Below are 144,179 nucleotides of genomic sequence, written 5' to 3' on the forward strand. Positions count from 1 at the left end.
GAGGGTAACTAGAGGGCAATTGGAAGAGAAACAGGAGAGACAAAAGAGGAGGAATCGGAGAGGCAACGCAAAGGGAAACAGGTGAGGCAATAGTAGGGGGAAAACACAGATGATACAGGAGGTACAACAGGTCTGACAAGCAGGGGTAACAAAAGAGATGTTACCACTGGAGAGGTAACTACAGAGAGAGGAGAGGCAATTGAGCAGGAGGGAAACAGGAAAAGTAACAGTTGGGGCAGGAGGAAGGGACAGGAGTAACAGGGATGTGGAGGAATAGGCAGCTAGAGGGGTGTGTGGTATAGGAAATCTTGTGTGGTCACTGTGGAAGTGGGGTGGGAAGAGGGAATGTAAGTGCAGAGGGGTAGAGCTAAATGGAGGGTAGTGGGGTAATTGACTACAGAACCACAGGTGTTAGTGGTTAGTGCCACACTTACAACTCAGAGTTCAATTCATTTTCTTGCGGGCATACTCAATAAATCTATAGATTAATAATCATAACAGAATCAATGAAAGGCCACTCAACTTGGGTGCTCATCCAGAGAGCAAGAACAGAAAACAGTGAGTTATGGTGAGAAGATTTTCATACCTAGAAGATATTAAAAGTGGGTTCTGTAGGGATCAGTTTTGGGGCTGCTGCTGTTTATAATTTATATAAATGATTTGGATAAGCACATAACAAATAAACTAGTAAAGTTTGCTCTTGGCACAAAATTAGGGGGTCGAGCTGATAACATTCAGGCAGCTGAATCAATACAGTTTGATCTAAATAAAATTCAGATGTGGGCAGATAAATAGCAAATGAAATTTAATATATATAAATGTAAAGTATTACATATAGGAGGTAGAAATATTAGATATAAATATGCAGTGGGGGTATTGAGTTAGCAAGTGCATGAGAAGGATTTCAACATTCAGGAAGACTCATCACTATCACCACCTAGACCATGCAGAGTAGCGATTAGGAAGGCTAATAGAATATTGAGCTATATAATGCAATCAGTGGAGTTCAAGTCTAGAGACATTCTCCTTAAGCTGTATGATGTGCTTATGAGGTCACACCTTGAATACTGTGTACAATTTTGGTCTTCATATTGTGTGAGAGAGGTGAAGGCACTGGAGAGAGTCCAGCACATTCCAGGTCTACAGGGTATGAGCTATGAAGAAAGATTGGGAAAGAATTACATCTTTTTAACCTATGTACATGTAGAATGAGGAGACATGATAGAGGTGTTCAAAATCATTAAGGGTATAAGTACGGTGGATGCCAGCCGCTACTTCACAATTAATCCATCATCAGTGGAGACTGGTTAAAGGGAGATTTCAGACTAACACCAGGAAGCGTTTCTTTACACAGCAAGTTGTGAACACTTGGAACAAACTACCAGGTTGTGTAGTGGAGAGTAGTACCTTAGGGACTTTCAAATCTAAATGATAGTTATTTCAACACCATGTGAATAGGAATTTAGCAAGCTTTGTTGGGCTGAATGGCCTGTTCTCTTCAAAAAACTTTCTAGTGTTCAAATATTCTAAAAACTGTGCAAACACAAAACTAAATGAATATATAAGCAATGAATATACGTTGTATTTTCATGTTCTCCCCATGACCACGCGGGTTTTCTGTGGGCGCTCCGGATTCCTCCCACATTCCAAAGACGTACTGTTCGGTAGGTGAATTGGTCTTTGAAAATTATCCAACGCTAAGGGTTAAACCTAAGAAATTATTCAGTGCTAAGGAAAATTATCCAGTACTAAGGGTTAAACCTTTGAATTTTGCTGGGTGGTGCAGCTGGAAGCACTGGAGGGCCTGTTCTGAGCTGTAATTAATCAATCAATCAATCAATCAATCAATCAATCACCAATGCATATGGAGATCATGAGATGAAGAGTCCCTGAAAGTGAGTCCATAGGTTGTGGGGACATTTCAGTGATGGGGCAAGTGATGTTATCCCCTTTGGTTCAGAGCCTGATGGTTGAGGGGTACTAACTGGAATCAAATGGTGTGAGTCCTGAGGCTGTTTTACTTTCTTCCTGACGAAGGGTTTTGGCCCGAAACATTGACTGCGCATTTCAACAGATGCTGCCCGACCTGCTGAGTTCATCCAGCTTTTGCACGTGTTGATTTGACTAAACACAGCATCTGCAGTGTACTTTGTGTTTACTTTCATCCTGATGGCAGCAGTGAGAAGAGAGCACGTTCTGGGTGGTGGGGGTCACTGACGATGGATGCTGCTTTCTGTGACAATGCTCCATGTAGACGTGCTCAATGGTTGGGAGGGCTTTGCCCAGGATGGACTGGGCTGTATCCATTACTGTTTTAGGATTTTCTGTTCAAGGGGATTGGTGTTCCATACCTTGCTGTGATGCAGCCAGGCGCAAAAGGTGCATTTCACTGTATGTTTTGATGTCCCGTACGTGTGAGAAATAAAGCCAATATTTACCTTTACAAAGCTAATCTTTACATTTATCTCTTCACATGGTTTCCTGAATGTAGAGTCAGAGACAGGCAGGGTGCTGCAGAAGGTTCTTAGCCTGCTGTCCTCCTTCAGTCAGATTAATAAGTGCAGGAGTTGGGTTGATAGGTTGTGGTTGTACAAGATGTTAATAAGACCACATTTGGACTCAAGTCAGTTCCATCATGGGCATTATCCTATGTAGTGTTCAGAACATCTTCAAGGAGCAATGCCTCAAAAAGGCGGCATCCATCATTAAGAACCCCCATCACGCAGGACATGCTCTCTTCTCATCATTACCATCAGGGAGGAGGTACAGCAGCTTGAAGGCACACACTCAGCAATTCAGGGACCGCTTCTACCCCTCTGCCATCTGATTTCTGAATGGACATTGAACCCATTAACACCACCTCACTACTTTTTGTGCACTACTTATTGAAATAAACTTTTAATATATATTTACTGTAATTCACAGTTATTGTTACTATGTTTGCAATGTACTGCTGCTGCATAGGAACACATTTCCTGACACATGCCGGTGAGATCAAATCTGATTCTAACAATGAATATTGGGTACAGTTTTCCTCTGTTCTAGGAACCACATTATTAAGGTGGAAAGAGTGCAGAGGAGATTTACGAGAATGTTGCAAAGCCTCAAGGGCCTGAGTTATAGGGAGAGGTCGGACAGGCTAGGAATATATTCCTTGGAGTGTAGGAGTGGCAATCTTATATAGGGGTAACAAATCATGAGGGGCAAAGAAAGGGTGAATGTACTCATGAGTTCGATGGCACAGGTTTAATGTGAGGGGGGATTCAGATTAATTTACTTACCAGATGTACATTGTAACATACAGTGAAATGTGTCATTTGCTTTAACAGCCAATACAGCCAAGGATGTGCTGGGGGCAGCCCGCCAAATTTAAAACTTTAATTTGGAAAGGCAGCTGAGGGCCAACGTTTCTTTTCTCACCCGCAGAGTGGTGAGTGTGTGGACCGATCTGCCAGAGGAAGTGGCTGAGGTGGGCACTTTAACAGCGTTTAAAAGACACTTGGACAGGAAAGGTTTAGATGGATTTGGTCTAAGTGTGGACAAATGGGACCAGACTGGCAGGCGCCATGAGTGAATTGGGCTGCAAGGGCCTGTGTTCGTGTTGTGTAACTGTATGACTCTTTTAGAAACATAGAAACATAGAAAATAGGTGCAGGAGTAGGCCATTCGGCCCTTCGAGCCTGCACCGCCATTCAGTATGATCATGGCTGATCATCCAACTCAGAACCCTGTACCTGCTTTCTCTCCATACCCCCACAAGGGTATGCCACAAGGGCCAAATCTAACTCCCTCTTAAATATAGCCAATGAACTGCCTCAACTGTTTCCTGTGGCAGAGAATTCCACAGATTCACTACTCTCTGTGTGAAGAAGTTTTTCCTTATCTCGGTCCTAAAAGGCTTCCCCTTTATCCTTAAACTGTGACCCCTCGTTCTGGACTTCCCCAACATCGGAAACAACCTTCCTGCATCCAGCCTGTCCAATCCCTTTAGAATTTTATATGTTTCAATAAGATTCCCCCTCAATCTTCTAAATTCCAGTGAGTATAAGCCTAGTCGATCCAGTCTTTCTTCATATGAAAGTCCTGCCATCCCAGGAATCAATCTGGTGAACCTTCAGGGATAACCTCAGGAATTATGGACTAATGAGCCTTACTTGACCATGCTTGATTTTATTAATACAGTTATGCTGTTCGGAATTTTTGGGATCTCCTCAAAATGCAAAGCTATATACATTTACAAAAGAATATTTCAGTTAGGCTTGTTGAATTCGCCAATAGAACACTTCGGTCAATCGGATGCTGCCGGAGGAAAAAAACAGCGGGAAGGGGTAGGCATTTTCCAGATAGACAGATAGAGAGAAAGAAAAGGGTTTTCAGGAGAGAAGGACAGTAAATATCGCGGAAGAACTCGGTGAAGCGCCCACAGAGCCCATTTGGAAGCTCAGATACCGATGTCAGAAACTATACGGACTATAGCCTCACAGAGCACGTGCAGGTAAATTACAGTCGGTCTGCTAGCGCACACCATTGGAGAAAGTTTTGCTGCCTTTTTCCTTGGGATTTGCGTGGAAGTGGTTTAGCTGGGCCTGGTCTTTCAGGCAGAGCCATGTCGGTACTATGAGTGAACGAAGTTACTACACGGGAATGAGCTCCAATGACCTTATATAGTATTATTGTGTTGGCTATAGTTTAAAATATTGTGTCAATAAATTTTCGATCCAAGTTTATATTGGCGTGAGTTAAATTGTTGCCCATGGCGAACGGTAAATTTGCAAGGGTGTGTCAGTATTCATAAAAGTAATTCTCTTATTTTCCTTGATAGAAACATTCAAACTTTTACGTTTTGTATTTACCGGAATCATATCCATCCCATGTATTGCTGTGGTCACAGTTACAGATAACTCATTTCAAGCCTACGGTGAGAGGGTTGTAGTTTTTAAACATGATTCACAAAGCATTGCATAACGGGAGTGGTTCCGTCTCCCTCTCCATATTATACCTTAACTCCCCCACTCCCACTCGATTTTCTCCCGTCGGTCTCGAGAGATCATCCTTTCCTGAAAAATTCCGTGTGCTTTCCCGCTGTCTGACCGGGATCTTCCTGCTTTCCCTAGAACAAGCTGTCGATTATTGCAATTCTTAATGACTTTCTCTGATGTCGGAGGGAGATTTCACCGGCCTCGTGAGTCAACGTTCTAATTCCGGTTCTAATTTTGAATGTCCTGTTTAAAAAACCCCATGGGATAACAGGACTGAGAAGAAGCCAGAGCATTCGGGATATATGGGAACGGGTAATTGATGTTTTTATTGACACGTACCGAGATGGCAGTGAAAAGCTAGTCTTGCATTGTGTTGGACATGATGAGTCCTCAGGAAGGGTCTCGGCCCAAAACCACTCTATAGATGCTCCCTGACCTGCTGTTCCTACAGCGCTTTGAGGGAGTTGATAGATATGGACCCCATTCAGACCGATGGGATTTGTTTAAATTGGGTTCATGTTCAGCACATACATTGTGGGGCAAAGGGCTTTTCCTGTGCAGTACCGTCTGTGTGGGATGTCCAGGGAGTGGTAATACCTCTGGTGAGGGGGCCTGTCGTGTCAATCCTGGGGCAGCTCGCTCACCTTCTGTCCCCACTCGGCTCTAACCTGTGGCTCTAAGTAGCTGTCTGTATGTGACAGCGGTCACACCCCGGTACATCGCTTCGACAGGTGGGCCAAACCAGTTGAGGGTCGCCAGTAGGCCTCATACCCCAGTGAGAAAGGGGACATGCCTGTCTGAGCTTGCGAACTCAGCCCCAGTGGACTGGGCGAATGAGATCTACTGCGAGATCCAACAGCCAGGAAGGTGGTACTGCAACGCTACGTGGAGAGTGAAGGATGTGATGAGGCACGTGGTCATTCCCTACAACCAAGGAAGACCCCAGTTTGTGACACTTGTTCATACCACTGGGCCCAGACTTCTGAGCTCAAGAGTGGAATGGCTTTTCCACTCCTAAACTCTCCTGCGCGGGTTTCTTGTTGTCAGACATGATGGATAAATGGCTGTTGTTCTGTATTCTGATAAAGCATACACATTATTAATAAAACACAGAGGAGCATTTTTACTGTGTCTTTGTGGACAGATTCAGTCAATCACAAAGTTATTCAGAGGAAGGACACTTTGTGACAAGTATCTGTCTCAAGGCAAAACTTTATGACTATCGGTTCTGTCTTCAGCTACTTCATCAATCCACTTCCTTTTATTTAAAGGTCAGAAGTGGAGCATGTTAGCTGAAGCTTGTATGATGTTCAGTTCCATTCAGAGTGAGGCAGACCCAGATACATGCACTGGCACTGGCTGGCAAGTGCCATTGACACAGGGTAGTTAGACCATTGCTTCCACCACACTTGGAAGATTGTGTTCAGATCTGGTGGCCTCAATGTCAGGAAGCTTGTGGAAGCTTTAGACCTGCCTGGATGCTGAGGACATGCCTGGATCGGAGAGCATGTCTTATGAAAATAGGTTGAGTGAGCTAGGGCTGACTGAAGGAGGATGAGGGGTAATGATAGAGGTGCACAAGATTATAAGAGGACAGCCAACCATTTCTCCCCCAGGGATGAAATAGCTAATGCAAGGGTGCATCATTTTAAAATAGAGGGAAGTATAGAGGGGAACGCCAGAGGTGTGTGGAATGCCCTGCCAGGGGTAGTAGTAGAGGCAGATACAATTAGGGGCACTTCAGAAACTTTTAGATAGCCACATCATAAACACTATGTGCCGTGTCGTATGACATGGGCGATCGTGGTCTTTCCATGACCTTGGTTGTTCTTGGAAAACTTTTCTACAGAAGTGGTTTGGCATTGTCACCTTCAGGACAGTGTCTTTACAGGATGGATGACCCCACCCATTATCAGTACATCTTCAGAGATTGTCTGCCTGGCGATGGTGGCCAGATAACCAGGAATTGTGATGTGCACTGGCTGCTCACATGGCCATCTAACCTGCTAGATTGGAACACGCAAAACAGAAAAATGGAGGGTTACGTAGGAGGAAAGGGTTAGATCGGTTGTAGAGTAGGTTAAGATGTCGGCACAACTCCGAGGGCTGAAAGACCTGACTGTGTTCTATACTGTATAGTCCAGGCAGTGCCATCATCCCAAAGGGAATCAAGTCAAGTTTATTGTCATTTAACTGTATACATGGATATAATGTATATGGAGATGAGACAATGTTGCTGTGAACCAGGGTATAGAGCACAGCAGTACTCATAACTTATGAAAGTAAGGATAAAATCTACAGATGAATCGCGCATAAATGACAAAGTGAAGTGTAGAAATTAAATATTGTAAGGTATGGAGCAGATTAACCAGTGACATTTTGAATACAGAACAGCAGGGAGTACAGAACCCTAATGGTCTTGGGGAAGAAGCTGTTTTTCATCCTGACCACAACCCACCCCACACCAATGACCCCTTCTCCCATTTTCAATCCTCCTCTTCCTGGATACTCCACTCTGCTCTGGACCTTTTCACTGCCAACTGCCGACGGGACATTAACTGTCTAGATTTCAGCAATCCTCTCTCCAATTCCAACCTCACCCTTCCGAACATTCTGCTCTTCACTCCCTCCACACCAATCCTAACCTCATCATCAATCCCTCAGATGGGGGGGGGGGGGGTGCCGTAATAGTGTGGCAGACTGACCTCTACTTTGCTGAGGCCCAGTGACAACTGCCTGACGCTTCCTGTTCCTTACCCCTCATAAAGGACCCCATTAAGGAGCACCTGGCCATGGTCTCCCACACCATCACCAACCTTATTAACTCTGGGGATCTCCCATCTTCTGCACCAGCCTCATAGTTCCCACACCCTGCACCTCCCATTTCTACCTCCTACCCAAGATCCCCAAACCTGCTTGTCCAGGTAGACCCATTCTTTCAGCTTGTTCCTGCCCCAGTAAACTCATAACTCAGTTTTATCCACCCTGGTTCAGTCCCTTCCTACCTACATCTGTGACATGTCAGACGCTCCTCAATCTCCTCAGGAAGTGGAGGCACCGCTGTGCCGCCTTGCTTAGGTGATATTGAGGTGAGGTCATCCGTGACGTGAACTCCCAGGAACTTTGTGTACTGAATTCTCTCTCTCAATGGAGGAGCCATGAATTCGCAGAGCGACAGGGTTCATCTGCACCTTCCTGAAGTCAACAATGATTTCCTTAGTCCTTCACCCATCTTTGACACGGTCAAAGTCAAAGGTTATTGTCACGTAAGCAAGTGCAGGTATGCACGGGTGCTTTGGAGAACTGAATTACCATATAACCATATAACAATCACAGCACGGAAACAGGCCATCTCGGCCCTCCTAGTCCATGCCGAACTCTTAATCTCACCTGGTCCCACCTACCTGCACTCAGCCCATAACCCTCCACTCCTTTCCTGTCCATATACCTATCCAATTTTACCTTAAATGACACAACTGAACTGGCCTCTACTACTTCTACAGGAAGCTCATTCCACACAGCTATCACTCTTTGAGTAAAGAAATACCCCCTCGTGTTTCCCTTAAACTTCTGCCCCCTAACTCTCAAATCATGTCCTCTCATTTAAATCTCCCCTACTCTCAATGGAAACAGCCTGTTCACATCAACTCTATCTATCCCCCTCAAAATTTTAAATACCTCAATCAAATCCCCCCTCAACCTTCTACGCTCCAATGAATAGAGACCTAACTTGTTCAACCTTTCTCTGTAACTTAAGTGCTGAAACCCAGGTAACGTCCTAGTAAATCGTCTCTGCACTCTCTCTAATTTATTGATATCTTTCCTATAATTCGGTGACCAGAACTGTACACAATATTCCAAATTTGGCCTTACCAATGCCTTGTACAATTTTAACATTACATCCCAACTTCTGTACTCAGTGCTTTGATTTATAAAGGCCAGCGTTCCAAAAGCCTTCTTCACCACCCTATCTACATGAGACTCCACCTTCAGGGAACTATGCACTGTTATTGCTAGATCTCTCTGTTCCTCTGCATTCCTCAATGCCCTACCATTTACCCTGTATGTTCTATTTGGATTATTCCTGCCAAAATGTAGAACCTCACACTTCTCAGCATTAAACTCCATCTGCCAACGTTCAGCCCATTCTTCTAACCGGCATAAATCTCCCTGCAAGCTTTGAAAACCCACCTCATTATCCACAACACCTCCTACCTTAGTATCATCGGCATACTTACTAATCCAATTTACCACCCCATCATCCAGATCATTTATGTATATTACAAACAATATTGGGCCCAAAACAGATCCCTGAGGCACCCCGCTAGTCACCGACCTCCATCCCGATAAACAATTATCCACCATTACTCTCTGGCATCTCCCATCTAGCCACTGTTGAATGCATTTTATTACTCCAGCATTAATACCTAACGACTGAACCTTCTTAACTAACCTTCCATGTGGAACTTTGCCAAAGGCTTTGCTGAAGTCCATATAGACTACATCCACTGCCTTACCCTCATCAACATTCCTCGTAACTTCTTCAAAAAATTCAATAAGGTTTGTCAAACATGACCTTCCATGCACAAATCCATGCTGGCTACTCCTAATCAGATCCTGTCTATCCAGATAATTATTAATACTATCTCTAAGAATACTTTCCATTAATTTACCCACTACTGATGTCAAACTGACAGGTCTATAATTGCTAGGCTTACTTCTAGAACCCTTTTTAAACAATGGAACCACATGAGCAATACGCCAATCCTCCGGCACAATCCCCGTTTCTAATGACATCTTAAAGATCTCCGTCAGAGCTCCTGCTATTTCTACACAAACTTCTCTCAAGGTCCAGGGGAATATCCTGTCAGGACATGGAGACTTATCCACTTTTAAATTTCTTAAAAGTGCCAGAACTTCCACCTCTTTAATTGTCATAGGTTCCATAACTTCCTTACTTGTTTCCCACACCTTACACAATTCAATATCCTTCTCCTGAGTGAATACCGAAGAGAAGAAATCGTTCAAAATATCTCCCATCTCCCTCGGCTCCACACATAGCTGACCACTCTGATTCTCTAAGGGGCCAATTTTATCCCTCACTATCCTCTTGCTTTTAATATAACTGTAGAAACCTTTCGGATTTACTTTCACCTTATTTGCCAAACCAACCTCGTATCTTCTTTTAGCTTTTCTAATCTCTTTCTTAAGATTCCTTTTACATTCTTTATATTCCTTGAGCAATTCCTTTACTCCATGCTGCCTATATCTATTGTAGACATCCCTCTTTTTCTGAACCAAATTTCTAATATCCCTTGAAAACCATGGTGCTTTCAAACCTTTAACCTTTCCTTTCAACCTAACAGGAACATAAAGATTCTGTACCCTCATAATTTCACCCTTAAATGACCTCCATTTCTCTATTACATCCTTCCCATAAAACAACTTGACCCAATCCACTCTCTCTAAATCCCTTCTCTTCTCCTCAAAGTTAGCCTTTCTCCAATCAAAAATCTCAACTCTAGGTCCTGTCCTGTCCTTCTCCATAATTATATTGAAGCTAATGCTATTGTGATCACTGAACCTGAAGTGCTCCCCAACACATACATCTGTCAGCTGACCTATCGCATTCCCTAACAGGAGATCCAACACTGCCCCATCTCTAGTCGGTACTTCTATGTATTGTTGCAAAAAACTATCCTGCACACATTTCACAAACTCTAAACCATCCAGCCCTTTTACAGAATGAGCTTCCCAGTCTACGTGTGGAAAATTAAAATCTCCCACAATCACCACCTTGTGTTTACTACAAATATCTGCTGTCTCCTTACACATTTGCTCTTCCAACTCACACTCCCCATTAGGTGGCCTATAATACACTCCTATCAGTGTTACTGCACCTTTCCCATTCTTCAATTCCACCCAAATGGCCTCCCTAGAGGAGCTCTCTAATCTATCCTTCCAAAGCACCGCCATAAGATTTTCTCGGACAAGCAATGCAACACCTCCTCCTCTGGCCCCTCCTACTCTATCACACCCGAAGCAACTAAATCCAGGAATATTTAGTTGCCAATCACACCCTTCCTGCAACCATGTTTCACTAATAGCTACAACATCATAATTCCAGGTATCAATCCACGCTTTAAGCTCATCCACCTTTCTTACAATGCTCCTAGCATTAAAATAGATACATTTAAGATACTCTCCACCTCCTCCTCTCTTTTCATCCCTAACAATGCATTCAAATTTATTATCCTTTTCTTTCTTCTCCCCTACATCTTCGGGCTGAGCGCATCCCTTCTCCATCACCTGCCTTTCCTCCCTCACACACTGTCTACTTACTTGCTCTACTGGTGAACTAACCTCCTCTCCCATAGTTTCCTCAAATTGATTCCTGCCCCCCCATCTTACTAGTTTAAAGTCTGCCCTGTAGCCCTAGCAAACCTCCCCGCTAGGATATTGGTCCCCCCACGATTCAAGTGTAACCCGTCCTTCTTGAACAGGTCACGCCTGCCCCAGAAGAGGTCCCAATGATCCAGAAACTTGAATCCCTGCCCCCTGCTCCAATCCCACAGCCACGCATTCATCCTCCACCTAATTCCATTCCTACTCTCACTGTCGTGTGGCACAGGTAGTAATCCCGAGATTACTACCTATGCGGTCCTTCTTCATAACTGCCTTCCTAACTCCCTATACTCTTGTTTCAGGACCTCTTTCCCCTTTCCTACCTATGTCATTGGTACCTACATGTACCACGACCTCTGGCTCCTCACCCTCCCACTTCAGGATATCTTGGACGCGATCAGAAACGTCCCGAACCCTGGCACCAGGGAGGCAAATTACCATCCGGGACTCCCAATCACCTCCACAGAACCGCCTGTCTGAACCCCTGACTATCGAGTCCCCTATTACTATGGTCTTCTTTCTTCTATCCCTACCCTTCTGAGCTACAGGGCCGTCCTCTGTGCCGGAGGCCCGGCCACTGTCACTTCCACCAGGTAGGCTGCCCCCCCCCCCCCCCAACAGTACTGAATTGCAGCAGCATTTCAGGCACAGAGCATCAGGTAAGCAACATTCACAAGGAAAATATAAATCAAGTACTATTTAATATTTGCTACAGAAATACAACTACAATAAAAGTCTTTTGCAAAGTAATCAAATCAGTAACGGTGTTCCAGTACTGAGGTAGAGAATAAGGCTTGTTCAGGAACTGAATGGTTGAAGGGAAGTAGCTGTCCTTGAACCTGGTGTTGTGAGACTTCAGGCTTCTGTACCTTCTTCCTGGTGGTAGTTTGGAGGTGATGACATGGCCCAGATGGAGGGGATCTTTTCAGAACCTAGAACAATACCGTGCAGGAACAGGCCCTTCGGCCCACAGAGTCTCTGCTGAGCATGATGCAAAATTTAAGTATTTCCTGCCTGTATGGAATCCAGCTCCTTCCATCCCTAGCAGCCCGTTCCAGGTACTTCCGGCTTGTTTTGTAAAAGACTTGCCCCACCGCCAGAGATGGAGGACCTTCATTGCTGTCCTAAACACCAACAGCATAGGAAGCAAAAACAGACGATGGTGCAATCAGTCGGGTTACTTTCAGCAGTAAAAGCTTGTTAGAGAGTTCAGAGACAAGCCAAACCTCTTTAATCTCCTCAGAAAGTAAAGATGTTGGCATGCGTTTGCATTTGTATCTGCGTGCTGAGCCAAAGCTGGTGACTCTCCCCAGTAAAGGGTGATGCATGTTCACCCTCCCTCCCCTTCCTGAAATCAACAATCATATCTTTAGTTTTGCTGAAGTTGAGTGAGAGTTTGTCGTTGTGACCCTGTACACCGCCTCTCGCCAGCTGTGATTCATCCAACAAAAGTGAGGTGCTCAGAGTTCAATGGTGCTGAATTCACTGAGCTCCTGAAGGGAGTGACTCACCTCCTAGCACCCCGAGGCCTTTCTTCCATCAACAAGGCACTAGCCAGGAGTGTGACACAGTTGTTTTCACTTGCCTGAGTAAGTAACAACTTTTGAGAAGATCGATACCATCCATGACAAATTGGACACCTCGATTGGCAGCACATCCACCTGGGGTGCGCTTTCCATCCCTCCACCACAGTGACTGCAGTCTGCACTGGTCTACAAAATCCTCGCCCAGAGAGACCCTCCCAAACTCTCTCCTCTCCCCTCAGGAGCAACAAGAGCTGGGCATGCAGGGAGCACCATCACCTGCGGGTTCCCCTCCACTGTCCCAAATAGGAATGGAATTCCTCCTCACTGCCCCTCCCACAGTGCAGCGTTCCCTCCTTAATGTCACAGGGCAGATTACCTTTTCACCCTCCCTCAGCATGGCATTCCTTCCTCACCCCAGTTGCCCTCCCTCTCTCCCTCCCTCCGAGCATCGTGCCCCACTTGCCCTCCTCCCTCAGAGCCTGTGGCTTGCCCTCCACACACTCCCCCCATCCCCACAGTGGGGCATTCCAGAAGGTTGGCACTTGCCCCATCTCCACAAGGGTCAAGGAGGAATGGGCAATAAATGCTGCCCTTTGCCACGAACCCAAAAGACAAAATGGAAATAAAGATGCCCGGTCTCAAAATAGCAGATGACATTTTCCTGTGTTTGATATTTGCTCGGATGTTCGATGACAACATCTTCCTGTTCCTCTGTGAATTTTTATCATTTTCAAAGCAATTAGTCATTTGGAAATTCCAAAAAATAATAGCAAGCAATTTGAAATCTGAGTCAATTATGTACTTTGTCAAATATCAACAGATTATGTTGAAATGCTTCCAACTTCATCTGGGCCCAGAGAGGGTTGGGGCTGCAGGACAGTGACAGAGCCCAGGGGGAGTAGCCACTGTGTTAGGGGGCACCACAGGAGGGGCAGTGAGGAGGGAATGCCTCGCTGGGGTGAGGAGGGAGCGGTCAGTGAAGAGCAGCCCTGTGCCGTGCGGGAGGAGTGAGTGCTGAGACGTGGAGGGAACACTGTGCTGTTGGAGGGGGTGCGAGTAGGAGCAGTGGGCTGGTGGGAGAGGGGGGTGGCAGTGAGGAGGCATGCAACACCATGGGAAAGGGGCTAATTCCGTCTACCTGATGACCTGGCTATTTCAAATTCCAGCAGTCTGCAGCAGAAGGTCACTCAGACCTGGCATTTTGTGTGTGCCTTAAACTTGCTGTTGCAGGAAGAGAGAGAGGAAAAGCAGAGCGGGTGGGAGAGAGATAGAAAGGGAAAGAGAGCAGGAGAGAAAGTGAAAAGTTGGGGGAGAGAGGAAAACGAAGCAAATAACAGAATGGGAGAGGTTGAGGAGAGGAAGAGGGACGGTAGAGTAGTCAGTGGGAGAGATATGGACCCAGACCAAAAATGACAAGTGTCGACTGTCCAAACTCTTGATAGCCACCACCAGTGCCCCACACCCACTTCCCACGCTCTTCGGAACAGGTCTGTCAGATGGTTGTGGCTTCTGTAACAGATCTCATCTCGAAAAAGGAATTAGGTCTGATATGTTTTTAAAGGATGTACGTTGCCTGCATAAGTCATCGGGATGGGGGGTTTCTGTTCCATTGTGGGGCTGTGGCGAGCACAGCAAGGCCCCGATCCCCGAGAGAGTTTGTGAGATGGGGGGGTGGAGAAAAGAGTAAACACAAAAAAGTATAAATAGGGGCAAAACATGTGGAACAGAAGCCATTCAGCCCTTTGTGCCTGCTGCCTCATTTCAGTGACATTGTGGTTGAGTGTTGACCTTGGACACACTCTCCCTCACCGATCCCTCAATTCCTTTGTAATCCTGATCAGTTTAATATTGTCATCTCTGCTGAGGCATGGTGAAAGGCTTTGGTTTTGCCTGACGTCCGTACAGATCAGTTCATTGTGTCAGTACATTAAGGTAGTACGAGGGAGAAACAATAACAGAATGCAGAGTAGAGTGTAACAGTTACTAAGTGCAGTGCAGGCAGACAATAATGTGCCAGGCCTTAATGAGATAGGTTGGGAATTCAAGAGTCCATGAGACTGTAAGACGTAGGGGTAGAATTGGGCCATTCAGCCTCCTCCCCCATCTGTTCCGCCATTTCATCATGGCTGATTTATTACCCCTCTCAACCCTATTTCCTGCCTTTGGCCCCTCACTGATGGTGAACCTATTAACCACTGCTTTGAATATACCCAGTGACGACATCCACAGCCACCTGTGGCAATAAATTCCAAATATTCACCACCCTCTGGCTCAAGAAGTTCCTCCTCATCTTTGTTCCAAAGGGATGTCCTTCTGTATGAGGCTGGGCTCTCTGGCCCTAGACTCCCCCACTATAGGAAACATCCCTTCCACGTCCACTCTATCTAGGCCAGGGGTTCTCACCCTGGGGTCCACAGACCCCTTGTTTAATGGTATTGGTCCACGGCATTTTAAAAAGGTTGGGAACCCCTGCACTCAGAAACATCCTCTCCATGTCCACTCTTTCCATGTCTTTCAATATTTGATGGGTTTCAATGAGATCTATCTTCTCCCCTTCCCCCCATACCCCCCATCTCACCCCCAGTTCTTCCAAACTCCATAAGACATAGGAGCAGCATTAGGCCATTTGGCCCATCGAGTCTGCTCTGCCATTCAATCATGGCTGATCCTTTTTTTAACCTCCTCCTCAACCCCAGTTCCTGGCCTTCTCTGCAAAACCTTTGATACCATTTCCAATCAAGAACCTGTTGTCTGCCTTACATACACCCAATCACCTGGCCTCCACAGCTGCATGTGGCCACAAATTCACCACCCTTTGGCTAAAGATATTTCTCTGCATCTGTTTTGAAAGGGCACCCCTCTATCCTGAGGCTGTGCCTTCTTGTCCTAGACTCTCCCACCATGGGAAACATCCTTTCCACATCTACTCTGTCTAGGCCTTATAACATTCGAAAGGTTTCAATGAGATTCCCCCCTCCTCCTCCTGAATTCCAGCAAGTACAGACCCAGAGCCAGCAAATGTTCCTCATATCATAACCCTTTCATTCCTGACTGATTGGGCACATACAGGCTCAGCAAGTACAGACCCAGAGCCATCAAATGTTCTTTGTATGATAACCCTTTCATTCCTGACTGATTGGGCACATACAGGCTCAGCAAGTACAGGCCCAGAGCCAGCAAATGTTCTTTGTATGATAACCCTTTCATTCCTGACTGATTGGGCACATACAGGCTCAGCAAGTACAGACCCAGAGCCAGCAAATGTTCTTTGTATGATAACCCTTTCATTCCTGACTGATTGGGCACATACAGGCTCAGCAAGTACAGACCCAGAGCCAGCAAATGTTCTTTGTATGATAACCCTTTCATTCCTGACTGATTGGGCACATACAGGCTCAGCAAGTAGAGACCCAGAGCCAGCAAATGTTCTTTGTATGATAACCCTTTCATTCCTGACTGATTGGGCACATACAGGCTCAGCAAATACAGACCCAGAGCCAGCAAATGTTCTTTGTATGATAACCCTTTCATTCCTGACTGATTGGCCACATACAGGCTCAGCAAGTACAGGCCCAGAGCCAGCAAACGCTCCACATGTTAATCTTTGCATTTGGGTGAACGTCCTCTGGACACTCTCCAATGAAAATGCATTCTTTCTTAGATAATTAGCCCAAAATTACTCTCACTACTCCCAAATGCAGTCTGACTAACGGCTTATAAAGTTCCAGCATTACAGTCTTGCTCTTGTGTCAAATGAATGTTAACATTGCAGGTCGAGTTGGTGGCAAGGAAGGCAAATGCAAGTTAGCCTTCAGGGAATCCTGTAAAAGGACGCCCAAGTCCTTTTGCACTTCTGATTTCTAGATTTGCTCTCTGTTTAGAAAATTGTTCATGACTTTATTCCTACTACTGAAAGTGCATTACCATACACTTCCCTGCACTGGATTCCATTTGCTACTCTTTTACCCATTTTCCTGTCTGAGTCGTTCTGCTTGCTCACTGCTTCCTCAACATTGCCCCCCCCCAACAGCTCCCCCTGTTAGAGACCTAGAAAATTATAAGGCTAACAGGAAGGAGCTTAAGAAGGAAATTAGGAGAGCCTGAAGGGGCCATGAGAAGGATTAAAACAGGATTAAGACATGGCAGACAGGATTAAGGAAAACCCCAAGGCATTCTACAAGTATGTGAAGAACAAGAGGATAAGACATGAGAGAATAGGACCAATCAAGTGTGACAGTGGGAAAGTGTGTATGGAACCGGAGGAAAAGCAGAGGCACTTAATGAATACTTTACTTCAGTATTTACTACGGAAAAGGATCTTGGTGATTGTAGTGCAGACTTGCAGTGGACTGAAAAGCTTGAGCATGTAGATATTAAGAAAGAGGATGTGCTGGAGCTTTTGGAAAGCATCAAGTTGGATGAGTCACCAGGACCGGATGAGATGTACCCCAGGATACTGTGGGAGGCGAGGGAGGAGTTTGCTGAGCATGTGGAAATGATCTTTGCATTTGGAGAGGTTCCAGTGTTGTGGATGTTGTTCCTTTATTCAAGAAAGGGAGTAGGGATAGCCCAGGAAATTATAGACCAGTGAGTCTTAGTTCAGTGGTTGGTAAGTTGATGGAGAAGATCCTGAGAGGCAGGATTTATGAACACTTGGAGAGGTATATGATTAGGAATAGTCAGCATGGCTTTGTCAAGGGCAGGTCATGCCTTACGAGCCTGATTGAATTTTTTTGAGGATGTGACTAAACACATTGATGAAGGTAGAGCAGTAGATGTAGTGTATATGGATTTCAGCAAGGCATTTGATAAGGTACCTCATGAAAGGCTTATTGAGAAAGTAAGGAGGCATGGGATCCAAGGGGACATTGCTTCGTGGATCCAGAACTGGCTTGCTCACAGAAGGCAGAGAGTGGTTGTAGACGGGTCATATTCTGCATGGAGGTCGGTGACCAGTGGAGTGCCTCATTAAGAGTAAGAGACACTTACTCTTCATGATTTTTATAAATGACCTGGATGAGGAATTGGAGGGATGTGTTAGTAAATTTGCTGATGACACAAAGGCTGGGGGTGTTGTGGATAGTGTGGAGGGCTGTCAGAGGTTACAGCGGGACATTGATAGGATGCAAAACTGGGCTGAGAAGTGGGAGATGGAGTTTAACCCAGATAAGTGTGAAGTGGTTCATTTTGGTAGGTCAAATATGATGGCAGAATATAGTATTAATGGTAAGACTCTTGACAGTGTGGAGGATCAGAGGGATCTTAGGGTCCAAGTCCATAGGACACTCAAATATGCTACGCAGGTTGACTCTGTGGTTAAGAAGGCATACAGTGCATTGGCCTTCATCAATCATGGATTGAGTTTAGTAGCCGAGTGGTAATGTTGCAGCTACATAGGACCCTGGTCAGACCCCACTTGGAGTACTGTGCTCAGTTCTGGTCGCCTCACTATAGGAAGGATGTAGAAACCATAGAAAGGGTGCAGAGGAGATTTACAAAGATGTTGCCTGGATTGGGGAGCATGCCTTATGAGCATAGGTTGAGTGAACTTGGCCTTTTCTCCTCGGAGCGACGGAGGATGAGAGGTGACCTGATAGAGGTGTACAAGATGATAAGATGCATTGATCATGTGGATAGTCAGAGACTTTTTTCAGGGCTGAAATGGTTGTCAGAAGAGGACACAGGTTTAAGGTGCTGGGAGCTGTCAGAGGTAAGTTTTTACTCAGAAAGTGAGTGTGTGGAATGGACTGCCAGCAACGGTGGTGTCTTTTAAGAGAATTTTGGATAGGTAGACGGAGCTTAGAAAAATAGAGGGCTGTGGGTAACCCTAGGAATTTCTAAGGTAGAGACATATTCGGCACAACTTTGTGGGCTGAAGGGCCTGTATTGTGCTGTAGCTTTCCTATGTTTCACCTTTTTCCATATCATCCGCAAACTTGGCCACAAAGCCATCAATTGTGTTATCCATATTATTGACATATAATGTGAAAAGAAGCGATTTCTGCAACACCGACTCCTATAGAACACCATTAATCACCGGGTGCAGCTTCCAGTTGTCTTCATGATTTTATTTTTCTTTAAATGGGTTCTTTTGGCTTTCCTACTCTGTGACTACCTGCGAGCAAGGTAGAATGATTTTTATATTCTTTGATTGTAAATGAATCTTGAATCTTAGCAGCCTCATGTGCAGCATGTTGTCAAAAGCCTTCTGAAAATCCAAGTAAACAACATCTACTGACTCTCCTTTGTCTACCCTGCCTCAAAGATTTCCAACAGATTTGTTAGGCAAGATTCCCCTTAAAGAATACATGCTGACTGGGGCCTATTTCATCATGTGCCTCCAAGTATCCTGAAAACTCATCCTTAATAATGGACTCCACGATCTTCCCAGCTACTGATGTCAGGCTAACTAGCTTATAATTTTCTGTCTTTTGCCTCCCTCGCTGTTAAAGAGTGGAGTGATATTTGTACCGTTCAGCATTCTTCTAACAGCGGGGTAGAAGCTGTCCTTGAGCCTGGTGGTACGTGCTTTCAGGCTTTTGTATCTTCTGCCCAATGGGAGGAGGGAGAAGAGAGAAAGTGTGGGGTGGGTGGGGGCTTTGATTATGCTGGCTGCAGTCAGATCTCTTGCCTCCCTCAGATGCTGCTCAATGTGCTTGAGTTCTTCTAGCACATTGTTCGTTAATAAGAGCGACATCCACCAATCTGGTAATCCCTCTCCACCAAAAGCTGGAGGAAACCAGATTATTGGGATTTTATTGATCTAACCTTGCTGGAGATGTGTCTCTATCTAAGGAGGTGCAAGGTGCTTCTTCCCTCCACTACCCTGCAGGTTGCTCTTGGATAAGGTGTAGCACCTGCTTTGTCCCAATCAGGGTCATGTGAAGCCACGGAAGCGGGTGGTGGATGGTCGTACGAGCAGCTGGTACAGATCACAAGTCCTGGTTGTGCGACCACTGACGCCAGGCAGACAATCTCTGAAGAGTATTGATAATGGCTGGGGTCACCCGTCTTGTAAAGACACTGCCCAGAGGAAGGCAACGTAGAAAGGTTTCCCTAAAACAATCATGGTCATGGAAAGACCTTAATCCCTTGCTCTGAAAACCATCAAACGTGACACTTCCATGCATTCAGCAAACCTAATTCACATTTCCTCTCCCAGAGGTTTGGAAAACCACTTTCAGTCTGAGCTGTGCACACACAAAATGCTGGAGGAACTCAGCTGGCCAGGCAGCAACCATGGAAAAAAGTACACTCCACGTTTTGGACTGAGGCCTTTCGGCAGGACAGGAGAAAAAGGATGAGGAGTTGAGTTAAAAGGTGTGGGGAGGAGAGGAGAGAGAAACACCAGGTGAGAGGTGAAACAGAAGGGGAGGGATGAAGTGAAGAGCTGGGAAGTTGATTGGCGAAAGAGAAAAAAGGGGGGTGAGCACCAGAGGGAGGCAATGGGTGGATAAGGAAATAAAGAGAGGGAGGGAAAATGGGAAGGGAAATAGTGAGAGGGTATTAGGAGGCATTACTTGAAGTTTGAGAAATTGATTGTCATGCCATCAAGTTGGAGGCTACCCAAATGGAATATAAGGTGTTGTTTCTCCAACCTAAGTGTGGCCCTTATCCCGGCAGTGGATGGACATATTGGAAAAGGAAATGGAATTAAAATGGGTGGCCACTGGGAGATCTCGCCTTTTCAGGCAGATGGAGTGTAGATGGCCCCAACACAGGTGAAGTGTCGCCTCACCTGGAAGGACTGTTTACAGCCCTGAATGGTAGTGACAGAGGAAATGTAGGGGCAGGTGAAGCACTTGTTCCACTTGCAAGGAGAATTGCCAGGAGGCAGATTAGTGGGGAGGGATGAATGGACAAGGGAGTCGCATAGGGAGTGATCCCTGCAGAAAGTGGAGAGGAGGGAAAAATGTGCTACGGGATCCCGTTGGAGGTGGTGGAAGTTTTGGAGGCTGGTGGGGTGATGGGTGAACCCTATCCCTAGTAGGATGGCGGGAAGATGGGGTAAGAGCAGATGTGTGTGAAATGAAAGAGGTGCAGTTGAGAGTAGCATTGATGGTGGAGGAAGAGAAGCCCTTTTCTTCGAAGTAGCACATCTCCTTCACTCTAGAATGAAAAGCCTCATCCCAACCCCAGATTTGGTGGAGACGGAGGAATTGAGAGAAGGGGATGGCGTTTTTACAAGTAGTAGGGTGGGATAAGGTGTAATTTGGGTAGCTGTGAAAGCCTTTGGATTTGTTGTAGGCATCAATGGTTAAGCTGTCTCTGGAGATAGAAATAGTGAGATTGAGAAAGGGAAGGGAGGTGTCGGAAATGGACCAAGTGAATTTGAGGGCTGGGTGGAAGTTGGAGGCAAAGTGGATGAAGTTGATGAGTTTAGCACGGGTGCAGGAAGCAGCACCGATCCGGTTGTCAATGTAGTCGAAGATTTTCAACCTGAAAAAAAGACTGTATCCTGCCAAAGGATTTTGGCCAGAAATGTCGAATGTACTTTTTTTAGATGCTGCTTGGCCATGGAAAGACCACGGTTACCCACGTCGTATGACACAGCACATAACGAATGAACAAACCTTGCTCTCTTCCTCTGAAAGCCATCAAGTGTGACACTTTCAGGGAGCTCACGTTCACATTTCCTCTCCCAGAGGTGTGAAAAACCATTTTTAGTCTCTGGTGTGAGTGAGTGGTGCATCTACCCAGGGGTTGCATCTCTAAACACAAGCATTTAATGTCGCTTCATTCACTCGAACCACTTGAGTTTCAGACGGTCAGGACAATGGTCTGGGATTTTACGGACATACAAAACTATGGACAGTAAAACTCCAACATTAACCTGTCTGCTTCTACCAGACCAGACTGAAGGACTCAGTCAGCAAATTACTGTCAACATCAGTGCTAGTTAAGACATAACCTCAATCCAACAGCTTCCTCTTAGGCTTCCTGTCTGGTTTTTACAAAACAGAAAATGCAGAACTGTACAGCATAGAAAGAGTCCCTTCGATCCTCCATATGGTACTGAACTAACTAGTCACCAAGTGATGAACTAAACTAATCCCTTTTGCCTACACTGTGTTTAATATTTCAGTAATATTGTAAATACATTTGTTTGTTTACATAATGCACTGTGGGTTATGTGTAAAAGTACGTCAATGGCATACGTCATCACGCCACTGCGTCATAAGTGTGCGCCTCACTAAAGAGTACACAAGGATCCCTGGCTCCATGTCTTCCTTTCGATTAGTTTTTTGGAAATATAAAAAAAAACAGCGATGAGGCAGTTTTGAGACAAACTTGAGATGAGTACCTATCTGCTGATGTGCAGCATGTTTTTTTACTTCAGAAAGGGAGAGAAATGGTCAAGTAGAAAAACTGCTGCATGTGATTTCTTTGGAAAAGGGGATAGTTGAGTTTTTTTAAAAAGGCAGAAAATGGACAAAATTCACAAACAGTGAGTACCAGATGATAATAAGTAATTAATGAAAAAAATCAGAATTGGCTGGGTACATCAGAAAGATAGATGCATCCAACCACACAACAAAACTGGAATATGTATACTGAGTGAATTGAGTGGTATTTTGAAGCACATGGAATAGCCAAATCAAAGTGAGTACTAGTGTTATTGAGTGGATACAGTCTGCTGAAAAGTTTAACTGCTCCAGCCAAACCAGCTTTGCTGATATTGTGAAAGTAGTCCAAGAACAATTGGAACTGAAATCTTTGTTGATTGCAGAACACTTTAGGCTGGCTGAGCGAGTGTTGTTCAGCAGCAATCTTGCCATTTTGTATTTCTCTGTTTCTTATGAGGTCGAGTTGCTAGCCCGATGTTCGAGCCAGCACATTTGGAAAGCGTGAAAGGAGCTGGCCGGATTCGAACATTGGGCCCCTTGGTTCAAATTCCAGTGTTGATGCTGTTACACTACTGTCCAGCAAGCTGACTGGGCAGCCTTGAGATTTACAATGTGTAAGCTTACAATAGACAACAGGTTTCTTTTGTGCAGGCAACATTTAAGAAAACTTCTGATATGTTAATCAGACAGTTACTTGTGAAATGTGGCTTGGTTTTAAACTGGAAGACAGTTCAAGGAGATTCAGGAAAGATTTGGCTTTTGTGAGTATAAAGAACGAGAATCTACTCTGTGTGCATTAAGGTTATTTCACGAACTTCAAGTGGGAGACAAAAAGTTGTTTGTCAAAGTAGGTACAAAGACCAAAGCCCAGCTGGAATGGAAGGCTAAAAGAAAAGAGTCAATGGCGATACGAAGACAGAGGATTCATTGGATGACGTCGGCATGAGGAAACCATGATAAAGGGAGCATTAGAATTGTTAATAAGAGAATACTCCAGTGAACTAAATGCACCTTCCCAAGATCAAGAAATGAGAAGAAGAAGAAAGGTGTTCAGAGCTGTCTGATCCACTTCCTGCAGTCTCAGTCAACTCGTACAACCACGGTGGAGGAGGCCCCACAGCCCGAATTGTTTTCACAGCCACAAGTCTCACCTGTCAAGCAGAGCGATCCCTCTCATCAGGAAAGACTTCATTCCGCAAGAGTAAGGAAGCCTCCGCAGTGAAGAAATCTTTAACCTGAAATGGGACTTTTTAATATTTTACTATGCTGTGGAAGTCTATGGAGATACTTTATTGATCCCAAAGGAAATTAGCGTCACAGTAGCATTACAAGTGCACAGAAATAAATATTAGAAGTAGAAAGAATAAAAACAAAAAAATTACCTCAAACTGTCTAACAGGAGGAGGTTATCATTTCCCTGGCTATTGGTTGACTCATGGCTGAGGGGGTGGATGACCTCATTTGGTAGTTGTATTAAATCATATACTGTGTATATAGGTGAGATGCATTCTATATTGAGTTGGATTTCATTGCTGAGCGGGGAGACATGTTGTGTATTTAGTATTTCAGTAATATTTGAGGAATGTGGATGAGGTCTGGCCCTGTGCACATAGCACACATTCCCCCTGGTGTGTGGACACAGCTTGGTGCTTGCGAACCAGATCCCCAGCTGCAGGTAACTGGCCCCACGTCCTTGTGAACAGCCTCGAGAGAGACGAGGGCTTCGGGAGTAAACCCAGACGGCAGATCCGGAGTGGAGCCCCTGTGGCAGCTGGACGTCATTGAACATCCTTCCGGCAGCTCCTGCAGCCAAGTTGGTGTCAAACGTACTGCTTCATAAGCTTTCCTTTGGACCACACTGGCGAGGCCGAGAGGGGGATCTTGACAGCTGGGCATCTCAGGATCTCTGTACCTTCCACCCAGACAGACAGAGCGACCATTTGGAAAGTATTGTATATTGTTTGATAAAACACTCTTTGTTTAAATAACTCATTATGGTTACATGTACGAAATCCATGAATGAAGTACGCTTCATGTAAAAATGAAGTTGGCCTCACATTCTGGACTCTAGGTCTTTTCCTTTCTGTTAATTTTGTGTTTTGGAGTCACAAAACTTAAAAACTTCATCCCGGTCAGCTGTGTAACAGAGGACTACCTGACTGTGGGTTGTTCTGAGCAACAGGGACACAGACACACAGATATATTATACCCACGCACACACACGTGTCATCGGGGAGGCCGGAAAATCTATCGCTGTGGGCCTGAAGACCTGAGATCTTTGTGATCTTCGGGCACAGAGCTCGTAAAAAGCGATGAAACGGACTTATTAACATTGTAAACCAGCGGGTTGTTGTTATGTCTCCTGCTCGCTGTGAAAATGGGGGACACCTCCCTCTCCCTTATTAGGGAGAGAGGGAACTTGGGGGTTGCTGAAAGCCGGATGAATTATGATAGTCTTTGGGGTAACTGCAAGGTCTGTGTCCTTGCTGTCGCCCGGCTCACGCTTGTGCTTGGTAGCAGGTGCGATTTTTGTTTTGCTGCTGGAGGGAGGGGGGATTGTTGCTTGCCGCCGCTTACACTTGGGAGGGGGGAGCCTTTGGGGTTCTCACGTTTAACTGCCGTTCATTCTTTGGGGCACTTCTCTGTTTTCGTGGATGTTTGCGAAGAAGTCGTTTCACGATGTATATTGTATACGTTTCTCTGTCATTAAATTGAGCCTTTGACAGGCTTCGAATGGTGCTGGAAGATCACCATCTTGGTGAAGGAAACCCTTTGCTCTGTCTGAAAACCAGTCAGGCACCCAGTGAGACGTCCACAAGGGAATGTTACCAACGGGAAAGTTACTTCTGTTGTTATTGTTGCTTGTGTTGTTCTGCTGAACATGGGGCATGTTATATTGGCTCCAGAATGCCCCCAGTATGTGGGTTGTTAGTGTAAATGAAGCATCTGACTGTGTTTTGATGTACATGTGATGAATAAAATTTGAATCTAAATCTAGGGTCCTGCAGCCACTGGACACCGTGGGGCTGGGTTTGTGTAACCACCTGTGGGGAACAGGAGTGGTGTGAATGCATCGTGAGAAAATGGTTTGAGTAGATTTTAAGATAGACGTCACTGGCTGTACCTATTATGAATAAAATTCAAAGTTCAAAATGAAGTTACGTATGTCACCATGTACAAACCCTGAGGTTCATTTTCTTGTGGGCATTCACAGTAAATACAAAGAAACACAATGCAGTCAAGGTAAGCTGCACACTGCAAGATGGACAAACAACCAGTGCGCAGGAGATACCTAACTCTGCAAATATACACAAAGGGAAAAAAGGTAATAAATATCGAGTACATGGGATGAAGAGTCCTTGATGGTGAGTCCATAGGCTGTGTATTGTTAAGTGTATTTCTGGAATGATTAAAGGAAACTGATAAAAAGGAAAAGGGTCCTGTCCACTTTGCCCACCTTGCCTGTCCTTGACAAACCTTCCCTGTGCACACCAACCACCCTACCTGTCACCCACCTTCCCTGTGCACACCAACCACCCTACCTGTCACCCACATTCCCTGTGCACACCAACCACCCTACCTGTCACCCACATTCCCTGTGCACACCAACCACCCTACCTGTCACCCACATTCCCTGTGCACACCAACCACCCTACCTGTCACCCACATTCCCTGTGCACACCAACCACCCTACCTGTCACCCACATTCCCTGTGCACACCAACCACCCTACCTGTCACCCACATTCCCTGTGCACCTATAGGCCTTGAGGCCCTGAGGGCTTGCACTGCACACCCCCCTCTTCATTCTGTCCCCTGGCAATCCCAGGCCACACCATGCCTGCTCCTCCACCATCCAAGAAGCCAAATGGAATTTCCAGGTGAGCCGGTGATTTACTGGCATCGTCCCCACCCTTGTGAATGGCATTCAGTGTTCACACTGCGTGGCCTCCTTTCCACTGGTGAAACCAGGAACTGACTGGGTGACCAGTTTGCAATTATCCATGATTAATGTCCCTCTCAACCCCATTCTCCTGCCTTTTCTCCATAACCTTCGACATCCTGACAGATCAAGAAAATATCGACCTCTGCTTTAAATATACCCAATATTAGCCCTCACAGCATCTCTGGCAACAAATTCCACAGATTCACCACTCTTTGGCTGAAGAAATCCTCCTCATCTCCGTTCTAAATGGACATCCCTCTATTCTGAGGCTGTGTCCTCTGGTCCAAGAGTCGGTCACTTCAGCAAACACCCTCTCCATATCCACTGTGTCTAGGCCTTTCAATATTTGATAGGTTTCAGTGAGAGTCCCCCCTCATTCTTCTAAACTCCAGTGAGTACAGGCCCAGAGCCATCAAACACCCCTCACATGTTAACCCTTTCATCCCCGGGATCATTCTTGTACACCTCCTCTGGACCGGCTCCAGTATCAGCACATCTTTTCATAGATATAGGGCCTAAAACTGCTCACAATACTCCAAATGCAGTTTAACCGATTATGCTATAAAGCCTCAACATCTCAGCTTGCTTCCATATTCTCGTCTCTGGCTTTGGGCAGCTCACTCACTCTCCCTCCCTTATTCAGCCTGTAACCATTACTTCTGTTTTCCCTTGTTCCCTCAGCATCACCATTAACAACGTGTTCACCCACTTGGTCTTACCCTATCACAGGTACTCTTTCTGTTCCTCTCATCCCTCCCTCCAACTTCTCTCTGATTGCCTCCATGACCTGCCCTCTGGTTCCCCATCTCCTCTCCTTTCTTCAGTCCTTTATGCCTCCCACTAATCACCCCCCCGCCTGTACCCACCCAACAACCAGCTTGCAATCCTCCCCCCCCCCACCTTATTCTAGCTTCCTCCTCCTTCCTTTCCAATCCTGATGAAGGGTCTTGGCTCAAATCATCAACTGTTTATTCTTCTCTGTAGACACTGGCTGACCTGCTGAGTTCTTCCAGCATATTCTATGTATTGTTGGGGTTTCCAATCTCCTTTTTATGCCATGGACCCCTACCAGTAACCGAGAGGTCTGTGGACCCCAGGTTGAAAACAGACACAAATGATTCTGCAGATGAAAACCTGGAGCACCAAGTGCTGGAGGAACTCAGGAGGTCTATGAAGGGGATCCCAGAGAGGGAGCATTGACAGAGGGTTTCACTGAACTCGTGTTGAAGAGAAGATGGAAACTTGTTTGGGGTAGACATCCCTTGAAGAGAATTCGCAGTGGATTCAATCTCAAACACGAGGAAGAAACTGTTCCCCCGCTGCCCTCTGTCTCTTCGACCGCGTGCTCAACCCTGGTCAGCTCCGACCCGCCTGATTTCACCTGTCAGCCAGCCTCATTCTCCCTCCCCCACCTTTTTATTCTGGTGTCTTCCCCCTTCCTTCTCAGTCTTGATGAAGGGTCTCGGCCGAAAACGTCAACTGTTTATTTATCTCCATAGATGCAGCCTGACCCGCTGAGTTCCTCTGGCGTTTTATGTGCATTGCCTAGGATTTCCGGCATCTGCAGAATACCTTGTGTTTGAGAACACTCTGCTGTAAATGAAGTAGTTTTCTGTCTTGGGGACAAAAGACGTGGCAAATGCTGGAACTTGGAACAACTAGCAAAAAGATGTTGTTCCCAAATAACTTAAATTGACCTTCTCCTTCCTGTAATGGGGTGACTCCAAGTAAATGCAAAGCTCCAGATGTGGCTAACCAGTCTTATAAAGCTGTTGGCAAATGCAGTTTTAACACAGAGACCTGAGCCAGAAAAGGCTTTATTCTTTTTTGAACGTGCCAAATGCAAAGCTGTGAGGAGACTTTTCTACAGCAGTTGGCCCTCGTACCACTGGCTCTAACAGCTGACTGGATTACATTCAAGAGTTACACCCGGATGGGATGTGGAGGTCGCTCAGCCCTCTGAGTTCCTGCAACAAACCAGGAACACGTGATAAATTATCTGACTCCCAATCGTCACGTGCACATGCTGTTGTCACGTGGACCAAGTTACCAGTAGTTATGGAGCAGAATCTCTACCAGGGAAAAATGAGACTCAGCAGTCTTCATTCAGAGCCCCTTTCGAGGGAAGGAGGTGTGCTTGACTTTACATGACACCACCTTTTAAATGCTGAAGATCAAAGGTCAATGCTTCCTTCGAACTACACACCACCCTCCCACCTCCCTCTTTGCACCCACAGAACAGACACCCAAATAACAAATTTAATCAGAATTGTCTGGTCTTTCAGTTAACTGTGGTTCACAGTCTTAGGAACACCTTCTCCAGAGCTGCATTTTAAACTTAATCCGCAGTTCATATTCACATCTGAAGCCTAGTGGCTGAGGTCATTTGCTGAAGTTATTTGCTATATGTGCTTAAAAAAAACTCTTTAATACTCACTTTGAGGAATGCAGCTTGAAGTTTTTAAAAAGATACTTTTTTGGGTTGATTTTTTTACCACCTCTTGCGTATTTAATATTTCAGTAATAGTTGAGTAATTTTGTTTCAAGCATCTTTGTTTAATTATTTACAAGTTTTATGTAAAAATATGAGTTGCATAAGTCATGTCGCCACCATCTGATATGTTGGCACCTCACTTAAAATAATCACAAAGTTAGGCTCGGAATTTGGACTCCTGTGCCTTTACTTGACTGAGTTTAACATTCTGAAGTTACAAAACAAAGTAATCTCTTTTAAAGCAATTCCATAAGAGAGAATTTCACTCCACATCTCAGAGTCTTGGACTTGGATTTGGAAGTTTGCACAGGAAGCGTAACACGGCGGGGTGGGAGGGAGGTGTTCATCTATACTCACGACCACCGTCACTTCTGGGGATCTTGCTCTGTAAAAACAGGGCCTCCTCGTTTGCCCGGACTTTCAGGATGCGCCCACCCACGGCTGGGGTCACATCAGGTACAGTAAAGTTCTAATAAGAGGTTCTGTAGATGCTGGACAGATGAGGCAGCGTCTATGGAGGGTGATAAATAGCCAAACTGGGACCAAGGCCCTTCATCAGGATATAATCTAGTATTTCCCAACCATTCCAGGATGTGGAAGTTTTAGACAATGTGTGGAGATTTACCAGGATGGTGCCCTATCTAAGAGATTTGAAACTCCACGAGTTTGGGATGAAGATTTCAGTGTTCTGAATTAAAGAAAGGACAGGTGATGGAAATGTTCTGGAAGAGGAGACTGTTGCCCCCTCTGAGGGCAGAGGTCCCTCAAATCAGCCCCTTCCCCCTCCCTCAGGAGGCTACAGGGTGTACAGGCCAACTCTGAACGTCACCCCTCAAAGGGTGTTGAACGTGTCACCACTAGCAGGGAGGCCGAGGTTAGCTTTGGGAGGGTGCGTAACGCTTTGATGGAGCGAGGCTCTCAAAGTGGGGGGGCCTCATTGAATCCCATTGATTAATAAAGGGCCTGGATTCCGTGGGTGTGGAGAGGATGTTTCCTGTAGTGGGGAGAGTCTAGGACCTGCAGACGCAGCCTCAGATGTCCATTTGGAGTAGAGATGAGAAATTCCTTTATAACCATATAAACCATATAACAATCACAGCACGGAAACAGGCCATCTTGGCCCTCCTAGTCCGTGCCGAACCCTTAATCTCACCTAGTCCCACCTACCTGCACTCAGCCCATAACCCTCCACTCCTTTCCTGTCCATATACCTATCCAATTTTACCTTAAATGACACAACTGAACTGGCCTCTACTACTTCTACAGGAAGCTCATTCCACACAGCTATCACTCTTTGAGTAAAGAAATACCCCCTCGTGTTTTCCTTAAACTTCTGCCCCCTAACTCTCAAATCATGTCCCCTAGTTTGAATCTCCCCTACTCTCAATGGAAACAGCCTGTTCACGTCAACTCTATCTATCCCTCTCAAAATTTTAAATACCTCGATCAAATCCCCCCTCAACCTTCTATGCTCCAATGAATAGAGACCTAACTTGTTCAACCTTTCTCTGTAACTTAATTGCTGAAACCCAGGTAACATCCTAGTAAATTGTCTCTGCACTCTCTCTAATTTATTGATATCTTTCCTATAATTCGGTGACAGAACTGCACACAATATTCCAAATTTGGCCTTACCAATGCCTTGTACAACTTTAGTATTACATGCCAACTTCTGTACTCAATGCTTTGATTTATAAAGGCCAGCGTTCCAAAAGCCCTCTTCACCACCCTATCTACATGAGACTCCACTTTCAGGGAACTATGCACAGTTATTCCTAGATCTCTCTGTTCCTCTGCATTCCTCAATGCCCTACCATTTACTCTGTATGTTCTATTTGGATTATTCCTGCCAAAATGTAGAACCTCACACTTCTCAGCATTAAACTCCATCTGCCAACGTTCAGCCCATTCTTCTAACTGGCATAAATCTCCCTGCAAGCTTTGAAAATCCACCTCATTATCCGCAACACCTCCTACCTTAGTATCATCGGCATACTTACTAATCCAATTTACCACCCCATCATCCAGATCATTTATGTATATTACAAACAATATTGGGCCCAAAACAGATCCCTGAGGCACCCCGCTAGTCACCGGCCTCCATCCCGATAAACAATTATCCACCACTACTCTCTGGCATCTCCCATCTAGCCACTGTTGAATCCATTTTATTACTCCAGCATTAATACCTAACGACTGAACCTTCTTAACTAACCTTCCATGTGGAACTTTGTCAAAGGCTTTGCTGAAGTCCATATAGACTACATCCACTGCCTTACCCTCGTCAACATTCCTCGTAACTTCTTCAAAAAGTTCAATAAGGTTTGTCAAACATGACCTTCCACGCACAAATCCATGCTGGCTACTTCTAATCAGATCCCGTCTATCCAGATAATTATAAATACTATCTCTAAGAATACTTTCCATTAATTTACCCACCACTGATGTCAAACTGACAGGTCTATAATTGCTAGGCTTCCTTCTAGAACCCTTTTTAAACAATGGAACCACATGAGCAATATGCCAATCCTCCGGCACAATCCCCGTTTCTAATGACATATTAAAGATCTCCATCAGAGCTCCTGCTATTTCTACACAAACTTCCCTCAAGGTCCTGGGGAATATCCTGTCAGGACCCCGAGATTTATCCACTTTTAAGTTTCTTAAAAGCGCCAGTACCTCCACCTCTTTAATTGTCATAGGTTCCATAACTTCCTTACTTGTTTCCCACACCTTAGACAATTTAATATCCTTCTCCTTAGTGAATACCGAAGAGAAGAAATCATTCAAAATCTCTCCCATCTCCTTCGGTTCCACACATAGCTGACCACTCTGATTCTCTAAGGGGCCAATTTTATCCCTCACTATCCTCTTGCTTTTAATATAACTGTAGAAACCTTTCGGATTTACTTTCACCTTATTTGCCAAACCAACCTCGTATCTTCTTTTAGCTTTTCTAATCTCTTTCTTAAGATTCCTTTTACATTCTTTATATTCCTCGAGCAATTCCTTTACTCCATGCTGCCTATATCTATTGTAGACATCCCTCTTTTTCTGAACCAAATTTCTAATATCCCTTGAAAACCATGGTGCTCTCAAACCTTTAACCTTTCCTTTCACCCTAACAGGAACATAAAGATTCTGTACTCTCATAATTTCACCCTTAAATGACCTCCATTTCTCTATTACATCCTTCCCATAAAACAACTTGACCCAATCCACTCTCTCTAAATCTCTTCGCATCCCCTCAAAGTTAGCCTTTCTCCAATCAAAAATCTCAACTCTAGGTCCAGTCCTGTCCTTCTCCATAATTATATTGAAGCTAATGCTATTGTGATCACTGGACCAGAAGTGCTCCCCAACACATACATCTGTCAGCTGACCTATCGCATTCCCTAACAGGAGATCCAACACTGCCCCATCTCTAGTCGGTACTTCTATGTATTGTTGCAAAAAACTATCCTGAACACATTTCACAAACTCTAAACCATCCAGCCCTTTTACAGAATGAGCTTCCCAATCTACGTGTGGAAAATTAAAATCTCCCACAATCACCACCTTGTGTTTACTACAAATATCTGCTATCTCCTTACACACTTGCTCTTCCAACTCACGCGCCCCATTAGGTGGCCTATAATACACTCCTATCAGTGTTACTGCACCTTTCCCATTCTTCAATTCCACCCAAATGGCCTCCCTAGAGGAGCTCTCTAATCTATCCTTCCAAAGCACCGCCATAAGATTTTCTCGGACAAGCAATGCAACACCTCCTCCTCTGGCCCCTCCTACTCTATCACACCTGAAGCAACTAAATCCAGGAATATTTAGTTGCCAATCACACCCTTCCTGCAACCGTGTTTCACTAATAGCTACAACATCATAATTCCAGGTATCAATCCACGCTTTAAGCTCATCCACCTTTCTTACAATGCTCCTAGCATTAAAATAGATACATTTAAGATACTCTCCGTCTCCTCCTCTCTTTCCATCCCTAACAATGCATTCAAATTTATTATCCTTTTCTTTCTTCTCCCCTACATCTTCGGGCTGAGCGCATCCCTTCTCCATCACCTGCCTTTCCTCCCTCACACACTGTCTACTTACTTGCTCTACTGGTGAACTAACCTCCTCTCCCATAGTTTCCTCAAATAGTCTCCCGCCCCCCCATCTTACTAGTTTAAAGTCCGCCCTGTAGCCCTAGCAAACCTCCCCGCTAGGATATTGGTCCCCCCGCGATTCAGTGTAACCCGTCCTTCTTGAACAGGTCACTCCTGCCCCAGAAGAGGTCCCAATGATCCAGAAACTTGAATCCCTGCCCCCTGCTCCAATCCCACAGCCACGCATTCATCCTCCACCTAATTCTATTCCTACTTTCACTGTCGCGTGGCACAGGCAGTAATCCCGAGATTACTATCTTTGCGGTCCTTCTTCTTAACTGCCTTCCTAACTCCCTATACTCTTGTTTCAGGACCTCTTCCCCTTTCCTTCCTATGTCATTGGTACCTACATGTACCATGACCTCTGGCTCTTCACCCTCCCACTTCAGGATATCTTGGACGCGATCAGAAACGTCCCGAACCCTGGCACATGGGAGGCAAATTACCATCCGGGACTCCCTGTCACCTCCACAGAAACGCCTGTCTGAGCCCCTGACTATTGAGTCCCCTATTACTATGGACCTCTTTCTTCTAACCCTACCTTCTGAGCTACAGGGCCGTCCTCTGTGCCGGAGGCTCGGCCACTGTCACTCCCACCAGGTTGGCTGTCCCCCCCAACAGTACTCAAACATGAGTACTTACTGTCAAGGGGTACAGCCACTGGGGTACTCTCTAGTACCTGCCTCTTCCCCTTCCTGACTGTAACCCACCTATCTGCCTCCCGTGGTCCCACCTGCCTGTAACTCCTCTCTATCACCTCCTCACTCTCCCTGACCAGGCGAAGGTCATCGAGCTGCAGCTCCAGTTCCCTAACTCGGTCCCTCAGGAGCTGCAGTTCGGCGCACCTGGCGCAGATGTGGACGTCCGGGAGGCTCGGAGACTCCAGGACCTCCCAAATCCGACACCGAGAACAACAAGCTGCCCTCACACTCATACCCTCCAAATAACTGAAAATACAAGAACTAAAAGATAAGCCTACTGTGCCCTCTTCTGCCTAAGCCCTCTTAGCCCAAGCCCTACACTCTGCTCCCGGCTCACTCCGCTGCCCGCAAACGAAGCTGCCCGCTTCTTAAGGCGGCGTTCTTTATATATCTTCCCTCCTTCCCGGGCCTCCTTCACGCGCCTGCGCAGTCCTGCCTCTCAGAACTCCGATCTGAGAAGCAATTGGACAATTTGAAAATGGCCGCCGCCGCACTTCCTCTCAAGCCTCGCTGTCCTCTTCCAAAAGAGAACTTTAGCCAGAGGGTGGTGAATCTGTGGAATTCATTGCCGCAGATGGCTGTAGAGGCCAAATCATCGGGTGTATTTAAGGCAGAGGTTGATAGATTTACTGCTCTGTCGGTGACCTCACGAAACAGCAGAGTTGTGGATACTGCTCAGCACATCAGGGAAACCAGTCGAACCCCACCCCCCATGGACTCTGTCTACACCTCTCACTACCTCAGTAAAGCAGCCAGCATAATCAAAGACCCCACCCACCCTGGACATTTTCTCTTCTCCCTTCTCCCACGGGGAGGAAGATACAAAAGCCTGAAAGCTCGTACCACCAGGGTCATGGACAGCTTCTACCCCACTGCTCCCAGACTCTTGAATGGACTTCTCATTCGTTAAAAAAACTATTGGTATCTGAATTTGGCTGGTGGGGTGGAGATTCGCCTCCACCAAAGGGGGTGTAAAGTGCTCCTTCCCTCTGCTACCCTGCAGGTCACCCTTGGGCGAGGTGTAGCACCTGCTTAGCCTCCAATCAGGGTCACGTGAAGCCACGGGAGCAGGTGGTGGATGGTCGTACGAGCAGCCGGTGCAGATGACAAGTCCTGGTAATGTGACCCCTGACACCAGGCAGACAATCGCTGAAGAGTATTGATAATGGCTGGGGTCACCTATCCTGTAAAGACACTGTCCAGAAGAAGGCAATGGAAAACCATTTCTGTGGAAAAATTTGCCAAGAACAATCATGCTCAAAGACCATGATCACCCACGTCATATGGCACGTAATAATGAGGCTGATGTCTGAATCTACCACTGAACCATCATTGAACAGTCCCGTGGTACGACAAGACAGAGCTTTGACCTCACAGTACTTTGTCATGGCTTTTCACCTTGTGGTCTGCCTGTACTTTCTCTGCAGTTGTAACTGTGTATTCTACATTCTGTTACTGGTTTCGATATGGTGAAGTGATCTACCTGGATGGGCGGCTTACAAAACAAAGTTTTCACTGTACATGTGACAATAATGAACCAATTTCCAATTCAGGCCATGAGATTGTTGACAGTCCCATGGAGTCCGTCCCGTGTGACGCCGTGACAAGACCCAGGCCACCAGACACAGTTGCGTCTCGGGTACAGGAGATCACGTGCGGAGAAGTCAGATGGCTGTGAGTTCGTCGCTGGAGGAGATCTCGACCAGCAGAGAGCCTGGCTGGTGCCGGGGCTCTGAGGGGTTCTCGAGACGCTGCACGTGGCTGGAGCCACTCTCGTTCTCCGCAGCCAGCATGGTGGCCTGCCCCAGCAATGTGTCCCTCAGGAAACCCTTTGACCAGACCTGCGGGTAAGTGGGAGAGGAGGGGTGGTTAAACACGGGGTGGGGAGGGGAAGAGGAGAGAGAATGAGGTACACTGAGAGCGCCGAATATGCAGACACTGGGAATACTGTGACCCCTGACCCCTGAACCCACGACAGTCAGCATTTTGACCTCTGACCTGCCATGACCCCTGTGAACCCAATCCCAACTGGTTTGGCACTGTGAACTTTGACCCATGGACTGGCACCATGACCCCTCGGCCACACGTGAGCAGTGCCGCGACCCGACCCATCCCCCCCCTCGGATGGACCCCAGTACCTGGATCTTGATGGGATTCTGGGGCTTCCTCCTATAGAAGAGCCCCTTGAGGTCAAAGTCGGGGCTGGAGGTTCCCTTGTGGATGGCCGATTTCAGCCTCGTGCCCTCACAGCTGATCAGCACATAAGAATCCGGAGCTGGTGGGGGTGGGGGGGGAGATGGGGATCAGGTTAAAAAAAAATTCAGGGGTTTAGGCAGTGACATGTATGTACTCAGATTTCAAATTTTACTTTGAACTAAACACAGAGGCCCTCAATGGATCTAATCCCTCCCCCTCTCCCTCCCTCAACCCCTCTCATCCCGTCTCAGGCCCACGCCAACCATCGTATCTCTGTCTCGCTCCCAGCTTTCCCCACAGCACGTTCTTCATCCCCTCTCCTCTCCTCTCCCAAATCCGTCACTCTCCTCCTCCTGAACCAGCTGCTCATCTCCATCCCTCATCAGCACACAGAACACAGAATGGTACAACTCAGGAATAGGCCCTTTGCCCACAACGTGATGCCTAGTCAGCCTAAACCTCCTTTGAATGCACATGTGACCATAGGTTAGAGGAGAATCAGGCCATTTGTCCCATCGAGTCTGCTCTGCAATTTCATCATGACTGATCCCTCCCAGCCCCAATCACCTACCTCCTCCCTGTATCCCTTCATGCCCTAACTAATCAACAACTTAATCAACCTCTTCCTTAAATAGATGACCATTCCCTGGTGTGTCTCTTGTAGGATCTTGTATACCATTCAGAACGTAGAAGAGTACAGCGCAGGAAAAGGCCATTCAGCCCACAATGTTGTGTTGTACCAGCTAAAAAGCAAATCAGATACACCCAAACATTAATCCCTCCTACCTGCACCATGTCCATATCCCTCCATCTTCCTCACATCTCACCTTAAAAGCCTCCATACTGGCAGTGCGTTCCACCACTCTGAGTAAAAACCTGATCACTCATCCCCCTTGAACTTACTCCCTCTCACCTTCAATGCTGCCCTCGAGTATTAGACCATGGAAAACATATACTGTCTATCTATGCCTCTCATAATCGTGTAAACCTCTATCAGATCTCCCCACCCCACCCTCAGCCTCTGCTGCTCCAGAGAAAACAACCCGAGTTTGTCCAGCCTCTCGTGATAGCACATGCCCTCTAAACCAGGCAGTAAACCTGGTAAACCTCTTCTGCACCCTTTCCAAAACCTCAACGGCCTTCCTATAGTGGGGCAATCAGAACTGTATGCAGAGTATTCCAGGTGCGGCCTAACTAAGTTTTATGAAGTTGCAGCGTAAGACTATAAGACATAAGAGCAGAATTAGGCTATTGTTCCTTTTACCAAAATGCATTATCATACATTTCCCAACACTGTATTCCATCTGCCACCTTTTTGCCATTCTTCCAATATGTCTAAGTCCTCCTACAATTGCATTGCTTCCTCAGCACTACCTACCCCTCCACCTATCTTCATATCATCCACAAACTTTGCCACAGAGCTATCAATTCCATTATCCAAATCACTGACAATGTGAAAGAAACGGTCCCAATACTGACCCCTGAGGAACACCACTAGTCACTGACAGGCAGCCAACCAGAAAAGGCCCCCTTTATTCCCACTCGCTGCCTCCTGCCTACCAGCCATTCCTCTGTCCATGCCAGCATCTTGCCTGTAACACCATAGGATTTTATCTTGTTAAGCAGCCTCATATGTGGCACCATATCAAAAGCCTTCTGAAAATCCAAGTAAATGACATCCGTTGCCTCTCCTTTGTCCTTCCTGCTTGTTATTTCCTCAAAGAGCTCTGTTAGGCAAGAATTCCCCTTACAAAAACCATGCTGACTTTGAGCTATTTTATCATTAGTCTCCAAGTACCTCAATCTCATCCTTAATATAGACTCCAACACTTCCCCAACCACTGAGGTTAGGCTAACTGGCCTGTAATTTCCTTTATTTTGCCTTCCTCCCTTCTTAAAGAGTGGAATGATATCTACAATCTTCCAGTCCTCCGGGACCATGCCAGAATCAAGTGATTGTTGAAAGATCGTTGTCAAATTATTGTTATCTCTTCAGCAACCTCTCTCAGGTCTCTGGGATGTAGTCCATCTGGCCCAGGTGACTGATCGACCTTATGACCTTTGTATTTGCCTAGTACTTTTTCTTTTGTAATAACAATGGCGCTCGTTCTCACTCCATGACACTCTCACAGACCTCTGGCACACTGCTAGTGTCCTCCATAGTGAAGCCAGATGCAACATACCTATTAAGTTCTGCCATTTCTTTGTCCCCATTACTACCTCACCAGCATCATTTTCCAGTGGTCTAATATCAACTCTCTCCTCCCTTTCATTCTTTATATAACCGGAAAACAACTTTTAGTGTCCCGCTTTATATTATTGGCTAGTTTGCCTTCAAATTTCATCCTTTCCCTTCTTGTAGCTCTTTTAGTTGCCTTCTGTTGGATTTTAAAAGCTTCCCAACCATCCAAATTCCCACTCATTTTTGCTCCCTTATACAACCTTTCCTTGGCTTTTATGCAGTCCTTAACTTTCCTTGTCAGCTCATGGTTGCCTACCCCCGCCATGTGAGAACAACTTCTGTGGGACATATCCTGCGCCTTGTGAACTATTCCCAGAAACTTCAGCTGTCTCTGTTCTACCATCATCCCCACCAGTATCCTCCAGTCCACTTGGGCAAGCTTCTCTCTCATGTCTCTGTAATTCCCTTTATTCCATTGCGATAGTGATACACGTGACTTATGCTTCTTCCTCTCAATTTGCACAATGAATTCAATCATATTATGATCACAGCCTCTCTAGGGTTCCTTTACCTTAAGCTCCTTAATAAGATCTGGGTTAATACACAGTACCCAATCGAAGATTGCCTTTCTCCAAGTAAGCTCAAGCACAAGCTGCTCTAAAAGCTATCTCATAGGCATTCAACAAATTCCCTCTTGTGATCCAACACCAACCTAACTTTCTGAATCCCCTTGCATATTGAAGTCCCTCATTACAATTATAACATTACCCTTGCTACAGCTCCCTTTGTAACCTCAACCCCTCATCTTGGCTACTATTTGGAGGCCTATATATGGTCCCCATCATGGTTTTCTCACCCTTGCAATTTCTTAATTCAACCCACAAAGATTCAACATTCTCTGACCATTCGTCACCTCTTTCCAAAGATGTAATTCTATCTCTTACCGGCAGAGCCACACCACTGCCTAAGCCTTTCTGCCTGTCCTTTTGATACAAAGCATATCCTTCGATGTTAAGCTCCCAACTATGGCCTTCTTTCAGCCATGACTCAGTGATGCCCAACAGCATACTGACCAACCTGTAATTGCATCACAAGTTCGACCACCTTATTCCAAATGTTATGCACACTTAAATACAGCACCTTCAGTCTTACTTTCTTCACCCTTTTGAATTTTGCCTCTGTGGTGCAATTTAACTGTTTACTCTGTCTGCATTTGTACCCAATCATTGGCTTTTCCTTCCTTACAGTCATGTTACAGCTGTCATCACTTGTAAACCTGCTGGCTCATCATACTGGTTTGCCATCTTCCTGCCATATTAGTTTAAACCACTCTCAACAGCTCCAGTAGACCTGCCTGCAAAAATATTGGTTCTCCTCAGATTCAAATGCAACCCATCCCTTTTGTACGGGTCACACCTGTCCTAGAAGATGCCTCAATGATCTAGAAATCTGCCCCCTGCTCCAATTCTTCAGCCACACATTTATCTGCCACCTCATTCCTAACCTCACTGTCACATAGCACAGGCAGCAATCCCAAGATTACCACCCTTGAGGTCCTTTCTCTCAGCTTCCTTCCTAACTCCCTATATTTTTTTTCAGGACCTCTTCCCTTTTCCTACCAATGTCATTGGTACCAATGTGTGCCACAACTTCTGATATAACCTCCTGACTTTCAAACTCAATGCCTCGCCTTATATAAGTGGGCAATTACTAAGGTATCAAACAATTGGCTGAAAGAACTCAGCAGGTGGAGCAGCAGCTGTGGTGTCAACGTTTTGTGTTGTAATCCTGCATCAGGACTACTCAAACACTTACTAGGATATTACAAACATGAGAAAATAAGCAGATGCTGGAAATTCAAAGCAACACACACAAAATGCTGGAGGAAGTTAGGCCAGGCAGCATCTATGGAAAAGAGTAGTGTGGATCCTCAAGGGGAAGAGGACAGAGTGGGGGAATGGTTGCTTTGGGAAGAGGTGGGGTGGTGGCCCATCGGAGAGGGAGAAGGGAATGATAGTGGGAGGAGCAGAAGGGAGGGTAAGTAGATGGTGTATATGGAGGGGTGGTGTATATAGAGAAGGAATGGAGGTCTGCAGGCAGGGATAAAGTAGCAAATCCCCTACAAAATGCCAAGAATCAGGTTCTACCGAACCATCTCTTCCAGCTTTGTAAAGACAAACCAGGGCTGTGGCCCCTCCCTCCTCCCTCCCCAGATTGCGATTATACTCACGGCTGGATGATCCCGGGAGCAGCAGGCCAGCCCCGCTGTGGACGTGGATGGAGGTGACCCGACTGGGGTAACCAAAGCAACATCTCCAGAAGGAAGGCCGGGGTTGGTCCAGTGTCAGCTCCCTGCATAGACGAGGGGGTGGTGGGGGTAACAGGCTTGTCAGTGTGCAGGGCAAGAGGATGGATACTCAGGGGTCCTGGGCACAACGCCCTCCTGTGCCCTAGCAGGACCCCTCGTCTCCAAAATTCCCAGTTTTCAGCTGGTCTGAGAACACATTCTCCCCTATGCTTCAGCCTCTACAGAGGCTGTTCAGCCTATTCGGTATTGAGGTTCACAGGGTCTAAATGTCAACAGAGAGAATGTCAAACCTTGGGTCAAATGTCAGTCAGAAACCAGTTCAAAGGGTAAAGGTAGAGGTCAAAAGATCATGAGGCCAATGGATCCAGACAATAAACAAAGGTCAGGAGGTCATAGAGTCCACAGTTGATCTTCTTTCTGCGAAGGCTGAGAAAAGTCCATCTCCCACCCCCCCCACCCCCCATCCTCACCACATTCTACAGAGAATGTATCGAGAGCATCCTGAACAGCTGCATTATTGCCTGGTTCAGAAAGTGCACCATCTCAGATCGTAAGACCCTGTAGCGGATAGTGAGGTCAGCTGAAGGGATCATTGAGGTCTCTCTTCCCGCCATTACGGACGTTTACACCATTCACTGCATCCGCAAAGCTAACAGCATTGTGAAGGACCCCATGCGCCCCTCATACAAACTCTTCTCCCTCCTGCCGTCTGGGAAAAGGCTCCGAAGCATTTGGGCTCTCACGACCAGACTATGTAACAGTTTCTTCCCCCAAGCTATCAGACTCCTCAATACCCAGAGTCTAGTCTGACACCAACTTTTTCTCTCTCTCTCTCTCTCTCTCTCTCTCCCTCTCCCTCTCCCTCTCCCTCTCCCTCTCCCTCTCTCTCCCTCTCTCCCTCTCTCCCTCTCTCCCTCTCTCCCTCTCTCCCTCTTTCCCTCTCTCCTCTCTCTCTCTCTCCTGAACACCACTCCACTCCCACTGCAACTTTTGCTCATGTGTTTCTCAATTCTTGCTAAAACATTGTTTACATTTACATCATTTATTATTATGTTGTAATTTGCCCTTTACTGTGCCTATTGTCTTGTTTATTAATTACTGTACTGTCTTGCACTATTTTGTGCACTTTATGTAGTCACGTTTAGGTCTGAAGTCTAATGTCGTTTTAGTGTTGTTTCAGGTAGTCCAGAGTAGTTTTGTGTTGTTTCATGTAGCACCAGGGTCCTGGAGGAACATTGTCTCATTTTTACTGTGTACTGTACCAGCAGTTATGGTTGAAATAACAATAAAAGCGACTTGACTGGACTTGAAAAAGCAAGAGGTCAAATGTTCAAAGGGCAACATAAAAGTTTCTCTAAAAGCAGGATTTCAAAGGTTAAAATGGTCATCCAAATGTTAAAGGTGAAAAGTTCAATGCAAAGGTCAAATAGTCTATGGTTTGTCAAAAAGTGAGAGATCAAAGTTGAAAGGGTTAATGCTGGTCAAACAAATGAGGGATGAAATGTTAAAAGGTCAGTGCAGTGAAAGGGAAGGTTAATTCTCAGAGCGTGAGTCGAAGAAGGAAGAAGACAGCATCTGCAGTTGTATTTTTGTGTTTTTTGTATTTTTGTGTAGAGATCAAAGCTCAAAGGGCAGAAACAAAGGCTGGATGTTCACAGAGCCAATGTGTTGAGGAAAAGTTTATAGGTGGGGGAGGGGGTTCAAAGAGCCAATGACTGAATTTTAAAAAAGACAGAGGGTCAATAATGGGAAGTGGGAAGTCAGAGGACGATTCAAAAACCAAATGGCAGAAATTGAACGGAAGGTGAAGGGGTGAGGGGTGGTTGGCCTACCTGAGGCCTACCGGCCTGTCGGTGAAGAACTGAAGCAGGAATCGGCCCTCCAGTCCAGCTTCATAGGTGCTGGTCACCAGCACATAGCGGCCTGGGCCCAGCTCGGCGCGGAGAGAGATGCTCCGCGAATTGGCGTAGGTGGCGCCGGTCACCTTCTGCTGCAGGGCGTGTAGGCGGTACTCCCGGTTGATCTCCACCTGCAGGGTACAGGGATGGGAGAGGGTCACCCCACACCCTCTTGGGGGATCCACTCACCCCACCTACGCTCTTGCATCTCTGTACAGTCGCCTCTTGCTCTCCCATGCTCAAGGGTAACCTCTCTCTGTAACTCAGTCCCTTGAGTCCTAGCAACATCCTCCTAAATCTCCTCTGCACTCTTTCCAGTTCAATGGCATCTTCCCTATAAAAGGGCAACCTTTGGATTATCTTTCTGCAAGAGAATGTAGAACTGCAGCATAGTACAAGCCCTTCAGCCCACAATATTGTGCCAACATTTTAAGCAACACCATGATCAATCCAACCCTTCCCTCCCACATACACCTCCATTTTTCCACCGGCCACGTCCTTATCTAAGAGTCTCCTAAATGCCCCTAATGTATCTGCCTCTACCAGCACCCTTGACCTGGATCCATGCACCCACCAATCTGTGTAAAAAAAAAAATACCTCTACCATTCCCACCCTATTCGTCAAATCTCCTTAAAACTGTCCTCTTGTATTAGCCATTTCCAGCCCGGGAAAACCTCATCACCCACTCTGTCTATGCCTCTTATCAACTGACACATGTCTATCACATTGCCTCTCATCCTCCTTTGCTCCAAAGAGAAAAGCCTGAGTTTGCTCAGCCTTTCTTCATTAGACATGCTGCCCAATCCAGACGGCATTCTGATAAATCTCATAATTCACCAAATTCACCAACATCTTGCCCAACCGCACCACAACGTCCCAATTTCTACAGAGCCTATATAAAATATTGACCTCCTTTGGAAGTTTTCATGTTTTATTGTTTTACAACATTGAATTACAGTGGATTTAATTTGGCTTTTTTGATACTCATCAACAGAAAAGATTGTTTTGTGTCAAAGTGATAACAAATTTCTAAAATTGGTCTAAATTTATTACAATTATTAAACACAAAATAATTGACTGCATAATTACTCACCCCCTTCAAGTAGATGCACCTTTGGCAGTAATTACAGCCTCGAGTCTGTGTGGATAGATTTCTATCATCTGGACACTACAATTTTTCCCTATTCTTCTTTACAAAACTGCTCAACTTCTGTCAGATTGCATGGGGATCATGAGTAAACAGCCCTTTTTAAGTCCAGCTACAAATTCTCAGTTGGATGAGTTCTGGACTCTGACCTGACCACTCCAGGACATTATCTTTGTAGTTTTAAGCCATTCCTGTGTACCTTTGGCTTTATGAGGCCATTGTATTGCTGGAAAAGAAATCTTTCAAGTTACTGTTCTTGTGCAAACTGCATCAGGTTTTCCTCCAGGATTTCCCAGTATTTCGCCACATCAGCGGGTGGTGAAAACCGCCCAGTGGATTATCAGCACCCAATTGCCCAACACTGAGAACATCTACCATAAACGTTGCCTGGGCAGGGGAAAAAGCATTATGAAGGATGCATCTCACCCTAACCATGGACTTTTTACTCTCCTCCCATCCGGTAGGCGCTACAGGAGCCTCCGCTCCCGCACCAGCAGGCTCAGTAAGAGCTTCTTCCCTGAGGCTGTGACCCTGCTGAACCTCACATCACAGCGTCAAGCAGTATTGCACCCATATTGTACTGTCTCAGTACTTTTATATTTGTGTGCTGTAGCACTTCCTTTTTATTCACAGTTATTTTGTAAATAACACTATTCTTTGCATTTCTGGTTAGATGCTAACTTCATTTCATTGGCTTTGTATCAGTACTCAGCACAATGACAATAAAGTTGAATCTAATCTAATCCAATTTTGTTGCATTCCTTTTACCCTCTGTCATTACTTTGATGGCCAAAAAGCTCAATTTTGGTTTTATCAGATCACAAAATCTTCTTCCAGCTGACTTCAGAGTCTTCCACATACTTCCTGTCAAACTCGAGCCAAGATTTCATGTTTTTTTTCAACAGTGGCTTTCACTTTGCCATTCTCCCATCTCAGCCACTAACTCCTCCAGAGTTGTCATGGATATCTTGGTGGCCTCCCTCACTTAAAGCTGTGCCATATTCTTTCCATTTCTTGATGATTGTCTTAATTGTGCTCCCAGGGATATTCAGTGACTTGGAAATTTCTTTTATCATCTCCTGACTTGGGCTTTTCACTAACCTTTTCGCAGAGTTGCCTGGAATGTTCTTTTGTCTTCGTGGTGTATTTTTTGCCAGGATACTGACTCACCAGCAGCTGGGCCTTCCAGATACAGGGGTATTTTTAAGACAATTGAAACACCTTGAGTGCAACACAGGTCTCCATTTATTTAATTACGTGACTTTTAAAACCAGTTGGCTGGACTGGTGATGATTTGCTGAGTCATATTAAAGGGTACATACTTAAACAGTACAATCAATTATTTTGTGTTTTATATTTGTAATTAATTTAGATCACTTTGTAGAGATCTGTTTTCACTTTGACACAAAAGAGTCTTTCCGTTGATCAGTGTCAAAAAAGCCAAATTAAATCCACTGTGTTTCAGTGTTGTAAAACAATAAAACAGGAAAACTTTCAGGGAAGGTGAATACTTTTTATAGGCACTGGACAGTCATTGTCCTGACTGATGATGTAAGGCAGTGTGCCAAATACATTCTTTGGGATTGAGTCATTAACATCACATGTAGCAAAACACACTAAGAGAAGCTTGTCTTTTGTACCGTTTATACAGATCAAATTACATTGTACTGAGGTGGAACAGTAACATAGAAACCTTACAGCGCAATGCAGGCCCTTCGGCCCACAAAGTTGTGCTGAACATGTCCCTACCTTAGAAATTACTAGGCTTACTTATAACCCTCTATTTTTCTAAGCTCCATGTACCTATCTAAAAGTCTCTTAAATGACCCTATCGTATCCACCTCCACCACCGTTGCCAGCAGCCCATTCCATGCACTCACCACTCTATGCATTAACTTACCCCTGACATCTCCTCTGTACCTACTCCCCAGCACCTTAAACCTGTGTCCTCTTGTGGCAACCATTTCAGCCCTGGGAAAAAGCCTCTGACTATCCACATGATCAATGCCTCTCATCATCTTAATGCGGAACAAAGTGAAATAAACGATTGGTAGCTCGGGCTGGCTGCTTGTCTGTTGGGTTGTCCACCGATCCTGGAGGCTCGTTTGCGAACATTTTGTCACCGATCAAGGTGACATCATAGAGCGCTGTTTCTGCCGAGTGCTCGCGTTTATATTGGTCCAACTTGTTCTGATCGGTTGGCTGTTGCACTGGCCGCTAGTCTCCGCTGAGGCCCAGCCAACAATGGCTGAGTGATCTCGGCTGGCCCCTATACCTGGTTATCTGTCGCTGTGCGCGTTGTTTCTGCAGGTGTCCACAGCTCACCCCTCGGCCCCGACGCATCGGTCAGTAAATTGCATCCAGTTTAGTTTGCTCGTTACAGAGAAAGTGCAATCCAAGTGGACAATAAGGTAGATTGTGAGGTCTATAGTCCAACTTAAAGTACAAGAGGTCCATTCAATAGAGTGATAACAGCGGGCTAGACGCTGCCTGTGAGCCTGATGGGTTATGTCTTCAGGTTTGTGTGTTTTCACCAGTACGTCTGTCTGTGACACCACTTTCAGGGAACTGTGACTTGCTGAGTTCCTCCACATTTCCATAGGTGCTACCTGGAGGGAGGGGAGCTAAAGATGACACCAGAGGGTGACTTCTTCCAGTCTCTCTGTGAAACAGTTTAAAATTCTTCTCTGTAATGTCTCTTCTTTCCTTTTCAAGGTGGCTGGGGTCCTGTTGGAGTCCGTGATCTCCAGCTGCACTCAAACTGTGGTTCTTCGCGACGGTGGGGCCCTGCTCGCCGAGCACGTCCGGCAGCCGAGCATTTTTGATAGCTGCAGGAGCAGCTGGGGAGCCGGACCCGCAGATGAACTGATTCCTCATTGGTGACGCCGATTGGAACATCGAGACAGCAGTGTATGTTGATGTTTTGCTGAGGCGGTGGGGGGGAGGGTTGATGTCTGCTGCTGCTTGTGTGTGGGAGGGGGGAGGTTTTGGAGTTCCAATGTTTTCCTGTCATTCAGTCTTTGGGGGGGGGGGTTTCTTCTGTTTCTTGGGTGTCTGTGGAGAGTAAGAGTTTCAGGTTGTATGTTGTACACATCCTCTGATATTAAATGGAACCTTTGAACTTGTTGAGTTTCTCCAGCTTTGTATCAACAGCAGACATTCTTGTGTCTATGTAATTGTACTGCAACAATCACCAGGGCCCTGCTGTTCACTGTGCAACAGTCCTAGTTTGACCTCACAAAACCCAACACTTAACTCTGAATTTAGACTCTATCCACCCTTCCTTAACTCACTGGGTAGGCTGTTCTGCACCCTCCTGGCAGGGTTTCTTCACTGTCAGTGATATCCTCTGCAACCTTACTAATGGTGGCCTGTACATTCTTGACCAGTCACCCCTCCACACTCTGTCTACGCTTCTCGCTGCCTCAGTAAAGCAGCCAGCGTAATCAGAGACCCTCACCTACCCCAGATCTTCCCTCTTCCCCCCCCCTCCCATCAGGCAGGAGATACAAAAGCCTGAAAGGACATATCACCAGGCTCAAGGAAGGCTTCTATCCCATTGTTATCAGACTCTTGTAGGAAAAATTTGTCCCTTGGCCTCAAAACCTACCTCGTTACGATCGTGCACCTTACTGTCTGCCTGCCCTGCTCTCTCTGGAACTGTTACACTCCATCCTGCATTGTTCTCTTGCTCTACCTCAATGCACTGTGATCTGTATGGACAGTGTGCAAGGCAAGATTTTCACTGTAGTTTGGTACATGTGACAACAATAAGCCAGTATTAATCTGCTCATCTGTGTTGACAGGAGTTGAAGAGGGAGAGGGACACGAGAAGGTCGGGGGATACTGCACTCACCCTGAAGATCTCAAAGCCAATGGAGAGGTTATGGCCACTGCCCTCACAGCGATGTTCCCGCCTGTCCTCCTGTTGCAGTGAGAGTAGGGCCGTGTCTTCACTGGACAAGTGGAAAACAAACTGTGGTATGGGAGGGGGTTTGGAAACCAGAGAGAGCAGGATGAGAGCCCAGACATAGCAAGGCAGACCAACCTCACTCAGGGAGCCAGGAGGGAGGCTCAAGATGGTGCTGGACCAGGTCACCGCCTCTGGCTCCTCGGCTCCCCCACACCAGAGCAACACATAATGACCTTACACCCATCCCCTTCCCCACAATACACCCCTCCATACCCCCGTCATCCTCTCCAGTTCTTACACAGCTCCCTGTCTCTGTCACCCTCTCCAGTTCCTACACCCCTCCCTGTCTCTGTAACCCCCTCCATCCCCTACACCCCTCCCTGTCTCTGTAACCTCCTCCATCCCCTACACCTCTCCCTGTCTCTGTAACCTCCTCCATCCCCTGCACCCCTCCCTGTCTCTGTAACCCCCTCCATCCCCTGCACCCCTCCCTGTCTCTGTAACCCCATCCATCCCCTACACCCCTCCCTGTCTCTGTAACCCCACCAGCTCCTCCACCCCTCCCTGTCTCTGTAACCCCCTCCATCCCCTACACCCCTCCCTGTCTCTGTCACCCACTCCATCCCCTACACCTCTCCCTGTCTCTGTAACCTCCTCCATCCCCTACACCCCTCCCTGTCTCTGTAACCTCCTCCATCCCCTGCACCCCTCCCTGTCTCTGTAACCCCCTCCATCCCCTGCACCCCTCCCTGTCTCTGTCACCCACTCCATCCCCTACACCTCTCCCTGTCTCTGTAACCTCCTCCATCCCCTACACCCCTCCCTGTCTCTGTAACCTCCTCCATCCCCTGCACCCCTCCCTGTCTCTGTAACCTCCTCCATCCCCTACACCTCTCCCTGTCCCTGTAACCCCCTCCATCTCCGACACCCCTCCCTGTCTCTGTAACCCCCTCCATCCCCTACACCCCTCCCTGTCTCTGTAACCCCCTCCATCTCCGACACCCCTCCCTGTCTCTGTAACCCCCTCCATCCCCTACACCCCTCCCTGTCTCTGTAACCCCCTCCATCCCCTACACCCCTCCCTGTCTCTGTAACCCCACCAGCTCCTCCACCCCTCCCTGTCTCTGTAACCCCTCCAGCCCCTACACCCCTCCCTGTCTCTGTAACCCTCTCCATCCCCTACACCCCTCCCTGTCTCTGTAACCCCCTCCATCCCCTACACCCCTCCCTGTCTCTGTAACCCCCTCCATCCCCTACAGCCCTCCCTGTCTCTGTAACCCCCTCCATCCCCTACACCCCTCCCTGTCTCTGTAACCCTCTCCATCCCCTACACCCCTCCCTGTCTCTGTAACCCCCTCCATCCCCTACACCCCTCCCTGTCTCTGTAACCTCCTCCATCCCCTACACCCCTCCCTGTCTCTGTAACCCCTTCCGGTCCCTACACCCCTCCCTGTCTCTGTATCCCCCTCCATCCCCTACACCCCTCCCTGTCTCAGTAACCCCCTCCATCCCCTACACCCCTCCATCTCTGTAACCCACTCAATCCCCTACACCCCTCCCTGACTCTGTAACCTCCTCCATCCCCTACACCCCTCCCTGTCTCTGTAACCTCCTCCATCCCCTACACCCCTCCCTGTCTCTGTCACCCCCTCCATCCCCTACACCCCTCCCACTCTGTAACCCCCTCCATCCCCTACACCCCTCCCTGTCTCTGTACCCCCTCCAATTCATCTCCCCTCCTCTAGTTGCAACCTCTCTGTCATCCTGGTCACTGTTCGTCACTCTGTCAGCTGCGCGTGTCCCGAGCTCTGGAATTCCCTCCATCTTCCCGACTCTCATCAGAGCCCTCCTCCTCCGTGCCTGGTGATCTGATGCCCTGCCTGATTATCCCCCCCCCCACCGGACCCTCATGTTCTCCTGGAAGGCGCTAGGAGGTGTGCGAGGAGCCAAGCGGGCCCGGACCTGTGGGTTCTGTAGAAAGGTGTGCCGGTTATTCAGGCATCCCCCACTGCGGTTCCGGAGAGCGTCGGCGCTCACTGACCACTGGCCGAAGGTCCGGGCCTCCACCCAGGTCTTGTGGAAGCTGAGGACGGAGGTGTTAATGCGTCGGCACACTACCAGGTCGGTGAAGTTCCGCGTGAAGTCCTCGAAGCTCATCCTGGGGGCGAAGTCAAACACAGAGTCTCGAGTGCAGTTATCCTGAAGGAAGAACGTGGTGACGGCTAGAGGGAGGAGCGCGAGAAGGACATGCCACTCCAAGGAGGGAACTCCGGCAGTAAAGGAGGTGAGGAGAGAGTGCCACAGCGTGGGACGTAGCGATATGCCATGACAGGAAGGGTGAGGCAGGAGCCCTGCACCATGGGAGAGGCAAGGCACGGAGGAGGGAGCGTTGTGTGATGAGAAGGGTGGCAAGGAGGCACTGTAGTGTTAACATCTCACCTGCAATGGAGATAGAACTGTTCAGAAAACAAACTCCGGGTTGGGTGTTCAGCAGGGAGGGGTGTCGAGGTGGGAGGTTTACTAGGGGGATTTCAGGGCCACTACTGGCAATGTGATTAAATTCGGGTCAACTTGAAGGTCAGAATTAGAGTGATGGGGGGTGGGGAAGGTTACAGAGCTTGTCGGGGGAAGAAAGTTACCAGAATTCCCCGTCATCCTTGACAGTCACTCCCATCTTCTCCCGCTCCCTCTTGCCGACTCTTTCCCATTCTTCTGACCTGGGAACAAAACAGGAGAAGGCAGCGGTAACCAATACCTCATATGTTAATGCCTTGTTGAAGGGTCTTGGCCCAAAACCGAGACTGTTTATTCCTCTCCATAGATGCCACCTGACCTGCTGAGCTCTTCCAGCATTTTGTGTGTGTTGCACTTGATTTCCAGCATCTGCAGGATCTCCTTCTCCCCATCAACCCTCCAACCCCAGAACCTCTATTATGACCCCTCGTCTCACTGTCCGACCCACTACCCCCACAACCTCCTTCACCTCATGCAGTCTTGGACCATATTCCCCTGACCCCAGGGCCAGCAGCTTGTAATTCCAAAATCTAATTGAAAGGAAAACACGGGGGCCCGGGAAAACGTGTACACTTAGCTCTTCTGCTGTGAAGCACACATGATGTAGTGACGTCATGACGTATGTCATTCACATACTTTCACATATAACCTATAATGGATTACAATATTACTGAAATATTAAAGCACACAACGTGCTTAGCTACAAACTCTGACTCGATATTTTAAATTGTCCCTTTCTTGCCTAAGGATTTCTTACTCTTGGAGGAAATCGAACTTTCTTACCAGGAGGTCACTCTGCTGGGCAGGTGAGACTTGAGCAACAACCTCAGGCTCTGGGGCCACTTCCATAGTGTTTGCAGGAATTGACCCTGGGACTGCAGGAATTCACCCTGAGACTGCAGGAATTGACCCTGGGACTGCAGGAATTCACCCTGGGACTGCAGGAATTCACCCTGAGACTGCAGGAAGTGACCCTGGGACTGCAGGAATTCACCCTGGGACTGCAGGAATTGACCCTGGGACTGCAGGAATTCACCCTGGGACTGCAGGAATTGACCCTGGGACTGCAGGAAGTGACCCTGGGACTGCAGAAATTCACCCTGGGACTGCAGGAATTGACCCTGGGACTGCAGGAATTCACCCTGGGACTGCAGGAAGTGACCCTGGGACTGCAGGAATTCACCCTGGGACTGCAGGAATTGACCCTGGGACTGCAGGAATTCACCCTGGGACTGCAGGAATTGACCCTGGGACTGCAGGAAGTGACCCTGGGACTGCAGAAATTCACCCTGGGACTGCAGGAATTGACCCTGGGACTGCAGGAATTCACCCTGGGACTGCAGGAAGTGACCCTGGGACTGCAGGAATTCACCCTGGGACTGCAGGAATTGACCTTGGGACTGCAGGAATTCACCTGGGACTGCAGGAATTCACCCTGGGACTGCAGGAAGTGACCCTGGGACTGCAGGAATTGACCTTGGGACTGCAGGAATTCACCCTGGGACTGCAGGAATTCACCCTGGGACTGCAGGAATTCACCTTGGGACTGCAGGAATTCACCCTGGGACTGCAGGAAGTGACCCTGGGACTGCAGGAATTCACCCTGGGACTGCAGGAAGTGACCCTGGGACTGCAGAAATTCACCCTGGGACTGCAGGAAGTGACCCTGGGACTGCAGAAATTCACCCTGGGACTGCAGGAAGTGACCCTGGGACTGCAGGAAGTGACCCTGGGACTGCAGGAAATGACCCTGGGACTGCAGGAATTCACCCTGGGACTGCAGGAATTGACCCTGGGACTGCAGGAATTGACCCTGGGACTGCAGGAAGTGACCCTGGGACTGCAGGAAATGACCCTGGGACTGCAGGAAGTGACCCTGGGACTGCAGGAATTGACCCTGGGACTGCAGGAATTGACCCTGGGACTGCAGGAAGTGACCCTGGGACTGCAGGAATTGACCCTGGGACTGCAGGAATTGACCCTGGGACTGCAGGAAGTGACCCTGGGACTGCAGGAATTCACCCTGGGACTGCAGGAATTGACCCTGGGACTGCAGGAATTGACCCTGGGACTGCAGGAATTGACCCTGGGACTGCAGGAAATGACCCTGGGACTGCAGGAATTCACCCTGGGACTGCAGGAAGTGACCCTGGGACTGCAGGAAGTGACCCTGGGACTGCAGAAATTCACCCTGGGACTGCAGGAATTGACCCTGGGACTGCAGGAATTGACCCTGGGACTGCAGGAATTCACCCTGGGACTGCAGGAAGTGACCCTGGGACTGCAGGAAGTGACCCTGGGACTGCAGGAAGTGACCCTGGGACTGCAGGAATTCACCCTGGGACTGCAGGAATTCACCCTGGGACTGCAGAAAGTGACCCTGGGACTGCAGGAAGTGACCCTGGGACTGCAGGAATTCACCCTGGGACTGCAGGAAGTGACCCTGGGACTGCAGGAAGTGACCCTGGGACTGCAGAAAGTGACCCTGGGACTGCAGGAAGTGACCCTGGGACTGCAGGAATTGACCCTGGGACTGCAGGAATTGACCCTGGGACTGCAGGAATTCACCCTGGGACTGCAGGAATTCACCCTGGGACTGCAGGAATTCACCCTGGGACTGCAGGAAGTGACCCTGGGACTGCAGGAATTCACCCTGGGACTGCAGGAAGTGACCCTGGGACTGCAGGAATTCACCCTGGGACTGCAGGAATTGACCCTGGGACTGCAGGAAGTGACCCTGGGACTGCAGGAAGTGACCCTGGGACTGCAGGAATTGACCCTGGGACTGCAGGAAGTGACCCTGGGACTGCAGAAATTCACCCTGGGACTGCAGGAAGTGACCCTGGGACTGCAGGAAGTGACCCTGGGACTGCAGGAATTCACCCTGGGACTGCAGGAATTCACCCTGAGACTGCAGGAAGTGACCCTGGGACTGCAGGAAGTGACCCTGGGACTGCAGGAAGTGACCCTGGGACTGCAGAAATTCACCCTGGGACTGCAGGAAATGACCCTGGGACTGCAGGAATTGACCCTGGGACTGCAGGAATTCACCCTGGGACTGCAGGAATTGACCCTGGGACTGCAGGAAGTGACCCTGGGACTGCAGGAATTGACCCTGGGACTGCAGGAATTGACCCTGGGACTGCAGGAAGTGACCCTGGGACTGCAGGAATTGACCCTGGGACTGCAGGAAGTGACCCTGGGACTGCAGGAATTGACCCTGGGACTGCAGGAAGTGACCCTGGGACTGCAGGAAGTGACCCTGGGACTGCAGGAATTCACCCTGGGACTGCAGGAAGTGACCCTGGGACTGCAGGAAATGACCCTGGGACTGCAGGAATTGACCCTGGGACTGCAGGAATTGACCCTGGGACTGCAGGAATTCACCCTGGGACTGCAGGAAGTGACCCTGGGACTGCAGGAATTCACCCTGGGACTGCAGGAATTGACCCTGGGACTGCAGGAATTGACCCTGGGACTGCAGGAAGTGACCCTGGGACTGCAGGAATTGACCCTGGGACTGCAGGAATTGACCCTGGGACTGCAGGAAGTGGTTCTGACAGCTCTGAATACATTACTTCTGGACGTGTTGGCATCCCACATAGGTCACGGCAAGCTGCTCGATCTGCCGATCTACGCCAGGCCACCGGACAAAACTTTGAGCCAACGCCTCTATTTTAGCCACACCTAGATAACTGGCATGTACAGCACTGTGCATCGAACACTGACTTAGACATATATATTTAGCCAGGCTACCTAAGACTTTTGCACAGTATGGTAATTTTATGTATTGCACTGTACTGCTGCCACAAAAACAAATTTCAAGTACGTGAGTGATGATAGACCTGATTCCGATCTGGGTCTCTGTTGTGGTTTGAGAGTGGTAAGGGGGTAGGGAGAGGGGAATCATGGTTGGGAAAAGGGGGAGGGAGAGGGAAGCACCACGGGTCATTCTATAATGATCAATAATCCAATTGTCTGGAATCAAATGACCTTGCCTGGTGTCTCAGGGCTGGGTGTGTCTGCACCCTCCCCTGGCACTCCTTCTCTGCCACCTGTCCCACACCCCTCCTGTAGTGCTCCACCCTCACCATTCCCAACGTCAGGATCAGAATCAGGTTTACTATCACTGGCATATGTTGTGAATTTCATTGTTATGTAGCAGCAGTACATTACAATACATAATTATAATATCTGTAAATTATATTAAGAAGTGGATATATTTTAAAAAGTTAAATAAGTAAGGCAAAAGAGAAAAAAAGTAGCGATGTAGTGTTCGTGGGTTCAATGTCCATCCAGAAATCAGATGGCCGAGGGGAAGAAGCTGTTCCTGAGTCACTGAGTGTGTGCCTTCAGGCTTCTGTACCTCCCTCCTGATGGCAGCAATGAGAAGAGGGCACGTCCTGGGTGGTGGGGGTCTTTAATGAAAGATGCTGCCTTTTTGAGGCGTTGCTCCTTGAAGATGTTCTGGATGCTGGGGAGGCTGGGACCCATGATGGAGCTGATTGAGTTTGAATTTATTTAAAACTTACATCCATCCCACAACGTGAGGGAGTAAAAATCTTTGTGCTATGATTCCATCACAATGTACAGACATGTGAATTTAAAAGCCTGACGGCTTTTAGAGAGAAGCTGTCCTGTAGCCGGTTGGTCCTGGCTTTAATGCTGTGGTACCGCTTCCTAGATGGAAGCTGCTGAAACAGTTTATGGTTGGGGTGACTGCAGTCCCTGGTGATCTTCCAGGCCTTCTTTCTGCACCTGCTGCTAGAAATGTCCTCAATGAAGAGATGTTCACACCCACAGATGCGCTGGGCAGTCCACACCACTCTCTGCAGCGCCCAGCGATCAAGGTTGGTGCAGTTCCCATACCAGGCGGTGATATAGCCAGTCAGGATGCTCTCAATGGTGACCCTGTAGAAGGTCGTGAGGATTTGGGGGCTCATGTCAAACTTCTTCAGTCGCCTGAGGTGGAACAGATACTGTTGTGCATTTTTTGTGTACAGTCCAGGTGAGATCATCGGTGATGTGTGTACCGAGGAACATGAAACTACTCACCCTCTCAACTGCAGACCCATTGATGTTGATCGGGCCGAGCCTGTCTCCATTCCTCCGTAATCCACGATCAGCTCTTTTGTTTTTTGGACATTGAGAGAGAGGTTGTCATCTTGGCACCGTTGTGTCAGGGTGTTAACCTCTCCCCTGTAGGCTATCAGCAGCATACAACTTCCTGTAGTTTCTTTCGCTCCTGTGCAGTAGCCGTCCCCCACCCCCCACACCAGACAGTGCAGCCAGTTGGAATGTTCTCATGGTACATCTGTAGAAATCTGAGAGATACTTTGCTGACAAACCAACTCTCCTCAGACTCCCAATGAAACACAGCCGCTATCGTACCTTCTTTGTAATTCAATCACTATGTCAGGCCCAGGATGATCCTTAGAGAGGTTGACACCCAGGGACTTGAAGTTGCTCACCCTGATCCCTCAATGAGGACTGGTGTGTGTTCCCTCGTCTTACCCTTTCTGAAGTCCACAATCAATTCTTTGGTGTTGCTAACATTGGTTGTTGCTATGACTCCACTCAACTAGCTTGCATATCTCGCTCCCGTGCACCCTCCCGTCACCATGTGAAATTCTGCCAACAATAGTTGTATCATTAACAAATCACGATGGCATTGGAGCTGTGCCTAGCCACACAGTCGTGGGTGTAGAGGGAAGAGCAGTGTGCTAAGCACACACCCTGAGGTGCGCCAGTGTTCATTTTCAGTGAGATGGAGATGTGATTTCTGATCTGCACAGATAGTGGTCTTCCAGTGAGGAAGTCATGGATCCAGGTATTTGTTGTTTACGAATGTTTGGTTTAAATCCGTTGGAATATGCTTGGGCTGCTTATTTTGTTATGTCACTAGTTTTCAGAGGGCAACTTCATCCAGTCCATCTATGAAACAGTTTAAAATTCTGCTCTCTAGTGTCTCCTCTTTCCTTTTTAAAGTAGCTGGGGTTCTGTCGGAGTCCATGATCTACGGCTTGCACTCAAACCGTGGTTCTTCAGGGCAGTGGGTTCCCACTCTTGGAGTCCACCGAGTGGCCATTTTCAATATCTCCGGGAGCGGCCCGGAAGACGCGCATGTTCAGGGTGCGGCCTCGTGCGGCTTTGCAGACGACCCGATTTCCTGCCGGTTTCGCTGACTGAGGCAGTGCAGGTCCTCAGAACATTGAGACGGCGGGTGTGGCTGTCGGAGGCCTCCGCACTCGAGAGATCTCTCTCTCTCTGTCAGCGGTGAGAGAGTTTGCTGCCAATTCTCGAGTCAGGGACCTCAAAATAAAAGCATTGCTGCTGAGGGTAACACCAAAATCACTCTTGCTGTGGCTGGACTGATAGCTCTCTCCCTTGTTTTAGAGAGGAGGAGGGGAGAAATCGATAGATCACGGTCTCTCTGGGGGCTTTGCTATTGGTAGGGGGGCCTGTGCCTTTGCTGAGGGAGGTGGAACAGGGAGGGTAGGTGCTTTGCTGCTGAGGAAAAGGGGCTTCGGGGTTCTAGTATTCATTCTTTGGGGTTTTCTGTTTTGTGGGTGTCTGTGAAGAGGAAGAATTTCAGGTGACAAACTGTGTACATTCTCTGATATTAAATGGAACCATTGAACCATCTGCTTTATCATCACATGATAGTTTGTCTTTGCTGGTTTCTCAGTAAAGGATTGAACGTACTTTCGAACTTCAGTATTAGGAGAGTGCGTCAATTCCCCATGCTGGTTTCTGAGTGGTTTTGCCATACACACACACAATGTGCTGGAGTAACTCAGCAAGTCAGTCAGCATCTGTGGAGGATGAATGAACAGTCGATGTTTCAGGGTGAGGGCTGATGAAGGATCTCGGCCCGAAACCTCGCCTATTTATTCCCCTCCGTATATGCTGTCTGGCCTGCTGAGTTCCTCCAGCAAAAGGTGTCTGTGTGTGAGTTATGTGTACTGGCAGTCACCGGGAGACTCACCCATCGCTCCAGGGTCCATCCCACTCAGTGCTGCCCCACGGGTTCCGCAACCGCACCAGTTTCAGCTTCTCGGCGCTGAAAAGTGACCAGATTCCAAGGCCGGGCCGGAGGCTCCGCACTTCCGTCACTCCGTAGGCGTGGCCCTTCACCAGACCACAGCCCGTGAGTGCCTCCAGCTCGTTCCCGGACTCGGGCTGTGCAGGAAGGGACACAGGAAGGGAGTCAACACACCCCTTTCTTACTTACAAATACACATTTATCGCAAATGACAATTCTGTAATGCTGCAACAGACTTGACACAGGTGCACAGATCGAGTGGGCGGTCAGAGATATTACACAGGGCAGAAATGGCTAATACAAGGGGGTATAATTTTAAGGTGATTGGAGGAAAATATAGAACAGAATAGAGCTTTATTGTCATTGCTCAAGACAACAAGATTGTGGTACAAACAAGCTGGATGAGCTCAGCAGGTTGAGCAGCATCCGTTGAAACGAGCAGTCAACGTTTCGGGTCGAGACCCTTCGTCAGGACTGAAGAAGGAGGGCAAGGTGGGGGGAGGGTGGAAAACCAATCAGTGGAAAGATCAAGGGGTGGGGGAGGGAATAGGCAGGAGAGGTAAAGGAGGAATCTAAGGGGAAAGCACTATGGGTAGTAGAAGGCAGAGTCATGAGAGGTGATAGGGAGCTAGAAGAGGAGACAGAGTGAAGATGGGATGAGGGAAGGGAGAGGGAGGAAATTACCGGAAGTTGGAGAATTCGATGTTCATACCAAGGGGCTGGAGACTACCCAGACGGTAGATGAGGTGTTGCTCCTCCAACCTGAGTTTGGCCTCATCATGGCAGTAGAGGAGTCCATGTATGGACATATCCGAATGGGAATGTGAAGCAGAGTTGAAGTGGGTGGCAACCGGGAGATCCTGTCTGTCGTGGCGGACGGAGCGGAGGTGCTCGATGAAGCAGTCCCCCAATCTGCGTCGGGTCTCGCCGATGTAGAGGAGGCCGCACCAGGAGCACCGGATGTAATAGATTACCCCAACAGACTCACAGGTGAAGTGTTGCCTCTACTGAAAGGACTGTTTGGGGCCCTGAATGGTGGTAAGAGAGGAGGTGTAGGGACAGGTGTAGCACTTACGCTTGCAGGGATAATTACCAGGTGGGAGATCTGTGGGGAGGGACGTGTGGACCAGGCAGTCGTGGAGGGAACGATCCCTGCGAAAAGTGGAGAGGGGTAGAGAGGGAAAGATGTGCTTAGTGGTGGGGTCCTGTTGGAGGTGGCAGAAGTTGCGGAAGATAATATGCTGGATCCGGAGGCTGGTGGGTGATAGGTGAGGACAAGGGGGGCACAGTCCCTGTTGTGGTGATGGGAGGATGGGGTGAGGGCCAAAGTGCGGGAAATGAAGGAGATGCGAGTGAGGGCATCATTGATGACAACAGAAGGGAAATGAGGACATTAAAGAAAGAGGACATTTGGGATGTCCTGGAACGGAAAGCCTCATCCTGGGAGCAGATGCGGCGGAGACGGAGGAACTGGGAATAGTGAATGGCATTTTTACATGTGGCAGGGTGGGAAGAGGTATAGTCAAGGTGGTTATGAGAGTCAGTGGGTTTATAGAAGATGTCAGTGGATAGTCTGTCTCCAGAGATGGAGACCGAGAGATCAGGAAAGGGGAGAGAAGTGTCCGAGATGGACCAAGTGAATTTGAGGGCTGGGTGAAAGTTAAGAGGCCAAACTTCGGTTGGAGGAACAACTTCTCATATACCGTCTGGGTAGACTCCAGCCCCTTGGTATGAACATCGAATTCTCCAACTTCTGGTAATTCCCTCCCTCTCCCTTCCCCAATCCCAGTTTTACTCTGCCTCCTCTTCTTCTAATACCCATAGTGCTTTCCCCTTAGATTCCTTCTTCACCTCTCCTGCCTATCCCCTCCCTGCTTCCCCTCCCCCACCCCTTGATCTTTCCTCTGATTGGGTTTTCCACACGCCCCCACCTTCTTTACAGGACCCCTGCCCCCTCCTTCTTTAGTCTTGATGAAGGGTCTTGACACGAAACATTGACTGCTCGTTTCAACGGATGCTGCCCGACCTGCTGAGTTCATCCAGCTTGTTTGTATGTCTTGATCTGACACAGCATCTGCAGTGTACTTTGTGTTTATAAGATTGTGGTGCTCCTCCAGTCCGTACAGAACAGATATTTACAATGCATGTGGCACGGCTTAAACAGAAAAGCGTTTAATAAAGATGCTGTCACAGGAAAGCAGCTTCCTGGTCATGGTCTCTTCTCACTGCTGCCATCAGGAGGAAGGTACAGGAGCCTCACCAGGTTCAGGAACAGTTACTACCCCTCAACCATCAGGCTCTTAAACCAGAGGGGTAACTTCACTTGCCCCATCATTGAAATGTTCTCACAACCTATGGACTCACTTTCAAGGGCTCTTCATCTCATGTTCTCGATATTTATTTATTATTTCTTTCTTTCTGTATTTGTGCAGTTTGTTGTCTTTTGCACACTGGTTGAATGCCCAAGTTGGTGTCGTATTTCATTGATTCTATTATGGCTATCATTCTATTATGGATTTATTAAGTACATCTACAAGAAAATAAACCTCAGGGTTATATATGGTGACATATATGTACTTTGATAACAAATTTACTTTAAACTTAGAAAAAAAAATTAAAAATAGTAATATAATCCAGTCCCTGAGCGTCATGGCCCGGAGACTGATGGTGCATGGATGTTGTCCTGGAACGGCCTGCGCAGCCCCAGACAAACGTAATCCCACTTGGCTTCCACCGAGTGAACAATGGAGGGCAACACTGACAGGAGGGGGGCAGCCCCCAACCCAGCACGGAAATCCAGTGGCATACTGCCAGTTCCCGGCGTCTCCTTCATCAGCGGCCGCAACAGGCAACCCCTGAGGCACAAATGAGGGTCTCGTCCGCACCACAAGCGAGGCCGCGCAGCTGCCCTGCTGCCAGTGGACTGAACTCCACATCACCGACGCCCAACAGAGTCCTGGGGTCACAACAAGAACATCCGAGACAATCACCCGTACCTTCTGTTGGACACAACACCTCTTCGCTGGGTGGCTGAAGCAGGGTGCAAAACGGTGTGCAGCAAGTCCAGCTCCACCGACGTCAGGAACCCTGCCAGTGGGGTAGTCCTGCAGTTCTTGCTGTTCCTAATATCCAGCAGTGTCTGGCAATCGTAAAGGATGAACAATTTGCGCCTTGCTTGGACTCGCAGAGGCCACTACGTCAAAGTGTGAGAATTATGTGGGAAGGAAGGGTTGACTTGACCTTGGAGTGGGTTGAAAGGTCGGGACAACATTGTAGGCTGAAATGCCTGTACTGTGCAGTAATGCCTGGTGGTCTAACAAAGAAAAAAATAACAGTGACCGTCACAATCTAAAGGGCATTCCTATGGAGAATGACATTTATCCCCTGTGGTGCCCACTGGGGCCAGAACACCTCCCTGGTACCAGTGTGTTCCTTCTCAACGATTACCTGGGCATGGACATAGACGTACCCTCACAACATCGCCTCTCATCATCTTGTACATCTCTGTCAAGTCATCTCTCAGTTCCATTCACTCCTAAGAGAAAATCCCCAGCTCACTGGGCCTTTCTGCATGAGACATGGTCTCTAATTCAGGCAGAATCCTGGTAAATCTCCTCTGTACCCTCTCTGAAGCTTCCTCCTCCTTCCCCGTACTGTTTTATGTTTAAGTTGCATTTAGACAGACACTTAGGACGGCTGGTGGTGTGGTGGCATCTGCACCGGACTTTGTGGTGAGTGGTCCCAGGTTCGAATCCAGCCGGTTCCCTGTACGCTTTCCATCTGTGCTGGATTGAACATCGAGCTAACATCTCAACCTCACAAAAAAAAGACAAAAATGCAAAAGAAAAGACAAAGTTGCCACCCGATATGCCACAAGGCACAGAAAGGAACAAGACAGTCATCGTGTGCCATGTCAGTCGAAGGGGGCAATCTTGGTCTTCCATCTGTTCGTATTCTTCATCCATCACCATGATTATTCTTGGCAAATTTTTCTACAGGAGTGGTTTGCCATTGCCACCAGCCATTACCAATACTCTTCAGAAATCGTCTGCCCGGTGTCAATGGTCGCATAACCAGGACTTGTGATCTGTACCGCCTGCTCACACGACCATCCACCACCTGCTCCCATGACTTTGTGTACCCCTGATCGGGGTCTAAACAGGTGCTACACCTCGCCCAAGGGTGACCTGCAGGCTAGCGGAGGGAAGGAGCACCTTACACCTCCTTTGTAGAGATGTATCTTCACCCTACCACTCAAGACACTTCAATGGCCAAGGTATTTGTTTTAAACATGAGAGCTTCTGCAGATGCTGGAAATCCAGAGCAACGTACATGAAATGGTGGAGGAAATCAGCAGGGAATAAACAGTTGGCGCTTCAGCCCGAGACCTGATGAAAGACCTCGTCCAAAACGTTGACTATTTATTCCCTTCCGTAGATACTGCCTGACTTGCCAAGTCCCTCCAGCACAAGATATTAGTCTTCATCACCAGGCAGTCAGCACAGGCAGAACCCTCTGCTGCCCCCTTCCAGGACCCACGGATAACTATCTTGGCCAGCCACAGGAACATCCTCCTCTCCCTCACTGCCGGCCACATCTGGTCTTGGATGTCCACTATGAAGAGAGTCGGGCTCACCTGCAACCTGCAAGATTCCATCCCCCCCCCACCTCACAGATACTTGAAAAGGGGCTGCAGTCTTGCACACTCCACGTACGTAAGAATCACGGTCTCTTCCAGCATACAGAAGTGACGAGCACCTTCAAATCATGCGTCTCCGGGGGTGATCAGAACGGACACGTGCTCCAGGGCAGACAAGACAGGCAAAGAGCAAGTGGTGGATGCAAGCTCCATTTCAAGTTTGAATAGGTATATGGATGGGGGGGGTGGTATGGAGGGCTATGGTCCTGTTGTAGGTCGACAGAGCAAAGCAGTTTAAATGGTTCAACATGGACTCGATGGGCCAAAGGGTCTGTTTCTGAGCTGTACTTTTCTATGACTCTATAACAAAGACGGCACAATAGCATTTCTACTTTCTTAGATGTATGTGTAGATTTGGCATGTTACCTAAAACTTCTGACAAACTTCCATGGAGGCACAGTGCAGGGTATCCTGACTGGTTGCATCACAGCCCGGTACGGACACACCAGTGCCCAGGAATGGAAAAGTCTACAGAATGTGGTGGATACAGCCCGGTCCATCACAGGCAAAGCCCTCCCCACCACTGAGCACATTGACGTGGAGCACCGCCGCAAGAAAGCCGCGTGCGTCCTCAAGGACCCCCTACTGTCCAGGCTGTGCTCTCTCCTCCCTCCTACCATCGAGCAGGAGCTACAGAGCCTTACATCCCACACCATTAGATGCAGGAACATCTGAACCATCAGGTTCCTGAACCGGTGGGGATAACTGCACTGATTCTGCAAACTACAGACTCACTTCCCAGGTCTCTGCACCTCGTGTTCTCAGTTTGTCGTACTTCGCACATTGGCTGTTTCTCAGTCTTTCATTCGCTCCACAGTATTCCTTCAATGCCCGCAAGAAAATGAATCTCGGGGTTGGATATGCTGATGTACATATTTGATGATCAGTTTGCTTTGTGTGAGGAGAGCTACATTGGAAGTGTCGGGGAGAAAGCTCAATGTTCCAGGGCATGTGGGGCGGGGGAAAGAGCCGTGGGATGGGCAGGGCTGGGGGGGGGGGGCAGTTGCATTTATGATCAAGGAGAACATCCCAGTGGGATTCCCAGATGGAATCGTCCGGTGAGGCTTTCTGGGTGGAGCTGAGGAATTTGCACGGGGGGGGGGGTGGTTGAGGGGAGAGATGGTCATCTTGTTGGGATAGAACTGGAATTAGAGGAATAAGTGTGCAAGGAGATCGTGGAGAGACACGAGAAAAAGTCTGTCAGAGTACACACTAACTCACACACTACACCCTCACATACAGTCTTACCAACAAACACAAAATATCGATGCTGCCCCCTCCCACGGCACAGTTCTCCCTCCCACAGTGTGGCACTCCCCCTTGCTGCCCCTCCCCGGCCCTGGTGCGAGTGTGTTTGTTGGGTGGGAGTACCTACCCGGATGGAGCAGCTGATGAGGGCGCCGCGGGAGTGAGCTTTCAGCAGGTTCTTGTACAGCTGTTTCTGCTTCTCGGCGTTTTCGCCATACCCGTCCCGGTCCAGAGTCACCGGCTCTGAGATGCCGCCGGTGAAGTCCACCAGGGCCTCGCCCGTGTTCCCACCATCCAGGGCCTCGTAACACCCGTTCAGCCTGGCTCGGGGACAAGGCCACAGTCAGTGCAGGACCGAGCACAGGATCCAGCCTGTGTGGGGCTGCAGGCCACTTGGCCCATCGGGTCCTGTCCCAATCTGGCCTCTTCCCACTCCCACGCTCTCCCTCTGCCCCACATTTCCAGAGACCCCAGTTCGATTGGATCTGTGTGTCTGTGTGTCTGTCTGTCCGACCATGGTGTGCTGGGATGGAGACCCTCTATCTTCCTTGCCCTCTGTCGTTAACTCCTCCCATCATCCTCCCCTCCACTTTCTCCCCCTCACACTCCTCCACTCTCCCCCTCTGTCACCGCCCCCCCCCTTCGCTTCACCACTCTCCTGTCAAAAAAAAAGCATCAGGCAGGAGTAGACAATCTGGCCCATTGAGCCGGCTTTATCGTTCAATAAGATCATGGCTGATCTGGCCATGGTCTCATCTCCACTTATCTGCCTTTTACCCATAACCATTAATTCCCCTACTATGCAAACATCTATCCAACCTTGACTTAAATATATTTACTGAGGTGGCCTCCACTGCTTCATTGGGCAGAGAATTCCACAGATCCACCACTCTCTGGGAAAAGCAGTTCCTCCTCTTCTCCATCCTAAATCTATTCCTCCAAATCTTGAGGATATGTCACCTATTTCTTGTCTCACCTACCAGTGGAAACAACTTTCCTGCCTCTGTCTTATCTATCTCTTTCATAATTTTATGTTTTCAGAAGATCTCTCATCTTTCTGAATTCCAGTGAGTACAGTCCCAGGCGATTCAATCTCTGCTCATTGTCTAACCCTCTCATCTCTGGAATCAACCTGGTGAACCTCCTCTGCTCTGTCTCCAAAGCCAGTATATCCTTCCTCAAGTATGGAGACCAGAACTGCACACAGTACTCCAGGTGCAGCCTCACCAGTACCCTGTATATTTGCAGCATGACCTCCCTGCTCTTAAATTCAGTCCCTCTAGCAATGAAGGCCAACATCCCATTTGCCTTCTTGATAACCTGCTGCACCTGCAAACCAACCTTTTGTGATTCATGCACAAGCACTCCCAAGTCCCTCTGCACAGCAGCACGCTGCAATATTATACCATTTAAATAATAATCTGCTCTTTCAATTTTTCCTTCCAAAGAGGTTTATCTCGCATATATCAACATTGTACTCCCTTGACCCTTGCCCACTCACGTAACCTATTCATATCTCTCTGCAGACTCTCCGCATCTTCTGCACAATCTCCACTTAATTTGGTATCATCAGCAAACTTAGATGTTCTACACTCAGTCCCCTCTTCCAGATCGTTAGTGTACATCGTGAACAGTTGTGGGCCCAGTACTGACTCTTGCAGCACACCGCTCACCACTGATTGCCAACCAGAGTAACACCCATGTGTCCCAACTCTCTGCTTTCTATTAGTTAACCAATCCTCTATCCACGTTGATACATCACCCCCAACTCTATGCATCCTTATCTTATGGATAAGTCTTTTATGCGGCACCTTATCGAACTCCTTCTGGAAATCCAAGTTAAAAACATCCATCTGTTCTGCTCTATCCACTGCACTTGTTATATCCTCAAAGAACTCCAGTAAGTTTGTCAAACAGGACCTGCCTTTGCTGAACCCATGCTGTGTCTCCCTGATGGATCCACTTCTTCCCAGATGCCTCGCTCTTTCTTCTTTAATGATAGCTTCAAGCATTCTCCCAACTACAGATGTTAAACTAACTGGCCTATAGTCACCTGCCTTTTGCCTGCAGCCTTTTTTGAACAGTGGTGTGATAGTCACTGTCTTCCAATCTGCTGGGGCCTGCCCAGAGTCCAGAGAATTTTGGTAAATTATCACCAAAGCCTCTACTATAACTTCTGCCCTTTTTTTCAGTATCCTGGGACCATTCCATCAGGACCAGGGGACTCGTCTATCTTTAGGCCCACAAGTTTACTCAGTACTACCTCTTTAGTGATAGCTATTGTATCAAGGTCCTCTCCTCCCATCACATCCATCTCATCTCTCCTTGGAATGTTGAAAACTGACCCAAAATAGCCGTTCAAAGCGTCAGCCATTTCCTCATTACCCAATATCGACCCCCCCCTCTCGTCCTCCAAGGGACCTAAGTTCTCTTTAGTCACCCTTTTCTGTTTTATATAATTATAAAAACTTTTACTACCTGTTTTTATATTTTGTGCTAGTTTATTTTCTAAATCTATCTTCGCTTTCTTTATTGCTCATTTAGTGGTTCTTTGTTGCTTTTCAAAGTTTTCTCAATCTTCCAGTTTCCCACTACTCTTGGTGATTTTGTATACACAATCTCTTAGTTTGATGCCTTCTTTCAGTTCCTTAGTTACCCAAGTCTGGCTCTCCCCACTCTTGCTGTCCTTGCTTTTAACTGGAATATACTTTTGTTGAGCACCGTGAATAATCTCTTTGAAAGTCTTCCACTGTCCCTCAACACTCCCACTATATATCTGTGTTCCCAGTCTACACTAGCCAAATCCTCCCTCATCCCATCGTAGTCTCCATTGTTTAGGCATAATACACTGGTTTTAGATCGAACTATCGCACCCTCCATTTGTATGAGAAACTCAATCATACTGTGATCACACTTTCCAAGAGGATCCCTGACTACAAGACCAGTCACTAATTTTACCTGCCTCCTTGCACAGGACCAGATCTAAGATAATGCATTCTCTTGAGGGTTCAGTAACCTGCTGTTCAAGAAAGCCATCACAGATGCGTTCTATGAAGTCCACCTCAAGACTGCCTCGACCAACTTGATTCACCCAATCTATGTGCGTTAGTCCCCCACGATAACTGCTGTTCCATCCTTACAAGCCTCAGATATTTCTGTTTATTGTCTGTGCAACTGTAATGTTATTATTTGGTGGCCGATAGACATCTCCCACCAGTGTTTTTCTCTCTTTACTATTCCTAATCTCTACCCAGATGGATTCAACATTCTGCTCCTTAGATTTTATATCATCTCTCACTGTCGCCCTGACCTTATCTTTAATTAAGAATGTTACCCCCCACCCCCCTTACCTTCCTGCCTATCCTTCCATATAACCTGAAATCCTTGGATATTTAATTCCCAATCCTCTCCACCCTGCAACCACATTTCTGAAATGGCTACTAAATCAATCCCCTTTGTACTTTGTGCCACAAGTTCACCCACCACACCCCCAACCCTCCCTCCCTCTTCAGCCCCTCACCTGTCAGCTCTTTCCCTCTCTCCCATTCAGTTGTCAACCTATCCATAATCCCTCCCCTCCGCTGGTCTCTCACCCTACTCCCCCCTCCATTATCCTCCCCCTCAATTATGACTTTCCCATTGTCACCATGAGGGGCCGGACCCACTCACTTGGCGTAGGCTTTCTCGAGGAGGGCACACCAGAACTCGCGGGGCTCCTCGGAGCGGCAGAAGAGGAGGCTGCCACCCAGGGTGGGCAGCCGGTCATCGATCACCACCTCAACCCAGCAGCCCAGCCGGCAGAAACGAAAGCGGAAGATCCCGGCGTATTGCTCCGGCCGTTTGGGGTCCCATTCTTGATCCTGGTGCTGCGGGATTACCTGGAATGAAAGGACCCTGTCCCCATCTGATTCCCAGAAAAACGGGCAGGCAGGAATTATATAGAACCTCCCCCAACCCCTTTCCTGCAACCCATATAGAGACCTCCCTCTCCCGTAGGAACACGCAGATCTCCCTCTCCCATATGAACACGCAGATCTCCCTCTCCCGTATAAACATGATCTCCCTCTCCCGTATGAACATGCACTTCCCTCTCCTGTATAAACACGCAGATCTCCCTCTCCCATATAAACACGCAGATCTCCCTCTCCCGTATGAACACGCAGATCTCCCTCTCCCGTATAAACACGCAGATCTCCCTCTCCCGTATAAACACGCAGATCTCCCTCTCCCGTATAAACATGGAGATCTCCCTCTCCCGTAGGAACACGCAGATTTCCCTCCCCCGTATGAACACACAGATCTCCCTCTCCCGAATGAACATGCAGATCTCCCTCTCCCGTATGAACACGCAGATCTCCCTCTCCCGTATAAACATGGAGATCTCCCTCTCCCGAATGAACATGCAGATCTCCCTCTCCCGTATGAACACGCAGATCTCCCTCTCCCGTATAAACAAGCAGATCTCCCTCTCCCGTATGAACATGCAGATCTCCCTATCCTGTATGAACACGTACTTCCCTCTCCCGTATGAACATGCACTTCCCTCTCCCATATAAACACGCAGATCTCCCTCTCCCATATGAACATGCAGATCCCCCTCTCCCGTATAAAGAGGCAGATCTCCCTCTCCCATATAAACACGCAGATCTCCCTCTCCCATATGAACATGCAGATCCCCCTCTCCCGTATAAAGAGGCAGATCTCCCTCTCCCATATGAACACGCAGATCTCCCTCTCCAGTATAAACACACAGATCTCCCTCTCCTGTATAAACACGCACTTCCCTCTCCCGTAAAAAACACGCACTTTCCTCTCCTGTACAAACACGCAGATCTCCCTCACCCGTACGAACACGCATATCTCCCTATCCCGTATGAACACGCACTTCCCTCTCCCGTACGAACATGCACTTCCCTCTCCTGTATGAACACGCACTTCCCTCTCCCGTATGAACACACAGATCTCCCTCTCCCTTATGAACATGAACTTCCCTCTCCCATATGAAAACGCAGATCTCCCTCTCCCGTATAAACACGCACTTCCCTCTCCCGTATAAACACAAAGATCTCCCTCTCCCGTATAAACATGCAGATCTCCCATATAAACACGCAGATCTTCCCCTCCCGTATAAACACGCACTTCCCTCTCCCGTATAAACTCGCAGATCTCCCTCTCCCCTATAAACATGCACTTCCCTCTCCCGTATGAACACGCATTTCCCTCTCCCGTATAAACATGCACTTCCCTCTCCCGTATAAACACGCACTTTCCTCTCCCGTAAAAAACACGCACTTTCCTCTCCTGTACAAACACGCAGATCTCCCTCACCCGTACGAACACGCATATCTCCCTATCCCGTATGAACACGCACTTCCCTCTCCCGTAAAAAACACGCACTTTCCTCTCCTGTACAAACACGCAGATCTCCCTCACCCGTACGAACACGCATATCTCCCTATCCCGTATGAACACGCACTTCCCTCTCCCATATGAACACACAGATCTCCCTCTCCCTTATGAACACGCACTTCCCTCTCCCGTATCAACACGCAGATCTCCCTCTCCCGTATGAACACGCACTTCCCTCTCCCATATGAACACGCAGATCTCCCTCTCCCGTATGAACACGCACTTCCCTCTCCCATATAAACACGCACTTCCCTCTCCCGTATGAACACGCAGATCTCCCTCTCCCATATGAACACGCAGATCTCCCTCTCCTGTATGAACATGGAGATCTCCCTCTCCCATATAAACCCGCACTTCCCTCTCCCGTATATACACGCAGATCTGCCTCTCCCGTATAAACACGCAGTTCTCCCTCTCTTGTACAAAAAAGCAGATCTCCCTCTCCCGTATAAACACGCAGAGCTCCCTCTCCCATATAAACATGCACTTCCCTCTCCCATATAAACACGCAGATCTCCTTCTCCCTTTTAAACACGCACATCCCTCTCCTGTATAAACACGCAGATCTCCCTCTCCCGTATGAACACGCACTTCCCTCTCCCATATAAACACGCACTTCCCTCTCCCGTATGAACACGCAGATCTCCCTCTCCCATATGAACACGCAGACCTCCCTCTCCCATATAAACACGCAGATCTCCCTCTCCCATATAAACCCGCACTTCCCTCTCCCGTATAAAAACGCACTTCCCTCTCCTGTATAAACACGCAGACCTCCCTCTCCCGTATGAACATGCAGACCTCCCTCTCCCGTATGAACACGCACTTCCCTCAGCCGTATGAACACGCACTTCCCTCTCCCGTAAAAAACACGCACTTTCCTCTCCTGTACAAACACGCAGATCTCCCTCTCCCATATAAACCCGCACTTCCCTCTCCCGTATAAAAACGCACTTCCCTCTCCTGTATAAACACGCACTTCCCTCTCCCGTAAAATACACGCACTTTCCTCTCCTGTACGAACATGCACTTCCCTCTCCTGTATGAACACGCACTTCCCTCTCCCGTATGAACACGCACTTCCCTCTCCCGTATGAACACACAGATCTCCCTCTCCCATATGAACATGCACTTCCCTCTCCCGTATGAACACGCACTTCCCTCTCCCGTACGAACATGCACTTCCCTCTCCTGTATGAACACGCACTTCCCTCTCCCGTATGAACACACAGATCTCCCTCTCCCTTATGAACATGAACTTCCCTCTCCCGTATGAAAACGCATATCTCCCTATCCCGTATGAACACGCACTTCCCTCTCCCATATGAACACACAGATCTCCCTCTCCCTTATGAACACGCACTTCCCTCTCCCGTATCAACACGCAGATCTCCCTCTCCCGTATGAACACGCACTTCCCTCTCCCATATGAACACGCAGATCTCCCTCTCCCGTATGAACACGCACTTCCCTCTCCCATATAAACACGCACTTCCCTCTCCCGTATGAACACGCAGATCTCCCTCTCCCATATGAACACGCAGATCTCCCTCTCCTGTATGAACATGGAGATCTCCCTCTCCCATATAAACCCGCACTTCCCTCTCCCGTATATACACGCAGATCTGCCTCTCCCGTATAAACACGCAGTTCTCCCTCTCTTGTACAAAAAAGCAGATCTCCCTCTCCCGTATAAACACGCAGAGCTCCCTCTCCCATATAAACATGCACTTCCCTCTCCCATATAAACACGCAGATCTCCTTCTCCCTTTTAAACACGCACATCCCTCTCCTGTATAAACACGCAGATCTCCCTCTCCCGTATGAACACGCACTTCCCTCTCCCATATAAACACGCACTTCCCTCTCCCGTATGAACACGCAGATCTCCCTCTCCCATATGAACACGCAGACCTCCCTCTCCCATATAAACACGCAGATCTCCCTCTCCCATATAAACCCGCACTTCCCTCTCCCGTATAAAAACGCACTTCCCTCTCCTGTATAAACACGCAGACCTCCCTCTCCCGTATGAACATGCAGACCTCCCTCTCCCGTATGAACACGCACTTCCCTCAGCCGTATGAACACGCACTTCCCTCTCCCGTAAAAAACACGCACTTTCCTCTCCTGTACAAACACGCAGATCTCCCTCTCCCATATAAACCCGCATTTCCCTCTCCCGTATAAAAACGCACTTCCCTCTCCTGTATAAACACGCACTTCCCTCTCCCGTAAAATACACGCACTTTCCTCTCCTGTACGAACACGCAGATCTCCCTCACCCGTACGAACACGCATATGTCCCTATCCCGTATGAACACGCACTTCCCTCTCCCATATAAACACGCAGATCTCCCTCTCCCATATGAACATGCAGATCCCCCTCTCCCGTATAAAGAGGCAGATCTCCCTCTCCCATATGAACACGCAGATCTCCCTCTCCCGTATGAACACACAGATCTCCCTCTCCCGTATAAACACGCACTTCCCTCTCCCGTAAAAAACACGCACTTTCCTCTCCTGTACAAACACGCAGATCTCCCTCACCCGTACGAACACGCATATCTCCCTATCCCGTATGAACACGCACTTCCCTCTCCCGTATGAACACACAGATCTCCCTCTCCCTTATGAACATGCACTTCCCTCTCCCGTATGAACACGCACTTCCCTCTCCCGTACGAACATGCACTTCCCTCTCCTGTATGAACACGCACTTCCCTCTCCCGTATGAACACACAGATCTCCCTCTCCCTTATGAACATGCACTTCCCTCTCCCGTATGAAAACGCAGATCTCCCTCTCCCGTATAAACACGCACTTCCCTCTCCCGTATAAACACAAAGATCTCCCTCTCCCGTATAAACATGCAGATCTCCCATATAAACACGCAGATCTTCCTCTCCCATATAAACACGCACTTCCCTCTCCCGTATAAACTCGCAGATCTCCCTCTCCCCTATAAACATGCACTTCCCTCTCCCGTATGAAAACGCAGATCTCCCTCTCCCGTATGAACACGCATTTCCCTCTCCCGTATAAACATGCACTTCCCTCTCCCGTATAAACACGCACTTTCCTCTCCCGTAAAAAACACGCACTTTCCTCTCCTGTACAAACACACAGATCTCCCTCACCCGTACGAACACGCATATCTCCCTATCCCGTATGAACACGCACTTCCCTCTCCCATAAAAAACACGCACTTTCCTCTCCTGTACAAACACTCAGATCTCCCTCACCCGTACGAACACGCATATCTCCCTATCCCGTATGAACACGCACTTCCCTCTCCCGTATGAACACACAGATCTCCCTCTCCCTTATGAACACGCACTTCCCTCTCCCGTATCAACACGCAGATCTCCCTCTCCCGTATGAACACGCACTTCCCACTCCCATATGAACACGCAGATCTCCCTCTCCCGTATGAACACGCACTTCCCTCTCCCATATGAACACGCAGATCTCCCTCTCCCATATGAACATGCAGATCCCCCTCTCCCGTATAAAGAGGCAGATCTCCCTCTCCCATATAAACACGCAGATCTCCCTCTCCCATATGAACATGCAGATCCCCCTCTCCCGTATAAAGAGGCAGATCTCCCTCTCCCATATGAACACGCAGATCTCCCTCTCCCGTATAAACACACAGATCTCCCTCTCCCGTATAAACACGCACTTCCCTCTCCCGTAAAAAACACGCACTTTCCTCTCCTGTACAAACACGCAGATCTCCCTCACCCGTACGAACACGCATATCTCCCTATCCCGTATGAACACGCACTTCCCTTTCCCGTATGAACACACAGATCTCCCTCTCCCATATGAACATGCACTTCCCTCTCCCGTATGAACACGCACTTCCCTCTCCCGTACGAACATGCACTTCCCTCTCCTGTATGAACACGCACTTCCCTCTCCCGTATGAACACACAGATCTCCCTCTCCCTTATGAACATGCACTTCCCTCTCCCGTATGAAAACGCAGATCTCCCTCTCCCGTATAAACACGCACTTCCCTCTCCCGTATAAACACAAAGATCTCCCTCTCCCGTATAAACATGCAGATCTCCCATATAAACACGCAGATCTTCCCCTCCCGTATAAACACGCACTTCCCTCTCCCGTATAAACTCGCAGATCTCCCTCTCCCCTATAAACATGCACTTCCCTCTCCCGTATGAACACGCATTTCCCTCTCCCGTATAAACATGCACTTCCCTCTCCCGTATAAACACGCACTTTCCTCTCCCGTAAAAAACATGCACTTTCCTCTCCTGTACAAACACGCAGATCTCCCTCACCCGTACGAACACGCATATCTCCCTATCCCGTATGAACACGCACTTCCCTCTCCCGTAAAAAACACGCACTTTCCTCTCCTGTACAAACACGCAGATCTCCCTCACCCGTACGAACACGCATATCTCCCTATCCCGTATGAACACGCACTTCCCTCTCCCATATGAACACACAGATCTCCCTCTCCCTTATGAACACGCACTTCCCTCTCCCGTATCAACACGCAGATCTCCCTCTCCCGTATGAACACGCACTTCCCTCTCCCATATGAACACGCAGATCTCCCTCTCCCGTATGAACACGCACTTCCCTCTCCCATATAAACACGCACTTCCCTCTCCCGTATGAACACGCAGATCTCCCTCTCCCATATGAACACGCAGATCTCCCTCTCCTGTATGAACATGGAGATCTCCCTCTCCCATATAAACCCGCACTTCCCTCTCCCGTATATACACGCAGATCTGCCTCTCCCGTATAAACACGCAGTTCTCCCTCTCTTGTACAAAAAAGCAGATCTCCCTCTCCCGTATAAACACGCAGAGCTCCCTCTCCCGTATAAACATGCACTTCCCTCTCCCATATAAACACGCAGATCTCCTTCTCCCTTTTAAACACGCACATCCCTCTCCTGTATAAACACGCAGATCTCCCTCTCCCGTATGAACACGCACTTCCCTCTCCCATATAAACACGCACTTCCCTCTCCCGTATGAACACGCAGATCTCCCTCTCCCATATGAACACGCAGACCTCCCTCTCCCATATAAACACGCAGATCTCCCTCTCCCATATAAACCCGCACTTCCCTCTCCCGTATAAAAACGCACTTCCCTCTCCTGTATAAACACGCAGACCTCCCTCTCCCGTATGAACATGCAGACCTCCCTCTCCCGTATGAACACGCACTTCCCTCAGCCGTATGAACACGCACTTCCCTCTCCCGTAAAAAACACGCACTTTCCTCTCCTGTACAAACACGCAGATCTCCCTCTCCCATATAAACCCGCACTTCCCTCTCCCGTATAAAAACGCACTTCCCTCTCCTGTATAAACACGCACTTCCCTCTCCCGTAAAATACACGCACTTTCCTCTCCTGTACGAACACGCAGATCTCCCTCACCCGTACGAACACGCATATGTCCCTATCCCGTATGAACACACACTTCCCTCTCCCATATAAACACGCAGATCTCCCTCTCCCATATGAACATGCAGATCCCCCTCTCCCGTATAAAGAGGCAGATCTCCCTCTCCCATATGAACACGCAGATCTCCCTCTCCCGTATGAACACGCATTTCCCTCTCCCGTATGAACACACAGATCTCCCTCTCCCTTATGAACATGCACTTCCCTCTCCCGTATGAAAACGCAGATCTCCCTCTCCCGTATAAACACGCACTTCCCTCTCCCGTATAAACACAAAGATCTCCCTCTCCCGTATAAACATGCAGATCTCCCATATAAACACGCAGATCTTCCTCTCCCATATAAACACGCACTTCCCTCTCCCGTATAAACTCGCAGATCTCCCTCTCCCCTATAAACATGCACTTCCCTCTCCCGTATGAAAACGCAGATCTCCCTCTCCCGTATGAACACGCATTTCCCTCTCCCGTATAAACATGCACATCCCTCTCCCGTATAAACACGCACTTCCCTCTCCCGTATGAACACACAGATCTCCCTCTCCCTTATGAACATGCACTTCCCTCTCCCGTATGAAAACGCAGATCTCCCTCTCCCGTATAAACACGCACTTCCCTCTCCCGTATAAACACAAAGATCTCCCTCTCCCGTATAAACATGCAGATCTCCCATATAAACACGCAGATCTTCCTCTCCCATATAAACACGCACTTCCCTCTCCCGTATAAACTCGCAGATCTCCCTCTCCCCTATAAACATGCACTTCCCTCTCCCGTATGAAAACGCAGATCTCCCTCTCCCGTATGAACACGCATTTCCCTCTCCCGTATAAACATGCACATCCCTCTCCCGTATAAACACGCACTTTCCTCTCCCGTAAAAAACACGCACTTTCCTCTCCTGTACAAACACGCAGATCTCCCTCACCCGTACGAACACGCATATCTCCCTATCCCGTATGAACACACAGATCTCCCTCTCCCATATGAACACGCAGATCTCCCTCTCCTGTATGAACATGGAGATCTCCCTCTCCCATATAAACCCGCACTTCCCTCTCCCGTATATACACGCAGATCTGCCTCTCCCGTATAAACACGCAGTTCTCCCTCTCTTGTACAAAAAAGCAGATCTCCCTCTCCCGTATAAACACGCAGAGCTCCCTCTCCCGTATAAACATGCACTTCCCTCTCCCATATAAACACGCAGATCTCCTTCTCCCTTTTAAACACGCACATCCCTCTCCTGTATAAACACGCAGATCTCCCTCTCCCGTATGAACACGCACTTCCCTCTCCCATATAAACACGCACTTCCCTCTCCCGTATGAACACGCAGATCTCCCTCTCCCATATGAACACGCAGACCTCCCTCTCCCATATAAACACGCAGATCTCCCTCTCCCATATAAACCCGCACTTCCCTCTCCCGTATAAAAACGCACTTCCCTCTCCTGTATAAACACGCAGACCTCCCTCTCCCGTATGAACATGCAGACCTCCCTCTCCCGTATGAACACGCACTTCCCTCAGCCGTATGAACACGCACTTCCCTCTCCCGTAAAAAACACGCACTTTCCTCTCCTGTACAAACACGCAGATCTCCCTCTCCCATATAAACCCGCACTTCCCTCTCCCGTATAAAAACGCACTTCCCTCTCCTGTATAAACACGCACTTCCCTCTCCCGTAAAATACACGCACTTTCCTCTCCTGTACGAACACGCAGATCTCCCTCACCCGTACGAACACGCATATGTCCCTATCCCGTATGAACACACACTTCCCTCTCCCATATAAACACGCAGATCTCCCTCTCCCATATGAACATGCAGATCCCCCTCTCCCGTATAAAGAGGCAGATCTCCCTCTCCCATATGAACACGCAGATCTCCCTCTCCCGTATGAACACGCATTTCCCTCTCCCGTATGAACACACAGATCTCCCTCTCCCTTATGAACATGCACTTCCCTCTCCCGTATGAAAACGCAGATCTCCCTCTCCCGTATAAACACGCACTTCCCTCTCCCGTATAAACACAAAGATCTCCCTCTCCCGTATAAACATGCAGATCTCCCATATAAACACGCAGATCTTCCTCTCCCATATAAACACGCACTTCCCTCTCCCGTATAAACTCGCAGATCTCCCTCTCCCCTATAAACATGCACTTCCCTCTCCCGTATGAAAACGCAGATCTCCCTCTCCCGTATGAACACGCATTTCCCTCTCCCGTATAAACATGCACATCCCTCTCCCGTATAAACACGCACTTCCCTCTCCCGTATGAACACACAGATCTCCCTCTCCCTTATGAACATGCACTTCCCTCTCCCGTATGAAAACGCAGATCTCCCTCTCCCGTATAAACACGCACTTCCCTCTCCCGTATAAACACAAAGATCTCCCTCTCCCGTATAAACATGCAGATCTCCCATATAAACACGCAGATCTTCCTCTCCCATATAAACACGCACTTCCCTCTCCCGTATAAACTCGCAGATCTCCCTCTCCCCTATAAACATGCACTTCCCTCTCCCGTATGAAAACGCAGATCTCCCTCTCCCGTATGAACACGCATTTCCCTCTCCCGTATAAACATGCACATCCCTCTCCCGTATAAACACGCACTTTCCTCTCCCGTAAAAAACACGCACTTTCCTCTCCTGTACAAACACGCAGATCTCCCTCACCCGTACGAACACGCATATCTCCCTATCCCGTATGAACACGCACTTCCCTCTCCCATAAAAAACACGCACTTTCCTCTCCTGTACAAACACGCAGATCTCCCTCACCCGTACGAACACGCATATCTCCCTATCCCGTATGAACACGCACTTCCCTCTCCCGTATGAACACACAGATCTCCCTCTCCCTTATGAACACGCACTTCCCTCTCCCGTATCAACACGCAGATCTCCCTCTCCCGTATGAACACGCACTTCCCACTCCCATATGAACACGCAGATCTCCCTCTCCCGTATGAACACGCACTTCCCTCTCCCATATAAACACGCACTTCCCTCTCCCGTATGAACACACAGATCTCCCTCTCCCATATGAACACGCAGATCTCCCTCTCCTGTATGAACATGGAGATCTCCCTCTCCCATATAAACCCGCACTTCCCTCTCCCGTATATACACGCAGATCTGCCTCTCCCGTATAAACATGCAGTTCTCCCTCTCTTGTACAAAAAAGCAGATCTCCCTCTCCCGTATAAACACGCAGAGCTCCCTCTCCCGTATAAACATGCACTTCCCTCTCCCATATAAACACGCAAATCTCCTTCTCCCGTTTAAACACGCACATCCCTCTCCTGTATAAACACGCAGATCTCCCTCTCCCGTATGAACACGCACTTCCCTCTCCCATATAAACACGCACTTCCCTCTCCCGTATGAACACGCAGATCTCCCTCTCCCATATGAACACGCAGAACTCCCTCACCCGTACGAACACGCATATGTCCCTATCCCGTATGAACACGCACTTCCCTCTCCCATATAAACACGCAGATCTCCCTGTCCCATATGAACATGCAGATCCCCCTCTCCCGTATAAAGAGGCAGATCTCCCTCTCCCATATGAACACGCAGATCTCCCTCTCCCGTATGAACACACAGATCTCCCTCTCCCGTATAAACACGCACTTCCCTCTCCCGTAAAAAACACGCACTTTCCTCTCCTGTACAAACACGCAGATCTCCCTCACCCGTACGAACACGCACTTCCCTCTCCCGTATGAACACACAGATCTCCCTCTCCCTTATGAACATGCACTTCCCTCTCCCGTATGAACACGCACTTCCCTCTCCCGTACGAACATGCACTTCCCTCTCCTGTATGAACACGCACTTCCCTCTCCCGTATGAACACACAGATCTCCCTCTCCCTTATGAACATGCACTTCCCTCTCCCGTATGAAAACGCAGATCTCCCTCTCCCGTATAAACACGCACTTCCCTCTCCCGTATAAACACAAAGATCTCCCTCTCCCGTATAAACATGCAGATCTCCCATATAAACACGCAGATCTTCCTCTCCCATATAAACACGCACTTCCCTCTCCCGTATAAACTCGCAGATCTCCCTCTCCCCTATAAACATGCACTTCCCTCTCCCGTATGAAAACGCAGATCTCCCTCTCCCGTATGAACACGCATTTCCCTCTCCCGTATAAACATGCACTTCCCTCTCCCGTATAAACACGCACTTTCCTCTCCCGTAAAAAACACGCACTTTCCTCTCCTGTACAAACACACAGATCTCCCTCACCCGTACGAACACGCATATCTCCCTATCCCGTATGAACACGCACTTCCCTCTCCCATAAAAAACACGCACTTTCCTCTCCTGTACAAACACGCAGATCTCCCTCACCCGTACGAACACGCATATCTCCCTATCCCGTATGAACACGCACTTCCCTCTCCCGTATGAACACACAGATCTCCCTCTCCCTTATGAACACGCACTTCCCTCTCCCGTATCAACACGCAGATCTCCCTCTCCCGTATGAACACGCACTTCCCACTCCCATATGAACACGCAGATCTCCCTCTCCCGTATGAACACGCACTTCCCTCTCCCATATAAACACGCACTTCCCTCTCCCGTATGAACACACAGATCTCCCTCTCCCATATGAACACGCAGATCTCCCTCTCCTGTATGAACATGGAGATCTCCCTCTCCCATATAAACCCGCACTTCCCTCTCCCGTATATACACGCAGATCTGCCTCTCCCGTATAAACATGCAGTTCTCCCTCTCTTGTACAAAAAAGCAGATCTCCCTCTCCCGTATAAACACGCAGAGCTCCCTCTCCCGTATGAACATGCACTTCACTCTCCCATATAAACATGCAGATCTCCTTCTCCCGTTTAAACACGCACATCCCTCTCCTGTATAAACACGCAGATCTCCCTCTCCCGTATGAACACGCACTTCCCTCTCCCATATAAACACGCACTTCCCTCTCCCGTATGAACACGCAGATCTCCCTCTCCCATATGAACACGCAGACCTCCCTCTCCCATATAAACACGCAGATCTCCCTCTCCCATATAAACCCGCACTTCCCTCTCCCGTATAAAAACGCACTTCCCTCTCCTGTATAAACACGCAGACCTCCCTCTCCCGTATGAACATGCAGACCTCCCTCTCCCGTATGAACACGCACTTCCCTCAGCCGTATAAACACGCACTTCCCTCTCCCGTAAAAAACACGCACTTTCCTCTCCTGTACAAACACGCAGATCTCCCTCTCCCGTATAAACACGCAGATCTCCCTCTCCCGTATAAACATGGAGATCTCCCTCTCCCGTAGGAACACGCAGATTTCCCTCCCCCGTATGAACACACAGATCTCCCTCTCCCGAATGAACATGCAGATCTCCCTCTCCCGTATGAACACGCAGATCTCCCTCTCCCGTATAAACATGGAGATCTCCCTCTCCCGAATGAACATGCAGATCTCCCTCTCCCGTATGAACACGCAGATCTCCCTCTCCCGTATAAACAAGCAGATCTCCCTCTCCCGTATGAACATGCAGATCTCCCTATCCTGTATGAACACGTACTTCCCTCTCCCGTATGAACATGCACTTCCCTCTCCCATATAAACACGCAGATCTCCCTCTCCCATATGAACATGCAGATCCCCCTCTCCCGTATAAAGAGGCAGATCTCCCTCTCCCATATAAACACGCAGATCTCCCTCTCCCATATGAACATGCAGATCCCCCTCTCCCGTATAAAGAGGCAGATCTCCCTCTCCCATATGAACACGCAGATCTCCCTCTCCCGTATAAACACACAGATCTCCCTCTCCCGTATAAACACGCACTTCCCTCTCCCGTAAAAAACACGCACTTTCCTCTCCTGTACAAACACGCAGATCTCCCTCACCCGTACGAACACGCATATCTCCCTATCCCGTATGAACACGCACTTCCCTCTCCCGTATGAACACACAGATCTCCCTCTCCCTTATGAACATGCACTTCCCTCTCCCGTATGAAAACGCAGATCTCCCTCTCCCGTATAAACACGCACTACCCTCTCCCGTACAAACACAAAGATCTCCCTCTCCCGTATAAACATGCAGATCTCCCATATAAACACGCAGATCTTCCCCTCCCGTATAAACACGCACTTCCCTCTCCCGTATAAACTCGCAGATCTCCCTCTCCCCTATAAACATGCACTTCCCTCTCCCGTATGAACACGCATTTCCCTCTCCCGTATAAACATGCACTTCCCTCTCCCGTATAAACACGCACTTTCCTCTCCCGTAAAAAACACGCACTTTCCTCTCCTGTACAAACACGCAGATCTCCCTCACCCGTACGAACACGCATATCTCCCTATCCCGTATGAACACGCACTTCCCTCTCCCGTAAAAAACACGCACTTTCCTCTCCTGTACAAACACGCAGATCTCCCTCACCCGTACGAACACGCATATCTCCCTATCCCGTATGAACACGCACTTCCCTCTCCCATATGAACACACAGATCTCCCTCTCCCTTATGAACACGCACTTCCCTCTCCCGTATCAACACGCAGATCTCCCTCTCCCGTATGAACACGCACTTCCCTCTCCCATATGAACACGCAGATCTCCCTCTCCCGTATGAACACGCACTTCCCTCTCCCATATAAACACGCACTTCCCTCTCCCGTATGAACACGCAGATCTCCCTCTCCCATATGAACACGCAGATCTCCCTCTCCTGTATGAACATGGAGATCTCCCTCTCCCATATAAACCCGCACTTCCCTCTCCCGTATATACACGCAGATCTGCCTCTCCCGTATAAACACGCAGTTCTCCCTCTCTTGTACAAAAAAGCAGATCTCCCTCTCCCGTATAAACACGCAGAGCTCCCTCTCCCGTATAAACATGCACTTCCCTCTCCCATATAAACACGCAGATCTCCTTCTCCCATATAAACACGCACTTCCCTCTCCCGTATGAACACGCAGATCTCCCTCTCCCATATGAACACGCAGACCTCCCTCTCCCATATTAAACACGCAGATCTCCCTCTCCCATATAAACCCGCACTTCCCTCTCCCGTATAAAAACGCACTTCCCTCTCCTGTATAAACACGCAGACCTCCCTCTCCCGTATGAACATGCAGACCTCCCTCTCCCGTATGAACACGCACTTCCCTCAGCCGTATAAACACGCACTTCCCTCTCCCGTAAAAAACACGCACTTTCCTCTCGTACAAACACGCAGATCTCCCTCTCCCATATAAACCCGCACTTCCCTCTCCCGTATAAAAACGCACTTCCCTCTCCTGTATAAACACGCACTTCCCTCTCCCGTAAAAAACACGCACTTTCCTCTCCTGTACAAACACGCAGATCTCCCTCACCCGTACGAACACGCATATGTCCCTATCCCGTATGAACACGCACTTCCCTCTCCCATATAAACACGCAGATCTCCCTCTCCCATATGAACATGCAGATCCCCCTCTCCCGTATAAAGAGGCAGATCTCCCTCTCCCATATGAACACGCAGATCTCCCTCTCCCGTATGAACACACAGATCTCCCTCTCCCGTATAAACACGCACTTCCCTCTCCCGTAAAAACCACGCACTTTCCTCTCCTGTACAAACACGCAGATCTCCCTCACCCGTACGAACACGCATATCTCCCTATCCCGTATGAACACGCACTTCCCTCTCCCGTATGAACACACAGATCTCCCTCTCCCTTATGAACATGCACTTCCCTCTCCCGTATGAACACGCACTTCCCTCTCCCGTACGAACATGCACTTCCCTCTCCTGTATGAACACGCACTTCCCTCTCCCGTATGAACACACAGATCTCCCTCTCCCTTATGAACATGCACTTCCCTCTCCCGTATGAAAACGCAGATCTCCCTCTCCCGTATAAACACGCACTTCCCTCTCCCGTATAAACACAAAGATCTCCCTCTCCCGTATAAACATGCAGATCTCCCATATAAACACGCAGATCTTCCTCTCCCATATAAACACGCACTTCCCTCTCCCGTATAAACTCGCAGATCTCCCTCTCCCCTATAAACATGCACTTCCCTCTCCCGTATGAAAACGTAGATCTCCCTCTCCCGTATGAACACGCATTTCCCTCTCCCGTATAAACATGCACTTCCCTCTCCCGTATAAACACGCACTTTCCTCTCCCGTAAAAAACACGCACTTTCCTCTCCTGTACAAACACGCAGATCTCCCTCACCCGTACGAACACGCATATCTCCCTATCCCGTATGAACACGCACTTCCCTCTCCCGTATGAACACACAGATCTCCCTCTCCCTTATGAACACGCACTTCCCTCTCCCGTATATACACGCAGATCTGCCTCTCCCGTATAAACATGCAGTTCTCCCTCTCTTGTACAAAAAAGCAGATCTCCCTCTCCCGTATAAACACGCAGAGCTCCCTCTCCCGTATAAACATGCACTTCCCTCTCCCATATAAACACGCAGATCTCCTTCTCCCGTTTAAACACGCACATCCCTCTCCTGTATAAACACGCAGATCTCCCTCTCCCGTATGAACACGCACTTCCCTCTCCCATATAAACACGCACTTCCCTCTCCCGTATGAACACGCAGATCTCCCTCTCCCATATAAACCCGCACTTCCCTCTCCCGTATAAAAACGCACTTCCCTCTCCTGTATAAACACGCACTTCCCTCTCCCGTAAAAAACACGCACTTTCCTCTCCTGTACAAACACGCAGATCTCCCTCACCCGTACGAACACGCATATCTCCCTATCCCGTATGAACACGCACTTCCCTCTCCCCTATGAACACACAGATCTCCCTCTCCCTTATGAACATGCACTTCCCTCTCCCGTATGAACACGCACTTCCCTCTCCCGTACGAACATGCACTTCCCTCTCCTGTATGAACACGCACTTCCCTCTCCCATATGAACACACAGATCTCCCTCTCCCTTATGAACATGCACTTCCCTCTCCCGTATGAAAACGCAGATCTCCCTCTCCCGTATAAACACGCACTTCCCTCTCCCGTATAAACACAAAGATCTCCCTCTCCCGTATAAACATGCAGATCTCCCATATAAACACGCAGATCTTCCCCTCCCGTATAAACACGCACTTCCCTCTCCCGTATAAACTCGCAGATCTCCCTCTCCCCTATAAACATGCACTTCCCTCTCCCGTATGAAAACGCAGATCTCCCTCTCCCGTATGAACACGCATTTCCCTCTCCCGTATAAACATGCACTTACCTCTCCCGTATAAACACGCACTTTCCTCTCCCGTAAAAAACACGCACTTTCCTCTCCTGTACAAACACGCAGATCTCCCTCACCCGTACGAACACGCTTATCTCCCTATCCCGTATGAACACGCACTTCCCTCTCCCGTAAAAAACACGCACTTTCCTCTCCTGTACAAACACGCAGATCTCCCTCACCCGTACGAACACGCATATCTCCCTATCCCGTATGAACACGCACTTCCCTCTCCCGTATGAACACACAGATCTCCCTCTCCCTTATGAACACGCACTTCCCTCTCCCGTATCAACACGCAGATCTCCCTCTCCCGTATGAACACGCACTTCCCTCTCCCATATGAACACGCAGATCTCCCTCTCCCGTATGAACATGGAGATCTCCCTCTCCCGTATGAACACGCACTTCCCTCTCCCGTATATACACGCAGATCTGCCTCTCCCGTATAAACACGCAGTTCTCCCTCTCTTGTACAAAAAAGCAGATCTCCCTCTCCCGTATAAACACGCAGAGCTCCCTCTCCCGTATAAACATGCACTTCCCTCTCCCATATAAACACGCAGACCTCCCTCTCCCGTATGAACACGCACTTCCCTCAGCCGTATAAACACGCACTTCCCTCTCCCGTATAAACACGCACATCTCCCTCTCCTGTATAAACACGCAGATCTCACTTGCTGTATAAACAGTCCACACACTTCCACCTGCTCAGAACTGAACACCTTTCTAAAATATTCAGACTGCCCATCCCATTCAAGTACACAGAACCCCCCCCTGCCCATATACATCCCCTTCCACCCTCCTAGTGAACTCTGAGAAACTCCGTGTGAAGACAGAATGCTGAAGGTTTCCCAACCCCGTAAATGTGAAGAAGTTTCTCCACGTTTCTGTCTGGAATACCCAAGCCATGTTTCCGTGACGGTGTCCAGGATTTTGGATTCCCCACCAGACTCCATCTGGGTGGAACTATGTGAGAAAGGTGTACGTTTCACTGGGACAGAATCACAGAGTTGCACAGCTGGAAACTGGGCATTCGCCCCATCTGGTCCATGCTCCCCAAGCTACTCCCACTTGGCCCATATCCTGCTAACTCTTCCCTTTGCCTGTCCAAGTGCCTTTTAAATGTTGTTAATGAACGAGTCCAATCCACCTCCTCTGGCAGCTCGGTCCACACACTGACCACCCAGTTGCCCCTCGGGTTCTGATTAAATCTCTGCCCTCTTCCCCTCAGTCTACAGTTTTTAATGCCCCTTCCCTGGGAAAAAGTCTGTGTGCACTCATAGAGTCATGGAACACTACAGCACATAAATGTATATGGATATTGGGTGCAAGTTGACATTGGCATGTGGCAAAGGTAATGTCGCAGTAGTTATGGGGGATTTCAACATGCCGGTGAACTGGGAGAATCAGGTTGGTGCTGGACCCCAGGATAGGGAGTTTGTAGAGCGCCTACGGGATGCATTCTTGGAACAGCTTGTACGAGAGCCGACCAGGGACAAGACTATTCTGGATTTAGTGTTATGTAATGAACAGGATTTGATAAGCGATCTCGCAGTAAAGGAGCCGTTAAGAGGTAATGATCACAATATGATAAACTTTTATCTGCAATTTGAGAAGGATAAGGGCAGCTCGGAGGTGTCAGTGTTGCAGATGAACAGGGGAAACTATGGAGCCATGAGGGAGGAGCTGGCCAAAGTTGACTGGACGGATAGCCCAGCAGAAAAGACAGTGGAACAGCAATGGCAGGTATTCTTGGGAATAATGCACAAGGTGCAAAATCAGTTCATCCCCCAGAGAAGGAAGGATTCAAAGGGGGGAAAGGGGTCACAGTGGTTGACAAAGGAAGTCAGAGATTGCATAGCATTAAAAAAAAGGAAATATGATATGGCTAAGGTGAGTGGGAGGACAGATGATTGGGAAGTTTTTAAGGAACAACAGAACTTAACTAAAAAGACAACGCGAAGAGAAAAAATGAGGTACGAACGCAAGCTAGCCAGAAATATAAAAGAAGATAGCAAAAGCTTTTTTAGGTATGCGAAGAGAAAGAAGATAGTTAAGAACAATGTTGGGCCCTTGAGGAATGAATTGGGAGAAATTGTTATGGGAAACAGAGAAATGGCAGAAGAATTTAATGAGTACTTTAGATCTGTTTTCACTAGGGAAGACACAAGCAATCTCCCAGATGTATGGATGGGCCAAGGACATAGGGTAACAGAGGAAATGAAACAGATTGACATTCGGAAGGAAACGGTGATGAGAAGACTGATGGGACTGAAGGCTGACAAATCCCCAGGTCCAGATGGTCTGCATCCTAGGGTACTAAAGGAGGTGGCCCTGGAAATTGCGGATACATTGGTAATCATTTCCCAATGGTCCTTAGATTCAGGATCAGTTCCTGAGGATTGGAGAATGGCTTATGTTATCCCACTTTTTAAAAAAGGAGGGAGGGAGAAAACACAGAACTATTGACCTGTCAGCCTGACATCGGTGGTGGGAAAGATGCTAGAGTCCATTATTAAGGATGAAATAGTGGCATATCTAGATAGCAGTGATAGAATTGGGCCGAGCCAGCATGGATTTACCAAGGGTAAATCATGCTTGACTAATCTGTTGGAGTTTTTCGAGGATGTAACCAGGAAGTTAGACGGGGGAGATCCAGTGGATGTTGTGTACCTCGATTTTCAGAAGGCATTTGATAAGGTCCCACATAGGAGATTGGTAGGTGAAATCAAAGCTCAGGGCATCGGGGGGAAGGATTTGACATGGATATTAAACTGGTTGGTAGATCGAAAGCAAAGGGTAGCGGTGAATGGGTGTTTCTCGGAATGGCAGGTAGTGACTAGTGGGGTGCCACAGGGCTCAGTATTGGGACCACAGCTGTTTACCATTTACGTTAACGATTTGGATGAAGGCATAGAAAATAACATCAGCAAATTTGCTGATGATACTAAGCTGGGTGGCAGTGTGACATGTGATGAGGATGTTAGGAGAATTCAGGGTGACTTGGATAGGCTGGGTGAGTGGGCAGATACTTGGCAGATGGCGTTTAATGTGAATAAGTGTGAGGTTATCCACTTTGGGAGTAAGAACAGGAAGGCAGATAATTATCTGAACGGTGTAGAGTTGGGTAATGGAGAAATACAAAGAGATCTAGGAGTCCTTGTTCATCAGTCACTGAAGGTGAATGAGCAAGTGCAGCAGGCAGTGAAGAAGGCTAATGGAATGTTGGCCTTTATTACAAAGGGAATTGAGTACAAGAGCAAGGAAATCCTCTTGCATTTGTACAGAGCCCTGGTGAGACCACACCTGGAGTATTGTGTACAGTTTTGGTCTCCAGGGTTAAGGAAGGACATCCTGGCTGTAGAGGAAGTGCAGCGTAGATTCATGAGGTTAATTCCTGGGATGTCTGGACTGTCTTACGCAGAAAGGTTAGAGAGACTGGGCTTGTACATGTTGGAATTAAGGAGATTGAGAGGGGATCTGATTGAAACATATAAGATTATTAAGGGATTGGACAAGATAGAGGCAGGAAGTATGTTCCGGATGCTGGGAGAGTCCGGTACCAGAGGGCATGGTTTGAGAGTAAGGGGTAGGTCATTTAGGACAGAGTTAAGGAGAAACTTCTTCTCCCAGAGAGTTGTGGGGGTGTGGAATGCACTGCCTCGGAAGGTAGTGGAGGCCAATTCTCTGGCTGCTTTCAAGAAGGAGCTAGATAGGTATCTTATGGATAGGGGAATCAAGGGATATGGGGACAAGGCAGGAACAGGGTATTGATAGTGATTGATCAGCCATGATCTCAAAATGGCGGTGCAGGCTCGAAGGGCCGAATGGTCTACTTCTGCACCTATTGTCTATTGTCTATAAATAAGAAATTTCGGCCAATCTAGTTTGTGCCAAAGTATTATTCTACCCAGACCCATCCACCTTACCCGCACTGGGACCACACCCCGCCCATCCATGTACCCACCTAAACTTCTCTTCAATGTGGACATCAAACCCACATCTACCACTTGTGCTGGCAGCTCGTTCCAGAGGCTTTGTCAGCCACATCTACCACACCACTCTCATCGGCCTTCTCACTACAGCTTCAGGAACTTTAATCAGACATGACTTCCCAGGCACAAAGGTGTGTGTGTGTGTGTGTGTGTGTGTGTGTGTGTGTGTGTGTGTGTGTGTGTGTGTGTGTGTGTGTGTGTGTGTGTGTGTGATAAAGGGCCCAAAACTGCTCACAATACTCCAAGTGCAGTCTGACCATTACCTTTATAAAGACTCAGCATGGCATCCTTGTTATTATATTCTAGTCCTCCCGAAATGAACTTACCTTTAGGAACTACCTTTAGGAAGGTAGACTGGGAGTACTGGACCCCAAGAAAGGGAATTTGTGGAGTGCCCCCGAGATGGATTCTTAGAACAGCTTGTACTGGAGCCTACCAGGGAGAAGGCAATTCTGGATCTGGTGTTGTGTAATGAACCGGATTTGATCAGGGACCTCGAGGTAAAGGAGCCATTAGAAGGTAGTGACCATAATATGATATGTTTTAACCTACAATTTGAGAAGGAGAAGGGAAAATCGGATGTGTCAGTATTACAGTTGAACAAAGGGAACTAAGGAGCTATGAGGGAGGAGCTGGCCAAAGTTCAATGGAACAATACCCTAGCAGGGAAGACAGTGGAACAACAATGGCAGGTATTTCTGGGAATAATGCGAAAGGTGCAGGATCGGTTCATTCCAAAGAGGAAGAAAGATCCTAAGGAGAGTAAGGGGCGGCCGTGGCTGACGAGGGAAGTAAAGGACAGTATAAAAATAAAAGAGAAGTATAACATAGCAAAGATGAGCGGGAAGACAGAGGACTGGGAAGCTTTTAAAGAGCAACAGAAGATAACAAAAAAGGCAATACATGGAGAAAAAATGAGGTACGAAGGTAAACTAGCCAAGGATATAAAGGAGGATAGTAAAAGCTTCTTTAGGTATGTGAAAAGCAAAAAAATAGTTAAGACCAAAATTGGGCCATTGAAGACAGAAACGGGTGAATTTATTATGGGGAACAAGGAAATGGCAGATGAGTTGAACAGGTACTTTGGATCTGTCTTCACTAGGGAAGACACAGACAATCTCCCAGATGTAATAGTGGTCAAAGGAACTAGGGTAATGGATGAACTGAGGGAAATTTATATTAGGCAAGAAACGGTGTTGGATAGACTGTTGAGTCTGAAGGCTGTTAAGTCCCCGGGACCTGATGGTCTACATCCCAGGGTACTTAAAGAGGTGGCTCTAGAAATCGTGGATGCATTGGTAATCATTTTCCAATGTTCTATAGTTTCAGGATCAGTTCCTGCTGACTGGAGGGTGGCTAATGTTGTCCCACTTTTCAAGAAAGGAGGGAGAGAGAAAACAGAGAATTATAGACCGGTTAGCCTGATGTCAGTAGTGGGAATGATGCTGGAGTCAATTATAAGAAAGGAAATTACGACACATTTGGATAGCAGTAGAAGGATCAGTCCGAGTCAGCATGGATTTATGAAGGGAAAATCATGCTTGACTAATCTTCTGGAGTTTTTTGAGGATGTAACTATGAAAATGGACGAGGGAGAGCCAGTGGATGTAGTGTACCTGGACTTTCAGAAAGCTTTTGATAAAGTCCCACATAGCAGATTAGTGGGCAAAATTAGGGCACATGGTATTGGGGGCAGAGTATTGACATGGATTGAAAATTGGTTGGCTGACAGGAACCAAAGAGGAGGGATTAACAGGTCCCTTTCGGAATGGCAGGCTGTGACCAGTGGGGTACCGCCAGGTTCGGTGCTGGGACCGCAGCTGTTTACAATATACATTAATGATTTAGATGAAGGGATTAAAAGTAACATTAGCAAATTTGCCGATGACACAAAGCTGGGTGGCAGTATGAAATGTCAGGAAGATATTATGAGAATGCAGGGTGACTTGGACAGGTTGGGTGAGTGGGCAAATGTATGGCAGATGCAGTTTAATGTAGATAAATGTGAGGTTATCCACTTTGGTGGCAAAAGCAGGAAGGCAGATTACTTGCTAAATGGAGTCAAGTTAGGAAAAGGGGAAGTACAATGAGATCTAGGTGTTCTTGTACATCAGTCAATGAAAGCAAGCATGCAGGTATAGCAGGCAGTGAAGAAAGCTAATGGCATGCTGACCTTTATAACAAGAGGAATTGAGTATAGAAGTAAAGAGGTCCTTCTGCAGCTGTACAGGGCTCTGGTGAGATCACACCTGGAGTATTGTGTGCAGTTTTGGTCTCCAAATTTAAGGAAGGACATTCTTGCTATTCAGGGAGTGCAGCGTAGGTTCACAAGGTTAATTCCCGGAATGGCGGGACTGTCATATGTTGAAAGATTGGAGCGACTGGGCTTGTATACACTGGAATTTAGAAGGATGAGAGGGGATCTGATTGAAACATATAAGATTATTAAGGGATTGGACACGCTGGAGGCAGGAAGCATGTTCCCGCTGATGGGTGAGTCCAGAACTAGAGGCCACAGTTTAAGAATAAGGGGTAGGCCATTTAGAACAGAGATGCGGGAAAACTTTTTCACCCAGAGAGTGGCGGATCTGTGGAATGCTCTGCCCCAGATGGCAGTGGAGGCCAAGTCTCTGGATGCATTCAAGAGAGTTAGATAGAGCTCTTATAGATAGTGTGGTCAAGGGATATGGGGAGAGGGCAGGAACGGGGTACTGATTGTGTATGATCAGCTATGATCACAGTGAATGGCGGTGCTGGCTAGAAGGGCCGAATGGCCTACTCCTGCACCTACTGTTTATTGTCTATCCTGTACCAGGTCTCCCAAGTCCCCAATGTCTAAATTTTCTCCGTTTTGAAAATAATCTCCTCCTATATTCATTCTACCAAAGCACATGACCATACGCTTCCCAACACAATATTCCATCTGCCACCTCTTTGCCCATTCTTCCAAACTGTCCAAGTCCTTCTGCAGACACCCAGCTTCCTCAACGCTACCTGGGGGACATAGTTCCTCTTGCCCTCCCCTGCCACCACACGAGCCTCCATATTCAGTGCACCAGTCTCTGTAACGTTTGCGATCTACCACTAAGCAGAGCTTTCCCTCCCAATGACTCTCCGTAGGGATCGCTTGCTCCGTGACTCCTTAGCCTACTCAACCCTCCCTGTAAGCACAATAAGTGCCACACCTGCCCCAAAAACTCCTCCCTCGCCACCATTCAGGGCCCCAAACTGTCCTTCTCCAACTTTGGGCTGAGACCCTTCATCAGGAATGGAAAGGAAGGGGGCAGAAGCCAGAAGAAGGTGGAGCAGGGTGGGGGCAAAGTTCAAGCTGGCAGGTGACCAGGTGAGGGCACAGATTTCTCTAATTTCCAATCAGTGCCCCCCTCAACCCCCACCTTCACCTTCTCTTCTCAGCTGTGCATCATCTCCCTCTGCTTCCCCACCTCCTTCCCTTTCTCCCATGGTCAACTCTCCTCTCCTATCAGATTCCCTCTTCTCCAGCCCTTTTCCTTTCCCACCTATCACCTCCCAGCTTTTCACTTCATCCGTCCCTCCTCCCCACTCACCTGGTCTCACCTATCACCTGCCAGTCTATACTCCTCCCCCTCACCTGGTCTCTCCTATCACCTGCCAGTCTATACTCCTCCCCCTCACCTGGTCTCACCTATCACCTGCCAGTCTATACTCCTCCCCACTCACCTGGTCTCACCTATCACCTGCCAGTTTATACTCCTCCCCCCTCACCTGGTGTCTCCTATCACCTGCCAGTTTATACTCCTCCCCCCTCACCTGGTCTCACCTATCACCTGCCAGTCTATACTCCTCCCCCCTCAGCCAGTGTCTCCTGTCACCTGCCAGTTTATACTCCTCCCCCCTCACCCAGTGTCTCCTGTCACCTGCCAGTTTATACTCCTCCCCCCTCACCCAGTGTCTCCTATCACCTGCCAGTTTATACTCCTCCCCCCTCACCTGGTCTCACCTATCACCTGCCAGTTTATACTCCTCCCCCCTCACCTGGTGTCTCCTATCACCTGCCAGTTTATACTCCTCCCCCCTCACCTGGTGTCTCCTATCACCTGCCAGTTTATACTCCTCCCCCCTCACCCAGTGTCTCCTATCACCTGCCAGTTTATACTCCTCCCCCCTCACCTGGTGTCTCCTATCACCTGCCAGTTTATACTCCTCCCCCCTCACCTGGTCTCACCTATCACCTGCCAGTCTATACTCCTCCCCCCTCACCCAGTGTCTCCTATCACCTGCCAGTTTATACTCCTCCCCCCTCACCCAGTGTCTCACCTATCACCTGCCAGTGTATACTCCTCCCCCCTCACCTGGTCTCACCTATCACCTGCCAGTCTATACTCCTCCCCCCTCACCTGGTCTCACCTATCACCTGCCAGTTTATACTCCTCCCCCCTCACCTGGTCTCACCTATCACCTGCCAGTTTATACTCCTCCCCCCTCACCTGGTCTCACCTATCACCTGCCAGTTTATACTCCTCCCCCCTCACCTGGTGTCTCCTGTCACCTGCCAGTTTATACTCCTCCCCCCTCACCTGGTGTCTCCTATCACCTGCCAGACTATACTCCTCCTGTCCCCCCAACCTCCTCCTTATTCTGGCTTCCGCCCCCTTCCTTTCCAGTGCAGTCGCAGGGTCTCGGCCCAGATTGTCGACTCCCCTCCATAGCCGCTGAGTCCCTGCAGCACTTTGTGTGAAATCAGACCTTTTTCCACAGCGAGGGCTCGGTGGCCAGGCACGAGCAGGCAGCCACAAACCAGCAGTTTCCCAGGCTGCCCTGGTTCAGATCCCGCGAGCTGATCCCGTCGACAAACAGCCGCGGGTCCGTGCACAGTTCCTGGAGAGGGGCGAGAGGGGGAACACATCATCGTCACTCTGTGCCATGTCGTACGACGCAGGTAATCACAGTCTTTCCAAGACAACGATCGTTCGTGGCAAATTCTTCTACAGAAGTGGTTTGCCATTGCCTTCTTATGGGCAGTGTCTTTACGAGACGGGTGACCCCAGCCATTATCAACACTCTTCAGAGATTGTCTGCCTGGGGTCAGGGGTCACATAACCAGGACTTGTGACCTGCACCGGCTGCTCGTTCGACCCTCCACCACCCGCTCCCATGGCTTTGCGTGACACCGACTGGGAGGGTTAAGCAGGAGCTACACCTCGCCCAAGGGTGACCTGCAGGCTAGCGGAGGGATGGAGCACCTCACCCCTCCTTTGGTAGGGACTCATCTGCACCCCACCCTCCTGGCAGATACATTAGGGACATTAAAAAACTCACAGGGCTGATAGAGAAATGGAAAGCTATGTGGGAGTGGAAGGTTAGAGTGAATTTAGAACAGGCTTGAATTAGCCTGTCCTGCAGCTTTACTGTGCGTTAACCACTTCCTCTGGCAGTTCTCTTCATCCTCTGGGTGAAAATGTTCTCACCTAGCCCTTCTTAAAAATCTCTTTGCTGCGATATTAACCACTAGCTCTTGACTCTGTGTGTACTCACTCACTCTGTGGCCCTTGTGGTTTTATGAACCTTCAGGAGATCACCCACTGAGTCCCTGCAATATGCCCGGACCAACCATTGCTCTGAGCTGGAGATCTTTTAACATAGCCTGAAAACGGTGCAACGCTTCAATAAAACATAACATAAAAGCAAATTCCAGTGGTGTGACAATGAAGGCCATGTGCATGGGGGAGTTTCTGTTACCGGCTGGCCATGCATCTCAGAGGGAACAGTGCTCCTATCACCCAAGGAGTTATGTCCCCTTCCGCACAACCTCTCTAAACAACTCACGCCTCGGGTCCCGAGAACATCTTCCTTGTCAAGTCGGAGGGAGGTGAGTTGGGGTTTTGATAGAAATACTCCCCTCCCCCACCGCCTGTCACACAGTGTGGAACACCCTCACGGCCCCTCCCACTGTGTGGACGAGACCCCTCACCGCTCCTCCCACAATGCAAAGCTCCCTTACCATCCTTCCCACAGTGTAGAGGTCCCTCATCACCCCTCCCACAATGTGGATCTCTCTCACCACCCCGCCACAGTGCAAAGCTCCCTCCCGCAGTATGGCGCTCTCTCCTCAGTGTATCACTCTCACCCCACCACCCATCCACAGTATGGAGCTCCCTCACCATCTATTTCACAGTGTGGAGCTCCCTCACCATCCCTTTCACAGTGTGGAGCTCCACCATCACTCACATGTGGAGTTCCCTCACCGTCTCTTTCACAGTGCGGAGCTCCCTCAACGTCCCTTTCACAGCGTGTAGCTCCCTCACCATCCCTTTCACAGAGTGGAGCTCCCTCACCATCCCTTTCACAGAGTGGAGCTCCCACCATCCCTTTCACAGAGTGGAGCTCCCTCACTGTCCCTTTCACAGAGTGGAGCTCCCTCACAGTCCCTTTCACAGAGTGGAGCTCCCTCACCGTCCCTTCCACAGTGTGGAGCTCCCTCACCATCCCTTTCACAGAGTGGAGCTCCCTCATCGTCCCTTTCACAGAATGGAGCTCCCTCACCATCCCTTTCACAGTATGGAGCTCCCTCACTGTCCCTTTCACAGTGTGGAGCTCCCTCATCATCTCTTTCACAGTGTGGAGCTCCCTCACCGTCCCTTTCACAGTGTGGACCTCCCTCACCATCCCTTTCACAGAGTGGAGCTCCCTCCTCATCGCCCCTCGCACAGAGTGGAGCTCCCTCCTCATCGCCCCTCGCACAGAGTGGCCCTCCCTCAGCACACCTGCCGCAGTCTGGTTTCGCTCCAGACTCAGTGAGCTGGGGCTCCGCTGCGGGTATACCCGGCTCTCCGAGTCAGCGCGGGCCTGCACCACCATCCTGCGGCTGTGGCTCGTATCCGCGGCTTCCTGTCGGATACTTCACTGAAGAATCTGCATTGCTGCTGGCCTTTCCCGATTCGTCCCAGAGCATCTACGGAGAGGAATCAACGGGCAGAGATCTTTCATCAGGAAGATAATATTGGAAGAACTCAACCAATCAGGAAGGAAATAAAGTCCACATTCCCTTGACTGGAAAGGAAGGGGGCAGAAGCAAGAATTGCAGAAGCGGTGGGGCGGGAGGAGGCTGTGGGGACGGTCGGAGGACAGACTGGCAGGTGATAGGTGACACCAGATGAGGGTTTCTATCCCCCTTCCTTTCCAGTCTTGATGAAGAGCTTCACCCCACATCAACTATTTATTCCCTTCCTGGCTTTCTTCCAACATAATTTTCCTTAAGGATCTGAGCAGAAACATCAACTGTTTACTGCTCTCCATAGATATTGCCTGACCTGTTGAGTTCTTCCAGCATTGTGTGTGTGTGTGTGAATCAGAGATCTCCTTGGCAAGGAAGATTAAGAATCCCGAGGCGTTTTACACTTTCCTTAAAAACAAAATAATTCAGGAGAGGGTGGGGCCACTGAAGAACAAAGAAGAGAATTTATGCCTGGGGCCTGTGGAACTGGATGACCAGTTCACTAGTCAGCTCTATTTGGCACAGGGCGGCATGGTAGTGTAGTTTCCGCATGGTGCAATGATTTGCTGTACTGGTGACCCAGGTTCAATTCACGGGTCAATTTCAATTACAGGCCGCTGCCTGTGAGGGGTTTGTACGTTCTCTCTGTCCTCCGGGTGCTCTGGTTTCCTCCCACAGTCCAAAGTTTAGTGTAAATTGTCCCGTGATTAGGCTGGGAAACAGAACGTGTGGCTTTGCGTCAAATCAAATCAGTGGGAATACGGACTAGAACGGAATGGTTTACAGCACATCAGTTCCTGCCACTGTCTGTCCTGTGAGGAGTTTGTTATCTCTCCCTGCAGGCTTCCCCTGGGTTCTCCAGTTTCCTCCGAAGATGCATGGGTTCGGGCTCGTAAATCGTGAATGTTGGTGCTGGAAGCACGGAGACACTTTCAGGCTGCCCACCCGCATCCTCGGAATGTGTTGGTCATTGGGAAAACAGCACACGCTCACCAAGTGTCTGTTCGCCACGTGTGCTCAGAGTGACCTGCACACCTCTGTTGTACTTACCCAGGGAGGAGGGGTGTCCCCTTCACAGGGCACTCCTGTCCACTTGAACAAGTCTGAACATTCTACTCTGACCGGCCTCTTTATCAAGGTCCACACAACTGCCATTCACCGGATCTTTTTTTGTTTTACACACCATTTTCTGTAAACTCTAGATTAGGGGTTCCCAGCCTTTTCCAAACCATTAACTGAGGGGGCCATGGACCCAGGTTGGGAACTCTGCTCCAGAAACTGTTGTGTGTGAAAATCCTGGGAGATCGACAGATTTGAAACACTCAAACCACCCTGTCTGGCACCAACAATCATTCGACAGTCAGAGTCACTTCGATCACATTTCTTCCCCATTCTGATGTTTGGTCTGGACAACAACTGAACCTCTTGACCACGTCTGAATGCTTTTATGCATCGAGTTGCTGCCACATGATTGGCTGAATAGATATTTGCATTAACGAGCAGGTGTACTGAATGAAGTGGTCACTGAGTAGTTCACAGAATGTTTCGATGTACAAGTGACCGAGAAAGCTAATCTTTAAACTTTAACACAATCTTTATACGTACCGCAGGTCGCTTCCACTCAATTGTCCCAGGAGGTGATCTCGTGTAGTAGATGGAATTGTCAGAGGTGGGGAAAAGGGGGTCCTCAAACAGGACCCCCCTCTTCTGGCAACTCCTCTGCAAAGCCCGGTACCTCTGGTCCTTGAATGGCCGCACGCGCTGAGGCATGGCTCACAGACGGAAGGAGGCAGGCAGTCCTGGCAGAGGGAGAGGGAGAGGCAGGTGTTGGTAGGGATTCATCGAGGATCGAGGATCGAGGATGCACGTATGAGTGCAGGAGCGAGGGGAGGCAGGACCTGCCGAGTCTCCCAGTCCGATGAGAGTGTTAGTATTTACAGGGGGGCCCCGGGGAGTGTGTCAGTATTTACAGGGGGGTCCCAGGGAGTGTGTCAGTATTTACAGGGGGTCCCGGGGAGTGTGTCAGTATTTACAGGGGGGCCCCGGGGAGTGTGACAGTATTTACATGGGGTCCCGGGGAGTGTGTCAGTATTTACAAGGGGCCCCGGGGAGTGTATCAGTATTTTCAGGGGCCCCGGGGAGTGTGACAGTATTTACAGGGGTTCCCGGTGAGTGTGTCAGTATTTACAGGGGGTCCCGGTGAGTGGGTCAGTATTTACAGGGGTTCCCGGTGAGTGTGTCAGTATTTACAAGGGGTTCTGGGGAGTGTGTCCGTATTTACAGGGGGTCCCGGGGAGTGTGCCAGTATTAACAGGGGGGTCCCGGGGAGTGTGTCACTATTTACAGGGGGGCCCCGGGGAGTGTGTCAGTATTTACAGGGGGGCCCCGGGGAGTGTGACAGTATTTACAGGGGGGCCCCGGGGAGTGTGACAGTATTTACATGGGGTCCCGGGGAGTGTGTCAGTATTTACAGGGGGCCCCCGGGGAGTGTGTCAGTATTTACAGGGGGGTCCGGGGAGTGTGACAGTATTTACAGGGGGGCCCCGGGGAGTGTGTCAGTATTTACAGGGGGGTCCGGGGAGTGTGTCAGTATTTACAGGGGGGCCCCAGGGAGTGTGACAGTATTTACAGGGGGGCCCCGGGGAGTGTGTCAGTATTTACAGGGAGTCCTGGGGAGTGTGTCAGTATTTACAGGGGGACACGGGGAGTGTGTCAGCATTTACAGGGGGGTCCCGGGGAGTGTGACAGTATTTACAGGGGGGCCCCGGGGAGTGTGACAGTATTTACAGGGGGTCACGGGGAGTGTGTCAGCATTTACAGGGGGGTCCCAAGGAGTATGACAGTATTTACAGGGGGTCCGGGGGAGTGTGACAGTATTTACAGGGGGCCCCGGGGAGTGTGTCAGTATTTACAGGGGGGCCCCGGGGAGTGTGACAGTATTTACAGGGGGTCCGGGGAGTGGGACAGTATTTAAGGGGGGTTACCAGAGAGTGTGTCAGTATTTACAGGGGGTCACGGGGAGTGTGTCAGTATTTTCAGGGGCCCCGGGGAGTGTGACAGTATTTACAGGGGGGCCCCGGGGAGTGTGACAGTATTTACAGGGAGTCCTGGGAAATGTGTGTCAGTATTTACAGGGGGTCATGGGGAGTGTGACAGTATTTACAGGGGGCCCCGGGGAGTGTGTCAGTATTTACAGGGAGTCCTGGGAAATGTGTGTCAGTATTTACAGGGGGTCCCGGGGAGTGTGTCAGTATTTACAAGGCGGTCCAGGGGAGTGTGACAGTATTTACAGGGGGCCCCGGGCAGTGTGTCAGTATTTAAGGGGGGTCCGGGGGAGTGTGACAGTATTTACAGGGGGCCCCGGGGAGTGTGTCAGTATTTACAGGGGGGTCCCGGGGAGTGTGTCAGTATTTACAGGGGGTCCGGGGGAGTGTGACAGTATTTGCAGGGGGCCCCGGGGAGTGTGTCAGTATTTACAGGGGGGCCACGGGGAGTGTGTCAGCATTTACAGGGGGTCCGGAGAGTGTGACAGTATTTACGGGGGGGCCCCGGGGAGTGTGTCAGTATTTACAGGGGGGCCCCGGGGAGTGTGACAGTATTTACAGGGGGTCCGGGGAGTGTGACAGTATTTACGGGGGGGCCCCGGGGAGTGTGTCAGTATTTACAGGGGGGCCCCGGGGAGTGTGACAGTATTTACAGGGGGATCCCGGGGAGTGTGACAGTATTTACAGGGGGTCACGGGGAGTGTGTCAGCATTTACAGGGGGGTCCCGGGGAGTGTGACAGTATTTACAGGGGGGTCCCGGGGAGTGTGTCAGTATTTTCAGGGGCCCCGGGGAGTGTGACAGTATTTACAGGGGGGCCCCGGGGAGTGTGACAGTATTTACAGGGGGTCACGGGGAGTGTGACAGTATTTACGGGGGGTTACCAGGGAGTGTGTCAGTATTTACAGGGGGGCCCCGGGGAGTGTGTCAGTATTTACAGGGAGTCCTGGGGAGTGTGTCAGTATTTACAGGGGGTCACGGGGAGTGTGTCACTATTTACAGGGGGTCCGGGGAAGTGTGACAGTATTTACAGGGGGCCCCGGGGAGTGTGTCAGTATTTACAGGGGGGCCCCGGGGAGTGTGTCAGTATTTACAGGGGGGTCCGGGGAGTGTGACAGTATTTACAGGGGGGCCCCGGGGAGTGTGTCAGTATTTACAGGGGGGTCCGGGGAGTGTGTCAGTATTTACAGGGGGGCCCCAGGGAGTGTGTCAGTATTTACAGGGGTTCCCGGGGAGTGTGTCAGTATTTACAGGGGGGCCCCGGGGAGTGCGTCAGTATTTAAGGGGGGTCCGGGGGAGTGTGACAGTATTTACAGGGGGCCCCGGGGAGTGTGTCAGTATTTACAGGGGGGTCCCGGGGAGTGTGACAGTATTTACAGGGGGGTCCTGGGGAGTGTGACAGTATTTACAGGGTGGCCCCGGGGAGTGTGACAGTATTTACAGGGGGTACGGGGAGTGTGTCAGTATTTACAGGGGGAACCCGGGGGAGTGTGACAGTATTTACAGGGGGCCCCGGGGAGTGTGTCAGTATTTACAGGGGGGTGCCGGGGAGTGTGTCAGTATTTACAGGGGGTCCGGGGGAGTGTGACAGTATTTACAGGGGGCCCCAGGGAGTGTGTCAGTATTTACAGGGGGGTCCGGGGAGTGTGACAGTATTTACAGGCGGGCCCCGGGGAGTGTGTCAGTATTTACAGGGGGGTCCCGGGGAGTGTGACAGTATTTACAGGGGGGTCCCGGGGAGTGTGTCAGTATTTACAGGGGGTCCGGGGGAGTGTGACAGTATTTACAGGGGGCCCCGGGGAGTGTGTCATTATTTACAGGGGGGTCCCAGGGAGTGTGACAGTATTTACAGGGGGGTCCCGGGGAGTGTGTCAGTATTTACAGGGGGGTCTCGGGTAGTGTGACAGTATTTACAGGCGGGCCCCGGGGAGTGTGTCAGTATTTACAGGGGGGTCCCGGGGAGTGTGACAGTATTTACAGGGGGGTCCCGGGGAGTGTGTCAGTATTTACAGGGGGGTCCCGGGGAGTGTGTCAGTATTTACAGGGGGTCCGGGGGAGTGTGACAGTATTTACAGGGGGCCCCGGGGAGTGTGTCATTATTTACAGGGGGGTCCCAGGGAGTGTGACAGTATTTACAGGGGGGTCCCGGGGAGTGTGTCCCTATTTACAGGGGGGTCTCGGGGAGTGTGACAGTATTTACAGGGGGGTCCCGGGGAGTGTGTCAGTATTTACAGGGGGGTCCCGGGGAGTGTGACAGTATTTACAGGGGGTCCGGGGAGTGTGTCAGTATTTACAGGGGGAACCCGGGGGAGTGTGACAGTATTTACAGGGGGGTCCCGGTGAGTGTGACAGTATTTACAGGGGGGTCCGTGGGAGTGTGACAGTATTTACAAGGGGGTCCGGGGAGTGTGACAGTATTTACAGGGGGTCCCGGGGAGTGTGTCAGTATTTACAGGGGGGTCCCGGGGAGTGTGACAGTATTTACAGGGGGTCCCGGGGAGTGTGTCAGTATTTACAGTGGGGTCCCGGGGAGTGTGACAGTATTTACAGGGGGGTCCCGGGGAGTGTGACAGTATTTACAGGGGGTCCCGGGGAGTGTGACAGTATTTACAGGGGGGTCCGGGGAGTGTGACAGTATTTACAGGGGGGTCCGGGGAGCATGTTGGTGCCTCAGGGAATGTCAGTGCTTTTAAGGGGTACCATGGAGGCTGCTAGTTTTTTGTGCAAACACCTCCCTGCCCGTGAGTTGGGATTTTTATTGTGGAGTGGCGGGGGGGAGGGCTGCTGCTTGTGCATGTGGGGGGGGGGGTTTGTGGTTCTAAGGTTTTTCTGCCGTTCATTCTTGTGTTTTGAGGATGTTTGTGAGGAGTAAGAATCTCAGGGTGTATGATGCATCCTCTGATATTAAACAGAACATTTAATTACTAGTTTAACTGGTTTTATTTTATTGACACACTGTGGTGAACTACATATACCTGTCTGGACATGCCCCCCACCCCCGCTGACTGCTCCTGCGGCTCCTCCCACAGACCCCGGTATAAAGGCGTTTAGAGGCACTGCTCCTCCCTCAGTCTCCAGGATGTTGTGTGGTGGTCACTTGCTGCTTGTGCTTTCTTCCAGCCAGTAAAAGCCTACCTTAACCCACGCCTCAGAGTTACTGATGGTGCATCACATACGACATGAAATAGGCCTTCCTGCCCCTTCAAGCCGTGCTGCCCCGTGTATTAGGCTATCCTAGCCTAATACTGGACAATTTACAATGACCAATTAACCTGCCAACCAGTACGTCTTTGGACTGTGGGAGGACCCGGAGGAAACCCACACGATCATGGGGAGAACGTACAAACTCCTCACAGACAGCGGTGGGAACTGAACCCAGTCGCTTGTAGTATTACCAGCCATTGCTCTGTCGTGCTGCCCCAGTCTGCACAACATTGTGGGCCGAAAGGCCTGTTACTGTGCTGTACTTTTCAATGTTCTACATACCTATTTATGCCTCCCTCCACCTCAACCACTCCAGAGAGAGGAACCCTACCTTGCCAATCCTTTCCCTGCGGTTCAAACCAAGTTTAAAAGCTGCCCGGAATGACGCAGACAAACCTATTAGCAGGCTCGTTGGACCTGATTTAGTGCTGGAGCAACCTGCCCGGCTGGTACAGGTCCCACCTTCTGCAGGAATGGTCCCACTGACTCAGGAGGCTCAAGCATTCCCTTCTCCTCCACTCCTGAGGTCACACACCCTCCCTGCTGCTGGAGGTTACAAGATGAAGCTAAGAGCTTCTGGAGGAACGCCTACTGGGTGTTTAACAGACAGGCAGACAGACATACTTTATTGATCCCAAGGGAAACTGGGTTAAGAAGTTCTGTTTGGTGTTGGCTTTGGTCGGCCCAGGGACTGAGTTCAAGGGACGTGAGGTAGTGTTGCAGCCCTATAAAACACTTGGAGTATTGTGCTTGTTTCTGATTTTGGAAGGATGTGGAAGCTTTAGGGAGGGTGTAGAGGAGGAGGTACATCTCTACCAAAGGAGGTGTGAGGCGCTCCTTCCCTCCGCTAGCCTGCAGGTCACCCTTGGGCGAGGTGTAGCACCCGCCTAGCCACCGATCCACGGGAGCAGGTAGTGAATGGTCGTACGAGCAGCCGGTGCAGATCACAAGTCCTGGTTATGTGACAACTGACACCAGAGAGACAGTCTCTGAAGAGTATTGATAATGGCTGGGATCACCTGTCTTGTAAAGACACTGCCCAGAAGAAGCCAATGGCAAACCACTTATGTAGGAAAAAATTGCAAAAAAAAAATCATGGTCGTGGGATTACCATGATCGCCCATATCACACGACACAGTACATAACAAATGATCAAACGAGAGGAGGTTCACCAGGGTGCTGTCTGGATCAGAGAACATGTCTGATGAGGAGAGGGTGAGTGAGCTGGGGCTTCTCTCTCTGGAGTGAAGGAAATGAGAGGAGATTTGATAGGGGTGTACAAGATGATAGGGGGCATAGATAGAGTTGTCAGCCAGGAACTTCTTCCCAGGGTGGAACTGGCTAACATGAAGGGGCATCATTTTAAGGTGATTAGAGGAGAGTATAGGGAGATAACAGAGGTAGTTTTTCACAGAGAGGGTTGTGTGCGCATGTAATGCCCTGCCAAGGGGGTAGATGGAGGCAGATACATTAGAAAGTTTGAAGAGACTCTTAGATCTGCACAGGGATGATAGAAAAATAGAGGGCATTGTGGGAGGGAAGGGTTAGATTAGTAGGTTAAAAGGCCAGCACAATATTATGGGCCGAAAGGCCTGTACTGTTCTGTAATGTTCTATGAACTCAGTGGCTCAAACAACATCTGGGCATCAGTGCTTCAGGACCCTCGGTTATGACAGATTGACCTCCTCCACAACCTATGTAGGATCAATCTCACCTCATTCCATTGCTGGGAAACACCACACTGGTCTCTCCCCTCTTTGTAAACCCTGGAATGACTCGAGTCTAGCCAAGACACCAAAACTACCAGGTCACCATTAGGTATGGCGGGTGCATCGCCACTTGAGGGATTGTCCTCTGAGGCAGCAGCTTTCAGCCATAAAGAGCCCACGGAAATCCCCCTGAAGCTCTGGGCTGGACCACTGATTTGGAATCAACAGTGAGACATCTCATCAAAGCCCGACGGAACGCCGGCGGTCTGCTTTTGTGATGAAATTCAGAAATGCTTAACTCAAGGATAAGGAATCCCTGGGGAAGGAATATCGAGTGGAACCTCACCTGTCTGGGAATCCCTGGGGAAGGAATATCGAGTGGAAACTCACCTCTCTGGGAAATGGGGAAGGAATATCGAGTGGAACCTTACCTGTCTGGGAAATGGGAAAGCAATATCGAATGGAACCTCACTTGTGTGGGAAATGGGGAAGGAATATCGAGTGGATGTTCCTGTCTGGGAAGTGGGGTGAGATAACAGGCAAAATCTTGCCTCCCTCCCCATCTCCACTGACCTGCCCCCCTCAGTTCCTTTCCCATACCCACCATCCCACCCAGGGGCTCTCTCCTTTCATTCACCTTTTTCAAATCTTCCCACCTCACACCCTGCCCCAGTCCCTGGTTCAATACTGCCAACTAAACCCACCCTAACCCGCCCACCTGCTTCTGCCTATGGCCAGCCTCACCCCTAACCACTATACATGGACCAGCTCCCCTCTACACTCTCAGTCATGAAGCAGGTTCTCGACCTGGAATGCCGGGCATCCCTCTCCTCTCCATCCCTCCAGCCGTTTGTGCTTTGCCTCAGGGTCCACTCTGCACCTGCTCACATTCTCTTTGTGCTACACACCAGTACAACTCCCTCAGATATCTACCCATCTACCGCTTGGAAAGTGTGTGTGTGTGTGTGTGTAAAAGAAAGACTCTCTGACAATCCTCACTTGGTGTTTCTAAACAGCCCCCCTCCACCCTCCACCACTCCCGTCACCTCCACATCTGCCTCTGCCTCTCTCTCTCTCTCTGCTAACTTCCTCTTTCTGTCTTTCTGCCTCCTTCTCTCTGTCACTCTCTCTGTTGTTTCCTTCTCTCTCTCTCTCTCTCTCTCTCTCTCTCTTTCTGTCTGTCTGTCTGTCCCCCCTTCCCTTTCTCTGTCTCTCTGCTGTTTCCTTCTCTCTCCCTTCCTGTCTCTTTCTTTCTCACTCTCTGACCCTGTCTGTCTGTCTGTCTGTCTATCTCTCTGCTGTGTCCCCTGCTCTCTATCTCTGTCTAGCTCTCCCACCTCACAAACCATCCACACACCACCTCCTGCAGATCAAACCCAGCCGCACTGACCTGGCCAGGGGAAATCTTTGCCTTCGATGGCCACTGGAAAAGATGGCCAAGCATTCACTGGCTGTGTGCAAACCAGCCTTCCGCACACCACACTGGTCGGTGATTGTGAAACAGATGACATTTCAGGTGAACAGCGGGAACAAACTGGGACTTCCTGGATGACGTTACGTTCAATCCATAAACACACACACTTTAACCCTTTAAAGGATATTACAAATCGCTGTCATATGCTTTCCTATCACAGGAGAGTAGTTACGAAGGTACCGGGGAGCGTGACAGTCTTTACAGGGGGGTCCCGGGGAGTGTGTCAGTATTTACAGGGGGTCCCGGGGAGTGTGTCTGGATTTACAGGGGTCTCAGGGAGTGTGTCAGTATTTACATGGGGCCCCGGGGAGTGTGTCTGTATTTACAGGGGGGCCCCGGGGAGTGTGTCTGTATTTACAGGGGTCTCAGGGAGTGTGTCAGTATTTACATGGGGCCCCGGGGAGTGTGTCTGTATTTACAGGGGGGCCCCGGGGAGTGTGTCTGTACTTACAGGGGGCCCCGGGGAGTGTGTCAGTATTTACAGGGGGGCCCCGGGGAGTGTGTCAGTATTTACAGGGGGTCCCGGGGAGTGTATCAGTATTTACAGGGGGGTCCGGGGGAGTGTGTCAGTATTTATATGGGGCCCCGGGGAGTGTGTCTGTATTTACAGGGGTTCCCAGGGAGTGTGTCTGTATTTACAGGGGGGTCACGGGGAGTGTGTCAGTATTTACAAGGGTTCCCGGGGAGTGTGTCAGTATTTACAGGGGGGTCCCGGGGAGTGTGTCAGTATTTATATGGGGCCCCGGGGAGTGTGTCTGTATTTACAGGGGTTCCCAGGGAGTGTGTCAGTATTTACGGGGGTCTCAGGGAGTGTGTCTGTATTTACAGGGGGGCCCCGGGGAGTGTGTCCGTATTTACAGGGGGCCCCGAGGAGTGTGTCCCTATTTACAGGGGTTCCCGGGGAGTGTGTCAGTATTTACAGGGGTTCCCGGGGAGTGTGTCAGTATTTACAGGGGGGCCCCGGGGAGTGTGTCCGTATTTACAGGGGGTCCCGGGGAGTCTGTCAGTATATACAGGGGGGCCCCGGGGAGTGTGTCAGTATTTACAGGGGTTCCCGGGGAGTGTGTCAGTATTTACAGGGGTTCCCGGGGAGTGTGTCAGTATTTACAGGGGGTCCCGGGGAGTGTGTCAGTATTTACAGGGGTTCCCGGGGAGTGTGTCAGTATTTACAGGGGGGCCCCGGGGAGTGTGTCAGTACTTACAGGGGTTCCCGGGGAGTGTGTCAGTATTTACAGGGGTTCCCAGGGAGTGTGTCAGTATTTACAGGGGGTCCTGGGGAGTGTGACAGTATTTACAGGGGGTCCCGGGGAGTGTGTCAGTATTTACAGGGGTTCACGGGGAGTGTGTCAGTATTTACAGGGGGGCCCCGGGGAGTGTGTCAGTACTTACAGGGGTTCCCGGGGAGTGTGTCAGTATTTACAGCGGGGCCCCGGGGTGTGTGTCAGTATTTACAGGGGTTCCCAGGAAGTGTGTCAGTATTTACAAGGGGTCCCGGGGAGTGTGACAGTATTTATAGGGGGTCCCGGGGAGTGTGTCAGTATTTACAGCGGGGCCCCGGGGAGTGTGTCCCTATTTACAGGGGTTCCCAGGGAGTGTGTCAGTATTTACAGGGGGGCCCCGGGGAGTGTGTCAGAATTTCCTGGGGTCCCAGGGGAGTGTGTCAGTATTTACAGGGGGGCCCCAGGGAGTGTGTCAGTATTTACAGGGGTTCCCAGGGAGTGTGTCAGTATTTACAGGGGTTTCCAGGGAGTGTGTCTGTATTTACAGGGGGCCCAGGGGAGTGTGTCCCTATTTACAGGGGTTCCGGGGAGTGTGTCAGTATTTACAGGGGTTTCCGGGGAGTGTGTCAGTATTTACATGGGGTCCCGGGGAGTGTGTCAGTATTTACAGGGGGGCCCCGGGGAGTGTGTCAGTATTTACAGGGGTTCACGGGGAGTGTGTCAGTATTTACAGGGGGGCCCCGGGGAGTGTGTCAGTATTTACAGGGGTTCCCGGGGAGTGTGTCAGTATTTACAGGGGGGTCCCGGGGAGTGTGTCTGTATTTACAGGGGGACCCCGGGGAGTGTGTCTGTATTTACAGGGGGTCCCGGGGAGTGTGTCAGTATTTACAGGGGGGTCCCTGGGAGTGTGTCAGTATTTACAGGGGGGACCGGGGAGTGTGTCTGTACTTACAGGGGGCCCCGGGGAGTGTGTCTGTATTTACAGGGGGTCCCGGGGAGTGTGTCAGTATTTACAGGGGGTCCCGGGGAGTGTGTCTGTATTTACAGGGGGGCCCCGGGGAGTGTGTCAGTATTTACAGGGGGGTCCCGGGGAGTGTGTCAGTATTTACATGGGGCCCCGGGGAGTGTGTCTGTATTTACAGGGGGGCCCCGGGGAGTGTGTCCGTATTTACAGGGGGCCCCGAGGAGTGTGTCCCTATTTACAGGGGTTCCAGGGGAGTGTGTCAGTATTTACAGGGGTTCCCGGGGAGTGTGTCAGTATTTACAGGGGGGTCCCGGGGAGTGTGTCAGTATTTACAGCGGGGCCCCGGGGTGTGTGTCAGTATTTACAGGGGTTCCCAGGGAGTGTGTCAGTATTTACAGGGGGTCCCGGGGAGTGTGACAGTATTTACAGGGGGTCCCGGGGAGTGTGTCAGTATTTACAGCGGGGCCCCGGGGAGTGTGTCCCTATTTACAGGGGTTCCCAGGGAGTGTGTCAGTATTTACAGGGGGGCCCCGGGGAGTGTGTCAGAATTTCCTGGGGTCCCAGGGGAGTGTGTCAGTATTTACAGGGGGGCCCCAGGGAGTGTGTCAGTATTTACAGGGGTTCCCGGGGAGTGTGTCAGTATTTACAGGGGGTCCCGGGGAGTGTGTCAGTATTTACAGGGGTTCCCGGGGAGTGTGTCAGTATTTACAGGGGGGCCCCGGGGAGTGTGTCAGTACTTACAGGGGTTCCTGGGGAGTGTGTCAGTATTTACAGGGGTTCCCGGGGAGTGTGTCAGTATTTACAGGGGGGCCCCGGGGAGTGTGTCCGTATTTACAGGGGGTCCCGGGGAGTCTGTCAGTATATACAGGGGGGCCCCGGGGAGTGTGTCAGTATTTACAGGGGTTCCCGGGGAGTGTGTCAGTATTTACAGGGGTTCCCGGGGAGTGTGTCAGTATTTACAGGGGGTCCCGGGGAGTGTGTCAGTATTTACAGGGGTTCCCGGGGAGTGTGTCAGTATTTACAGGGGGGCCCCGGGGAGTGTGTCAGTACTTACAGGGGTTCCCGGGGAGTGTGTCAGTATTTACAGGGGTTCCCAGGGAGTGTGTCAGTATTTACAGGGGGTCCTGGGGAGTGTGACAGTATTTACAGGGGGTCCCGGGGAGTGTGTCAGTATTTACAGGGGTTCACGGGGAGTGTGTCAGTATTTACAGGGGGGCCCCGGGGAGTGTGTCAGTACTTACAGGGGTTCCCGGGGAGTGTGTCAGTATTTACAGCGGGGCCCCGGGGTGTGTGTCAGTATTTACAGGGGTTCCCAGGAAGTGTGTCAGTATTTACAAGGGGTCCCGGGGAGTGTGACAGTATTTATAGGGGGTCCCGGGGAGTGTGTCAGTATTTACAGCGGGGCCCCGGGGAGTGTGTCCCTATTTACAGGGGTTCCCAGGGAGTGTGTCAGTATTTACAGGGGGGCCCCGGGGAGTGTGTCAGAATTTCCTGGGGTCCCAGGGGAGTGTGTCAGTATTTACAGGGGGGCCCCAGGGAGTGTGTCAGTATTTACAGGGGTTCCCAGGGAGTGTGTCAGTATTTACAGGGGTTTCCAGGGAGTGTGTCTGTATTTACAGGGGGCCCAGGGGAGTGTGTCCCTATTTACAGGGGTTCCGGGGAGTGTGTCAGTATTTACAGGGGTTTCCGGGGAGTGTGTCAGTATTTACATGGGGTCCCGGGGAGTGTGTCAGTATTTACAGGGGGGCCCCGGGGAGTGTGTCAGTATTTACAGGGGTTCACGGGGAGTGTGTCAGTATTTACAGGGGGGCCCCGGGGAGTGTGTCAGTATTTACAGGGGTTCCCGGGGAGTGTGTCAGTATTTACAGGGGGGTCCCGGGGAGTGTGTCTGTATTTACAGGGGGACCCCGGGGAGTGTGTCTGTATTTACAGGGGGTCCCGGGGAGTGTGTCAGTATTTACAGGGGGGTCCCTGGGAGTGTGTCAGTATTTACAGGGGGGACCGGGGAGTGTGTCTGTACTTACAGGGGGCCCCGGGGAGTGTGTCTGTATTTACAGGGGGTCCCGGGGAGTGTGTCAGTATTTACAGGGGGTCCCGGGGAGTGTGTCTGTATTTACAGGGGGCCCCGGGGAGTGTGTCAGTATTTACAGGGGGGTCCCGGGGAGTGTGTCAGTATTTACATGGGGCCCCGGGGAGTGTGTCTGTATTTACAGGGGGGCCCCGGGGAGTGTGTCCGTATTTACAGGGGGCCCCGAGGAGTGTGTCCCTATTTACAGGGGTTCCAGGGGAGTGTGTCAGTATTTACAGGGGTTCCCGGGGAGTGTGTCAGTATTTACAGGGGGGTCCCGGGGAGTGTGTCAGTATTTACAGCGGGGCCCCGGGGTGTGTGTCAGTATTTACAGGGGTTCCCAGGGAGTGTGTCAGTATTTACAGGGGGTCCCGGGGAGTGTGACAGTATTTACAGGGGGTCCCGGGGAGTGTGTCAGTATTTACAGCGGGGCCCCGGGGAGTGTGTCCCTATTTACAGGGGTTCCCAGGGAGTGTGTCAGTATTTACAGGGGGGCCCCGGGGAGTGTGTCAGAATTTCCTGGGGTCCCAGGGGAGTGTGTCAGTATTTACAGGGGGGCCCCAGGGAGTGTGTCAGTATTTACAGGGGTTCCCGGGGAGTGTGTCAGTATTTACAGGGGGTCCCGGGGAGTGTGTCAGTATTTACAGGGGTTCCCGGGGAGTGTGTCAGTATTTACAGGGGGGCCCCGGGGAGTGTGTCAGTACTTACAGGGGTTCCCGGGGAGTGTGTCAGTATTTACAGGGGGGCCCCGGGGAGTGTGTCAGTATTTACAGGGGTTCCCAGGGAGTGTGTCAGTATTTACAGGGGGTCCTGGGGAGTGTGACAGTATTTACAGGGGGTCCCGGGGAGTGTGTCAGTATTTACAGGGGTTCACGGGGAGTGTGTCAGTATTTACAGGGGGGCCCCGGGGAGTGTGTCAGTACTTACAGGGGTTCCCGGGGAGTGTGTCAGTATTTACAGCGGGGCCCCGGGGTGTGTGTCAGTATTTACAGGGGTTCCCAGGGAGTGTGTCAGTATTTACAGGGGGTCCCGGGGAGTGTGACAGTATTTATAGGGGGTCCCGGGGAGTGTGTCAGTATTTACAGCGGGGCCCCGGGGAGTGTGTCCCTATTTACAGGGGTTCCCAGGGAGTGTGAAAGTATTTACAGGGGGGCCCCGGGGAGTGTGTCAGAATTTCCTGGGGTCCCAAGGGAGTGTGTCAGTATTTACAGGGGGGCCCCAGGGAGTGTGTCAGTATTTACAGGGGTTCCCAGGGAGTGTGTCAGTATTTACAGGGGTTTCCAGGGAGTGTGTCTGTATTTACAGGGGGCCCAGGGGAGTGTGTCCCTATTTACAGGGGTTCCGGGGAGTGTGTCAGTATTTACAGGGGTTTCCGGGGAGTGTGTCAGTATTTACATGGGGTCCCGGGGAGTGTGTCAGTATTTACAGGGGGGCCCCGGGGAGTGTGTCAGTATTTACAGGGGTTCACGGGGAGTGTGTCAGTATTTACAGGGGGGCCCCGGGGAGTGTGTCAGTATTTACAGGGGTTCCCGGGGAGTGTGTCAGTATTTACAGGGGGGTACCGGGGAGTGTGTCAGTATTTATATGGGGCCCCGGGGAGTGTGTCAGTATTTACATGGGGCCCCGGGGAGTGTGTCAGTATTTACAGGGGGGTCCCGGGGAGTGTGTCTGTATTTACAGGGGGACCCCGGGGAGTGTGTCTGTATTTACAGGGGGTCCCGGGGAGTGTGTCAGTATTTACAGGGGGGTCCCTGGGAGTGTGTCAGTATTTACAGGGGGGACCGGGGAGTTTGTCTGTACTTACAGGGGGCCCCGGGGAGTGTGTCTGTATTTACAGGGGGTCCCGGGGAGTGTGTCAGTATTTACAGGGGGTCCCGGGGAGTGTGTCTGTATTTACAGGGGGGCCCCGGGGAGTGTGTCAGTATTTACAGGGGGGTCCCGGGGAGTGTGTCAGTATTTACATGGGGCCCCGGGGAGTGTGTCTGTATTTACAGGGGGGCCCCGGGGAGTGTGTCCGTATTTACAGGGGGCCCCGAGGAGTGTGTCCCTATTTACAGGGGTTCCAGGGGAGTGTGTCAGTATTTACAGGGGTTCCCGGGGAGTGTGTCAGTATTTACAGGGGGGTCCCGGGGAGTGTGTCAGTATTTACAGCGGGGCCCCGGGGTGTGTGTCAGTATTTACAGGGGTTCCCAGGGAGTGTGTCAGTATTTACAGGGGGTCCCGGGCAGTGTGACAGTATTTACAGGGGGTCCCGGGGAGTGTGTCAGTATTTACAGCGGGGCCCCGGGGAGTGTGTCCCTATTTACAGGGGTTCCCAGGGAGTGTGTCAGTATTTACAGGGGGGCCCCGGGGAGTGTGTCAGAATTTCCTGGGGTCCCAGGGGAGTGTGTCAGTATTTACAGGGGGGCCCCAGGGAGTGTGTCAGTATTTACAGGGGTTCCCAGGGAGTGTGTCAGTATTTACAGGGGTTTCCAGGGAGTGTGTCTGTATTTACAGGGGGCCCTGGGGAGTGTGTCCCTATTTACAGGGGTTCCCGGGGAGTGTGTCAGTATTCACAGGGGTTTCCGGGGAGTGTGTCAGTATTTACATGGGGTCCCGGGGAGTGTGTCAGTATTTACAGGGGGGCCCCGGGGAGTGTGTCAGTATTTACAGGGGTTCACGGGGAGTGTGTCAGTATTTACAGGGGGGCCCCGGGGAGTGTGTCAGTATTTACAGGGGTTCCCGGGGAGTGTGTCAGTATTTACAGGGGGGTCCCGGGGAGTGTGTCAGTATTTATATGGGGCCCCGGGGAGTGTGTCGTATTTACAGGGGTTCCCAGGGAGTGTGTCAGTATTTACGGGGGTCTCAGGGAGTGTGTCTGTATTTACAGGGGGGTCCCGGGGAGTGTGTCAGTACTTACATGGGGCCCCGGGGAGTGTGTCAGTATTTACAGGGGGGTCCCGGGGAGTGTGTCTGTATTTACAGGGGGGCCCCGGGGAGTGTGTCAGTATTTACAGGGGTTCCCAGGGAGTGTGTCAGTATTTACAGGGGTTTCCAGGGAGTGTGTCTGTATTTACAGGGGGCCCCGGGGAGTGTGTCCCTATTTACAGGGGTTCCCGGGGAGTGTGTCAGTGTTTACAGGGGTTTGCGGGGAGTGTGTCAGTATTTACATGGGGTCCCGGGGAGTGTGTCAGTATTTACAAGGGGGCCCCGGGGAGTGTGTCAGTATTTACAGGGGTTCCCGGGGAGTGTGTCAGTATTTACAGGCTGGCCCCGGGGAGTGGGTCAGTACTTACAGGGGTTCCCGGGGAGTGTGTCAGTATTTACAGGGTGGCCCCGGGGAATGTGTCAGTACTTACAGGGGTTCCCGGGGAGTGTGTCAGTATTTACAGGGGGGTCCCGGGGAGTGTGTCAGTATTTACAGGGGTTCCCAGGGAGTGTGTCAGTATTTACAGGGGTTCCCGGGGAGTGTGTCAGTATTTACAGGGGATCCCGGGGAGTGTGTCAGTATTTACAGGGGTTCCCGGGGAGTGTGTCAGTATTTACAGCGGGGCCCCGGGGAGTGTGTCAGTATTTACAGGGGATCCCAGGGAGTGTGTCAGTATTTACAGGGGTTTCCAGGGAGTGTGTCTGTATTTACAGGTGGCCCCGGGGAGTGTGTCCCTATTTACAGGGGTTCCCAGGGAGTGTGTCAGTATTTACAGGGGGGTCCCGGGGAGTGTGTCAGTATTTACAGGGGTTCCCAGGGAGTGTGTCAGTATTTACAGGGGATCCCAGGGAGTGTGTCAGTATTTACAGGGGTTTCCAGGGAGTGTGTCTGTATTTACAGGTGGCCCCGGGGAGTGTGTCCCTATTTACAGGGGTTCCCAGGGAGTGTGTCAGTATTTACAGGGGGGTCCCGGGGAGTGTGTCAGTATTTACAGGGGTTCCCAGGGAGTGTGTCAGTATTTACAGGGGGTCCCGGGGAGTGTGTCAGTATTTACAGAGGTTCCCGGGGAGTGTGTCAGTATTTACAGGGGGGTCCCGGGGAGTGTGTCAGTATTTACAGGGGTTCCCAGGGAGTGTGTCAGTATTTACAGGGGGGTCCTGGGGAGTGTGTCCCTATTTACAGGGGTTCCCAGGGAGTGTGTCAGTATTTACAGCGGGACCCCGGGGAATGTGTCAGTATTTACAGCGGGGCCCCGGGGAGTGTGTCCCTATTTACAGGAGTTCCCAGGGAGTGTGTCAGTATTTACAGCGGGACCCCGGGGAGTGTGTCCCTATTTACAGGGGTTCCCAGGGAGTGTGTCAGTATTTACAGGGGTTCCCAGGGAGTGTGTCAGTATTTACAGGGGGTCCCGGGGAGTGTGTCAGTATTTACAGAGGTTCCCGGGGAGTGTGTCAGTACTTACAGGGGTTCCCGGGGAGTGTGTCAGTATTTACAGGGGATCCCGGGGAGTGTGTCAGTATTTACAGGGGTTCCCGGGGAGTGTGTCAGTATTTACAGCGGGGCCCCGGGGAGTGTGTCAGTATTTACAGGGGTTCCCGGGGAGTGTGTCAGTATTTACAGGGGGGTCCCGGGGAGTGTGTCAGTATTTACAGGGGTTCCCGGGGTGTGTGTCTGTATTTACAGGGGGGCCCCGGGGAGTATGTCCGTATTTACAGGGGGCCCCGAGGAGTGTGTCCCTATTTACAGGGGTTTCCGGGGAGTGTGTCAGTATTTACAGGGGTTCCCGGGGAGTGTGTCAGTATTTACAGGGGTTCCCGGGGAGTGTGTCAGTATTTACAGGGGGTCCCGGGGAGTGTGTCAGTATTTACAGGGGTTCCCGGGGAGTGTGTCAGTATTTACAGGGGGGCACCGGGGAGTGTGTCAGTACTTACAGGGGTTCCCGAGGAGTGTGTCAGTATTTACAGGGGGGCCCCGGGGAGTGTGTCAGTATTTACAGGGGTTCCCAGGGAGTGTGTCAGTATTTACAGGGGGTCCCGGGGAGTGTGACAGTATTTACAGGGGGTCCCGGGGAGTGTGTCAGTATTTACAGGGGTTCACGGGGAGTGTGTCAGTATTTACAGGTGGGCCCCGGGGAGTGTGTCAGTACTTACAGGGGTTCCCGGGGAGTGTGTCAGTATTTACAGCGGGGCCCCGGGGTGTGTGTCAGTATTTACAGGGGTTCCTAGGGAGTGTGTCAGTATTTACAGGGGGTCCCGGGGAGTGTGACAGTATTTACAGGGGGTCCCGGGGAGTGTGTCAGTATTTACAGCGGGGCCCCGGGGAGTGTGTCCCTATTTACAGGGGTTCCCAGGGAGTGTGTCAGTATTTACAGGGGGGCCCCGGGGAGTGTGTCAGAATTTCCTGGGGTCCCAGGGGAGTGTGTCAGTATTTACAGGGGGGCCCCAGGGAGTGTGTCAGTATTTACAGGGGATCCCAGGGAGTGTGTCAGTATTTACAGGGGTTTCCAGGGAGTGTGTCTGTATTTACAGGTGGCCCCGGGGAGTGTGTCCCTATTTACAGGGGTTCCCAGGGAGTGTGTCAGTATTTACAGGGGGGTCCCGGGGAGTGTGTCAGTATTTACAGGGGTTCCCGGGGAGTGTGTCAGTATTTACAGGCTGGCCCCGGGGAGTGGGTCAGTACTTACAGGGGTTCCCAGGGAGTGTGTCAGTATTTACAGGGGGGCCCCGGGGAGTGTGTCAGAATTTCCTGGGGTCCCAGGGGAGTGTGTCAGTATGTACAGGGGGGCCCCAGGGAGTGTGTCAGTATTTACAGGGGATCCCAGGGAGTGTGTCAGTATTTACAGGGGTTTCCAGGGAGTGTGTCTGTATTTACAGGTGGCCCCGGGGAGTGTGTCCCTATTTACAGGGGTTCCCAGGGAGTGTGTCAGTATTTACAGGGGGTTCCCGGGGAGTGTGTCAGTATTTACAGGGGTTCCCGGGGAGTGTGTCAGTATTTACAGGGGGGTCCCGGGGAGTGTGTCAGTATTTATATGGGGCCCCGGGGAGTGTGTCGTATTTACAGGGGTTCCCAGGGAGTGTGTCAGTATTTACGGGGGTCTCAGTGAGTGTGTCTGTATTTACAGGGGGGTCCCGGGGAGTGTGTCAGTACTTACATGGGGCCCCGGGGAGTGTGTCAGTATTTACAGGGGGGTCCCGGGGAGTGTGTCTGTATTTACAGGGGGGCCCCGGGGAGTGTGTCAGTATTTACAGGGGTTCCCAGGGAGTGTGTCAGTATTTACAGGGGTTTCCAGGGAGTGTGTCTGTATTTACAGGGGGCCCCGGGGAGTGTGTCCCTATTTACAGGGGTTCCCGGGGAGTGTGTCAGTGTTTACAGGGGTTTGCGGGGAGTGTGTCAGTATTTACCTGGGGTCCCGGGGAGTGTGTCAGTATTTACAAGGGGGCCCCGGGGAGTGTGTCAGTATTTACAGGGGTTCCCGGGGAGTGTGTCAGTATTTACAGGCTGGCCCCGGGGAGTGGGTCAGTACTTACAGGGGTTCCCGGGGAGTGTGTCAGTATTTACAGGGTGGCCCCGGGGAATGTGTCAGTACTTACAGGGGTTCCCGGGGAGTGTGTCAGTATTTACAGGGGGGTCCCGGGGAGTGTGTCAGTATTTACAGGGGTTCCCAGGGAGTGTGTCAGTATTTACAGGGGTTCCCGGGGAGTGTGTCAGTATTTACAGGGGATCCCGGGGAGTGTGTCAGTATTTACAGGGGTTCCCGGGGAGTGTGTCAGTATTTACAGCGGGGCCCCGGGGAGTGTGTCAGTATTTACAGGGGTTCCCGGGGAGTGTGTCAGTATTTACAGGGGGGTCCCGGGGAGTGTGTCAGTATTTACAGGGGTTCCCGGGGTGTGTGTCTGTATTTACAGGGGGGCCCCGGGGAGTATGTCCGTATTTACAGGGGGCCCCGAGGAGTGTGTCCCTATTTACAGGGGTTTCCGGGGAGTGTGTCAGTATTTACAGGGGTTCCCGGGGAGTGTGTCAGTATTTACAGGGGTTCCCGGGGAGTGTGTCAGTATTTACAGGGGGTCCCGGGGAGTGTGTCAGTATTTACAGGGGTTCCCGGGGAGTGTGTCAGTATTTACAGGGGGGCACCGGGGAGTGTGTCAGTACTTACAGGGGTTCCCGAGGAGTGTGTCAGTATTTACAGGGGGGCCCCGGGGAGTGTGTCAGTATTTACAGGGGTTCCCAGGGAGTGTGTCAGTATTTACAGGGGGTCCCGGGGAGTGTGACAGTATTTACAGGGGGTCCCGGGGAGTGTGTCAGTATTTACAGGGGTTCACGGGGAGTGTGTCAGTATTTACAGGTGGGCCCCGGGGAGTGTGTCAGTACTTACAGGGGTTCCCGGGGAGTGTGTCAGTATTTACAGCGGGGCCCCGGGGTGTGTATCAGTATTTACAGGGGTTCCTAGGGAGTGTGTCAGTATTTACAGGGGGTCCCGGGGAGTGTGACAGTATTTACAGGGGGTCCCGGGGAGTGTGTCAGTATTTACAGCGGGGCCCCGGGGAGTGTGTCCCTATTTACAGGGGTTCCCAGGGAGTGTGTCAGTATTTATAGGGGGGCCCCGGGGAGTGTGTCAGAATTTCCTGGGGTCCCAGGGGAGTGTGTCAGTATTTACAGGGGGGCCCCAGGGAGTGTGTCAGTATTTACAGGGGATCCCAGGGAGTGTGTCAGTATTTACAGGGGTTTCCAGGGAGTGTGTCTGTATTTACAGGTGGCCCCGGGGAGTGTGTCCCTATTTACAGGGGTTCCCAGGGAGTGTGTCAGTATTTACAGGGGGGTCCCGGGGAGTGTGTCAGTATTTACAGGGGTTCCCAGGGAGTGTGTCAGTATTTACAGGGGATCCCAGGGAGTGTGTCAGTATTTACAGGGGTTTCCAGGGAGTGTGTCTGTATTTACAGGTGGCCCCGGGGAGTGTGTCCCTATTTACAGGGGTTCCCAGGGAGTGTGTCAGTATTTACAGGGGGGTCCCGGGGAGTGTGTCAGTATTTACAGGGGTTCCCAGGGAGTGTGTCAGTATTTACAGGGGGTCCCGGGGAGTGTGTCAGTATTTACAGAGGTTCCCGGGGAGTGTGTCAGTACTTACAGGGGTTCCCGGGGAGTGTGTCAGTATTTACAGGGGGGTCCCGGGGAGTGTGTCAGTATTTACAGGGGTTCCCAGGGAGTGTGTCAGTATTTACAGGGGGGTCCTGGGGAGTGTGTCCCTATTTACAGGGGTTCCCAGGGAGTGTGTCAGTATTTACAGCGGGACCCCGGGGAATGTGTCAGTATTTACAGCGGGGCCCCGGGGAGTGTGTCCCTATTTACAGGGGTTCCCAGGGAGTGTGTCAGTATTTACAGCGGGACCCCGGGGAGTGTGTCCCTATTTACAGGGGTTCCCAGGGAGTGTGTCAGTATTTACAGGGGTTCCCAGGGAGTGTGTCAGTATTTACAGGGGGTCCCGGGGAGTGTGTCAGTATTTACAGAGGTTCCCGGGGAGTGTGTCAGTACTTACAGGGGTTCCCGGGGAGTGTGTCAGTATTTACAGGGGGGTCCCGGGGAGTGTGTCAGTATTTACAGGGGTTCCCAGGGAGTGTGTCAGTATTTACAGGGGGGTCCTGGGGAGTGTGTCCCTATTTACAGGGGTTCCCAGGGAGTGTGTCAGTATTTACAGCGGGACCCCGGGGAATGTGTCAGTATTTACAGCGGGGCCCCGGGGAGTGTGTCCCTATTTACAGGGGTTCCCAGGGAGTGTGTCAGTATTTACAGCGGGACCCCGGGGAGTGTGTCCCTATTTACAGGGGTTCCCAGGGAGTGTGTCAGTATTTACAGGGGGCCCCGGGGAGTGTGTCAGTATTTACAGGGGTCCCCGGGGAGTGTGTCAGTATTTACAGGGGGGCCCCGGGGAGTGTGTCAGTATTTACAGTGGTTCCCAGGGAGTGTGTTTGTATTTACAGCGGTTCCCGGGGAGTGTGTCAGTATTTACAGGGGGGTCCCGGGGAGTGTGTCAGTACTTACATGGGGCCCCGGGGAGTGTGTCAGTATTTACAGGGGGGTCCCGGGGAGTGTGTCTGTATTTACAGGGGGGCCCCGGGGAGTGTGTCAGTATTTACAGGGGGGCCCCGGGGAGTGTGTCAGTATTTACAGGGGTTTCCAGGGAGTGTGTCTGTATTTACAGGGGGCCCCGGGGAGTGTGTCCCTATTTACAGGGGTTCCCGGGGAGTGTGTCAGTGTTTACAGGGGTTTCCGGGGAGTGTGTCAGTATTTACATGGGGTCCCGGGGAGTGTGTCAGTATTTACAAGGGGGCCCCGGGGAGTGTGTCAGTATTTACAGGGGTTCCCGGGGAGTGTGTCAGTATTTACAGGGTGGCCCCGGGGAGTGTGTCAGTACTTACAGGGGTTCCCGGGGAGTGTGTCAGTATTTACAGGGTGGCCCCGGGGAGTGTGTCAGTACTTACAGGGGTTCCCGGGGAGTGTGTCAGTATTTACAGAGGGGTCCCGGGGAGTGTGTCAGTATTTACAGGGGTTCCCAGGGAGTGTGTCAGTATTTACAGGGGTTCCCGGGGAGTGTGTCAGTATTTACAGGGGATCCCGGGGAGTGTGTCAGTATTTACAGGGGTTCCCGGGGAGTGTGTCAGTATTTACAGCGGGGCCCCGGGGAGTGTGTCAGTGTTTACAGGGGTTCCCGGGGAGTGTGTCAGTATTTACAGGGGGGGTCCCGGGGAGTGTGTCAGTATTTACAGGGGTTCCCGGGGGGTGTGTCTGTATTTACAGGGGGGACCCGGGGAGTGTGTCCGTATTTACAGGGGGCCCCGAGGAGTGTGTCCCTATTTACAGGGGTTCCCGGGGAGTGTGTCAGTATTTACGGGGGTTCCCGGGGAGTGTATCAGTATTTACAGGGGGGTCCCGGGGAGTGTGTCAGTATTTATATGGGGCCCTGTGGAGTGTGTCTGTATTTACAGGGGGGCCCCGGGGAGTGTGTCCGTATTTACAGGGTGTCCCGGGGAGTGTGTCAGTATATACAGGGGGCCCCCGGGGAGTGTGTCAGTATTTGCAGGGGTTCCCGGGGAGTGTGTCATTATTTACAGGGGTTCCCGGGGAGTGTGTCAGTATTTACAGGGGGTCCCGGGGAGTGTGTCAGTATTTACATGGGTTCCCGGGGAGTGTGTCAGTATTTACAGGGGGGCCCCGGGGAGTGTGTCAGTACTTACAGGGGTTCCCGAGGAGTGTGTCAGTATTTACAGGGGGGCCCCGGGGAGTGTGTCAGTATTTACAGGGGTTCCCAGGGAGTGTGTCAGTATTTACAGGGGGTCCCGGGGAGTGTGACAGTATTTACAGGGGGTCCGGGGGAGTGTGTCAGTATTTACAGGGGTTCACGGGGAGTGTGTCAGTATTTACAGCGGGACCCCGGGGAGTGTGTCCCTATTTACAGGGGTTCCCAGGGAGTGTGTCAGTATTTACAGGGGGCCCCGGGGAGTGTGTCAGTATTTACAGGGGTCCCCGGGGAGTGTGTCAGTATTTACAGGGGGGCCCCGGGGAGTGTGTCAGTATTTACAGGGGTTCCCAGGGAGTGTGTTTGTATTTACAGCGGTTCCCGGGGAGTGTGTCAGTATTTACAGGGGGTCCCGGGGAGTGTGTCAGTATTTACAGGGGTTCCCGGGGAGTGTGTCTGTATTTACAGGGGGGTCCCGGGGAGTGTGTCAGTACTTACATGGGGCCCCGGGGAGTGTGTCAGTATTTACAGGGGGGTCCCGGGGAGTGTGTCTGTATTTACAGGGGGGCCCCGGGGAGTGTGTCAGTATTTACAGGGGTTCCCAGGGAGTGTGTCAGTATTTACAGGGGTTTCCAGGGAGTGTGTCTGTATTTACAGGGGGCCCCGGGGAGTGTGTCCCTATTTACAGGGGTTCCCGGGGAGTGTGTCAGTGTTTACAGGGGTTTCCGGGGAGTGTGTCAGTATTTACATGGGGTCCCGGGGAGTGTGTCAGTATTTACAAGGGGGCCCCGGGGAGTGTGTCAGTATTTACAGGGGTTCCCGGGGAGTGTGTCAGTATTTACAGGGTGGCCCCGGGGAGTGTGTCAGTACTTACAGGGGTTCCCGGGGAGTGTGTCAGTATTTACAGGGTGGCCCCGGGGAGTGTGTCAGTACTTACAGGGGTTCCCGGGGAGTGTGTCAGTATTTACAGGGGGGTCCCGGGGAGTGTGTCAGTATTTACAGGGGTTCCCAGGGAGTGTGTCAGTATTTACAGGGGTTCCCGGGGAGTGTGTCAGTATTTACAGGGGATCCCGGGGAGTGTGTCAGTATTTACAGCGGGGCCCCGGGGAGTGTGTCAGTGTTTACAGGGGTTCCCGGGGAGTGTGTCAGTATTTACAGGGGGGGTCCCGGGGAGTGTGTCAGTATTTACAGGGGTTCCCGGGGGGTGTGTCTGTATTTACAGGGGGGCCCCGGGGAGTGTGTCCGTATTTACAGGGGGCCCCGAGGAGTGTGTCCCTATTTACAGGGGTTCCCGGGGAGTGTGTCAGTATTTACAGGGGTTCCCGGGGAGTGTATCAGTATTTACAGGGGGGTCCCGGGGAGTGTGTCAGTATTTATATGGGGCCCTGTGGAGTGTGTCTGTATTTACAGGGGGGCCCCGGGGAGTGTGTCCGTATTTACAGGGGGTCCCGGGGAGTGTGTCAGTATATACAGGGGGCCCCCGGGGAGTGTGTCAGTATTTACAGGGGTTCCCGGGGAGTGTGTCAGTATTTACAGGGGTTCCCGGGGAGTGTGTCAGTATTTACAGGGGGTCCCGGGGAGTGTGTCAGTATTTACAGGGGTTCCCGGGGAGTGTGTCAGTATTTACAGGGGGGCCCCGGGGAGTGTGTCAGTACTTACAGGGGTTCCCGAGGAGTGTGTCAGTATTTACAGGGGGGCCCCGGGGAGTGTGTCAGTATTTACAGGGGTTCCCAGGGAGTGTGTCAGTATTTACAGGGGGTCCCGGGGAGTGTGACAGTATTTACAGGGGGTCCCGGGGAGTGTGTCAGTATTTACAGGGGTTCACGGGGAGTGTGTCAGTATTTACAGGTGGGCCCCGGGGAGTGTGTCAGTACTTACAGGGGTTCCCGGGGAGTGTGTCAGTATTTACAGCGGGGCCCCGGGGTGTGTGTCAGTATTTACAGGGGTTCCCAGGGAGTGTGTCAGTATTTACAGGGGGTCCCGGGGAGTGTGACAGTATTTACAGGGGGTCCCGGGGAGTGTGTCAGTATTTACAGCGGGGCCCCGGGGAATGTGTCCCTATTTACAGGGGTTCCCAGGGAGTGTGTCAGTATTTACAGGGGGGCCCCGGGGAGTGTGTCAGAATTTCCTGGGGTCCCAGGGGAGTGTGTCAGTATTTACAGGGGGGCCCCAGGGAGTGTGTCAGTATTTACAGGGGATCCCAGGGAGTGTGTCAGTATTTACAGGGGTTTCCAGGGAGTGTGTCTGTATTTACAGGTGGCCCCGGGGAGTGTGTCCCTATTTACAGGGGTTTCCAGGGAGTGTGTCAGTATTTACAGGGGGGCCCCGGGGAGTGTTTCAGTACTTACAGGGGTTCCCGGGGAGTGTGTCAGTCTTTACAGGGGGGCCCCGGGGAGTGTGTCAGTATTTACAGGGGTTCCCAGGGAGTGTGTCAGTATTTACAGGGGGTCCCGGGGAGTGTGACAGTATTTACAGGGGGTCCCGGGGAGTGTGTAAGTATTTACAGAGGTTCCCGGGGAGTGTGTCAGTACTTACAGGGGTTCCCGGGGAGTGTGTCAGTATTTACAGGGGGGTCCCGGGGAGTGTGTCAGTATTTACAGGGGTTCCCAGGGAGTGTGTCAGTATTTACAGGGGGGTCCCGGGGAGTGTGTCCCTATTTACAGGGGTTCCCAGGGAGTGTGTCAGTATTTACAGCGGGACCCCGGGGAGTGTGTCAGTATTTACAACGGGGCCCCGGGGAGTGTGTCCCTATTTACAGGGGTTCCCAGGGAGTGTGTCAGTATTTACAGCGGGACCCCGGGGAGTGTGTCCCTATTTACAGGGGTTCCCAGGGAGTGTGTCAGTATTTACAGGGGGGCCCCGGGGAGTGTGTCAGTATTTACAGGGGTCCCCGGGGAGTGTGTCAGTATTTACAGGGGGGCTCCGGGGAGTGTGTCAGTATTTACAGGGGTTCCCAGGGAGTGTGTTAGTATTTACAGCGGTTCCCGGGGAGTGTGTCAGTATTTACAGGGGGTCCCGGGGAGTGTGTCAGTATTTACAGGGGTTCCCGGGGAGTGTGTCAGTATTTACAGCTGGGCCCCGGGGAGTGTGTCAGTATTTACAGGGGTTCCCGGGGAGTGTGTCAGTATTTACAGCGGGGCCCCGGGGAGTGTTTCAGTACCTACAGGGGTTCCCGGGGAGTGTGTCAGTATTTACAGGGGGGCCCCGGGGAGTGCGTCAGTATTTACAGGGGTTCCCAGTGTGTGTGTCAGTATTTACAGGGGGTCCCGGGGAGTGTGACAGTATTTACAGGGGGTCCCGGGGAGTGTGTCAGTATTTACAGGGTTTCCCGGGGAGTGTGTCAGTATTTACAGGTGGGCCCCGGGGAGTGTGTCCGTATTTACAGGGGTTCCCAGGGAGTGTGTCAGTATTTACAGCGGGGCCCCAGGGAGTGTGTCCCTATTTACAGGGGTTCCCAGGGAGTGTGACAGTATTTACAGGGGGGCCCCGGGGAGTGTGTCAGTACTTACAGCGGTTCCCGGGGAGTGTGTCAGTATTTACAGGGGGCCCCGGGGAGTGTGTCAGTATTTACAGGGGTTCCCGGGGAGTGTGTCAGTATTTACAGGGGTTCCCGGGGAGTGTGTCAGTATTTACAGGGGGTCCCGTGGAGTGTGTCAGTATTTACAGGGGTTCCCAGGGAGTGTGTCAGTATTTACAGGGGGGCCCCAGGGAGTGTGTCCCTATTTACAGGGGTTCCCAGGGAGTGTGTCAGTATTTACAGGGGTTCCCGGGGAGTGTGTCAGTATTTACAGGGGTTCCCGGGGAGTGGGTCAGTATTTACAGGGGGTCCCGGGGAGTGTGTCAGTATTTACAGGGGGGCCCCGGGGAGTGTGTCAGTACTTACAGGGGTTCCCGGGGAGTGTGTCAGTATTTACAGGGGGCCCCGGGGAGTGTGTCAGTATTTACAGGGGTTCCCAGGGAGTGTGTCAGTATTTACAGCGGGGCCCCAGGGAGTGTGTCCCTATTTACAGGGGTTCCCAGGGAGTGTGTCAGTATTTACAGGGGTTCCCGGGGAGTGTGTCAGTATTTACAGGGGGACCCGGGGTGTGTGTCAGTATTTACAGGGGGGCTCCGGTGAGTGTGTCAGTACTTACAGGGGTTCCCGGAGAGTGTGTCGGTATTTACAGGGGGGCCCCGGGGAGTGTGTCAGTATTTACAGGGGTTCCCAGGGAGTGTGTCAGTATTTACAGGGGGCCCCGGGGAGTGTGACAGTATTTACAGGGGGTCCCGGGGAGTGTGTCAGTATTTACAGGGGTTCCCGGGGAGTGTGTCAGCATTTACAGGGGGGCCCCGGGGAGTGTGTCAGTATTTACAGGGGTTCCCAGGGAGTGCGTCAGTATTTACAGGGGGTCCCTGGGAGTGTGTCAGTATTTACAGGGGGGCCCCGGGGAGTGTGTCAGTATTTACAGGGGTTCCCGGGGAGTGTGTCAGTATTTACAGGGTGTCCCCGGGGGGTGTGTCAGAACATACAGGGGTTCCCAGGGAGTGTGTCAGTATTTACAGGGGGGCCCCGGGGAGTGTGTCAGTATTTACAGGGGTCCCCGGGGCGTGTGTCAGTATTTACAGGGAGGCCCCGGGGAGTGTGTCCGTATTTACAGGGGTTCCCGGGGAGTGTGTCAGTATTTACAGCGGGGCCCCGGGGAGTGTGTCCCTATTTACAGGGGTTCCCAGGGAGTGTGTCAGTATTTACAGGGGTTCCCGGGGAGTGTGTCAGTATTTACAGGGGGTCCTGGGGAGTGTGTCAGTATTTACAGGGGGGCCCCGGGGAGTGTGTCAGTATTTACAGGGGTCCCCGGGGCGTGTGTCAGTATTTTCAGGGGGGCTCCGGGGAGTGTGTCAGTACTTACAGGGGTTCCCGGGGAGTGTGTCGGTATTTACAGGGGGGCCCCGGGGAGTGTGTCTGTATTTACAGGGGTTCCCAGGGAGTGTGTCAGTATTTACAGGGGGCCCCGGGGAGTGTGACAGTATTTACAGGGGGTCCCGGGGAGTGTGTCAGTATTTACAGGGGTTCCCGGGGAGTGTGTCAGTATTTACAGGGGGGCCCCGGGGAGTGTGTCAGTATTTACAGGGGTTCCCAGGGAGTGTGTCAGTATTTACAGGGGATCCCTGGGAGTGTGTCAGTATTTACAGGGGGGCCCCGGGGAGTGTGTCAGTATTTACAGGGGTTCCCGGGGAGTGTGTCAGTATTTACAGGGGGTCCCCGGGGGGTGTGTCAGTACATACAGGGGTTCCCAGGGAGTGTGTTAGTATTTACAGGGGGGCCCCGGGGAGTGTGTCAGTATTTACAGGGGTCCCCGGGGCGTGTGTCAGTATTTACAGGGGGGCCCCGGGGAGTGTGTCAGTATTTACAGGGGTTCCCAGGGAGTGTGTCAGTATTAACAGCGGGGCACCGGGGAGTGTGTCCCTATTTACAGGGGTTCCCAGGGAGTGTGTCAGTATTTACAGGGGTTCCCGGGGAGTGTGTCAGTATTTACAGGGGGTCCTGGGGAGTGTGTCAGTATTTACAGGGGGGCCCCGGGGAGTGTGTCAGTATTTACAGGGGTTCCCAGGCAGTGTGTCAGTATTTACAGGGGGTCCCGGGGAGTGTGTCAGCATTTACAGTGGTTCCCGGGGAGTGTGTCAGTATTTACAGGGGGGCCCCGGGGAGTGTGTCAATACTTACAGGGGTTCCCGGATAGTGTGTCAGTATTTACAGGGGAGCCCCGGGGAGTGTGTCAGTATTTACAGGGGTTCCCAGGGAGTGTGTCAGTATTTACAGCGGGGCCCCAGGGAGTGTGTCCCTATTTACAGGGGTTCCCAGGGAGTGTGACAGTATTTACAGGGGGGCCCCGGGGAGTGTGTCAGTACTTACAGGGGTTCCCGGGCAGTGTGTCAGTATTTACAGGGGGCCCCGGGGAGTGTGTCAGTATTTACAGGGGTTCCCGGGGAGTGTGTCAGTATTTACAGGGGTTCCCGGGGAGTGTGTCAGTATTTACAGGGGGTCCCGTGGAGTGTGTCAGTATTTACAGGGGTTCCCAGGGAGTGTGTCAGTATTTACAGGGGGGCCCCGGGGAGTGTGTCCCTATTTACAGGGGTTCCCAGGGAGTGTGTCAGTATTTACAGGGGTTCCCGGGGAGTGTGTCAGTATTTACAGGGGTTCCCGGGGAGTGTGTCAGTATTTACAGGGGGTCCCGGTGAGTGTGTCTGTATTTACAGGGGGGCCCCGGGGAGTCTGTCAGTACTTACAGGGGTTCCCGGGGAGTGTGTCAGTATTTACAGGGGGGCCCCGGGGAGTGTGTCAGTATTTACAGGGGTTCCCAGGGAGTGTGTCAGTATTTACAGCGGGGCCCCAGGGAGTGTGTCCCTATTTACAGGGGTTCCAAGGGAGTGTGTCAGTATTTACAGGGGTTCCCGGGGAGTGTGTAATTATTTACAGGGGGACCCGGGGAGTGTGTCAGTATTTACAGGGGTTCCCGGGGAGTGTGTCAGTATTTACAGGGGGGCTCCGGGGAGTGTGACAGTACTTACAGGGGTTCCCGGGGAGTGTGTCGGTATTTACAGGGGGGCCCCGGGGAGTGTGTCAGTATTTACAGGGGTTCCCAGGGAGTGTGTCAGTATTTACAGGGGGTCCCGGGGAGTGTGACAGTATTTACAGGGGGTCCCGGGGAGTGTGTCAGTATTTACAGGGGTTCCCGGGGAGTGTGTCAGTATTTACAGGGGGGCCTCGGGGAGTGTGTCAGTATTTACAGGGGTTCCCAGGGAGTGTGTCAGTATTTACAGGGGGTCCCTGGGAGTGTGTCAGTATTTACAGGGGGGCCCCGGGGAGTGTGTCAGTATTTACAGGGGTTCCCGGGGAGTGTGTCAGTATTTACAGGGGGTCCCCGGGGAGTGTGTCAGTACTTACAGGGGTTCCCAGGGAGTGTGTCAGTACTTACAGGGGGGCCTCGGGGAGTGTGTCAGTACTTACAGGGGTTCCCGGATAGTGTGTCAGTATTTACAGGGGGGCCCCGGGGAGTGTGTCAGTATTTACTGGGGTTCCCAGGGAGTGTGTCAGTATTTACAGCGGGGCCCCAGGGAGTGTGTCCCTATTTACAGGGGTTCCCAGGGAGTGTGACAGTATTTACAGGGGGCCCCGGGGAGTGTGTCAGTACTTACAGGGGTTCCCGGGGAGTGTGTCAGTATTTACAGGGGGCCCCGGGGAGTGTGTCAGTATTTACAGGGGTTCCCGGGGAGTGTGTCAGTATTTACAGGGGTTCCCGGGGAGTGTGTCAGTATTTACAGGGGGTCCCGTGGAGTGTGTCAGAATTTACAGGGGTTCCCAGGGAGTGTGTCAGTATTTACAGGGGGGCCCCGGGGAGTGTGTCCCTATTTACAGGGGTTCCCAGGGAGTGTGTCAGTATTTACAGGGGTTCCCGGGGAGTGTGTCAGTATTTACAGGGGTTCCCGGGGAGTGTGTCAGTATTTACAGGGGGTCCCGGGGAGTGTGTCAGTATTTACAGGGGGCCCCGGGGAGTGTGTCAGTACTTGCAGGGGTTCCCGGGGAGTGTGTCAGTATTTACAGGGGGGCCCCGGGGAGTGTGTCAGTATTTACAGCGGGGCCCCAGGGAGTGTGTCCCTATTTACAGGGGTTCCCAGGGAGTGTGTCAGTATTTACAGGGGTTCCCGGGGAGTGTGTCAGTATTTACAGGGGGACCCGGGGAGTGTGTCAGTATTTACAGGGGTTCCCGGGGAGTGTGTCAGTATTTACAGGGGGGCTCCGGGGAGTGTGTCAGTACTTACATGGGTTCCCGGGGAGTGTGTCGGTATTTACAGGGGGGCCCCGGGGAGTGTGTCAGTGAGTGTGTCAGTATCTACATGGGGTCCCGGGGAGTGTGACAGTATTTACAGGTGGTCCCGGGGAGTGTGTCAGTATTTACAAGGGTTCCCGGGGAGTGTGTCAGTATTTACAGGGGGGCCCCGGGGAGTGTGTCAGTATATACAGGGGTTCCCAGGGAGTGTGTCAGTATTTACAGGGGTCCCTGGGAGTGTGTCAGTATTTACAGGGGGGCCCGGGGAGTGTGTCAGTATTTACAGGGGTTCCCGGGGAGTGTGACAGTATTTACAGGGGGTCCCCGGGGAGTGTGTCAGTACTTACAGGGGTTCCCAGGGAGTGTGTCAGTATTTACAGGGGGGCCCCGGGGAGTGTGTCAGTATTTACAGGGGTCCCCGGGGCGTGTGTCACTATTTACAGGGGGGCCCCAGGGAGTGTGTCAGTATTTACAGGGGTTCCCAGGGAGTGTGTCAGTATTTACAGCGGGGCCCCGGGGAGTGTGTCATTATTTACAGGGGTTCCCAGGGAGTGTGTCAGTATTTACAGGGGTTCCCGGGGAGTGGTGTCAGTATTTACAGGGGGTCCTGGGGAGTGTGTCAGTATTTACAGGGTGGCCCCGGGGAGTGTGTCAGTATTTACAGGGGTTCCCGGGGAGTGTGTCAGTATTTCCAGGGGGGCCCCGGGGAGTGTGTCAGTACTTACAGGGGTTCCCGGGGAGTGTGTCAGTATTTACAGGGGGGCCCCGGGAAGTGTGTCAGTATTTACAGGGGTTCCCAGGGAGTGTGTCAGTATTTACAGGGGTTCCCGGGGAGTGTGTCAGTATTTACAGGGGTTCCCGGGGAGTGTGTCAGTATTTACAGCGGGGCCCCGGGGTGTGTGTCAGTATTTACAGGGTTTCCCGGGGAGTGTGTCAGTATTTACAGCGGGGCCCCGGGGTGTGTGTCTGTATTTACAGGGGTTCCCAGGGAGTGTGTCAGTATTTATATGGGGCCCTGGGGAGTGTGTCTGTATTTACAGGGGGGCCCCGGGGAGTGTGTCCGTATTTACAGGGGGTCCCGGGGAGTGTGTCAGTATATACAGGGGGGCCCCGGGGAGTGTGTCAGTATTTACAGGGGTTCCCGGGGAGTGTGTCAGTATTTACAGGGGTTCCCGGGGAGTGTGTCAGTATTTACAGGGGGTCCCGGGGAGTGTGTCAGTATTTACAAGGGTTCCCGGGGAGTGTGTCAGTATTTACAGGGGGGCCCCGGGGAGTGTGTCAGTACTTACAGGGGTTCCCGAGGAGTGTGTCAGTATTTACAGGGGGGCCCCGGGGAGTGTGTCAGTATTTACAGGGGTTCCCAGGGAGTGTGTCAGTATTTACAGGGGGTCCCGGGGAGTGTGACAGTATTTACAGGGGGTCCCGGGGAGTGTGTCAGTATTTACAGGGGTTCACGGGGAGTGTGTCAGTATTTACAGGTGGGCCCCGGGGAGTGTGTCAGTACTTACAGGGGTTCCCGGGGTGTGTGTCAGTATTTACAGCGGGGCCCCGGGGTGTGTGTCAGTATTTACAGGGGTTCCCAGGGAGTGTGTCAGTATTTACAGGGGGTCCCGGGGAGTGTGACAGTATTTACAGGGGGTCCCGGGGAGTGTGTCAGTATTTACAGCGGGGCCCCGGGGAGTGTGTCCCTATTTACAGGGGTTCCCAGGGAGTGTGTCAGTATTTACAGGGGGGCCCCGCGGAGTGTGTCAGAATTTCCTGGGGTGCCAGGGGAGTGTGTCAGTATTTACAGGGGGGCCCCAGGGAGTGTGTCAGTATTTACAGGGGTTCCCAGGGAGTGTGTCAGTATTTACAGGGGTTTCCAGGGAGTGTGTCTGTATTTACAGGTGGCCCCGGGGAGTGTGTCCCTATTTACAGGGGTTCCCAGGGAGTGTGTCAGTATTTACGGGGGGCCCCGGGGAGTGTTTCAGTACTTACAGGGGTTCCCGGGGAGTGTGTCAGTCTTTACATGGGGGCCCCGGGGAGTGTGTCAGTATTTACAGGGGTTCCCAGGGAGTGTGTCAGTATTTACAGGGGGTCCCGGGGAGTGTGACAGTATTTACAGGGGGTCCCGGGGAGTGTGTCAGTATTTACAGAGGTTCCCGGGGACTGTGTCAGTACTTACAGGGGTTCCCGGGGAGTGTGTCAGTATTTACAGGGGGGTCCCGGGGAGTGTGTCAGTATTTACAGGGGTTCCCAGGGAGTGTGTCAGTATTTACAGGGGTTCCCGGGGAGTGTGTCAGTATTTACAGGGGTTCCCGGGGAGTGTGTCAGTATTTACAGGGGGTCCCGGGGAGTGTGTCAGTATTTACAGCGGGGCCCCGGGGAGTGTGCCCCTATTTACAGGGGTTCCCAGGGAGTGTGTCAGTATTTACAGCGGGACCCCGGGGAGTGTGTCCCTATTTACAGGGGTTCCCAGGGAGTGTGTCAGTATTTACAGGGGGGCCCCGGGGAGTGTGTCAGTATTTACAGGGGTCCCCGGGGAGTGTGTCAGTATTTACAGGGGGGCCCCGGGGAGTGTGTCAGTATTTACAGGGGTTCCCAGGGAGTGTGTTAGTATTTACAGCGGTTCCCGGGGAGTGTGTCAGTATTTACAGGGGGTCCCGGGGAGTGTGTCAGTATTTACAGGGGTTCCCGGGGAGTGTGTCAGTATTTACAGCTGGGCCCCGGGGAGTGTGTCAGTATTTACAGGGGTTCCCGGGGAGTGTGTCAGTATTTACAGCGGGGCCCCGGGGAGTGTTTCAGTACCTACAGGGGTTCCCGGGGAGTGTGTCAGTATTTACAGGGGGGCCCCGGGGAGTGTGTCAGTATTTACAGGGGTTCCCAGTGTGTGGGTCAGTATTTACAGGGGGTCCCGGGGAGTGTGACAGTATTTACAGGGGTCCCGGGGAGTGTGTCAGTATTTACAGGGGTTCCCGGGGAGTGTGTCAGTATTTACAGGGGTAGCCCCGGGGAGTGTGTCAGTACTTACAGGGGTTCCCGGGGAGTGTGTCAGTATTTACAGGGGGGCCCCGGGGAGTGTGTCAGTATTTACAGGGGTTCCCAGGGAGTGTGTCAGTATTTACAGCGGGGGCCCCAGGGAGTGTGTCCCTATTTACAGGGGTTCCCAGGGAGTGTGTCAGTATTTACAGGGGTTCCCGGGGAGTGTGTCAGTATTTACAGGGGGACCCGGGGAGTGTGTCAGTATTTACAGGGGTTCCCGGGGAGTGTGTCAGTATTTACAGGGGGTCCCCGGGGAGTGTGTCAGTATTTACAGGGGTTCCCGGGGAGTGTGTCGGTATTTACAGGGGGGCCCCGGGGAGTGTGTCAGTATTTACAGGGGTTCCCAGGGAGTGTGTCAGTATTTACAGGGGGTCCCGGGGAGTGTGACAGTATTTACAGGGGGTCCCGGGGAGTGTGTCAGTATTTACAGGGGTTCCCGGGGAGTGTGTCAGTATTTACAGGGGGGCCCCGGGGAGTGTGTCAGTATTTACAGGGGTTCCCAGGGAGTGTGTCAGTATTTACAGGGGGTCCCTGGGAGTTTGTCAGTATTTACAGGGGGGCCCCGGGGAGTGTGTCAGTATTTACAGGGGTTCCCGGGGAGTGTGTCAGTATTTACAGGGGGTCCCCGGGGAGTGTGTCAGTACTTACAGGGGTTCCCAGGGAGTGTGTCAGTATTTACAGGGGGGCTCCGGGGAGTGTGTCAGTATTTACAGGGGACCCCGGGGCGAGTGTCAGTATTTACAGGGGGGCCCCGGGGAGTGTGTCAGTATTTACAGGGGTTCCCAGGGAGTGTGTCAGTATTTACAGCGGGGCTCCGGGGAGTGTGTCCCTATTTACAGGGGTTCCCGGGGAGTGTGTCAGTATTTACAGGGGGTCCTGGGGAGTGTGTCTGTATTTACAGGGGGGCCCCGGGGAGTGTGTCAGTATTTACAGGGGTTCCCAGGGAGTGTGTCAGTATTTACAGGGGGTCCCGGGGAGTGTGTCAGTATTTACAGGGGTTCCCGGGGAGTGTGTCAGTATTTACAGGGGGGCCCCGGGGAGTGTGTCAGTACTTACAGGGTTCCCGGATAGTGTGTCAGTATTTACAGGGGGGCCCCGGGGAGTGTGTCAGTATTTACAAGGGTTCCCAGGGAGTGTGTCAGTATTTACAGCGGGGCCCCAGGGAGTGTGTCCCTATTTACAGGGGTTCCCAGGGAGTGTGACAGTATTTACAGGGGAGCCCCGGGGAGTGTGTCAGTACTTACAGGGGTTCCCGGGGAGTGTGTCAGTATTTACAGGGGGCCCCGGGGAGTGTGTCAGTATTTACAGGGGTTCCCGGGGAGTGTGTCAGTATTTACAGGGGTTCCCGGGGAGTGTGTCAGTATTTACAGGGGGTCCCGTGGAGTGTGTCAGTATTTACAGGGGTTCCCAGGGAGTGTGTCAGTATTTACAGGGGGGCCCCGGGGAGTGTGTCCCTATTTACAGGGGTTCCCAGGGAGTGTGTCAGTATTTACAGGGGTTCCCGGGGAGTGTGTCAGTATTTACAGGGGTTCCCGGGGAGTGTGTCAGTATTTACAGGGGGTCCCGGGGAGTGTGTCAGTATTTACAGGGGGGCCCCGGGGAGTGTGTCAGTACTTACAGGGGTTCCCGGGGAGTGTGTCAGTATTTACAGGGGCTCCCCGGGGAGTGTGTCAGTATTTACAGGGGTTCCCAGGAGTGTGTCAGTATTTACAGCGGGGCCCCAGGGAGTGTGTCCCTATTTACAGGGGTTCCCAGGGAGTGTGTCAGTATTTACAGGGGTTCCCGGGGAGTGTGTCATTATTTACAGGGGGACCCGGGGAGTGTGTCAGTATTTACAGGGGTTCCCGGGGAGTGTGTCAGTATTTACAGGGGGCTCCGGGGAGTGTGTCAGTACTTACAGGGGTTCCCGGGGAGTGTGTCAGTATTTACAGGGGGGCCCCGGGGAGTGTGTCAGTATTTACAGGGGTTCCCAGGGAGTGTGTCAGTATTTACAGGGGGTCCCGGGGAGTGTGACAGTATTTACAGGGGGTCCCGGGAGTGTGTCAGTATTTACAGGGGTTCCCGGGGAGTGTGTCAGTATTTACAGGGGGGCCCCGGGGAGTGTGTCAGTATTTACAGGGGTTCCCCAGGGAGTGTGTCAGTATTTACAGGGGGTCCCTGGGAGTGTGTCAGTATTTACAGGGGGGCCCCGGGGAGTGTGTCAGTATTTACAGGGGTTCCCGGGGAGTGTGTCAGTATTTACAGGGGGTCCCCGGGGAGTGTGTCAGTACTTACAGGGGTTCCCAGGGAGTGTGTCAGTATTTACAGGGGGGCCCCGGGGAGTGTGTCAGTATTTACAGGGGTCCCCGGGGCGTGTGTCAGTATTTACAGGGGGGCCCCGGGGAGTGTGTCAGTATTTACAGGGGTTCCCAGGAGTGTGTCAGTATTTACAGCGGGGCCCCGGGGAGTGTGTCCCTATTTACAGGGATTCCCAGGGAGTGTGTCAGTATTTACAGGGGTTCCCGGAGAGTGTGTCAGTATTTACAGGGGTCCCCGGGGAGTGTGTCAGTATTTCCAGGGGGGCCCCGGGGAGTGTGTCAGTATTTACAGGGGTTCCAGGGAGTGTGTCAGTATTTACAGGGGGTCCCGGGGAGTGTGTCAGTATTTACAGGGGTTCCCGGGGAGTGTGTCAGTATTTACAGGGGGGCCCCGGGAGTGTGTCAGTACTTACAGGGGTTCCCGGATAGTGTGTCAGTATTTACAGGTGGGCCCCGGGAGTGTGTCAGTATTTACTGGGGTTCCCAGGGAGTGTGTCAGTATTTACAGCGGGGCCCCAGGGAGTGTGTCCCTATTTACAGGGGTTCCCAGGGAGTGTGACAGTATTTACAGGGGGCCCCGGGGAGTGTGTCAGTACTTACAGGGGTTCCCGGGGAGTGTGTCAGTATTTACAGGGGGCCCCGGGGAGTGTGTCAGTATTTACAGGGGTTCCCGGGGAGTGTGTCAGTATTTACAGGGGTTCCCGGGGAGTGTGTCAGTATTTACAGGGGTTCCCAGGGAGTGTGTCAGTATTTACAGGGGGCCCCGGGAGTGTGTCCCTATTTACAGAGGTTCCCAGGGAGTGTGTCAGTATTTACAGGGGTTCCCGGGGAGTGTGTCAGTATTTACAGGGGTTCCCGGGGAGTGTGTCAGTATTTACAGGGTGTCCCGGGGAGTGTGTCAGTATTTACAGGGGGGCCCCGGGGAGTGTGTCAGTACTTACAGGGGTTCCCGGGGAGTGTGTCAGTATTTACTGGGGGGCCCCGGGGAGTGTGTCAGTATTTACAGCGGGGCCCCAGGGAGTGTGTCCCCCAGGGAGTGTGTCAGTATTTACAGGGGTTCCGGGGAGTGTGTCAGTATTTACAGGGGGACCGGGGAGTGTGTCAGTATTTACAGGGGTTCCCGGGGAGTGTGTCAGTATTTACAGGGGGGCTCCGGGGAGTGTGTCAGTACTTACAGGGGTTCCCGGGGAGTGTGTCGGTATTTACAGGGGGGCCCCGGGGAGTGTGTCAGTATTTACAGGGGTTCCCAGGGAGTGTGTCAGTATTTACAGGGGTCCCGGGGAGTGTGACAGTATTTACAGGTGGTCCCGGTGAGTGTGTCAGTATTTACAAGGGTTCCCGGGGAGTCTGTCAGTATTTACAGGGGGGCCCCGGGGAGTGTGTCAGTATTTACAGGGGTTCCCAGGGAGTGTGTCAGTATTTACAGGGGGTCACTGGGAGTGTGTCAGTATTTACAGGGGTGCCCCGGGGAGTGTGTCAGTATTTACAGGGGTTCCCGGGGAGTGTGTCAGTATTTACAGGGGGTCCCCGGGGAGTGTGTCAGTACTTACACGGGTTCCCAGGGAGTGTGTCAGTATTTACAGGGGGGCCCCGGGGAGTGTGTCAGTTTTTACAGGGGTCCCCGGGGCGTGTGTCAGTATTTACAGGGGGGCCCCAGGGAGTGTGTCAGTATTTACAGGGGTTCCCAGGGAGTGTGTCAGTTTTTACAGCGGGGCCCCGGGGAGTGTGTCCCTATTTACAGGGGTTCCCAGGGAGTGTGTCAGTATTTACAGGGGTTCCCGGGGAGTGTGTCAGTATTTACAGGGGGTCCTGGGGAGTGTGTCAGTATTTACAGGGGGGCCCCGGGGAGTGTGTCAGTATTTACAGGGGTTCCCGGGGAGTGTGTCAGTATTTACAGGAGGGCCCAGGGGAGTGTGTCAGTACTTACAGGGGTTCCCGGGGAGTGTGTCAGTATTTACAGGGGGGCCCCGGGGAGTGTGTCCCTATTTACAGGGGTTCCCAGGGAGTGTGTCAGTATTTACAGGGGTTCCCGGGGAGTGTGTCAGTATTTACAGGGGGTCCTGGGGAGTGTGTCAGTATTTACAGGGGGGCCCCGGGGAGTGTGTCAGTATTTACAGGGGTTCCCGGGGAGTGTGTCAGTATTTACAGTGGGGCCCCGGGGAGTGTGTCAGTATTTACAGGGGGTCCTGGGGAGTGTGTCAGTATTTACAGGGGGGCCCCGAGGAGTGTGTCAGTATTTACAGGGGTTCCCAGGGAGTGTGTCAGTATTTACAGGGGGTCCCGGGGAGTGTGTCAGTATTTACAGGGGTTCCCGGGGAGTGTGTCAGTATTTACAGGGGGGCCCCGGGAGTGTGTCAGTACTTACAGGGGTTCCCGGATAGTGTGTCAGTATTTACAGGGGGGCCCCGGGGAGTGTGTCAGTATTTACAGGGGTTCCCAGGGAGTGTGTCAGTATTTACAGCGGGGCCCCAGGGAGTGTGTCCCTATTTACAGGGTTCCCAGGGAGTGTGACAGTATTTACAGGGGGGCCCCGGGGAGTGTGTCAGTACTTACAGGGGTTCCCGGGGAGTGTGTCAGTATTTACAGGGGGCCCCGGGGAGTGTGTCAGTATTTACAGGGGTTCCCAGGGAGTGTGTCAGTATTTACAGGGGTTCCCGTTGAGTGTGTCAGTACTTACAGGGGTTCCCGGGGAGTGTGTCAGTATTTACAGGGGGGCCCCGGGGAGTGTGTCAGTATTTACAGGGGTTCCCAGGGAGTGTGTCAGTATTTACAGCGGGGCCCCAGGGAGTGTGTCCCTATTTACAGGGGTTCCCAGGGAGTGTGTCAGTATTTACAGGGGTTCCCGGGGAGTGTGTCATTATTTACAGGGGGACCCGGGGTGTGTGTCAGTATTTACAGGGGTTCCCGGGGAGTGTGTCAGTATTTACAGGGGGGCTCCGGGGAGTGTGTCAGTACTTACAGGGGTTCCCGGGGAGTGTGTCAGTATTTACAGGGGGGCCCCGGGGAGTGTGTCAGTATTTACAGGGGTTCCCAGGGAGTGCGTCAGTATTTACAGGGGGTCCCTGGGAGTTTGTCAGTATTTACAGGGGGGCCCCGGGGAGTGTGTCAGTATTTACAGGGGTTCCCGGGGAGTGTGTCAGTATTTACAGGGGGTCCCCGGGGAGTGTGTCAGTACTTACAGGGGTTCCCAGGGAGTGTGTCAGTATTTACAGGGGGCCCCGGGGAGTGTGTCAGTATTTACAGGGATCCCCGGGGCGTGTGTCAGTATTTACAGGGGAGCCCCGGGGAGTGTGTCAGTATTTACAGGGGTTCACAGGGAGTGTGTCAGTATTTACAGCGGGGCCCCGGGGAGTGTGTCCCTATTTACAGGGGTTCCCAGGGAGTGTGTCAGTATTTACAGGGGTTCCCGGGAGTGTGTCAGTATTTACAGGGGGTCCCCGGGGAGTGTGTCAGTATTTACAGGGGGGCCCCGGGGAGTGTGACAGTATTTACAGGGGGTCCCGGGGAGTGTGTCAGTATTTACAGGGGTTCCCAGGGAGTGTGTCAGTATTTACAGGGGGTCCCGGGGAGTGTGACAGTATTTACAGGGGGTCCCGGGGAGTGTGTCAGTATTTACAGGGGTTCCCGGGGAGTGTGTCAGAATTTACAGGGGGGCCCCGGGGAGTGTGTCAGTATTTACAGGGGTTCCCAGGGAGTGTGTCAGTATTTACAGGGGGTCCCTGGAGTGTGTCAGTATTTACAGGGGGGCCCCGGGGAGTGTGTCAGTATTTACAGGGGTTCCCAGGGAGTGTGTCAGTATTTACAGGGGTTCCCGGGGAGTGTGTCAGTATTTACAGGGGGTCCCCGGGGAGTGTGTCCCTATTTACAGGGGTTCCCAGGGAGTGTGACAGTATTTACAGGGGGGCCCCGGGGAGTGTGTCAGTACTTACAGGGGTTCCCGGGGAGTGTGTCAGTATTTACAGGGGGCCCCGGGGAGTGTGTCAGTATTTACAGGGGTTCCCGGGGAGTGTGTCAGTATTTACAGGGGTTCCCGGGGAGTGTGTCAGTATTTACAGGGGGCCCCGGGGAGTGTGTCAGTATTTACAGGGGTCCCCGGGGAGTGTGTCAGTACTTACAGGGGTTCCCAGGGAGTGTGTCAGTATTTACAGGGGGGCCCCGGGGAGTGTGTCAGTATTTACAGGGGTCCCCGGGGCGTGTGTCAGTATTTACAGGGGGGCCCCGGGGAGTGTGTCAGTATTTACAGGGGTTCCCAGGGAGTGTGTCAGTATTTACAGCGGGGCCCCGGGGAGTGTGTCCCTATTTACAGGGATTCCCAGGGAGTGTGTCAGTATTTACAGGGGTTCCCGGGGAGTGTGTCAGTATTTACAGGGGGTCCCCGGGGAGAGTGTCAGTATTTACTGGGGTTCCCAGGGAGTGTGTCAGTATTTACAGCGGGGCCCCAGGGAGTGTGTCCCTATTTACAGGGGTTCCCAGGGAGTGTGACAGTATTTACAGGGGGGCCCCGGGGAGTGTGTCAGTACTTACAGGGGTTCCCGGGGAGTGTGTCAGTATTTACAGGGGGCCCCGGGGAGTGTGTCAGTATTTACAGGGGTTCCCGGGGAGTGTGTCAGTATTTACAGGGGTTCCCGGGGAGTGTGTCAGTATTTACAGGGGGTCCCGTGGAGTGTGTCAGTATTTACAGGGGTTCCCAGGGAGTGTGTCAGTATTTACAGGGGGGCCCCGGGGAGTGTGTCCCTATTTACAGGGGTTCCCAGGGAGTGTGTCAGTATTTACAGGGGTTCCCGGGGAGTGTGTCAGTATTTACAGGGGTTCCCGGGGAGTGTGTCAGTATTTACAGGGGGTCCCGGGGAGTGTTTCAGTATTTACAGGGGGGCCCCGGGGAGTGTGTCAGTATTTACAGGGGTTCCCAGGGAGTGTGTCAGTATTTACAGCGGGGCCCCGGGGAGTGTGTCCCTATTTACAGGGATTCCCAGGGAGTGTGTCAGTATTTACAGGGGTTCCCGGGGAGTGTGTCAGTATTTACAGGGGGTCCCCGGGGAGTGTGTCAGTATTTACTGGGGTTCCCAGGGAGTGAGTCAGTATTTACAGCGGGGCCCCAGGGAGTGTGTCCCTATTTACAGGGGTTCCCAGGGAGTGTGTCAGTATTTACAGGGGTTCCCGGGGAGTGTGTCAGTATTTACAGGGGGTCCCCGGGGAGTGTGTCAGTATTTACTGGGGTTCCCAGGGAGTGTGTCAGTATTTACAGCGGGGCCCCAGGGAGTGTGTCCCTATTTACAGGGATTCCCAGGGAGTGTGTCAGTATTTACAGGGGGCCCCGGGGAGTGTGTCAGTATTTACAGGGGTTCCCGGGGAGTGTGTCAGTATTTACAGGGGTTCCCGGGGAGTGTGTCAGTATTTACAGGGGGTCCCGTGGAGTGTGTCAGTATTTACAGGGGTTCCCAGGGAGTGTGTCAGTATTTACAGGGGGGCCCGGGGAGTGTGTCCCTATTTACAGGGGTTCCCAGGGAGTGTGTCAGTATTTACAGGGGTTCCCGGGGAGTGTGTCAGTATTTACAGGGGTTCCCGGGCAGTGTGTCAGTATTTACAGGGGGGTCCCGGGGAGTGTGTCAGTATTTACAGGGGGTCCCCGGGGTGTGTGTCAGTATTTACAGGGGTTCCCAGGGAGTGTGTCAGTATTTACAGCGGGGCCCCGGGGAGTGTGTCCCTATTTACAGGGATTCCCAGGGAGTGTGTCAGTATTTACAGGGGTTCCCGGGGAGTGTGTCAGTATTTACAGGGGGTCCCCGGGGAGTGTGTCAGTATTTACTGGGGTTCCCAGGGAGTGTGTCAGTATTTACAGCGGGGCCCCAGGGAGTGTGTCCCTATTTACAGGGGTTCCCAGGGAGTGTGTCAGTATTTACAGGGGTTCCCGGGGAGTGTGTCAGTATTTACAGGGGGTCCCCGGGGAGTGTGTCAGTATTTACTGGGGTTCCCAGGGAGTGTGTCAGTATTTACAGCGGGGCCCCAGGGAGTGTGTCCCTATTTACAGGGATTCCCAGGGAGTGTGTCAGTATTTACAGGGGGCCCCGGGGAGTGTGTCAGTATTTACAGGGGTTCCCAGGGAGTGTGTCAGTATTTACAGCGGGGCCCCGGGGAGTGTGTCCCTATTTACAGGGATTCCCAGGGAGTGTGTCAGTATTTACAGGGGTTCCCGGGGAGTGTGTCAGTATTTACAGGGGGTCCCAGGGGAGTGTGTCAGTATTTACTGGGGTTCCCAGGGAGTGTGTCAGTATTTACAGCGGGGCCCCAGGGAGTGTGTCCCTATTTACAGGGGTTCCCAGGGAGTGTGACAGTATTTACAGGGGGGCCCCGGGGAGTGTGTCAGTACTTACAGGGGTTCCCGGGGAGTGTGTCAGTATTTACAGGGGGCCCCGGGGAGTGTGTCAGTATTTACAGGGGTTCCCGGGGAGTGTGTCAGTATTTACAGGGGTTCCCGGGGAGTGTGTCAGTATTTACAGGGGGTCCCGTGGAGTGTGTCAGTATTTACAGGGGTTCCCAGGGAGTGTGTCAGTATTTACAGGGGGGCCCCGGGGAGTGTGTCCCTATTTACAGGGATTCCCAGGGAGTGTGTCAGTATTTACAGGGGTTCCCGGGGAGTGTGTCAGTATTTACAGGGGGTCCCCGGGGAGTGTGTCAGTATTTACTGGGGTTCCCAGGGAGTGTGTCAGTATTTACAGCGGGGCCCCAGGGAGTGTGTCCCTATTTACAGGGGTTCCCAGGGAGTGTGACAGTATTTACAGGGGGGCCCCGGGGAGTGTGTCAGTACTTACAGGGGTTCCCGGGGAGTGTGTCAGTATTTACAGGGGGCCCCGGGGAGTGTGTCAGTATTTACAGGGGTTCCCGGGGAGTGTGTCAGTATTTACAGGGGTTCCCGGGGAGTGTGTCAGTATTTACAGGGGGCCCCGGGGAGTGTGTCAGTATTTACAGGGGTCCCCGGGGAGTCTGTCAGTACTTACAGGGGTTCCCAGGGAGTGTGTCAGTATTTACAGGGGGGCCCCGGGGAGTGTGTCAGTATTTACAGGGGTCCCCGGGGCGTGTGTCAGTATTTACAGGGGGGCCCCGGGGAGTGTGTCAGTATTTACAGGGGTTCCCAGGGAGTGTGTCAGTATTTACAGCGGGACCCCGGGGAGTGTGTCCCTATTTACAGGGATTCCCAGGGAGTGTGTCAGTATTTACAGGGGTTCCCGGGGAGTGTGTCAGTATTTACAGGGGGTCCCCGGGGAGTGTGTCAGTATTTACTGGGGTTCCCAGGGAGTGTGTCAGTATTTACAGCGGGGCCCCAGGGAGTGTGTCCCTATTTACAGGGGTTCCCAGGGAGTGTGACAGTATTTACAGGGGGGCCCCGGGGAGTGTGTCAGTACTTACAGGGGTTCCCGGGGAGTGTGTCAGTATTTACAGTGGGCCCCGGGGAGTGTGTCAGTATTTACAGGGGTTCCCGGGGAGTGTGTCAGTATTTACAGGGGTTCCCGGGGAGTGTGTCAGTATTTACAGGGGGTCCCGTGGAGTGTGTCAGTATTTACAGGGGTTCCCAGGGAGTGTGTCAGTATTTACAGGGGGGCCCCGGGGAGTGTGTCCCTATTTACAGGGGTTCCCAGGAAGTGTGTCAGTATTTACAGGGGTTCCCGGGGAGTGTGTCAGTATTTACAGGGGTTCCCGGGGAGTGTGTCAGTATTTACAGGGGGGTCCCGGGGAGTGTGTCAGTATTTACAGGGGGGCCCGGGGAGTGTGTCCCTATTTACAGGGGTTCCCGGGGAGTGTGTCAGTATTTACAGGGGTTCCCGGGGAGTGTGTCAGTATTTACAGGGGGTCCCGGGGAGTGTGTCAGTATTTACAGGGGGTCCCGGGGAGTGTGTCATTATTTACAGGGGGACCCGGGGAGTGTGTCAGTATTTACAGGGGGTCCCCGTTGAGTGTGTCAGTATTTACTGGGGTTCCCAGGGAGTGTGTCAGTATTTACAGCGGGGCCCCAGGGAGTGTGTCCCTATTTACAGGGGTTCCCAGGGAGTGTGACAGTATTTACAGGGGGGGCCCCGGGGAGTGTGTCAGTACTTACAGGGGTTCCCGGGGAGTGTGTCAGTATTTACAGGGGGGCCCCGGGGAGTGTGTCAGTATTTACAGGGGTTCCCGGGGAGTGTGTCAGTATTTACAGGGGTTCCCGGGGAGTGTGTCAGTATTTACAGGGGTTCCCGGGGAGTGTGTCACTATTTACAGGGGGTCCCGGGGAGTGTGTCAGTATTTACAGGGGGTCCCGGGGAGTGTGTCATTATTTACAGGGGACCCGGGGAGTGTGTCAGTATTTACAGGGGGTCCCCCGGGGAGTGTGTCAGTATTTACTGGGGTTCCCAGGGAGTGTGTCAGTATTTACAGCGGGTCCCCAGGGAGTGTGTCCCTATTTACAGGGGTTCCCAGGGAGTGTGACAGTATTTACAGGGGGGCCCCGGGGAGTGTGTCAGTACTTACAGGGGTTCCCGGGGAGTGTGTCAGTATTTACAGGGGGCCCCGGGGAGTGTGTCAGTATTTACAGGGGTTCCCGGGGAGTGTGTCAGTATTTACAGGGGTTCCCGGGGAGTGTGTCAGTATTTACAGGGGGTCCCGTGGAGTGTGTCAGTATTTACAGGGGTTCCCAGGGAGTGTGTCAGTATTTACAGCGGGGCCCCAGGGAGTGTGTCCCTATTTACAGGGGTTCCCAGGGAGTGTGACAGTATTTACAGGGGGGCCCCGGGGAGTGTGTCAGTACTTACAGGGGTTCCCGGGGAGTGTGTCAGTATTTACAGGGGGCCCCGGGGAGTGTGTCAGTATTTACAGGGGTTCCCGGGGAGTGTGTCAGTATTTACAGGGGTTCCCGGGGAGTGTGTCAGTATTTACAGGGGGCCCCGGGGAGTGTGTCAGTATTTACAGGGGTCCCCGGGGAGTGTGTCAGTACTTACAGGGGTTCCCAGGGAGTGTGTCAGTATTTACAGGGGGGCCCCGGGGAGTGTGTCAGTATTTACAGGGGTCCCCGGGGCGTGTGTCAGTATTTACAGGGGGGCCCCGGGGAGTGTGTCAGTATTTACAGGGGTTCCCAGGGAGTGTGTCAGTATTTACAGCGGGGCCCCGGGGAGTGTGTCCCTATTTACAGGGATTCCCAGGGAGTGTGTCAGTATTTACAGCGGTTCCCGGGGAGTGTGTCAGTATTTACAGGGGGTCCCCGGGGAGTGTGTCAGTATTTACTGGGGTTCCCAGGGAGTGTGTCAGTATTTACAGCGGGGCCCCAGGGAGTGTGTCCCTATTTACAGGGGTTCCCAGGGAATGTGACAGTATTTACAGGGGGGGCCCCGGGGAGTGTGTCAGTACTTACAGGGGTTCCCGGGGAGTGTGTCAGTATTTACAGGGGGCCCCGGGGAGTGTGTCAGTATTTACAGGGGTTCCCGGGGAGTGTGTCAGTATTTACAGGGGTTCCCGGGGAGTGTGTCAGTATTTACAGGGGGTCCCGTGGAGTGTGTCAGTATTTACAGGGGTTCCCAGGGAGTGTGTCAGTATTTACAGGGGGGCCCCGGGGAGTGTGTCCCTATTTACAGGGGTTCCCAGGGAGTGTGTCAGTATTTACAGGGGTTCCCGGGGAGTGTGTCAGTATTTACAGGGGTTCCCGGGGAGTGTGTCAGTATTTACAGGGGGTCCCGGGGAGTGTGTCAGTATTTACAGGGGGGGCCCCGGGGAGTTTGTCAGTATTTACAGGGGTTCCCAGGGAGTGTGTCAGTATTTACAGCGGGGCCCCGGGGAGTGTGTCCCTATTTACAGGGATTCCCAGGGAGTGTGTCAGTATTTACAGGGGTTCCCGGGGAGTGTGTCAGTATTTACAGGGGGTCCCCGGGGAGTGTGTCAGTATTTACTGGGGTTCCCAGGGAGTGTGTCAGTATTTACAGCGGGGCCCCAGGGAGTGTGTCCCTATTTACAGGGGTTCCCAGGGAGTGTGTCAGTATTTACAGGGGTTCCCGGGGAGTGTGTCAGTATTTACAGGGGGTCCCCGGGGAGTGTGTCAGTATTTACTGGGGTTCCCAGGGAGTGTGTCAGTATTTACAGCGGGGCCCCAGGGAGTGTGTCCCTATTTACAGGGATTCCCAGGGAGTGTGTCAGTATTTACAGGGGGCCCCGGGGAGTGTGTCAGTATTTACAGGGGTTCCCAGGGAGTGTGTCATTATTTACAGCGGGGGCCCCGGGGAGTGTGTCCCTATTTACAGGGATTCCCAGGGAGTGTGTCAGTATTTACAGGGGTTCCCGGGGAGTGTGTCAGTATTTACAGGGGGTCCCCGGGGAGTGTGTCAGTATTTACTGGGGTTCCCAGGGAGTGTGTCAGTATTTACAGCGGGGCCCCAGGGAGTGTGTCCCTATTTACAGGGGTTCCCAGGGAGTGTGACAGTATTTACAGGGGGGCCCCGGGGAGTGTGTCAGTACTTACAGGGGTTCCCGGGGAGTGTGTCAGTATTTACAGGGGGCCCCCGGGGAGTGTGTCAGTATTTACAGGGGTTCCCGGGGAGTGTGTCAGTATTTACAGGGGTTCCCGGGGAGTGTGTCAGTATTTACAGGGGGTCCCGTGGAGTGTGTCAGTATTTACAGGGGGGCCCCGGGGAGTGTGTCCCTATTTACAGGGATTACCAGGGAGTGTGTCAGTATTTACAGGGGTTCCCGGGGAGTGTGTCAGTATTTACAGGGGGTCCCCGGGGAGTGTGTCAGTATTTACTGGGGTTCCCAGGGAGTGTGTCAGTATTTACAGCGGGGCCCCAGGGAGTGTGTCCCTATTTACAGGGGTTCCCAGGGAGTGTGACAGTATTTACAGGGGGGCCCCGGGGAGTGTGTCAGTACTTACAGGGGTTCCCGGGGAGTGTGTCAGTATTTACAGGGGGCCCCTGGGAGTGTGTCAGTATTTACAGGGGTTCCCGGGGAGTGTGTCAGTATTTACAGGGGTTCCCGGGGAGTGTGTCAGTATTTACAGGGGGCCCCGGGGAGTGTGTCAGTATTTACAGGGGTCCCCGGGGAGTGTGTCAGTACTTACAGGGGTTCCCAGGGAGTGTGTCAGTATTTACAGGGGGGCCCCGGGGAGTGTGTCAGTATTTACAGGGGTCCCCGGGGCGTGTGTCAGTATTTACAGGGGGGCCCCGGGGAGTGTGTCAGTATTTACAGGGGTTCCCAGGGAGTGTGTCAGTATTTACAGCGGGGCCCCGGGGAGTGTGTCCCTATTTACAGGGATTCCCAGGGAGTGTGTCAGTATTTACAGGGGTTCCCGGGGAGTGTGTCAGTATTTACAGGGGGTCCCCGGGGAGTGTGTCAGTATTTACTGGGGTTCCCAGGGAGTGTGTCAGTATTTACAGCGGGGGCCCCAGGGAGTGTGTCCCTATTTACAGGGGTTCCCAGGGAGTGTGACAGTATTTACAGGGGGGCCCCGGGGAGTGTGTCAGTACTTACAGGGGTTCCCGGGGAGTGTGTCAGTATTTACAGGGGGCCCCGGGGAGTGTGTCAGTATTTACAGGGGTTCCCGGGGAGTGTGTCAGTATTTACAGGGGTTCCCGGGGAGTGTGTCAGTATTTACAGGGGGTCCCGTGGAGTGTGTCAGTATTTACAGGGGTTCCCAGGGAGTGTGTCAGTATTTACAGGGGGGCCCCGGGGAGTGTGTCCCTATTTACAGGGGTTCCCAGGGAGTGTGTCAGTATTTACAGGGGTTCCCTGGGAGTGTGTCAGTATTTACAGGGGTTCCCGGGGAGTGTGTCAGTATTTACAGGGGGTCCCGGGGAGTGTGTCAGTATTTACAGGGGGGGCCCGGGGAGTGTGTCCCTATTTACAGGGGTTCCCAGGGAGTGTGTCAGTATTTACAGGGTTTCCCGGGGAGTGTGTCAGTATTTACAGGGGTTCCCGGGGAGTGTGTCAGTATTTACAGGGGGTCCCGGGGAGTGTGTCAGTATTTACAGGGGGTCCCGGGGAGTGTGTCATTATTTACAGGGGGACCCGGGGAGTGTGTCATTATTTACAGGGGGTCCCCGGGGAGTGTGTCAGTATTTACTGGGGTTCCCAGGGAGTGTGTCAGTATTTACAGCGGGGCCCCAGGGAGTGTGTCCCTATTTACAGGGGTTCCCAGGGAGTGTGACAGTATTTACAGGGGGGCCCCGGGGAGTGTGTCAGTACTTACAGGGGTTCCCGGGGAGTGTGTCAGTATTTACAGGGGGCCCCGGGGAGTGTGTCAGTATTTACAGGGGTTCCCGGGGAGTGTGTCAGTATTTACAGATGTTCCCGGGGAGTGTGTCAGTATTTACAGGGGGTCCCGTGGAGTGTGTCAGTATTTACAGGGGTTCCCAGGGAGTGTGTCAGTATTTACAGGGGGGCCCCGGGGAGTGTGTCCCTATTTACAGGGGTTCCCAGGGAGTGTGTCAGTATTTACAGGGGTTCCCGGGGTGTGTGTCAGTATTTACAGGGGTTCCCGGGGAGTGTGTCAGTATTTACAGGGGGTCCCGGGGAGTGTGTCATTATTTACAGGGGGACCCGGGGAGTGTGTCAGTATTTACAGGGGTTCCCGGGGAGTGTGTCAGTATTTACAGGGGGGCTCCGGGGAGTGTGTCAGTACTTACAGGGGTTCCCGGGGAGTGTGTCAGTATTTACAGGGGGGCCCCGGGGAGTGTGTCAGTATTTACAGGGGTTCCCAGGGAGTGTGTCAGTATTTACAGGGGGTCCCGGGGAGTGTGACAGTATTTACAGGGGGGCCCCGGGGAGTGTGTCAGTATTTACAGGGGTTCCCAGGGAGTGTGACAGTATTTACAGGGGGGGCCCCGGGGAGTGTGTCAGTACTTACAGGGGTTCCCGGGGAGTGTGTCAGTATTTACAGGGGGCCCCGGGGAGTGTGTCAGTATTTACAGGGGTTCCCGGGGAGTGTGTCAGTATTTACAGGGGTTCCCGGGGAGTGTGTCAGTATTTACAGGGGGTCCCGTGGAGTGTGTCAGTATTTACAGGGGTTCCCAGGGAGTGTGTCAGTATTTACAGGGGGGCCCCGGGGAGTGTGTCCCTATTTACAGGGGTTCCCAGGGAGTGTGTCAGTATTTACAGGGGTTCCCCGGGGAGTGTGTCAGTATTTACAGGGGTTCCCGGGGAGTGTGTCAGTATTTACAGGGGGTCCCGGGGAGTGTGTCAGTATTTACAGGGGGGGCCCCGGGGAGTGTGTCAGTACTTACAGGGGTTCCCGGGGAGTGTGTCAATATTTACAGGGGGGCCCCGGGGAGTGTGTCAGTATTTACAGCGGGGCCCCAGGGAGTGTGTCCCTATTTACAGGGGTTCCCAGGGAGTGTGTCAGTATTTACAGGGGTTCCCGGGGAGTGTGTCAGTATTTACAGGGGGACCCGGGGAGTGTGTCAGT

The 144,179-nt window shown here is 51.2% G+C and overlaps 1 protein-coding gene across 2 annotated transcripts; it reads right to left on the reverse strand.

Annotated features, from left to right (window-relative positions):
• Positions 1–35,214: 35,214 nt before the first annotated feature.
• LOC132397003 (calpain-5-like) lies at positions 35,215–103,365 on the reverse strand. 2 transcript variants are annotated; one of them, XM_059975199.1, is made up of 13 exons: positions 103,174–103,365; positions 95,433–95,626; positions 91,580–91,711; positions 66,374–66,582; positions 62,832–63,024; positions 56,701–56,894; positions 49,838–49,915; positions 49,161–49,356; positions 47,142–47,261; positions 42,072–42,268; positions 40,162–40,283; positions 35,692–35,828; positions 35,215–35,394 (listed from the first exon to the last, which is right to left on the reverse strand). In XM_059975199.1, exons 2-13 carry the CDS (start codon positions 95,595–95,597, stop codon positions 35,218–35,220), a joined length of 1,920 nt encoding a protein of 639 aa, XP_059831182.1. In that variant the 5' UTR covers positions 95,598–95,626; positions 103,174–103,365; the 3' UTR covers positions 35,215–35,217. The 2 variants fall into 2 exon arrangements, with proteins under 2 accessions (XP_059831182.1, XP_059831183.1); XM_059975200.1 differs by lacking the exon at positions 95,433–95,626 and having other exon boundaries at positions 103,174–103,364.
• Positions 103,366–144,179: the final 40,814 nt, after the last annotated feature.

This window comes from Hypanus sabinus, chromosome 7, assembly GCF_030144855.1.
Source record: "Hypanus sabinus isolate sHypSab1 chromosome 7, sHypSab1.hap1, whole genome shotgun sequence".
NCBI lineage: Eukaryota > Metazoa > Chordata > Chondrichthyes > Myliobatiformes > Dasyatidae > Hypanus > Hypanus sabinus.

Excerpts from the sequence above, each read along its gene's own strand:
- LOC132397003 (XM_059975199.1), bottom strand. The coding sequence starts at position 95,597 with ATGCCTCAGCGCGTGCGGCCATTCAAGGACCAGAGGTACCGGGCTTTG. Across the intron at positions 56,895-62,831 it reads TCATCAGCTGCTCCATCCGG|CCCGAGTCCGGGAACGAGCT; the intron begins GTAGGTACTCCC and ends CTTCCTGCACAG. Across the intron at positions 40,284-42,071 it reads GACAGGCCGGTAGGCCTCAG|GGAGCTGACACTGGACCAAC; the intron begins GTAGGCCAACCA and ends TCGTCTATGCAG.